Here is a 144,179-nt window from a genome sequence, read left to right as displayed (position 1 = left end):
TGTTGTGTATCTGGGATTCTGGTGTCATTCCCACAATTAGGAAATTGATTAATTCTCCACCTACAGATTTTTCTACCATGTTTGAAGCACAGGCTGACATCTTAAAAACCTAAAGGAATCAAGGTCCAAAAATACAGTATTGGTAAAAAAAATCTGCCATCAGTTTATCACCATGTAACTTAATAGCTGCATCCCACATACTTGTGTTCAAAACCAGTTTGAAAGAAAGTATTGGGAGTTTCATTCAGTGTTCAGCAGGAAATAATTTTCAGGGAGCTAATAATCCCCACCCATGCAGCCCTCAAAACCAGAACACAGTAGCAGCTGGCCTTTTTCTCAGTAGCTGATTGATTTTCCTTTAAAAACTCTGCGATATGAGAGATATCCCATCATGGAGAATATTTTCACAGTGGATCACCTAGCAACCTTCCCAGAACCAGAAAGGAAGAAAGGAGTGTGCAAGACGTGGGTTTGGAGAAGGTACCAGGAGATCTGTCTGTGAGGAGTCTCACCTCCAATGTAAATGCCTACAAGCTTGTCACTTTATACGCCCTTTATATACATGCCAAGCCTTTTTCGCTTGTCCTTTGATTGCTAAGGTTCAGTCTTTCCAGGGCCTTCCACAATGCTGCCTGCCCTTTCAAAGCTCATTCAAGACTTACGTACTGAAGACTATGATTGTGTTCATCCTTGACCTCAAAATCCCTTTTGATTGCCTTTCTTCTCATAGACCATTCAAATTCATTTGCTTGCCCCCTGCTACAGACCCTGCATGGTATCAGAGAGGGATCAATGTGGCAGGATGTCCCCCCCTCTCTGCAAATGAAGCAGTGTCATTTGTTCCTCTTGTTCGGGCTCTCTTTGGTCATTTTGTGATTAGTATTTTGCCTCAACATTTACAGCATCCTGACAGTAACTTAGGTCAGTTCAAAATATTATAGTTTCTTTATTTGTTGTGCACTTCTCACCTAAAAACATCAGCAATGTTTGTGAAGAACATGAATTGATTGTAAATCAGCTTGGGAGTAACTGTGAACTAATTAGCACAGGGTATTTTAACATAAATTGGATGGATGAAAAAACCTATTCAATTAAACACCTGTTTGTCGAATGAGGTTTGTCCTGTTTGATGAATGAGCCTGCAAAGTTAAATAACCACCCAGGTAAATGCTCTTTTATCTACTGAACTCTTCATCGCTGTCTATGAAGTCTCAAACCAGATGTAGAAATTCGGACTTTTTAAGAGCTGTTGTCTTGTGGGTTTGCATTAAATAGAGGAAATAGCCATATGTAAAATGTTGGCAATACCTTTCTGTGGTCACTTTCATTTCTGATTGAGTGACAGACAGACAGCTGAGGAGGAAAAGATGTGGTCTCGATTTAAAATGGTCAGTTTGGTAGCAAACTGGACCCACCTGCTGATGCAGAGTGCACTGCTGGAGTTTTTTTGGTGAAACTGGGGCAAAACCAGATTCAGAGTGAAGACCGAAAGATCTTTCTTTGGCACAGAAAATAAAATTGTACACTTTTAAAACCAAAAGAGACTATTACAATCATGTAATGTGATCTGGATAATACAGGTTTAAGTGCTTTACTCATTATACTCTATGTAGAGTCCATGCCTCCTGTGGGGTATAGCATATCCCTTACAAAGACATCCAGTTCTGATTTTTAAAAGAGGGAGAAAGATGTTAGAAGTAAATTATCTGTTTTGATGCTGACCTCTACTTGGAAAGTGATCTTTTTAAATCTACAGTAATGTTACATTTAATCAGGAGAAGACAGATAAACAAAGGACCTCGGGAGTTACTTGTGACAGATATTCATGAACCAAAACAAGGGAAAAGACAACTGAAATCAAATACCTATTGTCAGTGCAAGAGCAATACCGATAAAAGCAAACTAAACATTTAGTTTGAAATCAATTCTGCTGAGCCAGAACTAAAAATGGCTGCAATGCTAAGATTCCCTAGAACAATGAGTCTTAAGACTCACGTATATTTTATTTGTTGATTTGATTTCTGACCTGGAGCATTAAATTCCAGGAGGACTTTCCAAAGATTATCTTCTAAAGCCACCTGGTTATTGGTGATATTTTCTTCCTCAAAATAGCCTAAGGTGTTATGATTCTCTTCCTCTGCAAAACAGTATTCTGAAAGATGACTGATCATCAAAATATTTCTAGGATATAGTAATAACATGTTCTGAAATAATTCTGCCTCGGTTGTTGCAGTGGGACCTGGTATGCTGGGGTAAAATTATGACCACTGGTGGCACACTTCACAGACAGAAAACAGAGGGAGAAGGATGTAAAACTCAGTGAAGAATCTCTTTAAGAATTTAAAGATAAATCGGCAAAAAGTCTGTGGGGGATCACTCTGAAGTAAAAAATCACAGTGGACTCAAACTGTTTGCTAAGCTGCTATGTCTGATATTATATAACATTGTTACAAAGTAGTTTGGCAGCCTCTTACTTTTAAAATCATAATTTGCTTAGCTGTCTTTTCTTTCCATCCCTGAGTTTTGTAAATGGAGGATAGATTTTTTTTGACCACTCTAAAATTACTGCCATATATATAAGGCCATACCTTAATCTTACTTTTACATGTGCTACCTGAAATCAATTGACTTGAACAGATGAAAACACACACAAAATTGCAAGGGATTTCCTGTAACACCCAGAGTTTTTCAAATTTCCCCAGCAGTTAGGACCTTGCCTAGAAATGTGCTAGCAAGTTTGAACTTTAGCTCTCAGGAAAGGAATTGAGGATGACCAGTACCTCTTCTGACTGAAGTCACACCGAAGTCGCAACAAAGTCCCCTGCAGGACTGCAACAGCAGCAAACTACTGTGTTGTCCATTTAATCTAATTAAGAAGTAGCCTGAGAAATTATCATCAGTGAAATTGGGCTAACAGTCCGAGTATTTCAAGCAAGCAAATAAAACTGTTACACAGGCATACAAATCATGAGGGTTTTTCTTACCAAAAGAAAAAAAAAAAAGGTGCTTTTTGTTTCCTTCATGGCTTTTTAGCCTTCAGCCTTAGTTCTTCAAGCTTTTCTTTGCAAGCACAATCAGGTAATTAATTTTTAGATTTATTTTAAAGAAAAATTAATGATCTGACCTATTAGGACTTCTTAAAAAGAAATAGCCAGGTTTACTACAGAATGGGACAGTATGTTTGAATTCAGGTGTTTTTCTAAATGTGACCCATTTTGAAGGATTTTCCCTCACTGTTGAGTGTTGAGGACATCTCTTCTGCGTGGGGGTTCATGGGTGTTCGGTAAGCCTTAAGGTCAAGCTTGACTCACTCTCAGAGTGTCAGTCTCAGGGTTAGTTCGATTTGGGAAACTTTTGCTATGCACAAAGAAACAGTGTTTGTCCTTGCAGAGTAAGACTACAAAGCCAATAGTTACTCAATGCATATGATACAGCTAAGTAGTAGAAGTGATGGGAGAGTGGGAATGAAGATGTTAAATATTGACAGCAGTGGGGTTGGAAGATGTTGGTTCTAATCAAGGTTTTGCTGCTGTCTTGACGAGAGATGTTAGACCACTGATCCATCTGTCCTTTCATGAATCACCTGGCACAAGGAATAACGATTAGATGCCTCAGTAGTGCTCATAATGCTTAAGTGGTGTTTGAGTAGTGTTTTAATTGTCTTGCAAAGGCAAGAAAGGGAAAGAAATTTAATTTAGCTAGAATGCTAGACTGGGCTTTCTGCTTAATTGTAGAAACAGGTCTTGGAAGACTGTACTCAAAAGAGAAGGAGAATCAGCAGGTTGCCAGCACAAGCAACATTTGGGTTGACTGAGGTGGGACAGTCTGTAGATGTTAAGGTCCCCTGCTTTTTGCTGCATCTAGCACTGACAGCTCCAGAACTGTAGCAGGCATGCTGCAGGAGGCAAAGGATGGGACCTGGTCTCTCTGGCTGAACTGGGATGCCAGATCTGCATCTCAATTGTCCATGCTAAGGGAAGCAGGTCTTCAGAGGTGCAGAAGTTCCCCATCTAGTCCGTGAGAAAATGCAGGCGAAAGCTCCACAAGGAGAACTTACCTTTGGTGCCCAAACTAAATGCGTATTTATCTAGAAGGCCCCAAATCACCTGCTTTTCTCTACTGACTGTACCAGACTTTAGGTACTCTCTTTTGGAGGACAGCAACACTCTGCATCTAATGTACAGATGCAGTTTAGGGGGCCAAATTGAAGGTGATGACTTTCCTGTAGTAATGAGGAAAATCTTTCTACACGCAGCAGCAGTTCCCTCCCTAACAGGCAGTACTCTCTAGTTTCTCCTGTGGAGAGACTGACTTTAAACAATCCTATCAAATGCAGAAAATCCCTGGGTGGCTAAACTCTAAACTTGTCCCTTCTGAGAACCTACAGCCAGCTGAAACAATATGACTTGAACTTCTCAGGCTGAAAGAAAGTGTCTACTGTATAACATTTCATAAATTATTTCCTTTTTTGATTGCATTTTTAATAAAAAAATGTTACCGTATTTTCATTCTATTCAAAGTTTGGGGGAGAAACACATTTCTGAACAATTCCTTCATACCAAAGAGGCCAAACTTATTTTGGGGACGCACAGTTTCAGTTTTAACAAAACCAGTAGCATTTAATCTATTGACCCTATCAGCAAGGTGGTCTAAGGCGCTTTTTGCTGCACAGCCATTAAGAATTGACACAAAGAAGACTCTTGATTGCCAGACCTTTTCAGAGGAGAACAACTGTGCAAAGCTGGTTGCTCACAGACACCTCTACTTTTTTCTCTGCATAAATCCATCATCTTGCCACAGACCACTTTAAACAAATAATAAAATTCCTTTATATTATCACATCAGTCACTATACAGCACTTTCGATGGCACAAATTTTTTATTAAACAAATTAAACACTACATATTAACTCTACATTAATGCATTAACACTACATATTAACTGCAGTAACCCCCCACTATGCGCCGCAAGCAGTGTTACATCTGGTAGTATCTGTACTGAAAGTACCATTCCATGTTTGCAGTTACAGAAATGGCTTTCTTTGCTCATCAGAGAGAGACAGATTTCTTTTTCTCTTAAAAAGACACATAACTATGCAAAATTAATCATTGTGCTTCAGCAAGCATTCATTCTTACAAAAAGTACCTTGTAGCGTCAGTTTTAAGTGATGGGGATATACTTATTTTTCTCTTGATTTCTTTCTTAAAAGTTTTTCAGGATATGTTCATATAAAAATTGTCAGGTTTAAAACAGTGTGGTTTTATTGGCCATCACCACAACTTCATGGGGAGCACCACTGAATGGCCATCCCATACTGGAGTTTCCTTCTGGGTTGCCTGCAGAGAAATGCCTGTTTGTTGCAGTGGGTATGTGGCAAGCTCCATTTTGTCATCATTCTTAAGTGTAACTGTCGGTCTTACACATCTGTTGCATTGTCATTAGCCTGAACGGTAAACTTTTTAGAGCACAAATTGGTTTTTATTAGATTTTGTAGAGGATGTGTTAGATATTGTCATCACAACAGGTGCTGTTACAGAGCTGAAGACTTTTGAGCCATAAAATGTGGAGTAGCTATGACCTACAAGGGGGCGTCACCTGGGAATGAAGTGGTGGCTATTCTAGCACATGCTTCCCACAAGGACCGTCAGCCAAAATCCTAACAACACTCTCACCCACAGCCTCTGCTAGATGGTGAAAATGCACAGACTATTCCTGCAGCATGGGACGAAGTGAAGAAGTCCTTAAAGTCAACCCATACTTGACATTTTGCTGCTTGGAGTGAAATCAGGGCTTTCAGAGCCTGCCGCAGGGATAATGGACCCATGCTGAAGAAGGGCACCCTCTCCTGGCACAGTGCCTGCAGTCTGTGGTTTTAGTTTCTCCTTTCTATCCACTCGGGGCCCCTGCATTTCCTCCAGCAGCAAGTTGAAAGCTATTACATACAGGTTCATTTTTAAAATATGAGCTGAGCAAAATCATCTCCATGTACTATTTTCCAGTTGCTCAGACTGAGGGATGGTGCCTTGTGTGAGAGTCACAGGCCCTGTGATTGAAATTCAACCAAAAAAGTCCTCCTCTGACACTTTGCTGTGCTAGAAATCTGCTGAGACCTGATGTGGCTCTGCTGCCTACACTGTGCCTCAAAATGCTGGGTACTTTTGCCGGTGTGTGTGAATGAACTTACTGAATGGGGTAAGAGGACAAAAGAATGGGGACCTTTGCATCCCCCACTGTGAACAAAAGGTGTACAGACAGAAGGAACTTGGGAAATAACTCAGCGCCTTGCTGCACTAGTCATGTGAATCGGCCACAAAGGAAACACCTTAGGAAAGTATACGAGGGGATAAGCAGAAGAGCGAAAAGGCATCATGGCCTTCCCAAGCGACGTGATCCCCCTGCTCCTTGCAGAATATTCCTCTTAAGCAAGAATAATCCACCCCCGCACCCCGCAGTGGTGAGACGCCTCCTCCTCCAACCTGTGTGTTTGTACCGCCTTTCCCTCTGTGCCTGCGTCATCCAAAAAATCATTATTAGTGGAAAGGAAGACACAAGTGAAAGGATTCTGGAAATTCTGGAGGTACCAAACAGTTTTTGCTGAGCTACAGGACAACGTGTTGTAACAGCACTATGGAGGAGAAGACAAGCACTGTGCAAGAAGCGGCACCCTATTTTTCTGCAGACACTGAAGAATTTCTTCATGGATTCATGTGAAGCGTGGGGAAGTGGTGCAGGCCTTTCTCTTTCAACCAACCTATTTGGTGTCAATATTTTAAATTATAGGCTTCAGGTGCAAACTCCAAGAGCCTGAAAGCATTGCTCAGCACGCAACAGTTCCTTAATCTCAGGACAAAGAGGATCCTTTGGTTGCCTCCAGCCATTAATCAGAAGTTTGGAAATTTTGCTTCTTATGCATCTCTATCCCAAGAGCAAAATTAACTTACACCTCTTTCTCACGGAGATAAAACAGCAGAAAATGTAAATGACGAGCGATGCTGTGCTAGGGGAATAAGGCAAAGGAAATGTTAAAAACTGATAGCTTATTCCCAAAGAAACAATATGAGCTCAGCCAAGCAGAAAAATGTGCAAATACTACTCTTAATTCACTCTAAACAACTTGTCATTTATAGTATTTTCTTTAGAGTTTGTGAAATCACAAACTGTGGGTAAACTGCTGCTATTTCTCTTGCGTAGTTGTTTACCTGGGGAGAAGAATGGGAACATGAGCAGGGGGTTGTAGAGAGCTATTTAAAAATGATCTGGCACCCTAGAAGTTAACACTGAGGTGCTTGCGGTAGCCGTTTCCTCTCATTTGTGTATTTGAATCCTTTTAAAGCTCAAATATATGATGGTTAAATCTCAAAATTTCCTTTTTTTTTTTTTTTTTTTTTTTGCTTTTTCATAATGCTGCTTTAATATTAATTTATTTATAATACATGCAGTATAGAGAAATCTGTACACGCATGTATGTGTAGAAGTAGGAGATTGGAGGGCAATTTACTAAAATGATGAAGTGACATAGACTCTTTAAGTCTTATTGACTTTCAGGGGAACTATATTTAAAGCTAGTCTTTGCAAGGAAATTGATGGACAAAGTTTTTTTGTGAGGTAATGAAAACTGTGCACATTAGTGTTAACAAATATATGGACAGAAATTTAGGAATAAGTTACCTTAATTTGTGGCTTTGCAAAGCACTAGCAAAAAATGTAGTTCAACATACAGCATAGCTCCTTGTGAACTTGGCAAATAGCTGCGATGCAAATAAATAGAAAAATGAGGCAGTCAGTAAATAAATTATTGAGTGAGAAGTTTTCATTTCAGTGCTTTTAGTATGAAATATTTTGGGGTTTTAATTTGAATCTTTTGAGTCAAAAATCTTTTCAAGTCTACCTGAAAGGAAATTTCTTGGGTTTGTTTTTTAGCCTGAAGAGAAATAAAAGGTTTTTTATTACCTTGAATCTCTCTTCTTTTTTTTTTTTTCTTCATTTATTTGGCAGACTAAAAAAAAATCTGTCATTCACACTTCTCCCATTAATTTTGCTATGATTTCATTTTTTAAACCCCTTCTCTTTTTCCCAATAGTTACACATCCTACGAGGAAACTATAATCACTTCAGCAACAGTTATTCCGAGGAATTATGCGTGCCTGTTTCCTCAAGAAAAATGACCCCTCAGGCATGTGAAAGTTACGTGTGGGCCCTTAAGTTTCATTATGTACTTCTTAAAGTCTTACTGTCAATTTGGAGGTAAAATTCAGAACTGAAACAGATCTCCTAAATCCTAACTACAATACTGAATTTTTCCATAGGCAAATCATTTGATCACCCCTCTGAGTCTTAATCAAGTAGATATAAAGTATGGCCTCATGAGCTAATAAGAAGCTGAGACTATTTTCCTAATTATTGTTTCACTGCATTTGAAGATGAGAGTTAAGCTCCTAAATCATGTTGGTATCTTGGTAAAATGGTAAAATTATTACAAAACAATCCAATATATTTTTTGTGGATAATTGTTAGCAGAAGAAAAAAAATCCACAAGAAAAACCTATAGTTTCCAATCATACTTTTAAAGGAATTACTTCAATGAGAGCTCTAATGTTAAGTTTATTTCGGTGATCTTTCTCTACAGTCAGTGTTCTCAGTCCTCCACTGAGATCTTAGCTATCAAAAAGGAACTGCCCTTCAGGGAATTCCCAAAGGTTAATTAGTAAAAATTTCAGGCTTTTTTCCAAATGTTCTTCTGTGTTATGTTTTGATTTCTCTGTATTCCCAATATATAGCAGTTGTCACAGAGATGAACACATGAGTTGTGCACCTCTTGTCCCATAGCTACACAATGCAGGGTTTTATCCCTAGTAATTCTGGGTTGAGTTGTTTCTTTCCTTTATGTCTAGGTCTGGAAGACCTCCGTGCATGGAGTTTGGCAGAAACCAAGCGGCTGCTCAGGGACGGGCATCTACCAGAAGAGCACTTTACCAGAAGAGGGCTTTTAGTCTCTTGCTTACTTCATCCTACCTGCATTCTTTGTTCAAAGTTTCCTTAAAAAATGGAGGCCTTTGTTACTGATCTGTCCTCCTCTGTATGTGCTACCTAAAGTCTTATGGTTCAAATACGTGGCAAAAACTTCCTTTCTTGGGGAAGGTTTTTTATCCATCCGTTATGCATGGATAATGTTTTTATCCAGTAGAGGAAGGGACATAATCCGATGTGCCTTTTAGAACAAAGTGCAAAAGAATCTCATCCAAAATACCACTATAAGCCTTCTGTCAGTGGACTTTTTCCAGTCACCTTTGACCTGTTCATGCACTCACTGGAAGAGGCACAAAGTGATATTAAACCCTAACACTTAATTTTCACAGTCTGCCTCATGGACTGGTGTTAAGATACTAAAAAAGTAGATAGGAAAAGGTCCTAGAGAGTTTATCTTGTCCATTGTGATGTTGCAGTACAGGGCCAGCTCTGTTCACATCGCTCCTGATCACTTTTTCTCTAACACACTCTGCAATGAGAAAGAATCCTTAACTGACGCACACAGACTATCCCAGTGCTTCAAAATCCCTCATTACTACAAGTTTCTATCGAAAATCTGTTATTGAACATGAATCTATTTTTCCCAATTTCAGAGCATTCCTTCTTTTACTGGTCACATGAATGTGAAAAAAGGTGGGGGTTTTTCCTCTTTGAAAAGAAATTTTTGAGAATAAAATTTACGTGTTCGAAAATTTGTACCATATTCACATTTGAACTACAGTTCTTTAGACTAAACAATCCCAATTATAAGAGTCAAAAAGCTTTCTAAATCTCTCGTCATTCTTGTATCTCACTGGACGTCTTGCTTTAGCCCACGCCCGCCATGAAATACAGTACTCGGAACAGGACAAAGTTTACAGTGGAGACCTTGTCAAGGCTGTCAAGACCAGAAAGACGTATTCATCTGTCTTGAAAGCTATGCTCCTATTGATATATCACATTGTGAAATTTGCCTTTCTAAAAGTGTGAAATTTTCAGTCACGTTTAGTTTGTGATCCTTTATAAATCCTAGTTTATAACTAGTTTTCTAGATCCTATATAGAACATTACTCTTATTCATCAAAATCATTCTGATCCTTACTTTTTCCTGAAAGTCCTTTTCTGCAGCAGAGTCACACACAGAGTCTCATATACCAGGCCACCTTTGGATGCAATTTTTAATGTCCCTTGACAAGTGCAATCGCAGCGTGGGAAGTCCATGTGGTTATGTTAAGCCATCGCAACTGTCTCCTCGCTGTTCTAACTGCTCCCTTTGATACATGCATTGTGAGGAGCTCAGCCTGATGGCACATCACTCTCTGCTTTCAAACGTGTTTTCAAAGGACCTGTTTTTGCTGTAGCATCGCTCGAAGAGACTCGCTTCAGAGTTGTCGCAAAGGCTTATTGTAAGTATGGTCACTGAGAAAAGTCAGACCATTGCCTAACGTTAGATGCGTTAAAAGGGCATGCTGGGCGAGCAAGGCTGCTGCTGAGCTTGTCCCTGTTCTCGTCCTCTTTCATCTGATTCAGAAGCATCAACTAAACCTTGCTGGTAATCTGGAAAACAGTGAACATAGTTCACCCCGCTTCAGAGAGCGGTAAACAAGGAATGGCAGAGCCTGCCTCTGCTGCACTTCATACCAGCTCAAAGGGTGATATGTAGGTTTGGGGGAGCAGCTCCAGCATAGAAAACATACTAGTTTCCCCACTGTTCTTCCTTCAGTTTCACCTCTGCATTCACAGAGGTGAAAAGTGGCTCCTGATAATACCAGGGAGAGAAAAAGAAAATAAACCCAGCCAAATACACTTTGGGGGTTTGCCATAGTTTTAAAAACTACAACGATAGGTCAAGCTAAGAGAGAAGTATTCACAGATAGACAAAAAAGTTGAAAAAATGTGAAGTTCAGTTAAAAAAAAAAGTTTCAATTCCAAACATTTTACAAGTTTTAAAGTTAAAAGAAAAGTAAATTTTAGGGTGAAAAATTGTTTTCAGTGCATGGAACTGAACCGTTTTAAGCTTTTAGAAACCGAGGAGGATTCCTCTCAAATTAAATCATTTGTTGAAAATGAGACATACTGCAGAAAACGTTAGTGTCTCCAAATTGTCCTTCATCTCCCTCACCCAAATTGCCCATCATAAAACTTCACTCGCATCTTATAAAGAAGATAGCAAGTATAAGGAGTTAAACACAATAAGAAGCAGAAATCCTTAGCAAATGGAAAGGAGACTGATGTTTTGAATTTTACTCCCCAAATAAGGAAGAATGTAGAGTCCTTTGGGAAAACGACTAATGTAGAAAGAGCAAAAGACTCTCTTTCCTGGAATAACAAAAATACACATATATTTTAATCTCTGTTCTGGCTTTCATAATGCAACTACATGCTTTTGACTCTGTGGTGCTGTCAGCAAAAATTAATTTTAAAAGTAGCACACATGAGTGACTTCAGCCTTTGCCTTAATTTAGTTTTTCACTAAGAGCCGAGATAAGATGTAGCCGTGCTGAAGAAGGATGGACGGCTGTACACTATATTGTAGGAGACGACAGTGCTAAATTAATCATGTTCTATCTGGAATTTGCAATTCTTTCAGAGATGCTCAAGACAATATAAAAAATTTAGTGGTAACAGTGAAAGTAGGCAGGAGGTTGAGAGGCAGAAAGCTTCAGAGGGCACTTTAAAAGTGAAAGATGCATTACAGTTTCTCACACATGAACAAGAGAGCACGCCTTACTAAAAATATAATAAATAAGGAGTGTATTCTGCCAGATGCAGCTGTGAAGGGAGCGCTCTCCCAGTCAGATGTACTGAGCATGATTGACACCCCCTTAGCTTTGCTGTGATATGACTAAATATGAAAATGAACAGCCTTGGAACAATGTTTGCATTAGGAACAACGTACCGTTCTGTTACTCTCAGAAACCCAGCAAATATATCAGAAGTTTTGGTACAGGTGCAGGAGTCAGTCTGTTCCTCAGTCACGATTTCACTTTTCCTTCATTTTCCTGCTTCTTCTCTGTTTTTCTTTTCTTTTTTTTCTTTTTATTTTCACCGCATTGTCTCATTGCTCGCTCCTGCTACAAACATCAGGTGAATGAAGGGAGATGTAAATTATCCCATTAGTGGCTCACTGCTGATAGTCTGCTGTCATTTGAATAAATCAGTGCATGCCTGGCTGCAGCAGCAACAGGAGGAAGAGACGGAGGTGCAGGTTCTCCCTGCTTGGGTGCCACTGCCATCGCTGCAAGGGTTTTCAATGCACACACAGGTGTTGCGAGCCTGCAAAGCTCACTACGGCAACAGCGACCCTCTCCTTCCAGAAAGTAAAATGTAAAAGAAAAACTCCCCTTTAAGTTTGGAAATAAATAACTGGTGAGTTTCCTTTTCCTTGCAAACCTACCTGCCGCAGTCAGTGGATTACGCCCAGGTGTTGAAAGTTGCTGTGGGAGTTTCCACAGCCATCAAAGCCTCTTCAGGGTAGCCCCAAAGTCACTCCGCTTCTGAGGGAGGAAAAGATTGTTACTGACTTGGTCAAGATTAGTGAACAAAAGGCTAAATAAGTTCCTCCTTCCCCATCTGAACACGCTATTGATGCTTTGGATCCAGGGCTCTGCTGAGGGTCTGTATGGGCTTTTGACTGTAGGGAGGGACCTTTCTCTCACCGCACCGGTGTCTTTGCATTTGGGGATGCGGGGAAGTGCAGAAGATGCCAACCTTTCACCAGATAGCCCTCTACAGACCATTTTTAATCTTGACAATGAAGCGGACTGTGGTTACATAGGTGAATGTAAGGCTGTGGGAAAGGCAGGCAAAAATATATGGGAGGAAAACTTCTGGAGTACCTTTCCCAAATACAAAGAATGAGTATACAGTTAAACAGTTTCAACAGGGATGAACACCCAAGGAGCACAGTGAGACAGCGATAGTGACAGTGCAAGTGAGAGACGCCCTACAGCGTAAGGAAGCAGTTTCTGAAATCATTGCCTTGTGGTTTCAATTCTTCTTGCGTGTCCAGCAGCACCTTCCCGTTTCTGGTTGCAAGACCCTCTTTTGCAATTGAACGTTTCTTTGAGATCACAACAAAAATTACACCGCACGCCTTAGCTCAGGAGCCAGGGGTCTTGGAAACAAGCGGTGCCTTAAAGGACAGTTCTGGATCTCCAAATATCATCAACAGAGCACCTGGACTATACCGGCCAGTTAAAAAGTAGCTGTGACACTGCATCAGTGCAAATCAGCCAAAGCGTAAGACTACCTTTAGGCTTCATTTTTCACTATACTGTTTGTTCTGGGAGACAATGTTACGAAACAGAAAGGGCTAGGCTGAAAACTGCTATATTTTTCACGTTGCCCCCTTTTGGCTCTTTCTGCTTTCACGCAGCTGTGCTGCTTTTTGGGAAAGAACCACCTGACACCCCGCAGGGGAGTCTTTAATGTGCCAATAGCCCTGTAAACAGCTCATTTAAAGAGCAGAGCCAGGTGGGCTAATGAAACTGCTGGGCAGACAAGTTGAGCAGCCTGTCTCATACTGCTGACTCACTCTAGCAAAAGACTTCCATCCGGGTTAGTTACAAGACAAGACAATATTTGGTGAGTTACTGCTCACGTCTCAAAAGATTCACTTTTGAGTTACCTGAATCTGGTGATTGTAACCACTTAATGCAGTGGTTATTAATAACTGTTTCATTACAATTGACTCATAATTTCTCAAATTCAATTTATGTACAAAATTTCATTTAACTAATGGAATTCATTTAATTATAGAATGTGAGGCATGTATGTTATTCTAAAAAATCTAATCGTTTGTAACGAGGATTGATAAAACTCACAAAACATCTCACTAGATACATTTTAATTACTGTTTAGAAAGTAATAAATCATAAAAATTCTTTAAAATTCTTTCTTTTCTCAAAGCATGCACACTGTGTTGTAAAAACAATCTTGCCTATAAGCTTCTCACCCATTCCAAGAGGGATCCATTTCTGTGCAAAATCAAACATATTCCTCGCTTCTAAGCTGTTATTTGTTTCTCAATAGCTCTGACTCCCTTCAATTTTTATAAATATTCATTTAGTTTGGAGTATATTAGTATTACTTTGTAAGTTTTAGGGTTGTAATAGACACAGTGTGTCCCAACCTAGCCAATTCATGAAGTAGAACAGATGGTGGTAGTTTGTTTAAGCAATTTTTACTGCCTGTTCTAGCCTTGTTTTAAATGTCCTTCACATTATTATTTCCTAATTTCATACTATTATTACTAACTATATGATGTTGGCTTTTTTTTTTTTTTTTTTTTTTTTTTTTTTGCTTAGCAGATAATTCACCTTGACACATGAGCTAATCACTTTTGTTACTGTGAATTGCGGAAGTAATTATTTTTTAAGCTACAGCCTTTAGGTCTCTCCCTGTACAGTAAATGAAGGTGTGATTGCAGCATGAATAAGCAATAACTATTTATGCTAGCTTTAATCTTGTCAGCAGGAGTAGAGAAGCCATGACTGACTTCACTTAGCATGACCTGTACAAGCACACCTGAGACTCTGGGTTTCTCCTTCTGCACTAAGGTCTCTGCTATCACCATGTTGTTATCGTTCTTAAAGACAGTAGTAGAGCACTGTGACACCACTGTGAATGCTAATTAAACCAATGATAACTTGGACTTACCAAACTACCAAACCTCTCTTTTCTGTATGGACATATTAAAAAGAGGAAACAAGGCTCTGTGCGAGTTGTCTTGTTATAAAATGACATAAAAGGGTGAGGCTAGCTGCAAAGTCAAGTAATTATGATGGCTGTTCTTGAAAATGCTCCACTGGAAAATAACTTTCCAATACTGCCATCACTTATAAAGAACAGTGGAAAAGTTACCTTTAAACACTGGGGTGGCTGGGAAGGAACAAGTATTAGCTCTTCCCAGTAGGCAATAATTCAGTAATTTAGTGTGATTGCTTATTTTGTGTATGTGTGTGTGAGAGAGATATTTCATATTAAAATAATTTGAGAGCAACAATATTCTGGTGCAGTGTTAAACCTTGTAGAGAGACATTTTAAAATAAAACTTTGTTCTGACTCATCAATATGTTTTCTTTGCAAATTGCCAGAAATTTTTTTCATACAGGTTAATACCACTTCGTAGGTGTTTGAATTTTTTTCTAAGCATCTCAGTATTTTGGTGTTCCTTCTATAGCAGTCAGTAGTTGAATCACTTCTTTAAGTGAACAATGAAGCACAATCTAAACTGTAGCACTGAAGGAGGTCCTTCTATAATTAAGGTCTTCTTCCCACCATTAGAGTAAGAATATTTTAAATTAAATACTGCAAAGCATGTACATATCATCTGGGCTACAAAAATACATCAGGTGGGCATACATAGCATAAAATGGGTTTTATTGTGGATGGAAATCAGTACATTTTCAAAAACACAGGGTAAGCATTCCCAGCAATTGCTCGTAATACAAATTTGCTTACTAAGTGGTACTAGCTTTCTTCTGCGACTAGGACAGAAGATGTTCCAAGTGGGGAAACAAATTATTAGTGCTCTTTTCTTCTGTGTGAAACTGTGAAAAGCCATGATGGATTATCACAAGTTAAATTCTTTTCAACACTAGGAAAACATATATTTTTATTCCGTGTTACATAAGATATTATTTGTTTGGGATATGATCTTAGCTTCTCTGATCTTCTAGAAGATTGAGATAAACCAGCCGCATTCCCAAAAAGTTTTATCTGCCAGTCTGTGAAAATGGCAAGCTCTCTTTCTTGTCTTCACCAGGATTTTATGTCATAGCAATTACAATATTTTTGCTAAGTGGAAGTAAAAAGTACATTTTTGTGTTGGTGCACATTGAAACTGAGTTTCTTCCTCTTTCCTGGCATGAGAGAATCTGTAAGAGCTCATACACACCCACGACATTTTCTGTCCTCCCAGTGAAACACCTTTCTGAGCAAGCAGTTCATATATGTGACCTAAAAAAACGATATTGAGCAAAAATTATTTTGACTTTTCAGTTTGGCTGCTGTTCATGTATTATGGCAACTTACATTGCTAATTAAATTTTATACAACTTGGAAAAGTCAACCAATAGCCAAAATGTCTTCAGTCAAGGGTGAGAACATTTTAAGCCTTTGAAACCTGGACTAAGGCAGAAAAAAAACCCCAAACACCTTTCTGGCTAATTTCTATGTTGGAGTGATACAGGATTTCTACTACTGTATGGGACTGTTCGGCTATTGTTGACAGAGTGGATGAGGAAGAAGCCACTTGGTCCTTAAAGACATTGACCAGAGCTTTACCCCAAATACGGAAAAGATTTCACTTGGGGCTGGTGTATTTCAGTCTGAAAGAGTCTGAAAACCCTGTTTCCTCTCCCCACCCCCCAAAGACATCCAATAAAAAGAATAAGTTGAGACAATTCTCGCCCACTTAAAGAGCACGTCAAATGGCTCCAGTGACACGGATATCCAGTCATACACTTCCAGCTGGAACGTCAAACTTTGTCCTGTGCATCCTTGCTTCTCCTAATGATCCTGCTTTCTCACCTCTGCCTGACCAGAAGAAGAGGAATGACACTGGAGGTGACTGTGTCAAACTTGTATAAGAAAATGGTCCCAGAGAATTTGCTGCAAGACTGCTTCCCAGTCTGGTGTCTCAGAGAGCCCTGCTCTTCTGCAGATGCAATGCAGAGGCATCGGTGCCCTCAAAGCGCCTTCTCTTCTTCACATCCCTTCCAGTTCCTCCTCTCCCCTACCCCTGCAAAACTTCAGTCATTACGTGCACAGGACTTTCCCTGTTGTGATCCCCAAATTGTATGACTTGTCCTGTTTTGCTTCCTTTTTTATGTTACTCTGCTATTTCTTCTCCACCCTTCTTTTACTCATTCTTGCTTTTGCTTCTTGCTTTCATGAAATTGCATATTTTTGCCAACCCTGTCCCACTGCTGGTTGTACCATCCCCACCCAATTTCTTCTTCCCCAGAATCATCTCCCATGCCTTTATTTTCATCTTTACTTTCTGTTTATGGTCAGTTACCCTCGGCATCCCAGGTGTGGTGCCGCAGGTTCAGTACGTTCTCCACCAAAGTGGTTTCTTCCTCCACATCATTTTGTTTTCTTCTTCTTCATGCCTTCTTTTCTCCTAAACAAGAGATGTCCACTCAGGCAGTCCACAAAGTGATATATACTCTTTGTGAGTTCAGGAGGTTATAATAAGAAGAACTTTGAAACCCTGTTGGAATATCTGACATTCTCCTCTCAAGAGCTTTTAGCTTAAACAGGTAATTAGACACAATTCAATGTCTCTAATTTAAAGGTGGCTGTATGGTAAGAATAATTTTGATTAAAGAAATCTTCATGTTGCCCTTCACCTGCTTTGGAAAATTTCAGTTTTCATATGAGACTACAGTCAATATTGCACTTATCGCTATGTCTTTGCAGTCTCTTCTTTTTGGGGAGGTTGGGTGGAAGGCAATTTGCAGAGATTAATATCCATTGAAGATGAGTGATATGCCCAAGGGTATACCTTGTGGAAAAATTCTCCAGCTGAATGCATAAAACATTAAGAGGGGTGGAGCAGCAAATAATTAAGAAATGAACCAGAGAGGATTACTAACATAACAGTTTTGTTCTTGTTCTATACATGCATATATAAAATCTAACATCATAACGGCAAAAGCAGCCAAATGCATGCACTGCAAAAGTGTTTAAGGTTAGTTATTTACTTATTTATTTTTGAATAACTGCCATTGTTTGGCACAGTCACGAGTGCCATCTTGTACTAGCATACCATAAGGCCTAACAGAGGTAATGTTCTTAAGACAGGAAGGATTCAAGGTCCTGAATTTTTAAGTTGTTTTCACATGAAAATATCATATACACTTACATTTAAAACCTAGTAATTTCCTAGTGTTTTACTGTAGACATGGAGAGTGTTTATTACAGTGTTGGTCAAAACATGGTGGCAGTTCTGGGCCTTTCTTTTACTGTTGTCCAGAACTCTTTCCACCAGTTTGGTTTTTGGCAGATACTCTTTGTGCTTGAATTTGGCCTAAAGAGTAAATGGGTTTTTTGAAAGTTAGAGCAAAAGTGGAACAGCTGTGTTGACACAGGGATATAGTCCAGCCTGCTTCACCTGGGAATGGAGTTTACTTGAGAAGAATAGTCAACCGAGGTTGTTTGTAGAGCTTATCAAAGGATGCCTTGCTCTTGAGTCGGCGATAGGAATCCCTTCTCACGTCAGTTCCCATTAAGTCAATGGCAGTGTAACCTTTCCCTTACAATGAGTGGCACAAATGATAGAAACTGTACTTTTTAATTAGGAAATATCATACACACAGATATAAGTCTGGGCAGGAGCTCTGTTCATGGCCACTTCGTTTATGCTGCTGCCCCTCATTTCCAATTCTGTTGCATCTACTCTCTAGTCTTGAGTTGGCCCTGATTTGAGGTATGGGGGGAGGAGAAGTTCTTTGTGGTGACAGGAATAAAAGTTTAGATTAAACTAAGTTTGAAGTTTAATTTAAGTTTTCCATTAAAGCAAAGTGTAAGAATTCAATTTTATGCTGAATACAATAAAATACCTTGATTTTAGGAGCTTAGGAGAAAAACAAGGACATGAAAAGGTAGATTTGCAGAGAAAGAGTCTCTGTCTTTTTTTATGGTAACCTATCGATTAGGGCATGCATCCAGAGTGTGAGAGATCTGGACACCAGCCCCTTCTCACATTAATATTTAATAGTGATACAAAAGGAAACAGCATCTTAAGAGAAACTAAGAACCTGGTACCATTGCACTGTCAAGCCAGTCCCTGGGGCAATGGGAGACTGATAGTCAAATATCGTCACACAGAAGAGTGAGCTCAACTTAGGGCTCCAATATCCTGGCATGTCCTAAACGTCAGGTTACTAAGTAAAGGAAGAACATATTTTCTGCCAATATATCCTACAAAGGTTCACTACCTCTCCTCTCTTTCTTCACCCTTGTTTACTGCAAGGTAATAGGTCAGGAGAATGCTTGAAGAATGAGAACTACATGTCTGAAAAATAACTACTGAAAAAAATTATACAAAGGTTTATAACATTGCCTCTGACCTTGCTCAGCACTGCTGGGGAGTGGTTTCAGAGCTATGTGGACATACAACAAAAGTAACACAACTGTGATTCAAATTAGTATATTATGTTTCACGGAAAATGAAATCAGGAAATTCAACTGAAAAACTCTCAGCGAAATTTAAGTAAAATAACTCTTTTTAAAAACAAACAAACAACTGAAGAAACCACATGCAAAATAACTACATGTAGTGTGAGTTCAGAATTTGGGAATGATGAGCATTCATCCTTCATTCTTTTCTCTTATATAAATATGTGTGTGTATATGTATATATGTCTATTCCTATTTCATGGCATATGTTTTCAGCTATGTTTATTTTCCTTTTTCTGTTAAGTTTCTTACCAATAGAAAACACTTTTAGTTAGAATGTCTTTCTCTTATAGGCAGTATATCCTGTTCTATATTATCAAGCAGAATTGTTACTGAACAAATATGTGCATATTTAGCCTTGCAAACAAGCAGATGTGATCAATCAGTCTGGGTGTATCCATAATAAGCCTTTTCCTACTTTCTGCCTCCCCAGACTACATTTGACCCCTTGGCCAGCGTCAGGCACAGAGGACAGAGGCTTCAGCAATGAGCAGGAGCAAACTGCTCAGCACCTAACTCGGATCCTGAGGCACGATTAACCTAGGCTTTACTTAGTTTTCAGGTGCAGAGCAAAGCAGTCCTCTTAAGTTAGGTAGCTGTTCCCAGTCCACTGGAACAGTTAGGTCCACTGTTTCCTCAGTGGAAAGCAGTGGATGTCTTTCAAGGTCTCAAAAAGCAGGAGATTACATCTAAATTTAGATAAATTTAAGGTTCTTTCCTTTGGGATCCTTTGAAAGCACCTCCACCCTTCCATTGACTTTATCGGGAAATGAAGTGTCTATGGCTGTAGGAATAAATTGTTCATACTGAGGTTTCAGGCAAAGTTAAGTGTCTGTGTTAAGCAGACAGTTTTCAATACTCTGTTTCTACAAGTTCTGTAGGTAGAGCCTGGGATTCAACTACATGCAATTTCACCCCATAATTACTTTTGATTTTGTGGGCTGATAGCTGGAGTCAAAGCAGCCTCCATTTTGCTATCAAAATACCCTTTCAGAGGACACTATACATAGGCATGAAGATGGTATGAAAATAATCTTCCTTAGGTCAAGTGTTCACCCAAATTACTTGATTTTGAGAAGTCTTCTAAGAAACCCACCACGTAAATTCACTTCTTACATACACGTCTGAGGTTAAAAGTTAGATATGCAAACCAAAGTACATGTTCGGTGTATTTAAATTGGCGGACTGATCTGCAGTTCTTTATGGGACTTTATAACAAGTTATCCACAAATCTGCGGCCTCCCCTGTCTCTTCAAGGAGCAGACATTTAAAGCAAGCTCAGAGAAAAGCCAGGTAAGTTAAAATCTTCAGGCAGTACTGCTTTACCTGCAGCAAACCAATATACATGGAGAGGTTTCCGATATCTGTACTCTGCATTTTGCCCGAACACGGGCCAAGAGGAAGTGGACTGGAAAGCATCCCCAAAGCAGGGAATATGGAGGACAGGTGGTTACTCTTCCAGAGATACGTCCTCTAGCTGGAACAAAAGCTCAGAGGAGTGAACCCCTCTCTTATGCTGGTTGAACTCCTAATTTATGAATCTGTAGAAACTTGGATCCTGCAGATATTTGTGTTCATGCTTGCTTGATTTTAAGCACAAGCAGCACAGCTGAAATCAGACTACCAACACGCCGGGAGTTCAGATTACAGAACATCTTTGCAGAGCTGGGCACGCTTGCTCACTGTGCCTTTTAAGTGAGCCAGTATATAATGGTGGTGTCAAGGGGGAGGATGTGGGGCACTGGCAGCAGCAAAGGCTGCAAGTAATAAAAAGTGCTTTTCTAATTGGCTGCAATAATGTTTAAATTTTCTAATAAATAACATTCACACACATCACAAATAAGCCCTAGGTGAATGTTCCAGTAGCGATATTTATTTGGTATACTGAACAGATTACATTTACAGAGTTATACTGCACAGCAGGGAAATCACTCTACATGGAGTGACAGGGCAACGGCCTTATAGCCATCCAGTCCCTTTTATAGCGAAGCACTTAGGCACGTGAGTATTGATTTCAGTGGAGCAGCTCAAGCTTAGTATTATGGATGTGTATTGCTGAACTGGGTTGCGGAGCGGTGCAGAAACCAAGCAACCTTTAGGAAAATATTTATAGGATCCAGGTGGTGTGTGATAAGCCCAAGTTCAAGTGGAAGAGGAAGACTGACTGCTTGCTTCCTCGTTCTTAATATTATGCCCTTATATTACAGGTATAACTGTCAGAGATCTTGTTTTTTAAATGTGTTAAGAATTGCATTCTGCAGAAGCGTAAATGTGCTCTGTCAAGAGAAATATACTCATAACAATTAATTCATTTTTTAATTAAGAGATTTCATACTATTTGGTACCTTAAGCCATGCAGCTGCTAGTGTTTACTGCGTCTCTCTGTGTATGTGTGTTTGGCCCTTACTTCCGTCAAAATGTTCTCCTCCGAGTATTGCTTTTTTTCCTGCTCTGTGCAGGGATGCATGAGGGAACAAGATGAAACCTGACTAATATTGTTTGGTAATATGGTTGTTTGCAGTTTATTTGTTCTCTGGTGGATTTTATTATAGCTGCTGAATTTTTACTCATTAGTTTAATGATGGTTATTTTGCAGATTTCTTTTATCCTGTATTTTTTATTGAATCCTTATTCACAATACCACAGTGATTTGAATATGCTCTTCATGATGCAAAATTTAATTAGATACTAACTAAGTAAGTGGTCCATTAAAATATTATTCGGCTTGTTCAGGGAAATGTTTTGGTAAACATTTTCTTTGGAAGTTGACTTTTTGGTAAGGGAAATGGAAAAAGACAAATGAATGTTGCTGTTTACTTTGTCTCTCAGCATGCAAAGGGTGAGATAGCGTGCATCTGAATTACATCTCCATTTGCAGTGGGGGAAAGGACCTTGTCATTAGAGGAATCATAGCATCCATTTATTATGCAGTTCAGGTCTAGACTGGCTATACTGTAGTCCATCAAAAAGTATTTTAGGGGAAATATGCTTATAATGTAGCAGGGAGCTCCACTGTTTGAATGATGATGATGATGCACTACAGTCGCTGAAGCCACAGAATACACATTGCTGGAAAACGTCCCCAAAAAGATTTGAGCTGGAAATAAAGATATACATTGTGTGTATTTAAGTATGGCTCCATTCACTAACAAGAGAGGCTTTAATTATACATGGGTTTTCACAAACAAGTTAGTTCAGAGAGCGTTCAATTCACAAAGGTCTCTTTCTCTATACTCTGGACTCCCGGTTCTAAGCAGTTTTGCAGCTATTGAAACAGCTGCACAATTTCTGATTTGGTCATGGATACTTTTAATGTGCACATAAAATGAAGAGGAGAGAGAGGGAACATCTCTCTGCCAGCTCCATGCAAAAGAGTGAGCCAGCTTGGTATCTGAAGAATACTGAATGGGTCTGTGCTGACCTCATGGAGCTGGAAATCAGACCTCCCTAAATCACATGCACAGCTTCGATGGCGAGCAGTTTGCCAAGTAGCAGCACATCCTTCGATGGCAAAAGGGAGGGAGAGAGACTTGTTAAGTAGAGAGGTGAACGGGAAGAGAAAAGGTCAACTGTTAGAAGGAAAGAACAGCATGTGAAGCAAAGGGAGTAGAAGAAATGTCAGAAATACAAGGGAAGACACTGAAACCTTTTAGCTAGAGACCTGTGGTCAAAGGCTGTCCCTCATCCCCCAAATAAACTATTTGTTTTAGTAGCATAAGGCTTCTTTCTGCATTCAAGAACTCCCTGGTGTGAAGCATCAGCTGCTCTCTGCTGAGGTGTGGCCATGGGGAAATAGAGTCAACATTTTAGTTGTGGTGTTCATGCAGACACAGAGCGTGGAAACATTTATATCTAGGAAGCATGTTTAAACCAATGCTATGGATAAAGGGAAAATTGAAGTAGGAGGCAGAGCTCCAAACTGGAAGAGCTCAGTCAGGAATTATTATTCTTTGATGCTACCATTTGGCAGATCAGTAGTCCTGTTGTGGGAGAAGTTCATCTGGGAGTTGAACTGGAATAAAAGGCAGGGTCTTAGGGGGATATGGAAGAAGTGAGCCCTTCAGCATTGCTAATGGGATTTTTTTTCAATGTTAAAGGACATCTTGCTGGTTCAAAAAGAAAGCCAAACCCAAGTAACATTCAGGGTGCTCTGGATGGGAAAGATAGCCGTGTCCGGGAAAGACAACATGCTCTCAAGATACCTTATAGCCAAGACTGGTTTCTCAAAGAACTAACCTATTGGTTTTCTGGCAGTTCCAAAACCTGGTAGATTTTCCATCAGCAGAGTAGATGATACCTCATTAACAAATGCGTTTACATCTTCAGGCTCATCTCCCATGTAAATTGTCTGCAGTGTCAGTGCTTGCATTGCAGCCTTTCTCTCCTCCGGGCCAGGAATAGGAACTCCAATTTATTTCTAGCACCACTTAATTCTACAACACTTGTAAAAATGTAGCACCTTATCAAATGGAGTTAAAATTGGGCAACATATTTGAAATTATGGTGAGAATGACAGATACATGTGCATACATGTATGACAACATACACGTACACAGATGACCACAGAGCACTATCATGTGAGTTTCATATCCTTTGGAAACCAGATAAATTATAGCATTTCAGGCTGAAGAAAATAATTATGTTTGTCTTTTGTTGATCCGAAGGTTGAGAGTTTGAGGTGTTTGAAGAGTATCAATAAGATTGTAATAAATTTTAAAAAATGCAAATTAATTAGATATTCTAATATTTGCAGGCTTTTTTTTGTCCCAAAGGATTTGCAAGACTACCTTGGTATTGCCAACTTTGTGGTTCTCAGCCCATTCTAAATCTTCAGTAGAAAAATTACATCTAAATCTGAAAAAAACCAACCTTCAAACCCTCTCCCAAAAAGCTTAAAAACCCAAAAGTATGGATGCAGGTTTCCAGACAGTTTTTGCTCTCTCCCATGCCATGCTGTAGCAGTTGGAGTCTCTGGGGGATCAGGATGCCTTTCTGCCACAGAGATTTCATACAAGGGCATGCTGCAGACTCCCTATGTCCTTTTACACAGATGGACAAGACAGCATAATTTCTGGAAAAAAAGGATCTTCTCCATTTCCCTTCTTTACTTTCCCCCAAGTGAGTGTGGAAAAACCCCATAGCATCTGTGGGGATTTGTGCCTGATTACTGTGGGAGTTGCCGAAACTGTTAGAGAGATGCTAGAAATCATGTTTCCTGTGAGAGCCAGGTCGGACAGGGAAAGACGAAAAGGCATTGCAGGAGACGAGGCTGGAAGAGGGTGACTATTAAAGCCCCTGTTATGCATCTCAGGCTCCCTCCCTCCCTCATGCAAACATGTTCAGCCAACTGGCACTTTAGCTTGCAAACAGAAAGCAGCAGTTTTCTCTTGTGTGTACTCTTTCAGGTTTCTGCAGTGCTTGAGTAGTGTTGCTTTTAAATGTTTATATTTTATTCAGAAAGCTTAATTGGGAGTTTTTCCTATCCTACTGAAGCTATGGATAGGAAAAGTTGAAAACTGCTAACAAATTACCACTGGCAAGTAATTTTTAAAGCATGAGGCACCACAAATTCTCTTTAGAGGACCAGCAGTCAAGGAGCATGCTGAAGGGACAGTGAAGTCGTGTTTTCATTGCACTCGTTATCACAACAGTGTCAGACACAAGGTATCCCTGGCCTCATCCTACTTTCTTTCTATGTAGTTTAACCAGGTAGTATCACTCCTTTTATGTTTTTAAGAGTAATGGAGTAATTGATGACACTAGAGATAGTGTCTATTTTAATGTAAGTGTTTTGGGCAGGTCTACCCCAACCCGGGTCTTTGTAAAGCATGTGTGATGCTGCAGGTGACGTGCCTGAGATGCCCGCTCATGCTTCATCAATGGCCCAGACACAACTGTGGGATCCCACTTCCTTTCCTCTCCTTTCTGCTTCCTCTTCCTCACTGCCTGGCAAAATTCCTCACTGAAGACGCTGTATCCACTGTTTCTGGTATCTAGTGCTGCAGACGGGTGTTACTCTGCCAAACTTGCTTGTTACACTGAACTATCTAACAAAAGTGCCTTCTTCCTTTCAGCTATGGCTCAAACCAAAGAGGTTTCAAGAAAGGAGGTAGAGATAGGATCAAAAGAGAAACTGTGGAGGACTCAAGGATGTTTCAGTTACAGCTGGGCCCCCTCGTTAAGTGATTTGGTCAGGTGCATTTCTGGGGGGAAAAAAAGAATCAAAATTCCTAGTATGCCTTTCTGCTTGTACTTATCCCTATACACTTTACCATCAAAATGGTGGTTGTGTGCCAAAGATGTATATTTTCACGAGAGTCTAGAGGGGACAGTTTCTAACGCAGGTTAGCACAAGACTCTTCCAGAGAAGCAACAGCTACACAAATTAGGTAGGTCCCTGCTGAGTCTACCTGGCTCATCCTGCATGAGTAACTTGGGACCCTATCATAAAATACAGTCCCAGTAAGATCAAGAGATGTTATAGTTACTTCCAAGAAGTAATTTCAATGCTTCTACGCTTTCCGCACTTTCTGTTAACTCCTCCTCCAGAGTTTCTTGTGAGAGATCAAGCTGTTGTAGGGACACTGAAAGCAAGCAGTTGATCTGGATACTAATCCAAAACACAGGTCTTTGTATTGAAACTTATACTGAGTTATAGGGAAGGTCTTAGAGGGACAAGAAAGAAGCATGAATCCATTTGCAAAGTTGCTATGCTACATAGCCAGTTTCTTCTACCTACTTTTTATCTCAAAAGGTGGAGACATGGCAAATTTTCCTTAAATCAGTAGGTCAGTAGTTTTCTGTGGAGTCAGGAAAAGACATGACGTTGGCATGCAGCCATTTTAGGTTATTGGAAATATGAATGGGCTTTGCAAGCTCTTACTAGTGGTGCTGTCTGTGTAAATACTTTAACACACTGCCACTCAGTGATAGGAATACAGCACGGCAAAAGAAGCTGCACTCGGCTTCCATGGAGGAGTAGACATCTGCCATGATGAGCTCATTTATTTTCACTCTATTAGGTGGGGGTAGGTGGGCGGTGGGGGTGTTCGTTTGGTTTCGACTGGATTTCATTTGTTTTTTACACAAATGGTTTGGAGATAATATTTTATTTCCAGCCATCAGAGGTTATAAGGCTATTACTGGTTGAAGTCAATGTGCCTCTTAGCTTAAAGCTTTTTATTTGTTTATTTACACATTCTTTTCATCGTTTCAGACATCTCTCTCTCATGCTTTGCCTGCAGCCCATCTTGTATGCAAAGTTGATTTTGGACCTGACATGTAGCTTGTCTGAATCTTACTGAATCCAGTGAAAATTAGCCTCAGAAACAGGGCTGAAGAATTGAGCTCCTAAATTTTCTCTCGATTCTATCTTGACTCCCCAGCTACATTCTCTAATTTTTATCCTGTGTGGGTTTTCCAAGAGCATAAATATCTCTTGTAGGAGGCACTGCAACTGATGTAAGTTTTCCTGTTCATTGTTGTTGTCCTGAGCATGAGATAAAATGACTCATCTCAATTTAGTCACCAAAAAAAAAGTAATATACCCTGACTGTAGGCTTCATTTTCGTTATGGAAATTAGGACTAATAGGGTCTTCCTGATCTTTCAATTCAGTTCAGTGTTACCAAGGGTGACTGGGTAGCACACATTGTCTCCGTCATGAATTTGACAAGCTCCACATTGAAGCTGTTCCTTCAGGGGTTTGCCCCCATTTTTCACGTGGGAAAGCTTTCTTCTTCATGCTGTACTCAATAGAATAATCTATCGTCACCTATTGCCTACCTTTATTATGAGTGAAACTTATTTTACGAAACAGCTGAAGCTCTTTTTTTCCCACAGAAGTTACCCTGATACACTTCTAAAAGGCACTCTTACCCTGCTTTGGTCCTTGCTTTCGTGTCTTCATTTCCTTTCTAAATGTGAGTTTAGACCCTGCCTTATTGTCTCATATTATGATAGAAAAATTATATTATCACTTAGAAGAAGATTGATTTGGAAAGAGAGATTGCTACTACTACGGGTTACATTTATGTTGTCTCACTGGTGAATAAAATGAGATAGGTATCAAGTTTTTCGGCAAGTTCTTCTATCTCTTTGATTCGTTTTAGAAATGATAGTAGTTAAAAGATCTTTTCTCCTGGTGATTGCTTTGTACTTTCCCACCATTTGCAGTAATAATTGCAGAGGCAAGTGGTGGAATGTGAGGTTTTAACCCATATTTTATGGGTCACAAATGGGCTTTAAAAACACTGCAGTCTTGCAATTTCATCTAGAGATAATTATTAGATAATGCCAGTAGTAAATTATTTGCTGCTCATATACTTCCTAATATTCACTACCCACAGGTAATTATTTCACCATTTTAAAGAGAAAGTACATTTGAAACTATTTGCTAGCACTTTTAAGAATTGTACGCACAATGAGCAAACCATTGCCCCAGCACTGCGTACTCAAAGTAGCCCATATCATTATGCGTGCTGGACTAGAATCAGATGTGCCACTGTCCATCCAGACTAAGAGTCCTGGACTTACTGACCTGCACGGAGTTGCCTCCTCACCCCTGACAGATCTCAGTAGAATTGCTCTGGGTTCGCACAGGTGGAAGAGAGGCCAGAACCTGCCTTTTCTGTATCGTGTTCTAAATGCACCTATATGTCTCCATCAAATACATGGGAAGTTTTTGGTTCAGAAAACCTGTTTTGGTTCAGTTGACTTGTTCAAATGACTCCTACCCAGTATGGTAAGAACACATGTAAGACTCTTCTGTCTTAAAGTAGAACTCAAAGGCTGAAAGAGAGGCCATGAAACCATTTTGACAACACAAGCATAAAGGGTTTAAACTTCCCATTTCTGGGATAACTTTGTAAAAATAAGAAGGATTATCAACCTGCTTTTTTAGAAAAGCTAACTCACTTGGTGACGGCTGGCATTAACCATTTTACTGCAGAATAATCAACCGCATCACCACCTATAACTTAAATGCAGAGTAGATTGTGCACTATATTTCTAATCAAATCCATATTCTATTTGCTTGTCCATTCCAGAGACCTCAAAACCACCTTTTCTGTTTTAAATTATAATCAATTCAAGCAACCCAGATTGTTTCCTCACTACCACAGACCCGGCTGCCTCCCACAAAACAGTTCTCCTATGGTCAAGTAATTTAAATGATAAATTTAATCATAAATTAAATTAATCCAAAACAGACTCTTTACCTCCAAGAAAGCAAGAGTGGAAAGAAAAGTATGTTGACAGCAATTTCCCTACTAATGTATTGTGCTGAAAGCTCTGCATGAAGTTGCTTCTACCACTAGAGAAATTGCTTAGAAATAATCAACAAAAGTGCCGAGGTAGCCTTGACTGAAGCATTCAATATCTCTGTGAGTGAAGGTCTTCTGCAGAAGCCTTTAAAATGTCTTATCACTTTTAGTAATGGCATCCGGATTCCCTTGCTAGGCAGACTTTTTTCTGTAAATACATCTACTGCATGATGCCTCACATGGTTTTGTATTAGGATCTGGAACACCTCTAAAATCCCAAAAATCCTTTAAAAATTCTATTACGTATTGTAAAGCCTCTAAAGAAGAAAACCACCTGCTTCAATTCTGACTACCAATAACAATGGCTGAGTCCCACTAAGAAAACTATACTCAGTCCTTAAAACTGGGACATAAGGAGTTCCCCTCTACTGAAACCACCAAAAATAGTTCCCTGTTCGGTGTGTTGGGAGTGCACTTCCCATTACAGGGGAGCTGAAGAAAAGGAAGTAAGTCCCAAATCCAGGGGAACTCTGTATCAGTATCAGCTTCTTGGTTTGAAGTCCCCCTTTCTCACAAGACTCACTGCTCGAGCAGATGTCCCGTCCTAAAACTGCTGCTGGCAGATGGACGGGACTTGTCAGAGCTGTGCCTGGAAGCTCACAAGGCACGCTGGCACGGTATCTGTGTTAGCTAAAGCCATCAGAATCTCTTTCATGAGAACTTAAGTCATCCCAAATTTTTTAAAAGACTTGTCATTGTTTCTCAAGTAGATAAAAGCTTCATTACATTTCAGGCTACCAGTGCTGCCTTCTTCATGAGTTAGGTGATGTTAAACACCACTAAAAATTGATAAAGTATCAAATCGCTGCCTAATTTACAAAATAACAGTCAACTGACACCACATTAAAAGGCTGATCAGCCTTCAAAATTATTGCGGTGTGTTTAGTTTTTAGATCATTTTTAGTCTTTGAAATGTCAAACGCAGCGATCCATCTGAGCTGCAAATGTGGATGAACATACACAGGGATGTCATCCGCTTGGAGAAGAGTTGAAAGCAATTGCACATGGATTCATTACAGAACTTATACCTGTTCTGCATAAAATTCATGAAGAACAATGTAACCAGCCAGCCTCAGTTCTGCCACTTAATCGGTTTAACTTTTGAGAAGGATGCCCACCTCCTAGGTAGCTCGCCATTCAGGCATGCAGGAAAGCCAGGGTCATCGTACCTGCCCCCTGCCGCCCCTCTTGTCGCTGGAACTCACGAACCTACCGTCCGTCCCTCATCACTCCTTTCTGATGCAACTCTGAAGCTATGTACGGCGATACACTGCTAAAGCAAGAGCCTAAAGCAAGAATCCTCAAGCCATGCCGGGGCTTCGCGAAAGAGTTGAGCTTCGGCAGCCAGAGGTCTCCATAAATAGGGCATACATACTCACCAGTTCTCTGTACAGAGGTAGCTAGGAAACTAATGAATTTCAGCAGTATGCAGCCCAGCATCTGGGCTCTGTAGAAACCATTACTTCTTGTGAATTGCAGTGGCATTACGTGAGAGTTTCCACCGACTTTGCAACTTCTGGAAAGGAATTTCTTGAAAGACTCTGGTTGTTACTGGTTTTATTGCAGAGGCTCACGCTGTACAGTACTAAACAGGGGAGCTCCTTGACCCCAGGTGATTACTGAACAGCGCATGGGAGAAAACAGAACTAAAATAATACTGGAGTACACGAGTGGAAGAGTGGTGTACTTCAAAGTCCTACCAGAGCTGAAACTCTCAGGATGGCTGACATCGGGAGGACGTTGTGAAAACATTTTGCCTTGCCGCTGCAAATAGTAGGTGCCAACAAAAGAAAAAAACAAGGGAGAGGGTGCTTTTATTTCTGAATAATTTGATTTTTTAAAATAGTTTCTGTTGACTTGGGCAAAACCACTTAATTATAAACTCATACTTGACATAGGCTGGTGTGTGGTGAATTTTATATATATCTGACTTCAACTAAATTGTAAGGATAGGGTAGAAATTTTTTTCCACAGTTGAATGTCTCGGTGCACTGTGGTTTCATTGAATAAAGTGGTGTAGAAATAATTCATAACAATGTCAACTATTTTATTTAATGGAAAACCAGATCCTCTTTACCTCTGGTATCCCATTTAAACAGCTTTCTGTTATAGATGGTTCAGGGAATTTTAAAATGCTGTAATACAAAACACAATTTGTTTCTTTCAAACTAATCTGAAGAACTACATTTTTGATCAGTCACACAGCGAACAGGTAGAGATTGATTTTAATAAACAATTTCTAAAAACCATGCAAGCAAGACTAGAATTATGTATACAGAATGAGGGATACAGAATTCTGCCTTGCCAGGTCTGAAAACATGCATTCACCATCACTAACACTTGTTATTAAACGTGGTTAATAGATTGAAAATGCAACGTTTGTGATATTGTTAGTGCCAGAAAGAAAGCTTATATTAAGGCTCTTACCAGCAAAGCACTCAAGAATCTGTTTAAATCTTAGAGAAACCAATAGGGGTTAAAATCTGCGTATAATGTTAAAGATGTGCCTGCATCCTTTGTTGAATACATATGGACTTGAATATATGCCTTTCGGAACATGGCTATCAATGTGAAACATCATTTCAATTGTTTTTTCAAGAGTCATAATTACATTACAAAACAACAGACTTAGTGGATGTGTAGTTTTGGTCCCAATGTGCTATCATCGATAAAAGTTTACCAGAAGCAATTGTCTCAAGAGACTATAAAGTGAAACATTTTTGGAGGCATCTCCAAATAAAACCGGGTAATTAGTAACCATTATATCAAGTGTCTGGAATAAAAGAATCATTAGCACTGGATTTAAATCAAACAAAAAAGCACCAGTTTTCTCTCTAAATTTAAGGTTTAAATTGATAACTATTTGACACTTAATTTCGAGCTGTTGTCATGTCTTGTGTTTCTAATCTAGTTTGTACTTTTTCCCACTAGTAGATATTCACATTGGTTTGTTCTGGCAACCCTTGATACCAGCAGTTTCTCCATCATGGACTGGATGACTGGCTTTCGGTAAGAACTGGTATATAAACAGGTAAACGCATGTTAAGCTACCTCTCTTTTTTCTAACATCCTTTAGCGATGGAGCCACCAGAACCAAGCACAACGCACCAACTGTCACATCACATCCTACAAACTATGGTATGGTGTCTCTGGTTTGAATACACGTCCAATATGTATGTGACAGGTAGGTGTGTTTCAATGTGGCTAAAACATTGCACTGAAAACTTGCATTCAGTAAATTATATATCTTAACTCTCAAAACCTTCCACCTTCCTTGTATTTAATGGGTGCAATCTCTCTTACAAGCGTAGTCCAGGCAGACCTATGCCAAGTCTATGTCTTACTTGTTGCACCGTCAATTTTGACAATTTTTATTAAGAGCAACTGTCCAGTTTCCAACCCAGTCACCTCTGGCTCCGCATTGATCCTGCAAAGTGCAGGCTTTTTCATCACGTCACCTGATGTATGTACACTTGAGTGCTGCACAGAAACCCAACTGTCACCACAGTTCAGAAAAACCTTCTCTGAACTTTTGCTCTTGTCAGAAGAGCAACGTTGGCGTTATACAATTAGATGTATTTTCCAAAAAAATCACAACATCTGAAATTAACTTCCATTCGTTATTACTCCTGTTCCACCTCAGCCATTCTGCAGGAGAAATCTCAGGCCAAATGGCCTACAGCGATCCAAGCTCAATCTGTTTGCTTATTGTAATAATTTTTTTTTCCTGCACTTGTTTTTATACCGAATCTTTCATGACAAAGCAAAGAATCAAGCATTAATAAATCTTAGAAAAGATAATGAATGAATATTTCAAAACAACTTTAAGTGGTCAGGCTTCTGTCCACATTCTTGTATATACATTCCCTTTGTAAATAAAATAATTGTAAATAAATGAACTGATAATCTTTCTGTTCTAAGTGTGAAGACAATTCAACACCAGTGAATTACAATCCAAGAGATGGTATTAGCTATTGTTTTAAATACATTTCTTAGCTAGGTACATGACAAAACCAGTGTGCTCACATGTATACACACACATGATTTTTGCTTCCACTTCTCTCAAGTTTAGCAGGGATCAATTTCAAAAGAATCAGGCTGCTGCGCATTTAAACATTTTTTAAAAAAGAGTTACGTTTTCCAGTGTGCAGGAATACAGTTATTTTTGATAAATCCCCAAACTCTGAGAAATTACAGATATTGACTGCTTAACAGAGGAAATGAAGGCATTTAACTTTTTTCATAAGAGAATATACTAATGAGTGCATCATTTTCACCTTAAGAAGTTACGAATCAGGCATAGGATGTAATTGATGTCGAAGGTCTGCTGACTCAGACTTGCAATAAGCCTGTTCGAACACTTCTTAAACTTCCCTTGTTTTCAGCCTGTTGAACTCTTTCCTCTCCTACCTGTTCTTACCAATATAGGAAGAAAGAAAACTCAAAACTTAAGGGGGGGGAGAAAAAAGGAAGAAACACCCTAGATTTGTCATTTACCTGTATAGAAACTGAAGTATAATAGCATGTTTTGGTCTGTGAATTTCCCTGCTACTGTTTCATTATTCTTTGTCAGCTATGTCCCAAATTTAGCATAGTTAGCCCACAAATACGGTGTTTCTTCGTCATAAGCGAGCAGTCGTGCTGAAGCACCGGCTGTCGGGTTTTTGGGTGGCCAGTTCTTTCTGAGAAGCCTTTTCTTGCCACAACTGCCTCAACCAAACTTGCTTCCTTCTTGCAACTCTGAACCGTGTCAGGAGCAGTGGAGATACAAAATGTTCAATGTTTTTGAACTAGAAGTTAGATATTTTCTGAAATGATGAAAACAGCTTCACACTGAAGCTTCCTCATAGCTCAGTTTAAAGTCAATCAACCATGTAACACAGTTCTATTGGAAACTAAGCTTCATTAGTTCTGGTGCTCATGGTACTAGTTGTTTTTAATTAAACTACTAAATGAGGGATTACGTGCAGAGACTGCACTGATACTGTAATTGCTTCCAGTGATGAAATTCAAATTTCAAGCCGTGAGCTTCTGTAATACAAATGGATCCTTTATCTAGCCTGAATGTAGACCTGCAGCCAGTTAAAAATAAAATAATAGCTTTATTCACAACGGAAGGGCTGTTCTGACATTAGCGTCATGATTGTTCTGTGACCTTTTCAAATAAACATGCATCTAAACATGCACTCATACCAACGCACGAGTCGTACAGAAACTAGAGCTAAAGTTGTACAATAACAACGGCTGTCAGTTTTCTTCAGTTATAATCCGAGTATGAGACATAAGTATCCGTTTTAACAGATTCAGAGTTTGCAAAGGTAGTAAGGAGGAACATGAGCACATCTATTCTGACCCCCATATTAATACCAGCTATAGAACTTCAGTCAGTAGTTTCTGCATCATTGACAGTAATTTACGGTTGAATTACAGCACAGCAGTTAGAAAAGAGTTGCAGGAAGAAGATGCATCCTGCCCTTACAGGTCCTCAGTGCAAAACAGGCAGAGAGGCAGGTTATTCCAAAACTCCAGGCTCAGGAGCTGAAAATGCTTGTGTGCAAGACTGGAACATGGGTACGGATGCTCACTCAACAGAGAATCGGCTGAGCATTGTTTTTAAGAAGACATCAAATCTTAATTTAAGGACATCACATAAGAGTGAATCATCATCTAAATTACCCCTGTTAAAATTTACCCACAAGGTTTGAAGAGATTTTCTTTACATCAAACGTGCCAAGTCGCTACTCCACCTTCTTTTTTTTTTTTTTTTTTTTTTTTTTTTTTTTTTTACTAAACTAAGAACTGCTTACATCCGTCCGCACAGGACCTATTTTTCAGCCATGAGTGCCATTTCTGTTCACATGTGTCTGCCCGTGTTGATCTGTGTGGCCGGACAGGTACGTTTATTTATATAGATGTATTGTACACGTGCGTTTCTGCACGTGCCTACTGGGAGCACATCCATCCCCAGCCTCGCCACTGGTCGGAGCCGAGCGCCTAGAGCTGCCGCAGCCTCGTCTCCATTGGGCTGCCAGATTCTGCAACCCCTACAAACCTGTACTGACATTTCAACACGTGTTTTACAAACATTGAAGGCTTCTGGATTAACTTTCATCTGAAGGCAGTACACATACAGAAGCGTAACAGCAGCGACCTTTGCTTCGTTCATTCACGTTGAAACGTCCCTTTTTCAATTCCTTTCCTAACGCCTGCCTTTCGGCCACGTCTACGTTCGTATTTTAGTTTGACAAGATATCTGGCAACTTAACTCTTTTAGAACGGAAGAACTTCTTTCTCTAGGCTGGTAAAGTTGGTCCGAGTTCAGAGGTACCCTCTGCCCGGCAGGTAAGAAGTACCGCTGTCGCCTCTGTGGTCCGTCTCTGTACAGCACAGTGCCGGCGTTACCCTGGCACTGCATGCGGAAGGAAAGCTGTGGAAATCGACTGCGCACAGCATATGCAGATCCCACTTATTTTATTATTCGTATTAACCTCAGCTCATTTTCATTTTATGTGAGTATTTTGATTCAGGTATGAGGCAGGTTTTATTATATGTTTTATTATTATTCTTCCACCTTACACCCTTAAAGGTCCCAGCGGCTTCCATTGCTACCATTTGACTATTTGCAGTGTTTCAAAGTAACCATCGGGTGCCTGTCCTTTTTAGCATCTAATTACACATTGTAAGGGCTTGATTACCAAAATGCATTAAACAATAATTAGATAAGGATAATTTACATCCAAACAATAAAGTTGAAAAGAACAATATAACTGGTAATTGGCCTTGACCAAGGTAAATAATGTCCTCTTTTTTATTTACATTTGGTTTTCCCCATAAACTGCCTACTGGGTTGTACAGAAGTAAGAGGCTAGCAAAAATCTGAATCCCCATCCATCAGTATTAATCTCACACTTTACTGAGGCCCCATCCATTTATCTTTCCGACACAAATTAGAAATTCAAGAGTTTTAACAAATGAGCCTGCAAATGTAAACTTATTAGGCCATATATTTTTACTACACACTGTGCAGTGCCCTCCACAAAGCTGTCCCTTCAGAGAGTGTTTTCCTATTTTGTGTTATTGATGGCAGCTAACTAATCACATTTTTAATGTTGTCTTTGGGGAGGGCTGTTTGAGTGAATGTGCAAACTAAACTACCCAGAATAAATCTACCTTATTAAATGCTTGAAATTATGTGTCTTTTACGATAAAGAAACTCTCGAGCATTGTTACATTTGCTAACCTTCTTTTTGCAGAAATCAAAAGACTGGGATTAATTAAAATAATACATCAAAACAGGGGTTTATAGAGAACATGTCTGTGCGTGAGAGAAAGGCCAAGAAAAATTGGTTAATTGGTCTCTTCATCCCTGCTCTCTTTCCCTCCATTGAAATATCTTTAAAAATTGCTTTTAAACTAACCTTTTTTAGCTAAATGTTGTAATTATCTACGCTCTTGGAGAATTTACTAGTGAATGGATCAAAATGCAAACCTCGAGACACAGCCCTCCTCCTGCACTTGTCACAAGAGTTTGTCAAAGCTTCGGCATAGCAGGGAGACTCTCTGAACAAAGCATTTCAGATTTTACAAAATCAGGTTATTTTACTGATAACCAATTCCTGAAAGTTTCTGTTAAGTGATGTATTTAGTTCTCCATCTGCTTTTTTTAAAGGCATGGTTGTTTGTATAAGTACACGTCTTTAAATTTGTATAATTTTAGAGAGGACTGGGAAAAGAAGGGACTGATCTGAATGGCATAGGCTTTTCTACAAGATCACGTTTAAAAGCTTTTAATATGCACAGATAAACACCTTTGACCAATGACATCCATGCTGTTTTATCTCATCATTCTTAGTGTTTAACAAAATGATGTAATTACTTCAAGGATCTTTATTACTTTGCTAAAAGGCGGGTTAAATCATTTTAACCAATGATCAGTAGAAATGCTAATTGCCCTTTTATTGCTCCCTTCCCAGCAGCAAATACAAACATGGGTGATATCTGGATTCTTATCTTTAAAAAACAGGCATATTAATTGTTTCCAACATTTGAGCAGTGAAGCTGGTTTGGTTTGGTCGGGACCTTTAGGACTGTTCAATGTAGTAAATTTCATTAGTGACTCCTATAGAAAAGGCAGAGAACATTTTCTGGTTTTCAGATAGGTAGGAAATGAAACGTGAGGACTAATGATTTTTATTTTTTTTTTAAAAAGGGAAATATTAATTTTAAATATACTTTCTCATATAAAAGAAGGGTGAGAGTTTTGGCAAAGCAAGGCAGGGGATGAAGTTCAGTTTATTTACATGTGTAACAGTGCAGATGTCTACTTCTGCGCACTATTTAAAATCAGTTTCCATTTGTAGCCGTCGTTTATAACAGTGGTTCCACAAAAATGAAAATCAAGCACCATAGTTCTTGATATCAGTCCAAAGGAAAAACAGCTTTAGCACAGGATAAGAGTAAGCCTTGTGAAAGGCACACAAATTTTGTCTTATTTTTCTATATTCTTGCTAAAATACTCCAGTTAGTCATTATTTCATTTCTTAATTAGACTTCAGATTCTTGTATCAACTGTATTTTTACACTAAATATATGGTTTTGCAGCTGTTGTCCCAAGCAATCTGCTTGTTAGATGTAGTCACATTTTTAGCAAATTACTTGAAATTCTGTTGGAATTATTTTTATATTATTAATATGTACCAACTGAAAATCCTGTAGATACCACTACAGTGGTAAAATTATCTAGCAGAATTTCAGAGCAATGAATATTCTGCCATTTCAATACAACATATATCCTATAAATAGCACTCTAATGCATATGAAATTACTAATACTGTTATGTTGTCGAAACCCTATGGCTTGTGCTATAGAGGAGGTCAGGCAAGATGATCATAATGGTCCCATTTGGCCTTACGATCTATGAATTTCCAGGAGTTATAGGTATAGTTTAAGTGCACCCTCAGCATGAGTTGCCTTATTATTTAGCAGAAAAGGGGAAAAAGTAACCTTGTTCATGCTTATACTGTAATGCAGTAGGTCAACACACATTTTACCCATAGGGTGAATAAGTCTACTTTCTTATATAAAAAGAACAGGCAATTTAACATATGTCTGTCTTGGCATATACCCACAGACCACGGGGATGTGTATGTGTAACCTCCTAATCCTTCCTGTGTGTGCTTATTCTTTTGCATTTAGCTATAGTCAAGAGCTAAGCTCATGGGAAAGGGGTCAGCTTTGTATAATAAAATACATTGGGAGAGATGAAGCAGTTGTCTCTCTTACATGCTGATGAAGTTACTTGCAATCTAAAGCAAAACAAAAAGCAAATTAACGGAAGTCTGTTTATTCTAACATCCAACCTAAGAGACTGAGCTGAGGAAAAACCTTTATTTACCCAAGCAGACCTGGGAAAATGAGAAAATCCCCATGAATTGCACAAAGGTACTTACAGAAACAGGGGAGATTGTTTTTAATCAAACATCAATAGATATCTAGTTGAAGGATAAATGGAAAGTGTACATTTTATTAGAGCTGAGGGAATACGGCAAAACATTTTCCATTAGTACTTGTGTTCAAAATTTTAAACACATTTCTTGTCCTCACTCTGTGTTTCTCTGACTTGCCTAGCAAAACATTTTATGGCTAAGAATATTAAAGGCTATAGAACTTGAAGAAATTTTGCAATGTAGTTTCTGAAATTATAAATCAGGCATTTACATCAAGAACTCAATTTGGAGAACTGCATGTTCACATTGACTTAGGAGACAGATGAACTCAATGAAGAAAGTTTAGAATCTAATTTCCTTTTTACAAACTGCCTTTAAGTCCTACTGTCAAAAGTATTTTGACTGCAAAACTTACCCTGAGAGCTGATACTTTGCTTTGTGGCTGTTACAGTTGTTCCCTTCCATTCTCCTTTTCTTGCACTAATTCAGAATAAATCTAACAATACACATAACTAAGTTCAGAGAGAGGTAAAGGAGGTAAAACAAGGGATGAAGATTAATTTTTTAATGAATGAAAGAATTCCAGGATTTAACAATAAAATTTCCATGTTGTAATAAGTTAAATTAGAAACAAAACAAGACATTAATGTCTTGTTTTCTTTTTAAAATCTGAGAAAAAGCAGGGGACAGAATCTTATCCAATAAGCATAGTTCTTCCCAAGACCAATATGGTGCACGACCCTAAATATTTAATTCAGTTCTACCAATTTTAACATATCTGTGAGATTTTCAGATCAAATTATTGCATGGTAAGAAGAGATAACAGTTCATCAATAGGTATTAACCCTACTGTTGAAGAACGGGGTAACTAAGGAATTTTTATTGTTCTCTTTATTTGAAGAAAATGGGTTTTGAAAATGGTACCTATTTTCTTTAGCAGATAAATCTTCTGCCTCTTTGATCACAAAGAGATCTCAGGACATTTCAGCTATCAGGATGTATTTTGCAAGTGGGAGAAGCTGGGAGGCAATATTATATTCACTATGGAACACCTTGCTGAAGGTTAATCAGAGTAACCTAAAAGATGTAATAACTTTTTTTTTTTTTTTACAACTTTACCAGAGAAACGGATGAAAATATCCTACAGTTTTTCAGATACATCTTGATCAGTTTATGAAAGTGATTATGCCATATTACTACCACTGTTATCAGTGAACTCTACTTGACATGAAGGTCACTTCAGGACTCTCCCCTCTTCACCAACAGAATGAAATTAAATTTAAAAGGATTTTAAGCAAAATGTTTTCAATTTTATTTGTTAACAATATTTCAGTCATATCTGTTGACAAATTATTTTCTTCATTTGAAAACAATTATTTTAATATTTTAGAACTGCTAGAAAAATACTAATTGTTTGTATACATCTAAACACCAGCTTTTCTTATCAGGTTATTTTTAGAAGCTTTCAATGGTCTTTACAGATTTGTATCCACAATGTCCACGTTATCATCCGCCTTCTTAAATTACGATAGTTATGGGCACTCATAGTATAACCAATGCTGATAGCAAAGGGATGGATGATTTGGATATGTAGATGATTTGGTTTGCATTTTTGTATAGATAATCATTTGGCTGAACCTCCTCTCTCCTCACAAAAAAGCAACATGACATTCAAATGTTTTAATTGGTGACATTTTGGTATACACTATAAGAAGTGATGTGTAAATCACACAGATAAGTTAAGAGAAGGTGATCTGAAATAGAAGCACGACTGCAGTTGTAAGTACATTTGGAAAGCTATGTAAAACCCCAGAATTTTGAAAAATCACAATAATTTGAACAATACTTCATCCATGAGCTTTCAATGCCAGTTCAAAAATGGATCTTGATTTCAAATGAATACAGCACCTCTGTAATAGGCTGCCATGAACTACTCAGAAATAAGGATGTGTTTTTATTTACTATTCCCTTTTGAGAAGAAAATCTTAGTCTTCGTTTTGAAATAATATATGTTCCTCCTATATATAATCAGAAGCAAAGACATTTTCAGGGTTTACAGGAGGACAAGATAAAATGGCAAAATGCAAAGGCATATACCAGTAATAGACTGCAAAATCAATTTAAGAAGTGCAACTGCAGTTGTCTTTCCCAGGTTTTTAATTATGTGTTTGTTTGCCATGGTGGCCTAATTTAGTCAAGTAGATGAGCCAACATTAAAAGCTGGTAGGAGAGGTAAGTAATCCCCAGGGTGGGCTGCTTGTGTAGAGAGTTTAAAAGCTACATGTACAGAAGCAGAAGCCAAGGCAAATTTGAGAAGGGGGTCCACATGATAAACAGTGAAAAGCCAGCAAATCAAATTTTTCACAATTAGTTGAACAACAACTGTGACAGGTTCAGCGCTTAGCATTTTCATTTGTGTGCTCAAATTTGGTTATCCGTCCTCTTTTATGCAAATGTGATGTGACAGGAGAAGCTGGGAGCACTCAAGCAGGCCGATCACTCACAACAGGAGCTAGGTCTGTACAGCTGAGAGGCCTGGATTAAATGGACTGAGTGCTGATGGATAAATGACATAAGCCAGGCTGAAAGCCTCATGAAGTGATTTAGAACTTCCACAAGATGATGCCCAGAACATAAATTGTACTCTTATCCTCAAATGTAAAAATAGAGGGGAGAAAAACATCAGCTTCTGCTAGTAAATAACCATGCTTTTATAATCTCACTTAAATCCAACATGCTTGTTGCCTACTAGAATACAAAAGTTGGGAAAACTACCTCTAATAATCGCTTAGGCACCAACATGTAACTGTACAACTCACTGCGGTGTTTTTGTGCCTGCATGGGAGACCCGGAAAGCTGATTAGGCAATTAAAGCATTCACTCTACTTTGACGGATGGGAGCGTGGCTGGTGAAATACTTGTACAGGCACAGAAAATATCTTCACAATGCATGTGCAAGTAATTTGGCAACAAAAATTATCTGGTCAGAGAATTCTATCCTGCTGCAGAAGGTATAATAATTAAGGTGATATATTGTGCTAGAAAGCATACTTACGCATGAAGGGCTAAAGGACGAACTATCTGTGTATAGCTCCCCCTTTATCAGTTTATAGGAAACTGCAATTCTATAGGTAGGCTTGCCAGAAAAGTATCATAGCTTACCCCTTCAACTACACCATCGCGTTATTGCTAGGTTAATTTTTAATTTAAAAATTAAGATGGCTAATAATACTTAGTGGATACTTCAAGAGACCTCCAAACCTTACTAATGATAGGAAAGTTTGAATATAATGGTCTATGCGTATTTCAACTTTAAGATTTTTATTCATTTTCTTTAATAAGGTTTTTTCCAACTCTGTATCTCACAAGACCATCACGTATTTTACACTTTTCATTAAACCCAACAATTACTATGGTCTATAAATCTTTGATTCCTAATTGCCATTTATTTGTATGTTAGCAAAAGCAACAGGATTTTTTTTTTTTAAGTACCCATTCTCTCTTTTAGCTAGTGACATTTATTGCTGGAGAGGATGGATTCCTTGCAGAACAGCGTTGTCAATTGTCACTGCCTTTCCAAAGAACAGATCTTCCTCAAGGCCCCTCTGTCTACCAGTAGACCTAGATCCCTTTATCTCCTGCTGTTGGACAAAGCTTGGCATTTAAATATACTGCGCAACTTGGACAACATCTCAATTAGTAAAACAAAGAGGTCCAGCATATATCATAGGCACTGGAACTTTGTTGGTGGTGCTATTAAATTGTTAGGCCTTAGCACCGCAGAGACCTGGATCAGCTATCCCAAGCCAGAGGCCATTCCTAGCAGAGAATGTGGATGTGGTTGTCCTGTTTTGAAGCCTAATAGTGTGTATGAGAGTTGTTCCATGCCAGTTGGCCTCAGCATCAGAGAACAGTCCCAGCCATGTTTAATTTACTAGTATTGATGTAGACTAAGAGGCCGAGTACCAACATTCAAACAGGGAACAAGACACTGAAATAACCTATGGCTCCGGCGAGTTCTGCTAAAAGGAAAACTACAAAGACATGCTGAAATGTGATAGTGCCGGATAGGCAGCAGACTAAACCACAGCATGACACTGAGGCATTTGGAAGTCACCACAGTCTACCACCTTGCAAAATCTTCAGGCAAGGTGCTACAGGCAGGAGCAGCTGGTGTTGCAAGAACATCGATGGGCTTTTCTCACCACTCATTTGATTGTTGGGGTCGAAGTACAAGTTGTAAGCAATCATTTGTCCTTTGTCCCATAAAAACTGTGTAAAATTCAGAACCGCCTGAGATACCCATATCATTTAAAATGTCATTCAGTATCTTTGAAAACAAAAGTAGAGAATTCATGCTGAGGGTTCCTAACACGTTATTCCCATAACCACTAAATAATACTAAACAGAGGGGCTAGAGAAGACTACTCACTTTTTGTTGGGACATTTAGAAGGAAACAAACTGTTGAGTTCTTCCAAAGGCAATGTGTATTTTTGCAAGTAACAGTACATATGGTATTTGGGTACACTTTAGAGATTTGCATATGTGCTACTGTCAGCTTTGAGAACTCTCTAAATTGACCAGTGAATCCATGGCATTAGAAGTAGACAATTACTTTTGATCGTGATTTTTGGACTCCCAACAAAGATGTAAGATTACAGTCTACCTTTCCTTTCATACTAATATTTTCAATTTAAATGTTTTTGATTACCTGATTTTAGAAAGTGGTCATCAAAGCATACGCAACCTTTCTCAGATAAGACAGTACTTGGTAAGGCTCCTATCCCTTCAAATGTTCAGATCAGTTCCAATCTGTTCAGAGAAAGAAGGGCAAGACAGGACCATTGATTCTTTGGACAGCTGGAGAGATATCTGAAAGGAGTTGGCACTGAAATGCTTTGCACTGCAAAAGTGTCCATTTCTTAAGATTCAATTGAGGCAAGAGGCTAGACCTGTACCTTCCAGCTTATTCTGCAACCATGATGACCAAAGAGGATCCCCTACTACTATATCACAAACAATAGCTCATCATCTTTCAATTTCCCATCTGAAATTATGATCTGCCCATTAAGCTGCTCATGTAACTTATTCCTAGCTTGTTCACTCAGGCAACTGGGTTAAACAGTTTAAACAACAGGAAAGATCCATTACTTGACTTGTTTAAGCTAGCCTACCTAACTTGGACAAACAACACACAAACACCATTCGACTGGAAAAGCAGTCTTTCAAAACAGCAACTGACTGATGACACAACATGCTCCATAGGGATTCATAATAGGGAACACTGAATGCTGCAATCCCTAAGCCTTCCAGAGAGAACCACCAAACTCCGGTTTCTCTAAACTGCTAGGTATCTTGGATGCTACTTCAAAGTTCCAGATGGAAGCCTCTGTGAAAACACAAGGCAGAGAACCAGTATTTCCTTGCCCGATTCTGCGGATTTAGCAGTATTAGCCAAATGTTTATAACGAGTCTTTTCTCTTCTGCAACAAACTAGGCTACCCATAGGTGTGGCAGACAGTGGATGAATCACAGGAAAGGAAACATGCACATAACCAATTGTTTGGCCAAGAACTTGAAACCTCAGCTTCCATCTGCCTCAGCACCTCCTTCTAGTAATTTAATACTGGTAGTTTATTTCACCAACACCCAATAAATGCTGCTTAACCTAATCACAAGTCCTATAGCACATGGTGCATCCCTATACTTAATCTGCTTTCTTCCCACCCACTTGGTTCCCCGACAGGCTAAAGTCCCTAAATGTCAGAATAGTTTTTGTTCCCTTCCAATGGTTTAGCTTGTCTACACAGATCCATTGGAGGCTACGACCTCTTCCTCCTGCAGCCTAGCCTCGGGGCTGTTGTACCCAGCTGGCAAACCCGAGTTCTCCCAGGAAGCGCCAGTGTGGGCACTGTGGCCCTGCCGCACGATGGAGCGTCTCCCACGTAGCCTGCTGCTGCGTTAGCACTGCACTGACACACCAGCCTCGTCAGCCTCTGACTCAAAACTACTGTACTCACAGTTAGCTAAATGAAGGTCCAAAAGGTCTGACAAAATTCTTCCAAGGCCTCTCACACCTCTTTTGGAGATGATCTTTGACTCATCCAAGACTGCCTTTCCCACCCCATCACAACCACTGAGCCATACACGAAAAGGAGCCAGAGCTCCCACAGCAAAGTCCCTGCTTACAAGGCTGTTAAGACTACGTTTTTACTGACTTCCAAATGGGTACGGAGGGTCACCTCAAATGCAGGGCCATGCAGCTTTCAATTTAGGTCACTCTTGAACCACAGCATGCCTTGTGTTTCTGAGGAGCCTGTGCAAGTGCGATGCTTCTGTCCTCAACTGCTCTTCTGATCTTCAGCTTCCACATTCTGCTCACTAAATGCTTTGTTAAAGGTTTGTCCTAGCTCCTGTAAACGAGAGGAAAAGAAAAACCGAGAGTTGAAGCCAAACACGTCTGAACCAACAGCACAGTGGTGCCGGTGTTTGCAGGGGAAATAGCTCAGGTTGAACCACACCTGTGGGATGAAGAGCTCTACTGATCCCGGCTCCTCACTCCTGCCCCAGCACCCACCACCACTTACATCTTCTCGGCCACCTGGTGAAGTAGATTAGGAAGGCAATTCAGTTGGACTACCTCATTTCTAAAAAGCATAGCCCAGCTCCTCAGTTACTACATTATCACACCAATAACTGCTGTGTCAAGCACAAAGGATGGGCAGGAGCCACCAGTCAGGGTCGTCTTTAATGCTGGCATGGAACAAGACTATTTATGAGAACATTCCACACAACTTAGTCCTGGCCATGAAAGAGTTACTACTGCTTTATCTAGAAAATGAGTTCTTGAAAAACACTGTAAAGTTCAGCAGTGGGCAGAAATTATTTCACAAAAAGATTCAAAAGCTAAAAGATAGCTCAGTATTTGTTAATACAGAGTGACTCCAGAGAGTAATTCATAAGCTTCTAAATTAATATTTTTAAGGAGGTCATAAAATGTGAACTTTAGTAACTGCTACAGCCAATCAAGCTGCCATCAGTTCTGCCTTAGACTACTAAAACACTAGTAATTACCTACTCAAATTACTTTAAAAGTTTAACAAAAGCTTATCTACAGATAGTAGCATAGCATGATATACTGCCATCTTAAAAACTGCAGTATAGCGAATGTTACTGGTTAATCTTTTTATTATTTCAGATTCCAGTTTCTATAACTTATTCCCCTAATAAAAACCTATTTCTTCAGTGTTTTCCTGGCAAGCTGTCTCCAAAAACTTCAATATATAGTAAATTTGCAGAGAAGGGCCAGTACAAAAGGAAACACATCAGTGTTTTCAGTACAGGAAGCATTACAGGGAATGAGGATTGAAAAGAAATAGCAGTTAAACTCACTTGAAAGGATGTTTAGAGATAGTTCAACACAGAAACAGAAGAAACTGATATATTTTAAATTATTTTAATATTAAAGTTATCAAAACATAAATTTAGTGAAGACATACCAATAATATTGTGGGAAGTTCACCAATACAAAACTGCAAATACAGACAGCATTAACCTGTTAAAAGTTAACAAGGTCTAATGGTGACTTATGTTCCTTAATTTGTCACTATGTATCGACAGGAAAAAAAGCGCTCAGTTTCTTTCTGCTATACTGCCAATAATACAAAAAGTATTTTGTAATTCAGGTCAGGCAGTAAGTCTGCTGACCAGCACTTTGCGCAAAACCATCTCTCGGCTTCTTCTTACCATAAAGGCTACTGCTAGTGCTCTTTGGTCTTTAAGCTCACATTTTTCAGTAACAGAATATTCCCACACATATATCGCTGCATCACAATAATACATCTAAATACACTATGTACAGGATGTTGCTTCTGGGAACAAAGACTTCCAAACTCTATAATCAGAAAATGCCTTTTTCAGATTCCAAAAGGTAGTTTTGCAAACCAGCTGAGGAAATTTTTTTTACCACAGCAAAAAACCCCAACAGAAGTAGCTTGTAGGACCCCCAGTGTTCAGATGCCTGAATATTGGAAACAAATATTCACCAATTATTGACTTAGAATTTTAAAAGTAGACAGATTTCCCCCCCCCAAAAAAAGGTACTGAATAAGTGCTTCTGGATATAGCAGCAAAAGAAGTTTTGTATTCTCTCTGTAGAAAGAGCAACCCATTTGAAAGGTGTCCCGGTAGATAAGCAGTTACAGTTCCATAACCAGGCCCGTTCAATCACTAGAATAATGCATGGAAGCAAAGTTTTCAGGTATAAGCAGAGAACACTTCCCTTCACTTGTAAGAATTTGTTTGAAAGACAGTGAAGGTTTTAATTACTCAGGTATAGAAACTCCCACCTTTGAGAACATCTGCATTGTACAATTCTATACTGCAGCAAGGTTTTCTAACCTGCTCACTTGCTGCCTACTGGGCTTTGCTACTTTTTGTTTGGGGTCTTTTTGTTTTGTTTGTTGGGGTTTTTTTTTATAAAACGTGTAATTTCACTTAACCTTACACAACATTTTTTGTCTTATACATGAAGGATGGTGCGGCCTGTCGGAGTTGTGAAAACAGCAGCAATAAGAAACGTTAAGATTGTAGAACTTTGCAAATAAATAAATAGTATCCTACCACTCCACAGTTTTCTAAGGTAAAATATTACCATGGAGAATATAGAAGGAAAAACACAACTAAAAATTGTATAAAAATACATATGAACATAGTACATCTCTTCTATTTGCTACCAACCTGGTAGAAATAGCACATGGGGGATATATAATTTTAAACATTATCTAATACCTCGTGAGGGCAGCAGCAGATAAACATTAATTACCTATTAGATCTGAATGCAAACAGATAATTGTGATAAATAAAACCAAAGAATATTTTCAACAAGAATTTATCTTCTCACAATCACTTCTGGTAAGCAAGTTTTCCATCTTTAAGCAAACTCAAAGATACTGACTTCTTGGAAGTTTCCCAGCATTTTATGATGTCTGTCCACAGGTGATGATACAGCTGCCACCTTACGAGAAAAAAGAGAGCACGTAATAATCTCCACATAGCTGAATTTGTGAGTTAGGAGGAACGTTAACAAAATCTGTGATATCTCAGCACCTTCTGATATCGCACGACTGACCAAGAGGGAAAAGAAGACAACACAGAATGAGTCACATGCGCATCCTGCATGTTGCTGGCCTAAACGTTAGTTGTCCACATGGATGTTGCACGTTCAGGGTTCCAAGCGTAGAGATGCGCGGGCTACCAGTGGCTTCCTGATGCACTTGGGCAAGACAGTAAACAGACAGTGTATTGGAAGTACCAGGACGAACGAGTATTCCATATCACAGTTGAAAAATTGTTTCATGTAGTTACACTGCACCAGCCGGTGGAGCTACAGTAGTAATTCTTTGATGTACTTAACGTGAGTCTACCACAAAGCACATAACTGGCTACAGTGGTAAAATTTCTTCATACCGTGTTAGGCCGGCAATTTCTTCTGTAGTTTGTATAAAAATGTATTACTATCTGCCATTTCTGCCCGCCCCTCCTTCCAGCAGTGAGTTTTCGCTTTCCACTCGCTGCATAGCTCCTATTCTAGAGCACATAAAAAGATTAATATTTATGAAAAGCTTTGACAAACAGGATGCGGCTACCCAAAGTTTTCTATAACTTCAACTGTAATCTATCAAAACCTAATTCAACTCCCAAAGCAGAAAAGGAGATGTATATATGCCTGTTGCAGCACAGAAATGCTCTTCTGGTTTATTCAGATTTAAACACCTGGAGTCATGTTTTATCATTGGTACCTAAATCCAAAGAGAGATACTTTTTTTCGGTTCGCACAAATAGAATTTCTGCTGACATGGTAGAGATGTATACAGGTTTCTGCAAGAAATGCAAATATTAGTATGAGAACTGAAACAGGAAAAATATCACAGAAGTGTTGAAATGGGAGCAAATTACTTTCAGTTACTGTTTCACTTGTGTAGCTATAGTGCCCTCTAGCAGTCGAAAGAGAAAATACAGGGCTTTATCTCAAGGAAAAAAAAAAAAATTCCACAAAATCAGAACTGCCTTTTTTTTTAAGCAGAGAAAGGACAGTTTGCAAATGTGAGGAAGAACATTTCTTCATGTTAAAAACAAGGTACTTTAATGGAAAGGACACTTCTCTCAGCTTTTATGCAACAGAATCCTGCAAAACTGGGAAGCTCTATAAAAGGAGAGTTCTTGTACCCTAAAGGCATTTCCGTGCTTCTGTAGATCTCACCTACACCGTATATGCATTAGCAACATGCACAGGATTTTGGCAAAAGGATATAGATTTTTACATGAATAGATCAACATACATTTTTGTGAAGTCTTTGTTTTCCCTACAAGGAGGAAACATTTTGGCTCAAACATCTTTATTGCACAAAATTCTGTGCAAGATGAAGAATAAATTATGACCTTTAAAACCTAAGAAAGTTTTATTTCCCTAGAGAGCAAATTATTGTATAGAGAGAAGAGTTAGTGTGCCTTAGAGCTGAGAAATTTTCTGTCTAGCTGCAGATCATTAGGAAAACGTTTTGGATAAGTTAGTGTTTCTTTTTTCTCCTTTGCATTTAAAAGAACATTAAGCCTAAGAAGTATAAGTCATTCTTTAGCAACTGGGAAATGGTCATCTGCACTGTTTGAGTCTTGAGGTCTGTAAATAACATTTCTGATTTCAAATCATCTCCATAGCTTGCCATCATGCACAATCATACCAGTTTGCTTCCTTTTTTTTTCCCCCTTCCTTTTTAAAGAAAAGTATACACTAGATGATATAAAAAGATCTGACTTTTTAAAGAAAATATTTACCCATCAAATTACTATCCAAAAAATCTTACGTGAAACTGCAACACAGAAAATAGCGCAAAAGATTAAAAAGACAATTTTACCCTGTCTGCATCTCAAAGGTCAAAATAAAAAAAAAAGTCTACTGCAGACGTTTCTCAGAAAAATGAATTTTGAAGAGTACATGCCTCAAAACTTTTTTCTCCCAGTTGCTGACAGGGAAATAGTAAAATCCAGCATCAACTAGCACAGATTTGCTTAATATGGTATTCCAGTCTTCACCAGAAAAAGGTAAGAAACTGAATTAGTCTGTTGTGCTAACAAAGCAGGAAGGATCTTGGAATTTAAGAATTCAAACTGTAACATCAAAACTATTATAAAATACCACAGAGTCAGATGAGATGATTTTCAAAGACATCTACTGGTCTCAGGATGACAAGCTTACTGTAAGAAGAAAAACAAAATTAATCTTCGCTCACATGGACAAAAAACAAAGTACCAACATTCAGATAAACTTTAACACATACAGAAGGACTTTACAAATAACAAGCCATTAGGAAAAAAAGAAATTTCTTGTGCAGTATGTTCTTGAAATCCTTCTCATTAGAGCTCCAATTAAATATAAAGAGAATTCAAATAAAAGACTGAAACACCAAAGTCTATTTTTGTTGCAACTATTTTTGATGTCTACAGATTTAAGACACGGTTCAGAATAAAAAAATGCAGGCATATTAAAGTAAAAAATGAAAATAATTATTTTATAAAACTACAGTATTTAGGCAACTGTGTGACAAGCAGACTAACATCTTTATAAAGGTCTACATGAGTCCACAAAAACTAAGAGTTCGTTTTCACCAAAGATCAGTTTATACCTATATTGGCTCAACTGAAAAATTATATATTTTTTTTTGTAATCTTGATCAACAACTTCTACTTTGTCTGACTTAACAGGTTCATTTGAAAGTAATCAAGTGCTATAACATCAGTACAGTAAGAAACAGCTCCACTCAGAACAAGATGATGAAGAACAATCAAAATTGTTCAGATTTTTCACACTTAGGGTTTTTTCCCCCCACAAACCCCTCAGATTTCTGCTATTTGTTAGTTGTTCTAATCTTGTTAATTGTAACTCAACCTGCTAATTGTAATAAAAGGTATTGTAATAAAATTGTAATAAAAGATATAGGATTAAATCTGACTACATCCTTAGTTGCAACATTAAGACAGTGTTGAATTACAGTAAATGAGGTGCTTCATTGAAGGTCTCTCCCCCTTTATGTTACTTTGTGTATTGGTACAACAGTAGCATATGACTTGTGGAAGAAAAAAAAAAATCCCCTGCTCCTCCCCATCTGTTTTTGGTGAGACCTACTAGTTCAGGGATCAGTTAAAAAAAACACATGGAACATGCAGAATCACTTTCTTGAGTCAAAACCAATTTCTTGTGCATGTCGTTTATGCTCATGAGACAACTGACAATTACAAGTTGTGCATTCCATCTAAAACACCCTCAAATAAATATACAGGTTTTAGAAGTTATCCAAGGGCTGACAAGAATACTAAGCTTAGTCCATTTGAGGACCTCTTCAGAGTAGATGGTCAACAACAAAATCGGATGTTTTAAATGGGGTACGCTCATGCTACGCTGTTCTCAGATACCCAAGTTACCTGGATAATAATTTTTGACTCCTTTTCTAGTTAAGGAATAGACTGTTTTCAGACTGTGGTTTAGAACAGAAACCTATTTTAAATGCTTGTAGTTAGACCAATACTTTCCAACAGGTGCTTTTTCTATTAAATAAACCTGCTTAGACTTGTTTGTAAACTAAGTCCTGTACCTTTGTCTTTCACTAATAACTAACTTGTATTTCTTCTATGGCTTTTCTGATTTGAAATAAGTGAGTTTTAAGAGAAGAAAAATACGAATGGCACTGGCCATAAGTAATGTTTGAAAGAGGTTTTCTTTACTGTTTTGTAGACAAACTGTGATATAGTCTGAAATACTGAATCCCATTATTTACATTTTTTTGTAGCTCAAACAAATGTGGTTTACTACAATATTATCATTGAACTACGTGTCAGATCACATCTTGCTCAAGCCCTTTAGCACCTAGCCAGAAAAGAAAATACCTTCTTAAATGTTTACCTTTTTTTCCACAGAAATTTTGAAAAGCTGTCTGGGGAAAACCAAGGTAACCCTGCTCTCAGTGTTTCAGACTAGGAAAACCCATTTGCAGAACTGTTAAAACAAACAATGATTTAGCTAATCACAGTGGAGGTGTACTTGGGAATGCATTCAGAAGGATGAACTAAATAAGGGAATGAGTCAGCAGGATGCTTGGTTTGTTGATTCAAACAAGGAAGGATGCTGCTTCAGGTGACAACAGATTTCACTGAAGGCTATGCTAGTAAGGATGTGACTGAACTGAAATGACAAGAGTTGGCTAAGGTAGTAGCAAAAAAAAGGAAGGGGACAGCAGAGCTAGACAAGGAATACAGGGACAGAGCAAGCCAAAAAGAAATAAAATCCAGAAAGTAATTTGGTAATGACTGGAATACATACAGAATCCATTTAGACTGCAACCAGGACACCGTTCTCTTACCCTGAATGACTTAGGCTGAATGGCATACAATCACAGATTAGCTTTGACTGAAACAAGCATTTGTGTTTGTTTCTTAAAGCGAGAGAAACCAAGCCATTCTGATCCAGGTGGTTTTCAACCAGAGTTCAGAATGTAACAGCAGGGGACAAAACACATGCCAGTAAGAATTCCCCCCCCCACCCCGACACCTTTCATTGATGGAAGTTGGCAGGAGGAAGGTGGTAAAAAGAAGTTTAAAAGGTTTCATCCCCTTACAGGTAGACCAGGGTGCAAACATGTATTAAGAAATGAATCGTGCACAGATGCATTACCAGGCTGAATTCAAAACAAGCAGGCAAACTTGGAATATCAATTTTAAAATTATGTGATACAGTAATTTCAGATGATTCATAAGAAGCATCCATGTAAAGAACACGCTAGTAAATTGTCATTAGTTTTGCAGTGACTGCAGACTGTCATTAGCACTGCAGATTGACTGCAGTGAAATGGCAGGTTTGAGCATGCCACACAACCACCTTAAGGCAGCATGCACAGTCCTTTGCTGTGCTGTACCTGTTCTGTAAGCTAACACACAAAAACTTCCACCTCCCAGACTGTCAATCTGGCACCCTTCAGATGTACTAAATTATTGAAAAAAGAAAAGTAGGAAAGCTTGTATTTAATTCGGTGAACTAGAACAGCTCATTCAGAGCACTGGATAAAAAGGTTCTTAAAATATTTTATTTTGCCTGACATTCAGTGTAAAAGGAAATCAATTTCCCAAATACAATTCCTTATGGCAAGATTTAGAACTTACTGTAACAAGCATGGCAGTCAGTTGTGAAATTTCAATGTGAAACTAAGACTATACAAAAATTTTAAGTGCACATTTTTGCAACAAGATATACATACACACAGGGACATAGGGGGGGGAGAAAAAAAAAACAAACAAACAAAACCAAACAACCAATCACCAACAAAAAACAAAACAAAACGGGATCCAGGTCTCAAAAACCCCTCAAATAATTGAAAAGCACAGAACAAAAATCCTACAGCCGGAGCTCTTCTCTCTGGGATACTACTACCTCCTAATTTCCTCCATTCCTATATTGGAATAAAAAAAAAAAAAAAAAAAAAGGGGGCAGAGACATGCCTTATAGCAGTTCTCCCCCACCTCCCTCCCCAAAAGACAAAAACACAGACTAAAGAAAATATACTGTTAACTGAAGTACTATCCCCTGCATCTATCTGATAAATGAGATAGTGGTTTTATGCTGCACTCATTAATGAGTTGATGGGGGCAAAAAACCCCACAACAAAACCAAAACCCCAAAAAAGTAAAACCCACAACTCTAATAATTAATGAATGAATTTTCTTTTGAAAACAGACCAGCAGAATGCCACTAAATGGAAATAAAAACAAGTCTTGCTGGTGTGAGAGGTCCTTTGTATTAAAGGACTAGGCAGTTCCCCTTCCTAAGAAGAGGGGAAACTTCAGACCTCAGGTAACAGAACACCCCATTAGAAAGAGCCAATGAAGTACTTCTGTGGAATATACTAACATTTCATGTATATACATTTTTAAAGGGTGAATATACACTATAGTGTGAACTTAGTATCTGCAGAGTGTTACTATTGAAATGGAAAAATGTAATAACAGAAGTACAGGAATAAAAAAGATGATCTAGTGTGAGTAGTCACATTTTTTAGAATAATACCTACCAAATATTCCACTTCTCCTAACGTATTTTTCTAAATTACGTTTCAGTACTGTATGTATTTTTGTGGGATCAAATTTTCTTCTGCAGTTGCACAGTGCAGGGATACAGAATAAATACCTTATTATTGGAATATTACTCTATTTACCATTTGACGTAAATCAGTTTAAAATTCAGAAGACATCCAAAAGCTTTTATGCAACAGAGTACACTGGTGTGTTAATGTAAATGAAACATCATTATGTTGAGGTTTTTTTATATTCAATACTCTTTTAGCATTAAGTGATAGTGATTAGAGCTCCTTTTGTGAATATGGGGGTGGGGGTTGCCATTTGGAATGGTCTTTTTTCTTTTCTTTTTTTTTTTTTCTTTTTTTTTTTTTTTTTTCATTATGAAGGACCATTGCCTTAGCTTTTTTGGTTATTGCTTTTTTTTTTTTTTTTTTTCTGAAGACCATTCCATTTCTTTATTTTTTAACATCTTAAAGTCATAAGGACTTATATGCAAAGCAGTCATACACTTTATCATTAAAACCCATAGGTAAAATACGTACACAAATCCAACAAAAGGCTAGTACATAGTAAAGCCTAAGCATACTACTATGCAATATTATGAATACATAACTTTAGAGACTTCGGTTTAGTACTGTTATCTATCCATTTCTGAAAACATTCACAAAGATTTTAAATGCAAATTTTCATTCCGTATCTGGAATAGAACAAAAATTATCTATGTTATAACAACTTTTGGTCATTTGTTTTTGACCAATTCGGTAAATTACAAAGAACCCAAAGAATTCTGTAACTTTCTGTAGAACTATGTAATAAAAACATTGCATATGTTCCTAGTATGATGTCTTTAGCAATCATTTACTGAAATGTAACTCAAACATCAACCTCTCAAAACGTATAACTGACCAGCTGCTTTTTAGCCTATATCTGAATCCAACTTCATCACAAAACCCCTTTTAATACAAAGATGCAGAAGTACATTAGGTAATACTAATGCAACACAGGTGCAGTTCTAGCATTGTCATTGATCAGTTGAATCATCTTCTCCATGAACGAGATTCGTTATCCTCCTCCTCTTCATCATCATCTTGAAGCAGCGAGTCATCCACCAAAGATTCTTCCTGAAACTTCAAGAGAAAAACATGATACTCTGTTACATCAGAAAATTTTAAAGATCAAAAGGCAAAATACAGATCTCTAAAACTTGTGATTTAATAAAAAACAAATTTATTTTTTAATAGGTAAACAGTAGTGCTTTCAAAAAAGTATACTGCATGCATATGTATTATATTAATAAATGGCAAATGAAACATTTTTTTTTTTCTTTTCAGTGGACTTCAAAATGACCAGGACATATGCACCTCACACTTAAATAGCTCTTCTGATTCTTCAGTATAACATTCACACCCAAGCTGCAATGTTACCATGAAACTGAAGACACTACACTGAAAACTAATGTTAGTTTTTGCACATTCAGAGTAACTATGCCTGTTTTCATCCAAGAGCTTAATCTATCTGTGCCTGAGTATCAAAAAGGTTGAATCTGAGACATTTTGATTTTGACAACTTAATCAAGCTTGAAACCAATATAAAGGTTTAAAAGATCAGGGCAGGGAGACAGGTATTTACAGAAATTTAGACAAAATATATTAATGTATTTTCAATTTGTTTCAGTAACAACATAGTAATTTGATAGACTTCACAACCCCCTGAACATTTCAGGTCAACAGTTACAGGCTTCAGAGAGGCAAAGTTAAAAAAAGAAAGATAAACAGTGAGTTGTTTTAATTTTTATCTACATATAGGCAGGTGCGTATATATAAACTATCCCATCTCAGAACTTTTTTAACAATTGCACCTATCACAGCAATTTCTGGACAAGGATATCCTTCCCTAGCAAAATCTCCCAGCTGTTAGACACAAGTTATGGTCTTCCTTGCTTATTTTCTTCTCATCCCAGTAACTGTAGTTTTTTGCTACAGAATTTCCAAATTCAACAGGGAGGTGTGAAGATTGACTGGTGAAGTTAGGGAGCCTTCTGGAGAGATGTGAAGCTGTAGGCTGAAGAAAGCCTATAACTAAGCCTTCTCTATTTCCACTAGGCTCTTTTACAAAGGGAGAAACTACTACCTTCACTACTTTTGCCTACGGAAAGTGCATTTTAAAAAGCAGCTCTGTCAACACCTGACCTATCTGTCAATGTATGCTTGGATACTCTAAGCCAGACTAAACCACAGAAGCTTTCTGAGGACTTAGCCTCTTCCCCTGGTCCAGGTCTGCTGGTCTAGATGTCCAGCAGGCTAAAATACAACAGTATATGACCTCTTCCATTTTCTAGATATATCCTATAAAGTTTTTTGTTCTGTAAGAAATGAAACATTTCCACAAGGAAAAGTAAAGTATGTGGACTTTTGACAGCCTAGAAAACAAAAAATGTATTTATAGATAAATACTTGTTCTGATAACAAAACATGAGTTAGATTAAAAAATAGACCTATGAATCAACAGACCATTTTCTTTTGAAAAAGCTACACTATTTCATCTTAAACAAGAAAAATGAAAGAAAAAAAGAAAAAGCAAACTTACTTCTTCTTCATCAGGTTCAGCTTCTTCTGTTTCAACAGCTGACATACTAGCAACAGGCTTGTTCCACGCCAACTTTAACTCTTGTCCTTTAAAACGAGATCCATGAATTGCAGCCTAAAACAAGTTTAAACGTTTTAGTTACATATTTCTTTGTCGGGGAAAAATTAACTTCAGTAATACTTAAATGCGAGAAATAAACCAACAGCCTGCTTTTTCAAAAGAAAATTCTAGTTGTAGTATGTTCTTACTGAATTACTGTTAATAGGTTAAACCAAAACAACGTCATTTACTGCACATGGAATTCACACATACTTTTAGGAAAAGGATCAAAATATATTCAGAAGAAAATAAGCTTGGAAAGCCATAAATCATTTGGTAATGTGGGTAACATACTGAACCAAAACCTTGCCGGTTTTTAGTATTACCTTGATGGGTTCTTCTCCTTTCAAAGTTGGACACAAAATTGTTAATGCATAACTTACTGGAAGAAGAAAGACATCCCACAAATACAAATGATTTACTATATTAAAAAAAATCCAAAACAACCAAACAACTCAAAAAGCCCCTTTGCGATTACAACTTAACTTACTGGAAAACATTCCACTTCCTGTAAAGCCGTTGTAATTGAAATGTAAAAATTTTTAACTTATGGGATGTTGATGCCTTTCTAAGTACCAGCTGCATTAAGTGGCTGCTTTGGAAATAGTATGTTCAAATTAAAGTAACATGAATGAGCATAAATCAGCGTTAGCAACATTCCGAAATAACCGTCACGGTCACAAAAGATTTATAGTACAATCTGAAAGCACAGCATAATGTGAAATGTAGAAACAATTACATGTTCAATGACATCTGAACATGAATTGTGTGATATTGAAGTCCCCAGGTATAAATTTTAAATCTGTACATATAAATTTATGATAAATTTAAAAGATTCTATGCTTATTAAAATGCAGCTCAGGAGCTTTTTGACCATGGTCTCATCACAATGTCACACAACTAGAATTTTTAAAAGTACTTATACGTGACATTTAGGTCCAGAAACAACTTGTAATCTTTGGAAGAAATTACTACTACATAAAAATGTAACATTTTACAATAGGGAATCTTCCTCTTCCTTCCAGGCTACAACGTATATGGTTATAAAGCCTAGGCCTATTTTCATTTAAGAAGGTAAAATATTAGCTGCATTTATTACACAATTGGCCTCTACAGAGGTTTTTAATGATTACCTTCTACAACTTCTCCAATTGCCAGTCTTAAAGTCTGCTTTAGTAGTAAACACAGAAATTCCAGTGGAAATATATTTAATATGTAAGAAAATCTTAAGGAAAATACAGATGTTACTATATTTGATCAGCCACAGTTTTCATAAAATTTTAATTTAAAAATGAAGGTGCAACTAGACACAAAGTCATTCAACAATTAAAAGTTTTAATGCTAACTAGAGTGTGGATCTCAAACATCAATCATGAATTCTGACCCAGCTAGAATATCCCCACTTTCCAGAGCATATTCTGAACTTCACCTTGAATACAGCTTGAAAACCCCACCTATTCTATTTCAGAGTGACTGATGAAAAACATATTGCTTTTTAAATGCAGTGAAATGCATCATAAAAAAAAAAAAGTACATAATGTTGACTTCAACCTTTCCACCAAACATATCTCCCTTCTCTCCCTGTCCACATCTTTCTTCATTCTCTGCACTACTTCCTTTTTAAAGTGCTTCCTACCTCTACATTTCTATGTTTGGTTCCAAAATACTACCACATTCCTTGCTTTTTGGGTACAGAAATTTAGCTAAGGCCGAAATGATTCTCCATGCCAATTTTTAGGCAAAACAAGTTATAACAATAAAACCCGTATTTTGCTGATAAACAAGTATCTGTAGTAAGATACTGTCAAGATCATTGTTGTGAACCATACTCCACCTGGAAGAAATAAAGACTTTATTTGGACAGTCCATAAAAACTGATTATTGTTCTAGGTGACCTATTTTTATTTCCAGGGAAGCAGAAGTTCCTCTCAATACTTAGAATATTCTTATGTAAACTACAATATCAAAGAATGTGAAGTTGCAAAATGAAGTACCCAATGTCAGGAATCAGGAAGCGCTGAAACTAAAATGCTAACCTTAATGCAGTCCACTTCTGAATAAACTAATTATGACAGCTTTTATCTGCAAGCAGGTATTTCTTTTTCTCCACAAAACTTCTGTTCACTGTTGAACAGTGTTCTTTCTATACAGTTGTCCAGTACTGTTTTTCCCTATCACTCAGTACATACTATGTGCTATTAACTGCACTTCCTTTTTTACAGAATAATTACAATCTCCATACAGTTAGTTCTAACCATTGCTGTATCTAAGAGTTTCACAAAAAAAATTTCCATGTTTCTGTAAAACATATTTGGCACATGCTTCAAATTGTTTCTCAAAATATGTAACCATAATGATACTGTAAGTGTTCAAAACTATTGTCTCCATTTGCATAATTTGCATTGTAAATATCAGTATTTTTGTCAATCAGGTCACAGGTGTCTCAAGATAAAGCACACAAAATGAGAAGACTCTCACCAGCTATGAAAACTGTGTTCAAGTAAACTCCCCATGATAAACTCTGCAAAAACAGACACTTTGTGCAAAATATAAACATAAAATGAAATCTTTCTATACAACCATATCGTTGTATATCAATTCTTTCTGTGAATCAATTCTTTCTGGAGTCCCTATTATTTTCAGGTGTGCTGGCTTTGCTGGGATAGAGTTAATTTTCTTCATAGTACCTAGTATGGGGCTGTGTTTTGGATTTGTGCTGAAAACAGAATTGATAACACAGGGATGTTTTCGTTACTGCTGAGCTGGGCTTACACAGAGCCAAGGCCTTTTCTGCTCCTCCCCCCACCCCACCAGCGAGGAGGCTGGGGGGGCACAAGAGGTTGGGAGGGGACACAGCCGGGACAGCTGACCCCAACTGACCCAAGGGATATCCCAGACCGTATGATGTCATGCTCAACATATAAAGCTGGGGAAGAATGAGGAAGGGGGGGGACATCGGTGGTTATGGTGCTTGTCTCCCCAAGTAACCATTGCACATGATGGAGCGCTGCTTTCCTGGAGATGGCTGAACACCTGCCTGCCCATGGGAAGTGGTGAATGAATTCCTTGTTTCGCTTTGCTTATGCATGCAGCTTTTGCTTTACCTATTAAACTGTCTTTATCTCAGCCCATGAGTTTTCTCACTTTTACCCTTCTGATTCTCTCCCCCATCCCACTGGCGGGGGAGGCGAGTGAGCAGCTGCGTGGTGCTAAGTTGCCAGCTGGGGTTAAACCACGACATCAGGATACTCCTTCCCAACAGTGACGCAAGGATTTTAAAGAAACAGAACCATTTGCTGAACAACTATGTTCATTATTTTGCGCAGGTTCACATACTGCCTACACCACAGAGGCCTGCTGAGCCAAACGTATAAAGTCCTAATGATCCACACGTAAACATGCCAAATTACAACATACTCTGGATTTTAGTCTCTAAAAGTTACTTCTATAATTCTATACTTCTGTAATTTCCTAAATTTCTAAAAAATAGGGGGGGGGACGCGCGGTGAATCCCATCACATCAAATGACACTATTACAGGTCTTCAGGCAAAGGTAAATCAAACTGATCCCAAACAAAATATATAGGCTTACTCTGCAGGATGTCAGTGAAATTTCAGGAAGACTGTGAAGGTACCAAGTCTTCAGGTGAGGAAAAAAAAAAGTCAATTAAATAAAGATAAACCAAGACATCCAGCTATCAATTCCCAAGTGTTTCTCTTAATTTCTCTCTTACATCCTGTACTTGAGTGTGCTATAGACATCCACACTTCCTAAATATGTAATACACTGTTATAATAGATTTGTTTAACACAGAATTAAACTTTTGTGTCAGACTTTTTTTAAAATGGTTTAAAATAATTAGCAGCATTACATTTAATCAAATACAGAGGTATAATGTAACTAGAAAGTAGCTGAATGTTGCAGAGTATTTTCAACAAAGGTTATACTCACAGCTTCAGCTTCTGCTCTTGTTTTAAAGGTAATCACTGCATGGAGAGAAGAGTCATCTATCTGGCAGTCTTCAATTTCACCATATTGCTTTTAATAAATATAAAAAAAAGCTTAGTGAAATAGATCTCCACCTCTAAAAAATGCTGTCCTAAATGAAATGCCCTCAAAAATTATATAAAATTAGAACAGTGTACCTTTCACAGCTTTAATAATAGTCAGAGTATTTGTGTTTGTAAGGAATACAGTTACTTTTACTTGCATTTCTAAAACACAAGTACTGTAGTCTCTGGATTTCCTGACTGTAAACATACAGGTATGAAGTAAAATTATGACAGAAAAAGAGGCTGTTCTGCTTCAATACTTCTCTCCTGATCAGAACGAAGGAATCTTGGGATGATTCCATTAGTCTACTATGAAACTCTTCCACAAAGATTTATTAGATGCAGGGACAGTAGAAGAAGTTTCAAAACTTAACTTGATTTCAGCATCTTAAGAACCTAACCCATCTATTCCTGTAATGGACTCCATGGTATTGCTACCTTTAATGCCACCATCACTGTAGGTGATGCATAGGTGGAGTGCACTGCTGATGTACAGAGAGTTGTGATATCGCATCACAGAAACAGAAATACAGCTCAGTGCATTTCCATGGAATTTGGAGCAAGTTTAAAACAACAAATGCACAACCTGTAAAATGAAGTAATTAACATTTTTTCTCAGTGTTGTACTACTAACACTGTGAATAGACTTGTATTTGTTGACACTACTAAGGTTTTTTTGTTAATATTTTTGTTTGTTAAAGATAGTAAGTTTAATACTCCCTACAATAAAACCAAAGTGTAAGAAAATGCTAAGTACTGAGCAAATTTATGACCATAAACCAACATCACACAGCAAGCTTTTAACAGTGGCAGAGTCTCTGTCTTCATTTTTATATTCTTTGCAGTCAGTAAGGGAAGTACATAATGAAATGAAAAATACGAAATGACCAGCAAAATTTACTTTAGTGATATTCATAAGGCCGCCCAAATCAGAATATGATACTGTAGATTAAAAATAAGTTTTTTCTTATATGCATCATTGATACTGGACTCAGAAACAGCCTATGCTTGACCAAGTGGATTGTATTGCTGTGTTTTAAAGTTATATGTTCTTATTTTACACCAAAAATTTATAAAGCCATTGCTCAAATGTTCAGTCCATCAAACATCTCTATAGAAAGTAATTTTGTTCCCCTTATGGGTATGATGTTCCCTTTTTGTTCCCCCATATAGGTCTGATCTGGAGCATTTAAGGGGAATGCGTACATTTATGTACATATAGAGAGAGCGCTCCTGGAAACATGACACCTTAAAACCCCCAGTATAATAGTAGTGATTTTTTTGTCGTGGTTATGGTTTTTTGGTTTGTGGTTTTTTGGTTGTTGTTTTTTGGGGGTTGGGGTTTTTTTTGTGGTTTGGTTTTTGTTTTTTTTTTTTTGTTTTGTTTAAGGGAGACCCAGGTCCTTGTTGACTTTTGTCCTTTGAAAAGCTACTTGCATGGCTGCCAGACAGGAAATATTAAGTACACTGACTGGAGTAGAATTTACTGGACTTACTGGCTCCTGGACTTCTACCTTCAGAGAGGACAACTGCAATTAAATATTGAAAAAACCAAAAACAAACAAACAAACAAACAAAAAAACCAAAAACAAATTGGGGGGGGGGGGGGGGGGGGGCACAGATGAAGATTCACACAATTTATGCCACCAAATATTCTTAACATTCTTTCCATAAAATAAACAAATTTCCTTTTATTATAACATTTTTTTAAGGAGGACAAGAGTTTTTATAAATTTATGTTGATCTCTCACTTCATTATATTTGCAAATAAAAATTTGCTAAAAATTATGTACATCAATTTATCATTTTTTAGACAAAAACCTGAAAAAAAAAAATGTAGAAAGAGCTCTGACTTCTTAAGCTTACAGACATGAACAGACAGAAACCTTTGGCTGCCCTGCCAAGATCTGCATATGGTTGCACAATTCTCATCTTGAGTCTTAAAATTCAGGAAGTTAGGCAAAAGCACTGAAAATTTTCCATAAAAATTTTCATTAAGCACTTGTTAAGATACTTCAATAAGATAAATAGACTTCAGGTATTGAAAATTTCAGCACTGAATCAGTCTTTGTTCTCACCATCCCTTCAATTATTTTATCTTTCTATACCTAAAAATTCATAACAAGTTTACATATACCCTGAACAAATAAATATTTTAAGTCCTTACTTGATATTCTCAATTTCATTTCTTTTTAAGAAAAAACCCAACCCTTATAAATGGTATGCAGTTACAGTTATAATTAGTTGAATCAATAGTGTAATTTCACTTTGTTTCACCTTTTCCTGATGCATCTTCTTTTTCCATGAACAGGTATATCATGTTAAAGATTCACTCCTAAATAATATTTCCAGATGAATTGAATCAAGAGAAAACAAGTAATTCAATACAAGAATGTCACCCAAAGAACAGAAAAAGTGAAATTGCCACATACCGCAAAATGAGGAAGAAGATCTTCTCTATCACTTTCTGTAAATGCAGAGATTTCTAATGCCCTAGGTCGATGATCCACAACTGCATGCACAGGAACTCCTCTGCCTCTACCCCGGCCTCGTATTCCTCTACCTCTGCTACGTGATGCACCCCGACCTCTTGCATGAACCCCTCTACCACGAACTGAAGAAAGAATCCCTCGTTTGGCAGCCTAAGATGTTTATACATAACATATTCATGTATTAAAATGCATAATCTAAGTATTTAGACAAAATTAACAAACACATATTCTGACGTTTCCTAAAAACACATCCCCAAACCTCAGAAAGAGCAGCTTACAGGTCTTAAAATAACAAGAGGTGAACACGTTAATAACGTTAAAAAGCTAATGCTGTTAATTATTAACAGATCAAAAATAGGATGGAAGTAGGAAAAAAAAGGTATTAAAAACAGATATCAAAAGAGCCCTTATCTGTGAGGATAATTCCTCACAGGAGAAAGGAACTGCAGTACAACATTTGAAATTTCATTAACAAATTTTCTTGATGTGGTAACTACCTACTTAATTTGTCTCTTTATCCTTTGTCTCTTAATTTGTCTCTGAAGGTCCAGCCAGGACTTTTATTCTGACCAGAATTAATGCAGCATAATAGCTTTTGGCCACAGAATTGTGAGGTACAAAACAGAGGCTCTAATGAGCACCTCCAAGGACAAAGTAATCCCTAAAAATTTGGCTCTACATACTCACTAATTTCCATTCCCACAATACCTGTGTATCCCTTCTAAAGAACTGGCATGCACTCTCCAAGAAAAGTCAAAAGGCCGATGACAGTATCTCCGACAGCCATTTAAAAAATAATTTGCAAAAAGTTATTTTAAGTTGCAAAAAAGCACTTTCAAGGATTTAGTTTTAACATTTCTAACAAGAAAAAATATCTTTTCAAACCCAAATGGATCTGATGTAGGAATCAAATGTTAAATGAAATCATTATAACGATGTTTTTAACATATCCTACAGTGTTTACAACTCAAGCACTGATAGCACTACTTTAATGCATGCCAGTGATATCACCCACAAGGAGATCAATCTGTTAAGGCTTTATTCATTAAATTATTCACGTAATTTTACAATAGTATATAGTTCACTTTTTATTTTTTTGTAAATAGAATCCTGCAGGTTTTGGGGTTGTTTTTTTAAAAAAAAAAAAATTTAAATGGTTAAATGATTATAATCCAGAAAGTTAAAGATAATGCTGACTCAACAATCAAGCTGTATACTGTTTGGGTTTTCTCACAGTAAAATCAGGGCCACCTGGAACAGAACAGCAGATTATGAGCCACAGAAGCAACACATGAATATTGTGGGAGTTAAAGTCACAAAGACAATGTATGAATAAAAGTTTTTCTAAAGAATTTGTAAGAATACTGAAGAATCAAACAAATATCAAGGCAACCCCCCGATATATCCCTCTTGTAAATTATACAAGGGATACATTTCATGCTGTTCCTTGAATCATACTGGTGTGCTTTACTAATAACCCTGGTTTTCTCCATCTACTTTGATTGGTATTTTCTAAAAGCTTCAGAATATTCATTTTACTAGCAAAAATTATTTTCCTGAAAGAGCTACAACTGTCTTTTCCAACTCAAAATACAAACTCAGTGAGAGATGGAATAGGATTAGCACACTCAACTGAGGTGTAAGTATCTTGAATGAGCACGTGCTTTTCTACTGCTATTTTAAATACCATTCAGTTCACATATTTTCTAAAATGTACGATTTATAAATAAGTTTTTAGTACACTAATGAATTATTATTCACCATCAGAATATATATTGTTAACATAAGCTTTTATGTTATCTCTTAAATTGGCTTGGCTTATTAACAAACCTATTTTCACAATTACCAAAGCTGCGTAACAACTTAAGTTTTAAAGTAAGATTTTAATGCAACTTAGCCATACGTATGTGCACTGTGTTCATATGTAGTTATACATAAGACATGACCAAACTTCATTAAGACAAGAGGGATTTAAGCGACACAGCAGCCTGCTTAACAGTAAAAAGAGATAAGATTATCATGCAATTAAGTACATATTACACAATCATATAGGCAAGACAGTGCAATATAACAGAATAACACCCACAGCATTCAGAATTTCTCAAAATAAGACATAGATATGAAGAATCTTGCATAGCCTTCTCAATTTTTTAAAAAGCAAGTACTTTAAGAAAAGCATGTTTCTATACATTGAACGCTTCTTGAAACACTGTATTTGTTTTTGGTAAGTCCTCCTCTTGAAACCAGTGCTGTAATTATATTACTTCTGGCACCTCAGCCTTTTGGTTAATCTCATTAGAGGATGCTAACATTTAAGAATAAAAGATCAAGCAGTGTTTTTAAACTCTTCAGTATCAAACACACCACAGGCAACAATTTAAAACCACTCCATGTTCTAAAGGAAGCATTACTACCACAAATCTATAAGAAACCACTCATCTAAACAGTTACAGAAATTAAATAAATTAGCAATCAAAATTAAAGACAATACTATTTCTCTACCTCAGTGGAATTCAGAAACTGATTTTTTAAAATATTATTGCTAAATGCGTCCATTTACATGCAACTTAACATTGCACTCGGAAAAATATATTTATGATACAATATCCAAGCTAACAAACATATATGAAAATATTTGATTAAAAGTTAATTGCTACAAAAGAAGAGACAAACATACTTCCAGCTGTAGCTCTGTATATTTTCGTCTTAATTCAGTAACTTCCTCCCCAGCTTGCATCTTCTTGTATAAATCCAGTTCAGTATCTAGTAACTCTTTCTGCATCTAAGAAATTGTTATGGTAAATTATTAGTTCCACAGTTCACATTCTCTACTGAGGAAACAGTTTTCTGATAAAACCCAAGAATCCATTGCTACGTTCCTATCAGAAGGCTATTTCAGAAATACACAGCGAATTAAAGATTGGCCAGTGTTGGCCTCCAGGCAAAAGGTGCTGTGGCAGACTTGCCTATCTGGAAAACAGATTCCTAGAAACATTAAGGAAAGGGAATTTGAAAACTAGAAGCTGTACTGGAATTTGAAACTTAACCAAGTTGTGGCTTATTAATTCAAATCACAGCTCTAACTTACTACCTTAGGTTTCCATCTTTAAAAACAAACTAAGCACAAGCTTAGGTAGCCTTCTTGGCAAGATAAAACTTCAATGTGTAGTAGTATGTTTCTGAGCTTGCTGATGTCAAACCTTTTAGACTACCACACAAAGCCAAAGCCAAGAGAATTTTTTCTAAACTAGAGATACACAAAATAGAAAATATAATAATTATATAGTAGTGATGATGAGATAAAAAGGGATTCTACACAAAAAAAGCAGTACAATTATGAATGAATATAAAATCCATTATCAGTATTGAGAAAAAGCATCTGAGTTTATCACAATTCCATAATGCAAAAAGCACAAATGGTAGTTCTGTTCAGACCACAGTAGAAAAAACACAGTAACAAGACCTCTGCTAACAAAAGGTTGGTCTCTGATGCACCCAGTTGCCTTCCAGCACACAATACCTTAAAAAAAATGAGAAAGTTCAAAAATATATATGAAACTGAAAGGTGTCTCTGAACCTAAATTTAGACCTGTTCATTGCAACCACTGAGGTGCAGGTGCTGGTACAGGTGCAGGAAAAGGCTTTATGCAGCCCATGAAAATTTTATTTGAAGTTCTGTTCCAAACTTAAAGCTTTCTTTTTTTTTCTTTTTTTCCTTTTTTTTTTTTTACTGGAAAAAGCAGCAACCAAATGTTCCGGTGATATCACAAATGAAGGATAAAATTATAGATGATTGTGAAACAGTTTCACATTTACACCCATTGATTCAAAACCACAGCATGTAATGTATTCAAAGGCTGGTTGTCAAGAGATGAAGGTTTCGCAGTTGTGACAGTTGGAAACCAAGTATTACCACTGAATGATAAAGGGAGTTTTTTTGTTTCTTTGGTTTTTCCTGGAAGCTTTAAAAGAAAAAAAGCTGGATTATTCAACTGGCAACTTCAACCTGACCCCCTTTCAGCCCCATTTTCTGATCATCTACAGCAATCACAGAAAAAATCCATTATCTCCTGTAAAGTGGTTTTCAAAATTGGAAACAGTGTTTCTCTCAAATCCCACTGCGTTGCAACACATCAATGACATGGCAAACCAAACACTTCTGAAGTTTAATAATGACCAGCAGTTAGAACTCACAAAGCAGCCAGTGACACTGGTGTTGTAAAGACTTTTGAGGTTTATTTCTAGTACTCTTAATGAAGACTTCTCTTATAAAGCTGTGCCAGGTCTCGGGAAGAAAATACCTCCTTCAAGATACACCAAGAGGCAGCAAAGGTTTCTACACTCGGGGGGGAAGGGTATTTTGTAATCTGCATGAACTGGAACAAGACAAAAATAGGTAAAGATAATGGCACAGTCATATGGGCCTCATCTTCGTTTGCACGGTCTTCAGAGCTGCCCAGGTTTTAAACACTAAGAAAATGCAAGAGAACCTAGAGCAAAGTCTTTCAGAAAATTGTCAAAGTTGTAAATTTTAACTGAAGGCTCTGTTAGTTCCTCACTTTCACAAAGGTCAGATGGGACTGACTGTTTTCTCTCTTTCAAATGTTAACAAAACAATGCTCAGAGATAATGCACAATCTCCCAGAGAGGAAAGCCATCAATAAAATCAACTTTTCTACAGTTGGGATATTTTGCCCATTATGAAATGGGTTTGCTCCAAATGTTTCTTCACCTTCGTATTACAAAGGAAATGAAAAACCAGCACAAGAACTTCATTAAAATTGTAGTTCATATTACCATATTGCCTCACTTTACTAAGCAAAACCAACAGTCACACGAGGAAATGGTGGACCAGGTTGCCAAGCAAAGGGTGATGTGGGCAGACGGGATCTCAAGATGAACAAAACAGGGTTGAAGGGGGACCACTTCAAGCATACACATACCAATTCACACAAATGAGAGAGGGCCTACAGAACAGTATCACAAGGGAAGATCTCATTTCTTTTCTGGGCAATCAGCGCCTCTCTGAAGAGCTTGTACATTAATACACACACCATGTGAAACAAAGAGGAGGAATTAGATGTCTGAGTGCAGTTACAGCACTACAATCTCACTGGGACTACAGAAACATTGCAGGAAGATTCACACGACTAGAGCGGTGCAGTGGACGGATACAGTCTCTTAAGGAAGGATAAGCCAGGGTGGCAAGGAGCAGGAGTTGCCCGTTATGTGAGAGAGCAGTATGAATGCACAGAGCTCTGCTTGGGGACAGACGATGAGCCAGTTAAAAAGTTTATGAGTCAGGATAAAGACAGCAGACCTATGTGTGCAACGTTGCAGCGGGTGCATACTACACACTGCCTGATCAGGTAAAAGAAGTAGATGAGACCTTCTTCAGACAATTGGAAGAAGCCTCCTGTTTAAAGACCCTGGGCCTGGGTATCTGCTGTAAAGGCAGGATGATTTTCAAGAATCACATCCTGCAAGTTCCAGAGCATGGAGGAAATAAAGGACAGGAGGCAGGATGCCTGCCTGGATGAACAAGGAGATCCTAACAAAACTTAAATCCAAAACCAAGGTGTACAGGAGGTGGAAGCACGGTTAGATCACAGAAGGAGCATAGAGAGACTGAGCATGCAGGCACTGGTTTGGAAAACCAAAGCCCATCGAGAGTTGAATCTGGCAAGAGGGGTGAGAAACAAGAAGAAAGGCTTCTGCACGTCTGTCCTGGTTTCAGCTGGGATAGAGTTAATTGTCTTCCTAGGAGCTGGTACAGTGCTGTGTTTTTGAGTTTGGTATGAAGAGAATGTTGATAACACACTGATGTTTTCAGTTGTTGCTAAGTAGTGTTTAGTCTCAAGTCAAGGATTTTTCAGCTTCTCATGCCCAGCCAGCAAGATGGCTGGAGGGGACACAGCCAGGACAGCTGACCCCAATTGGCCAGAGGGGTATTCCATACCATGAGATGTCATGTCCAGTATATAAATTGGGGGGAGTGGGGATGGGGGGATCGCCACCCGGGGACTAACTGGGTGTTGGTCAGCAGGTGGTGAGCAATTGCATTGTGGATCGCTTGTATATTCCAATCCTTTTATTATTACTATTGTCATTTTATCAGTGTATCATTAATACTTTCTTCTTTTCTGTTCTATTAAACCGTTCTTATCTCAACCTGTATTGGTTTTGCGTGGCAAGGTTTTGGTAGTGGGAGGGGTTACAGGGGTGGCTTCTGTAAGAAGCTGCTGGAAGCTTCCCCTGTGTTCGAGAGAGCGCGAGCCCATACCAGCCGGCTCTAAGATGGACCCGCCACCGGCCAAGGCCGAGCCCATCAGTGATAGTGGCAACGCCTCTGTGATAACATTTTTAAGAAGGAAAAAAAAGTTGGGACAGGGAGAAACAGCCGCTGGAGTGAGGAGTGAGAACATGTAAGAGAAACAAGCCTGCGGACACCAAAGTCAGTGCAGAAGGAGGGGAGGAGATGCTCCAGGCACCGGAGCGGAGATTCCCCTGCAGCCCGTGGGGAAGACCCTGGTGAGGCAGGCTGTGTCCCTGCAGTCCAGGGAAGTCCACGGTGGAGCAGATCTCCACCTGCAGCCCGTGGAGGACCCCACGCCGGAGCAGGTGGGTTCCCAAAGGAGGCTGTGACCCCGTGGGAACCCCGCACTGGAGCAGGCTCCTGGCAAGACCTGCGTGTCTGTGGAGAGAGGAGCCCACGGAGCAGGTTTTCTGGCAGAACTTGTGACCCCGTGGGGGGACCCACGCTGGAGCAGTGTGCTTCTGAAGGACTGCACACTGTGGAAAGGACCCATGCTGGAGCAGTTCATCAAGAACTGCAGCCTGTGGGAATGGCCCATGTTGGAGAAGTTTGTGGAGGTCTGTCTCCTGTGGGTGGGACCCCATGCTGGAGCAGGGGAAGAGTGTGATGAGCCCTTGCCCTGAGGAGGTGAAGCGGCAGAAAATAACGTGTGATGACTGTAAACCCCATCCCTGTCCCCCTGTGCCGCTGGGGGGGCTTGGTGGAGAAATCCGGGAGTGAAGTTGTGCCTGGGAAGAAGGGAGGGGTGGAGGGAAGGTGTTCTGAGATTTCCTTTTATGTCTCATTACCTTGCTCTGGTTGATTTATAATAAATTGAGTTAATTTTTCCCAAATTGAGTCTGTTTTGCCCGTGACGGTAATTAGTGAATGATCTCTCCTGTCCTTATCTCGACCCGCAAGCTTTTTGTTATATTTTTCTCTCCCCTGTCCAGCTGAGGATGGGGGAGTGATAGAACGGCTTTGGTGGGCACCTGGCGTTCAGCCAGGGTCAATACATCACAGTCTTTTTGGTGGAGATGCTGGGGGTTGAACCCAGGGCCTCTTACAGACCCAATACACAACCGATGAGTTTTATTTTTTTTTTCCCCACTTCCCTCCCTCATCCCACTGGGCTGGGGGGAAGTGAGTGAGCAGCTGCGTGGTGCTTAGTTGCTGGCTGGGGTTAAACCACGACAACGTCCATCAGCAGCAAGAGGAACACTATGCTGTGAAAAATGTGGGCTGACTGCTGAATGTGAAAGGGGACCTGGCAACAAAGGACATGGAACAGCTGAGGTGCTCGATACCTCCTCCTCCTCAGTCTTTAGAGGAAAGACTTGTCTTCAGCAATTCCAGACCCTGACACTAGTGTAAAAGCCTGGAGCAAGAAGACTTACCTTTGTTGGAGGAGAATCAAGTTTGGAAACATTTAAACAAACTGGGTATACACAAAAACCTGGGACCCAATAGGATGCAAGCATTAAGTACCAAGCGAGCTCGTTGATGTCATTGCAAAGTCAATTTCAATTATCTTTGAAAGGTCATGGCCTTAGAGGGAGGTTCCTCAGGACTGAGAAAAAGCAAGTATCACTCTGATCTTCAAAAAGGGCAAGGAGATCTGGGGAACTACATGCTGGTCAGCCTCACCACAATCCCTAGGAAGATGAAGGAGCAAATAATCCAAAACCATTTCCAAGAATGTTAAAAACAAGGCGGCGATTGAGGAAAAGGAAGGAGAAATCATGCTTGACCTTAACAGCTGTCTACAGTGAGATGACTGACTTGGTGGACAAGAGCAGCGTAGTGGAAGTAATTTATCCTGACTCCAGTAAGGCTTTCAATACTACCGCCTGCAACATCCTCACAGCCAAAGGATCAAGTGCTGACGAGATAGACGGACAGCGAGATGAATTGAAAACTGGCTGAACTGCTGGGTTCAAAGGGTTCTGATCAGTGGCAGAAAGTCTATCTGGAGACCAGTCAGTAATGGTGTACCCCAGCAGTAACATCTTCATTAGTGACCTGGATGGTAAGACAGTGTGCCCTCAGCAAGTTTGTGGACAATACAAAATTTGGAGGAGCGGCTGGTACACCAGCTGGTTGTGTTTCCATTCAGAAAGATCTTGACATGCTGGAGAAATAGGGCAGGAGAAACCTCCTGCATTTCAACAAAGGGAACTGCCAAGTCCTGCACCTGAGCAGGAGTAACCCCAGCCCAGTTGGGGGCTGCCCAGATGAAGAGGACCTGAGGGGTCCTGGTAGCAGAAAAGAAGTTGAACACGAGCCAGCAGTGCATCACTGTGGCAAAGACTGACAGCCTCCTGCGCTGCATTAGGAAGAGCACCACCAGAAGGTCAAGGGAGGTGATCCTTCTCTACTCTGCAGTGGTGTGGCCACACATGGGAGTGCTGTGCCCAGCTCCAGGCTCCCCAGCACAAGAGAGACATGTTGGAGTGAGTCCAGCAAAAGGCCACAAAGATGATTAAGGGATTAGAGCATCTACTATATGAGCAGAGGCTGACAAAGCTGGGATTGTTTAACTTCAGGAAGAGAAGCCGGTGGGGGACTACTTAGTAGGGATGAGCAAAGAAGACATCCAGACTCTTCTTAGTGGTGCATGGTGATGGAACAGGACAATCCCCAGAGATCCCTTCTAATCGCAATTATTTTGAGCAATTTTGTGTTGTCAGACTATTTTCTTGTCCACTCCAAGAATTTACTAGACCACTCTCAGGGTAAAATAAATGTCATGGGTTAAAACACTGCATTTAAGTATTCTAGACAAGAATTTGCCAAGTTTTCGTGATGCACCTTGCTTCTTAATTTCTATGGGTCTGGATTCATTTCCTTGCATATGACAAAATCCACAACCAACTGTTATTCTTGGATCAAAAGTGATATAAATATTTTTTTCCTGTTCCAATTTATGAAGCACTGTACACCATCAGCAGAAGACTATTTCTCAAAAACATGAGGCTTTCACAATCAAATGCAGCTTTAAAAATATTGCCAATTTCTAGGACTTCTATAGTTCAAATTCACTCCGTAGGTAGCTTACTTCCTTCAGACCTCTCAGAAACATTTTCTCATCAGACATCCACTTTCTCTCAAAACCATGAACACATTAAAAAAAAAAAAAAAAAACCCAAAACTTCTCTTCTCTCATCTCCAAAAAAGAAGAGTTTAATCTTGTTATAGCGGTGCCTGAATTCTGGTATTACTACCCTTAGTTCCCCCTCTAAAACACAGGAGAATATTCCACTGCAATGGAACTTGGTTTAACAGGTATAAACTGACTTCCAAAAATCATAATCTATGCCCCTTTTTAGGATAAAAATATGGTCCTTCAACTATTTCCTGAAAACGATGTAAGAAGCTACAGTGAGTACATACAGGTCATTTCAGTATTTCTTTTCAAAGCTGTATATCACTGTAATTTACACTGCAGTTACTTTTAATACCTATATTTCTAGGTAAAATAAAGCAGTAGAAATGCTGCTTCAAAATGAAAACTAATGAACCCTTTAAATTAAATCTGGGTTGTAACATTATACCAGCTTTTTAAAACAGAATCCCAAACATTAAAAGACTAAACATTCTGAAGATTTAAGAACTGAATGAAATTAGCAAGAAAAGATCAAGACTTTTTGCCTTTACTGGAAAATACAGTGTACAAAAACCCCTGCTCTTTTATTAGTATGCACTTCCTCCCTTGATAGAGGAAGAAAAACTTGTAATGTATTTTTTAAGAAACTTACTAATTTCTTAAAATGTTATTTCTCAAAGTCTCACTTAATTCTTAATCACCTTGTGACCTGTTTAGGAACAAATACTTCTATAAAAAGCAAAATACTGCATTTTAAAAAGGTAATATAATTGCATCTTTAAGCAGCTGGGAAATTGGTTATAGCCATATACTAACAAGAATGATAGCAGAGGACAGAAAATCCTGCCACAGGTGCAACCCAAACATAGGTAGCTAGATCAAAGGAAAACTGACCAGTATAATCTTCAATCTAAAAAGCTTAATATATTGAAAAATTTCAGTGACATAAAAAGCTTCAGAAAATTATGTACCCGTACAGCAGTCAACTAATTTCATGAAGCATTTTGTGTATTAAACCAACCAGAAGATATGTATTGCATAATGATAATCCCTTTGCATCAGAAATACTATTTTCATGATTTCTATTCAAAATTTAAGAAAGCAATAGACTATACACAAAAGATCAGATAAAACAAAAGAAATAATCATAAGATTTGGGGGAAGGAGGGGGAGGCGCATGTGTTGATTTTCCAGATGATGCAATATCTGTGTAACAGTGGCTAACCTTTTAGCCAACAGCATGGTTTTAAAATTAACTATGTTCCTTTAAAAAGATGACTTCAAAATTAAACCAGTTCTAAATACTGCTGATGTGGCTGCATATTTTTATTCTGCTAACATAAGCATGTGAATTCATCTTATTAAAAAGCTGACCAAAACTTGAGTACCTGAGTCTTAGTTTTCATGCTTTTTAAAGGAGTCCCTCCTCCTGGTGATACACCTTTTAATTCATCCTTTAACTTGGTAATGCTATTAGTCAAAATTTCCAGTGTTTTCATGATTTCTGCTTTGTCTTCTGACTTCATGGCTTTATTCTTCTCCAGCTTTGAAATAAGCATCTGTCCAATTTAAAAAATTAATAAAATTTTTTAAAAAAATCTTTTTATTTAGCAACTACTATTACAGATTTCTTTTCCAGTACTCATTACAACCAATGGAAAACCAGAATATTGCATTTCTTTTGCTGTGATCTTCAAACTCAATATATAGTGCTTTTCACAGCTTACGTTAAACTAAAATCTTTGTCTGAATCTCTGATTAATTAATTTGCTAACAAACACCTGATATCCCCACTTCATTTGGACAGATTTGTTCAATATACTTAAATTATTTCAAAATTTCTATCCAACTTAAATGACATTGTGGCCTTTTTCTTCTCCTAAGCTTAAATGCAGTCATGCATACTTTTCTACATCAATCTTTCCTGCTCTTGTGAAGTACAACTCTCAGGCTTTCATTTCTCCCCAAAAACATAAGTATGTCACACCCAAATTAAGCAATTTAAACTAAAATTGCACCTAAATCGCATAAGCTTGTAGTTTAAGTGAACTAACAAGACAAGTTAGATTAAAACTCTAAACTTAAAATAACGTCGTAATACCTTTCTATGAGAATGTTTATTTTACAGGCCAGTTTTGTAGCTCACACTTACAAAATCTGAAATATTTTAAAGTAGTGAACTGAGATTTTACAACTATGTTGCTGACTTTCTTTAATGCTAACATTTTACCTTTTGTGTTTCAATGTGCTTCTCTAAGATTTCTTGCTTCTTTTTTCTCACGTCTTGTTGAAGTCGTAATGCTTCCTAGAAGCATAAAAAAATCAAAGCTTTTAGATTTTGAAAAAATAATGCTAGAAGAATCTACACTATACCTGACAACTATACAGTAGTAATTTACAGTAACAGGGAAAAAAATTAATAATAGAAACACAAGGGACCAATAGGCAATATTTTTCAAATTATGTTTTGGAAAATAACACATCACCGAATTAGTGAAGGATCTAATGATCTTTCTTAGATCTGTGCTGGGAAGACTTCATTATTACTTATGTACAAAGTAACCGCTTACACAACTCCACTGAAAGCTGAAAGGCAATATAATACACTACCGCAAGACATAGAACATACAAGAGTTCAAATGTGCAAGGACAGTATCTTGAAAACTGTAAATCAAGTCCATCAATGAAAACATTCTGCAGTACAGTTACAAGCAAAAAGAAATACATTCTATTTTCTAAAACTGAAGTGTTACCCAAAGAAAACCATCACTTTTGCATCTGACTGCTATAACTTGGAAGTGACAAGTACTAGCACTCCATCTGCTAAAACCAGAATCTTGACATTGCAATGGGCCAATCAAAATAAATTGAAACTGATAAATTTGTGACATATTGCACTCAGAAGGAGAAGCAGGAGGAGATGCTACAGCTGCTGTGCTCAGCTCCTACTAATGTCACTTGAGAGAAAGCAATTGCTTCTTGCTCTCGGATACAGACTGTAGAAGTCTTAGCAGGATACTTGCAGAAAACAATTAAGAGCTTTGATATCAACATATTTAATGGGATAAAAGAGGACAGGCAGATGATGATTTTGCACCTCTAGATCACCCATCAACCAGGATTCATTATCTTATACAAAGAGTATAAATGCGTAACAGTAATAAAAAAGAAATAGTAATAAGGTTTCTGTATGTCTTCCCAAATACTGACAAATTCTGCTGCATGAAATGTTAGTTTTGCAATACAGTGTGCAATAATTTTTCTGAAGGGAAAAGGAAGATAAGACAAGGGGATGAATGCTAAGAAAAACTAGGGAGACAGGAGGAAAGAAGGGAGTGAGTCCCACAAAATCACGTTTTCCCACAAGTACTAGTATATTGTAATAGAAATCTCTGAATAGAGGAAGGAGCACAAGAGCACATGAAAAAAGAGCCAATCACTTAGCACATCTTCAGTGTCTTCTGTCAAAAAAAACCCCTACAGATGTCATGATGAGTCAATAATTTTACTATGAGCTTTTTGCCATTTCACAGGCACTTAGCATCTTAACTTGAAAGGTAAAGGCTCTAATTCTGAAAAACATGTTTTAGGGGACAAAAATGAAATTAAATTCCCAAATTAGAAGTGATTTCTTTAAAGTATGGACCAACGCCACAACTGACATGCAGCTACAAACTGCTGTTTCAAATTATATTAGACATTAGCTACAGAAGTTTACTAATAGGCTAAAATCTTCGTTTAACAGTTATACTGCTTTCAATACTTATGTTTGAATCTAACTTAGTATTGAACTCTTAATTTCTGGTTTGAAACCAATACGATAAACATTGTCCTATATTTAGTTTTTCTAAATGGTAAGAATAAACCTGAAAAAGGAGATTTACTGGGCTCTTCTGAAAATTCTACACAAGCTAAACTACAACTGAGTGACCTATTCAAGACCAAATGCATTTTTGTTGTATTGTTGCATTTCCTCTCCAGCGTAAAAATAAAAAAAATGGATGCGGGAGAACTACAGTTTGGAAACAATAAAATGCAGAGTCATACACTTCTCATTTCTGTCAAGTGAAGAAACAGTTTTGGTCACAAGTAATGAAGGCCAGTCTGATGATGATAAAGGCCAGTTCCAGAAAGCCTTAAGAGAGAACAATAGTGACTATCCTATACTGCCTTCTCACTCACAATAGACAATTCATGCCTCAACATGCAGATACTGCTTCCAGGGAAAAGTATTTGCCATTTTGAACTTCTAGAGAGTTTTAAACCTGCTTACACTGCCTGAACATACACTGAAAAAGTAACAAAACAATGCTGAATTTTCTTCTCCTTTGAAAAGAAATCATCACAGCAAATTTAATCCTATAACTAGTTTCATCTACGCTCTTGAGATGAATATATATAGTGCACTACCTCTAGTGGTCACAAGTTCCCAATCTAGGTCCATTTTATAAAGAAGCATATTTAATTTACCTGTTTTTTCTTCTGTGCTTCATTAGAGTCTAGCACGGAAGTGGAAACAACAGGCAAAGATTTCTGTGCTGCCTTCAAAGCAGCAGGGTTGTACACAGTTTTTGTCAAGCCAGTAGAAGTGGATAAAACCTATAGGAGGAAATCATTTTATTTTTTTGCCAGTGAATTTCAATTTTTTTAAAAAAAAAACATGAGTGCTTAAAAATATATAAGCGTCTTTTCTTTTGTCTGTTTTGATGATATGAAATATAAAAATTTGGTGTAACAGTAATATTTGGAGTTTCTGAAGTTAAACAATTTTTAAAGAGGCAGCACCACATCAGATACAGAAGAATTATAAACATCAGATGATAAATCCTTCCCACTGAGATTTCATATGTACTTCCGAGCTTCAAATATATAAAATTTTATGTATTTGAGCATCATTAAGGAAACAGAAGACTGAGATTTTCCCAAGAATAACTGAAGTTTTTCTTTTTTTGTTTTGTAGTTTAAAATACAATTTTTCATGGCTGCGTAAATTTTCCAAGCAAAAATTCAACATAATTTTAAAGACTGAGGTCCAAAGTAGATACAATAGTTCCTTTTCATATGCAGTTTGTGCAAAGTAAAGCTTGTACAATCAACAAGAAGTAACTCAAGTACAGGGAAGTCTTCAACATCGTACAGCAAAGGAAGAGACTCCTATGTTTCTGTTCTCTTTCCTACATTTGTAATGAGGTATGAAATTTCTCCACGACTTACTGAGAACACAGTTGTCTACTTTATAATCTTTCTGAAGTATACTATGTACATCTCCGCAATAGCTGAAGATTTGGACTACTCTGATTTTTTATCACAATCCTTAAAGGACATTTTGGCCATGTTAGTATTGAAAAAATCCGTGGCTAAGTGCTAGAGATAATATAGGCATGATCTTGTCTGCCTTGTTAGCAAATCACAGTAATTATGCAATTGGTATCATTTCCAGGGGTTTAAAAATACTTTATATGTATTTGGAAAATTAAAAGATGCATGCAGAGTCTATTGGTCACCATGCACTCCATATCATAGACACAATGCCCACCAACAGGAGAAAAGAAAAAAAAGAGACAGTCAAGAAACATTAGAAAGACAGAAAAGACCAAGAGATCAGAAGAATTTACAATAGGAATGCTTCATATAAAAGCTTTTCACTTTGTTGTGCTATTTATACTATTTCTTCCCACAGTAAAGTATTTTCTAGCGTAGGCAGTGCAGAGAGAACAAAAAAAAAAACCCCAAAACCACAAAGCATGTTATGGGGTATTATAAAAGGTGATATAAATGCTCTAAGCAGGCCATTAAAAAGGACACGAAGGAACTTTTTTAAAACTTATTAAAGCACATTAACATATGCATATCCCAATCATACACTTCCTATTACAAAGTATCTTTAGGACAGGCTACATCACAAACGGAGGACCAAGTAAAGACAAAAATATTGACACACTCCTTTTGCCCTGAACTGTCTTGATGGCAGTGAACCATGCTTCCTCATCTCTTTTAATATAAGGAGAGATGCCACAGCAGATGTACCTGCACCAACTAATACAGAAGAACAAGAAGCCACACATTAATGTCTTCTAAATCTTTTAATACTATTCAAGAGAAGGAATAGTGTGAATCTCTTCACAAGTTCATAAATTGCAAGTCCCTATACAGATCTTAAAAGTCCTCACAATGACTGTTTCATCTCCTTTTCCTCCTCCTCTTTGGGAAGCATAGCTACCAACTTTCTTACTGTAAAGTTCTTGTCAAACCCTGCACTCAGTCAGAAGCAAAAAAATACCTAGGACATGACATCTATGTTTTTTGACAGCTGTCAATCATTTAATTTCTAATGGTTATAGAGCATTATCACTGCAAACCAAGCAAGGTATTTCCTTGTAAAGGGACAGTAGTAGGTAAAAACAGGTCAAACCAAGTTTCAGAACTCTACTAAAAATGCCAAAGGAAACTGCTGCTTCACAACCAGTCCATTGAACAGCCCAGCAGCTAATCAAAATCGGTTTGTACTATAAGACAACACAGCAGAAAACCATTTTAGCATGATTTTAGTCTTTGTAGAGAAGTGTTTCAGGATAACTCAGCTCTTAAGGAATGAGGAAAAAAACTATTTCCACTCAAACTGAAGCAGACTTCCCACTTCTGAACTAAGTGTACAGTATGTATGTAGAATGTAGTTCAGGAATACACAGCAAGATACTTATCTGCAACTAATTTAGGGCAACAAGAACACAACTAATCAAACCACCAACAAAATATAGGCAAGTCAAGATCAGTGCATTCAGGTAGACTGCTCGGCTTGAAATGAGTCGAAGAGACATCATCCTCTACAATTACAACTCAAGTATTGTTACCTTTGTATACTAAGTACAGCATGGTATCTTTGGAGCGAATTTTACTTTTTAGATTCCAGTAAATGCATTATCTCCAATATCATAAGGGGGCAAGGGGGAAATGCAGTGGATGCTTCAGTTCAGGTCAAGCCAATTCCCAACAGAAAAGATACATACCTAGGCAGAGGAATCTTGTTACCAGGTAAAACTTGCTGCCTTTCTACCAAAAGGCTTCTCAAATGAATGTTATAAACACTGAGAAAGCATGTCCCCTAAGGTGCTAAATAGATCTGAAAACATGCATCACGAAGTTTGCTACTAAAGTAAACACATCATCAACTCCGTGTTCTGAAAATTGCAACCACTGGGCAAAATACATAACTCGTAACCACAGTTCAGGTGCACTTTTCCCACCTTACCTCTCTTTGTCCTCTCTATACTGATTAATTTCCACTTTTATCTTTTCACAAGTACTGCAAATTGTAAGACCAAGTAAGAGGGTAAATGTTTACAGCATCACCTTTTAAGGGACAAAAAAGCCCCAAAACATTTTTAAAGAAAGGCTCTCTATAGATTCCTATGTAGTGTCAAAATTTATTTATTTTTTTAATTTATTTCTGTATTCTTCTAACAACTCAGGATCCTGGAACATATCTAGTTATTTTCATGATCAAATAAATGGAACCTACTATATTAAAACAAAACCCACAGAATAGTATCTTCTGTCCTAGCATATTTTATTCTTCTTATAATCATTTAGCCATCTGCTGAGTTTCAATACATTATACTTCATAAAACTAACCTTTAACAAATAACATTACTCACAGGTATGAAACAAACTTAATATTAATGCGAGTGATTTTATAATAAAATTAATTCTACTGAAATGAAATGTGAAAGGAAAAAAATGAGACATTCTCTTACCTTTTCAGTTGTTGGAGTAACTGGCTTTGACACAAAACCCAGTCTATCCTTCACAGATAATTTAGTCACATTCTAAGAAAGAAAACAAAATTATAGTTCAAATACACCTTACTTTACGAATATTTTACTGTTTCCTGTGTAATTCCAGATGTTAGAGATTTAGAAAAAACATATTTAAGTAATAAAGCCATAGACTTTTGAGCAACAGTACAAGAAAAATAATACTAAAGCCGCTGATGAAATGAATTTTAGATATTTGATTTTACAGTTAATATACACCCAGAAATAGATTGGATAAGACAAAAGTAAAGCCAAATTTGGAATCAAATATTATACTACATATTTTTTGCAAGAAGACCATGACATGCTAGCTGGCGGAGGATTATCTACACAGGCCCTTTTAAATACACTTCAGGTTTTGTGTTTTATAATCTGCTATTTGCAGGTATCAGTTGCAGAAAGTTTTTGTTTGAATTTAAACTAATGTTTTCTGAAGTGTGGTGGTCTTCCTTTTCAGACCTAAAACTAAAGTAGTGACACAATGCTAATAATGAAATACTTCTAATATAATAAATATTTAAAGGCTATTTCTAATGGGAGTAACATGCCAGATTGTCTTTGTCATATTGGTACTGTGGTTACATTATTCCTTGCATTAAGAGCGATATACAAATACTGAAACCACTTTTAGACGCTGACTATCGGTCTCTAATGGTTTTAGCTGTTTAACAGATATAATATTAAAAGTTTAATATTAATTAATATTTAGGTTTTTTGATAGAAATCACTTTATTTTGAAGTTTGAAAACTGCTATTTAACACAGCATTACTGCAATATTTTCAGAGTTTCTTGGGTTTTTTTTAAACTAACTAAAAAAATATGATACTAAAAATTAAGTACCGTGCTTGGGTAAGAAAGCCAAATATCGTTGCACTGAGGAAAACTTTAAAATCAAAACACCACTCACAATCAAATCGGATGAACTTATAAGTAGCAATGTGTACTTGCACTATATGAATAACTGTAACAGATACATCAATACACTATGGAACCTATTACAGAAAGAAAAATGTGCAACTGATTTTTTGACTGTCATACATACCTGAGTGACTTCTGTATTGGCACTCTGTGCTTCTGCAGGTTCAATATTACTTGCAGGTACCGGACCTAATCGCTCCTTGACTGATTGTTTCACTACCGGTAAACTAGGTTGCTGAACTAAGGGTTGTATTACCTGTAACACCACCCCATCCCCAAAAAAGCATATCATAATATTAACAACAAAAGGCTGCTACATACTCAGTTCAATAAATACACAATGAAATTGCAGCGACTGCATTTAGATTTACACTTCTTTGTTTCTATCATTCAATAGCTTTTCCACCTAATGGCAAAAATAAACACTTCATGAGATTTAGGATGTTACACTCACTATTTGTGTAGCGCATAGAGCAATAACATCTATTTTGCACTTGCAGCTCACAGAAGTGATCAACCAACTCTGGTCTATTAATCACATCTACTTAGATTATCTTAATTTCCACCTGTTAGAACTGAATAAAAAGAAAGAAGCAGTCTTCTGATTCCTTTCACAGATCTTTCATCATCAACCATTTAGTTATGGAAAGGCAGATTACAAACTTGCATTATAAAGACTCTCACTTTTTATTACAGCGATATGTCACTTTTCATCTCCTATGTGTTTAACTTGGACAACATAGAAAAAGAAAGGATACGGAGACATGCAGTCATGGGACTGAGGAAAAAGAAAACAGAGCAGCTAATCTTCGGACCTACCATGAATATGACCTGACAGGTAACAAACACCCTGCCTTTTTATTTTGACAAAAACATTAAACACTTAAGACCAATAAAATACTCTTCCAAGCAAGCTTCCTGTCATATTTATGACCCTCCCAAGGTCACCTAACCCATTCACCCACTCCAGGGCAAAGTCAGCTACACCTAAGCCATTACTGACAGTATCTATGTAGTTCTTACAGATTTCCATGAAAGAGGTCCTATCACCTCTCTAGACAAAAGTGTTTCAGTATCCTTTAGCATTAGAAAATGTTTTTTAATATCTAACCTAAATCTCCTGAGCTGCCTTTTAGGCCCAGTACTTCTTGTTTTATCTACTGCAGATGTCGAGAGCACATTATTTCTGCTTCCTGGCAGAAACCATTTATTTGATGATTTATTATGGTTGACTCCCACCATCTTTACTAAATGCTTCCACTCCTTTCAGAATTTCCACAGTAAGAATTTTCCAAAGTAATCCTGCTGAGAAAGAGCAATGGTTGAGAAATTGTGCAGGACCAGATAGTACTGAAAGGACAACTTAAAAAGCCAACTGATTTTACATTGAAAAAAAATTCAAAAGCCTGTCTTTAGTGCCTGACAGAAAAAATCTGGCTGGAAACCATTATAAACATAGGTTAAATTAATTCAGCTCTAATTAATTAATAAACCAGAAATCTTCACAAAAATTAACATACTTGTATGTAGTATGTGATGTACTGTAAGAAAAGAGCTTCCATACTACCTGTAGATATGATACCAAATATTAATTTCAATGAAAAGGGAAGTAAATACTCATGCTCCTGAAAGGATTATGAATTAAAAATACCTGTTTACTGACTCAACAATTTGATAATTGCTGTATTTTGGGGTAGAACAACATTGCACTTAGAATTTTAATTTCCTGTTTAAATTTCTCTTGTCACTGTGTGCCCTCTATCACCCATAACGGCCTTCAAATTGTAGTCTCCTGACACATGCTGAAAGGCTGTTCTTTGTGAAGCAGGAACTCTTAACATTGTCACCTAGTACCAAGGGGAATTCATTCTCAAACCATCAAGGTTAACTTGCCAAAGGTGTTGTGCTGGGAAGCTAGTAACATCACTAAAAAAGGTAAGAGTATTTAAAATTGATGTTTTGCAAAATAACAAATATACAGATCAGGTATTTGTTTGGAAATATACAGTTAATACTCCAAGATGGATAGCATAATCAGCAAATAAGCTCATGGCAGTAACTGTTCAAGCTATCCTTCTCAAGAGAGGTAATATTTGTATGAATGCAAATGACATACGCCACTGCCCTCTTCTGGCTGATAAGATGTAAATCAAGCTTAGAAAATAAATATCATTGAGTAGCACTAGTTCAGATCAAGCATCAAGGATATTCAGAAATTTGATTCCAAACTCAAATCTAAGGGATGGTAAATGGTGAGATAGTGAGATAGGTGTTGTTAAAACTGCATTTTTGTAAATAAAAAGCAGGGCATTTGTTACAAAAGAAGGAGAGAAAGGAAACTGTTAAAATACCCTACAGCAGGATTGCTATTGAAAACGGGGTCATTGATTCTGAACGATAATGACATACACCATCCAGAGAAAGGAGGAATTAAAAACTTAGAGCAATAATTGAAAGAATCCTCTAACAACTTGTATATATATATGCTGATGTAATGAACAAATAAGTGAACATTTCTTCTACAGAGCCTGCCTCACATTTACTAAGTGTAGAATGTATTGTTCCACACTGACAGCAAATCCAATAAAGCAGGATACACAAGTTATTCAGAAGAACTTGCTACGCTGGAAGCTAACTGACAAGACTCTATCCAATAACCTACACGACCTGGGAGAATCCAAGCTTCCTCTTCTGTTTGAGTAGAACCACTGTACCCGCTAACAAGCCTGATTTGGCTTGCCACAGGTTAGGCATCTAAGCTCTGCAACAGTAACTGCTGTTTCATATTCTTAAAAAGTTGCTAATGCTACTATGCACATGACAATTACCAACAGGTACTCCACTGTGCAATTCAATAAAAAAATACAGAATAGAATAGTTCAGTTGGAAGGGACCTACAGTGATCATCTAGTCCAACTGCCTGATCACTTCAGGGCTAACCAGAAGTTAAAGCATATTATCAAGTATATTATCCAAATGCCTCTTTAAACACTGACAGGCTTGGGGCATCGGCCACCTCTCTACAAAGCCTATTCCACTGTCTGACCACCCTCTCTGTAAAGAAATGCTTTCTAAAGTCAAGTCTGAGCCTCTGCTGGTGCAGCTCCGAACCATTCCCATGCATCCCATCACTGGATACCATGGAGATCAGCACCTCACTCTCCATTTAAAAATGTAAAATGTCCCATATCCATTCCCACAAAATTAGTCTCTCTAATGCAGCTCTCCTCTTACACTGTTGCTTGCATGCCCTTTCTCTCTACATGTGTATATATATATATATGTGTGTGTGTATCTGTATATACCTGTATACATTTGTATTTATCCTTGTGTAAAAAATTCTACTGCTACCTTCTATAGCAATAGGTATGCTCAACAGGAAAGGAGAAAGGAAAAGAATGGAAAAAACAGCTCCTTTTGAAAGAAAATGGAGATTATCTTCCACGAAAAGAAATATAACTCTTTTGTCTTTCTTACACTCACCAGAAGAAAAAAAAAGCCTATACTAGTTAAAGCAAAATAGATGTTATTCAGCAGACAGTAGCATCAAATCTTGCTTCACATGAGATGACAGAGTGGAATTCTCTGTAAGTCACAGCAGGGCTTTCTTTAAATACCTTCAGTTTTATATTGCTAATCAACTCCTGAACCTTCTATCTGAGGTCAAAGAATCTACAATTAAGAGTAACTTTTGGAAAATAATTACAGGAAGCATTCATTATTTCAGAAGTACTTAGTTTACTTTCTATAAACATTTTTTTAGAACGTTTAAAAGATTATGTTTTACATAACATTCTAGATAGAATAGATTTAGATCCTCTACCTTCTGTGTGGTAGTTTGGATTTGTGGTGCACTGCCTTCTCGATGCCAATAAACTTTAATAAAACGATTATTTAATACTGCTTCTGTACTTGATATAGCTTTCTTTGCTTCCTCGTGTGTGGCAAACTGAATAAGGGCACCTTCTGGATCACCTTGATATGCAACCTAAGATTTAAAACAGAAGAACAAAAACTGCATGTAGGATTCTCATTTGTGTCTCGATTATCACAAAATCATTAGTTTCAAGTCTCAGAAGCTTACAATTTAAACCCAATATGGGTCATTAGATAAACACTTCCCATTCATGATTCTGTTTGAAAAACCTGGTGTCAAGAAGCAACCTTGAGATTAAGCTAATAAATTTTAAGAATAGTTAAAAACCCCCAAGCAATCAAACTGAAGTAAAATACCTAAACGGCCAAATAGTATTTGTAATTGCAAACACAAGTAGTAGTTTGAAAGACAAGAGCAAGCATCACCGAAGTAAAAAAATTTGCTACAAAAAAAAAATATGGAGACCAGTCAATAGATGTCCTATCTAGTATCAGAGCTAGACAAAGTTCATTTTGATTTTCCTTCCTTTAAGCAATAAAATACTATTTTAGACACCCTCAAAGGACAGAATTATACCTTTTGGAAGAAAAGTAGCTTGCAATATCTATCTGCATATCTGTCTGTCTCTCTATACACATCCACACAAAATTTTACTTGCCTTACTGAATCATACTGCTTGCTAATCACACCTGTATTCTTAGGCAAACTATGGAAAGGCTTAAGAAATATTTAAGAGCAATTCAGAGAGATTTAAATTCCCTCAGTGTTCAGACAGGCACAGGAGGTTTATTCTGTACTGTACAGTATGCACAAAAATATTCTATTACACCTCTTCATTCAACAGCTCAGTGCAAACAAGAAAGCATACATAAAAACACAAGCTAGCATCTGAAACCTGCTGATAATGAAGCATGATGAAAGGTAAGACTGAGTAGCTTAGAGACTGGATATGAAATACTAACATTACACATACAGCCTGCAATATGTAACATCAACCTAAGTTAGGCTCTAGTTCTTTGCATCCCTCCTATCTTTCTCTAGTTATTTGCTTATTTCTGTTTATAAATGTGGGTCACTCAGATATACAACAAAGTAATGATAAGGGACAAACTGCCACTACTGTGGGACTAGAAATCAATTATATCACAGGGGCTGCTTTCTGGATGAGAAATACACATTTTCTGTATTCACAATTTATCTCAAAAAATACAGAGGGTTTATATCAGAACCGAACTTGAGAAAAGGGGTGAAAGAAAAACACTTCCTATCAATTTTCAATGTTTCAAGCAATGTATCTTAAAGGTCTTACCTGTGAGAAAAACATTTGTTCAAAATCTAAAAAAAGACTAGAACATTTCATTTCTGCTTCTTCAGTGACAATTCCATTAAAAATAATAAGTTCACATTTAAGAAACAAGTTAGATCAGAACAGTTTCAGGGAATCAGTTAAAAAACAACTGGCATTCTCCGCTTAGCAGCTACCTCCATTATTAAGTCAAAGCTTACTGGCTTCTCTTTGTTGCCTCTTACCTGCAGGTTGACTAAGTTTCCAAACTTACTGAAGTGCTCATTAAGTTTGCTGATATTGTTAAGCTCTGGGGGAACTTTTCTCAATTCAAGTTTTGTATTTTCATTTCCAAACTGCACCTTCTTCTGGAAACCTGGACTATTTGTTCTGTTAAAATTTTGCCTGCAACAAATAAAAATCAAGCCAGAAATCCACAGCAAGCTAGGAAACACAATGTTAAGATTGTATACGCTTACATAGGAGCATGTACGAGACATAAAGGTCTGCAGACTTAAAAAATGCATTTTTAGAGAAGTGTAGAAGAGTACAGCACACAGGCCAAAACACCTGCAGTCTTCCCCACTGATACTCTCAACATACCCCAGTGCATAAATCCACAAGATAATTCATAATAATTCGTTTGTGTCGGAAAGACCTGACTTCCACATTGCTTCTCTCCAAAAATCATTTCACAGCTATTCCACAGAATTTCCCCAATAACATTTTAAATAACTATTACTTCAAGGCTCTTCTCAGTCCCAGTAATCTCTTAAAATCCCTTCCAACCTTTTGTCACCCCAGGTACATCTGCGCTAAGCACTGCACCCTATATTTCCTGTCAGTAACATACCTGGCAACTCAAACCAAAATAGCAGTGACACAATTCACATTTCAAAACAAAAAATCAGTCATCTCTAACAACCATCACATTGCAGCTTCTCTGTTTCTTAGCTCATTCCAGCTTTCATGGAGTAGATCTTGGTATCATCCAAAGCAACTTCAGCTATCTCTATACTGCCTTTGAGAGAAGACAGCCAAATACAGACTGCTCTCCAGTGTGATTTATTTTAGTACAGACAGCTTTTTCACAGTTTAACTTGCTTGCAATTTATATAGACTTATATGTTTCAGATTACAGAAAAGAGCTCCATGGAATTCCAACTATTAAGCCAACCTTGTGTTAATGATCACTCACTTGTCAAACCAAGTCTTCTTTGTAGGAACTCCACCATCCCCTGCACCAATTGTTCTTTTCCTGGATTCAGCATCTACCACTATTCTCATACTACTTTTATTAGGAGGTTTTTCTGTAAACAGATGAAAAGATTTTACAATATTTTTTGTATTTTCTGTGTATTTGACTGTAAAAAGGTATTCTGCTCCCACTGAATTTGCACCGAAAAGCGTAATTGTTTATATTGAAATTACTACGGTCCCTGTTCAAACTGAATCAAATCTTGGTCATGGACTTTTTAACTATCAAAAGATGCCGTGACAGATCAAAATAGCTAATAGCTTTCATTTTGTCACAGTAACATCACACATAAGGAAAACAAAAGAGGTGTGACAGAAGGCATCTGCCTCAAGATGGCTGCACTCACTGCTTCACAATATCCCATACAATACTCTGAGGCTCACACAATTTCTGCTAACACCTCCATTATATTAGATGACATGCACAAAAATGCTCATGGTAGGAAATGTACAGTACTCCAGAGCACTAACACCTAGGAGCAAGATTTAGGGATGGGTGGGAGAGGAGTAGCTCTTGCTGAAGAACAGGAATGATACTGGGGGACTCCTCACTGAAAATACAACAGAAACATAGCAAGATTAAATATAAATACATACAAATGTAAACAAAACCACATTAAAAAAACTGGGTTTATCCTTCTTCCCTTCTCATTTTGTATGCTGCTGCTTCTTCTCAGGGCCACAGGAACTAAGAGGTTAAGATTACTCATGCATAACTGTCTGCTACCAGATAAAAATGACTCCCTCCTCTCCACGGCAAAAATCATCCTAAGATTCTGTTACAGAAACAGTAACGTTTTTCTGTATAGAAGACGTACAAATGTGATCAGTTATTACAGCCAAGTGTAAAATGTGCAATACCCTAGCAAGAAATTTCATTGTACCTGTCAAAACGCACACACAAAGAAGCTACAAACATAATTCCCTATTCAATTAAACTTCTCTTAAATCCAGAAGATTTTAAAAAATTCCATGTTTCCCAGTATTACATTCTCTGAAAACTGCCTCAGTCTGCATTAATGTAAGAAAACGAGCTAAACTAAATAAGTGTAGCTTTGAAAGCTTACCTCTGGGTGGTAGATCCATATCACCTGATGTGAGTCCTATCAAATTTGGTCTTTGCGCGTGTACTCTATGTCTATACATAGGTCTTGAAGTATTTGTTATACTTGGAGCTTCTGGATTATAGCCATCTGTGTCATACGTTTCTGGTAACAAAGAAATTGTCTCATTAAAATAAATTGCAGTTAAAACCCTTAAGGTTTCAAATACAGTATTTCATTTAATTACAAGATACAGTTACAATGGAAGAGTTGTTACACAACTATCCTAAAAAACTGCCATGACAAGTTTTCTGCTTAAACACAATGAAAATATTATTCCATAGTCAAGATTCACATTTACATGCAAATTTTACTTCTGTCCTGACCCAAATTAGAAAAAAGTGTTAAACTACTGTTGCTATCTAAATGACACAAACTTATTCTCCTGAACTATGAAATTATAATCTCTAAAAAGTACAGTATAATATGAATCAATGTTATTCTATTTAGCAAACCTTGTGGGCAAAGCCTCAGTACTACACCTGCTGTAAAAAGAGAGGGTGGAGCAGGAGGCGGCTGGTGATGAATACCCGTTGTAACAACAGTAGGAACTGAGCTAGTTGCTGAGTTTGGGGGAGCATCCATGCCAGCAGGCTGCAATGGGGGAAGTGGAGGGGGTGGTCCTGTCAAAAACAAAGGAAAACATTGCATTCATTTATTATCCTCTAGACTTACATTACACCCAACTCCTAAGGAAATTGATCTGACATATTTTTAAGGCTATTTAAAAAAAAGGGGGGGGTGAGAGGGCATATATACAGCCATGATGCTGTACCATTCATTCATATGAAACCATCCCCATCAGCAAGTGACTCAGAACTTAGATTACAGTAAAAAGCATTTCAATAGTTCAACATTTCTCTGAACACCTTCTTTCTATAAGCAAAATTTAATTGCTAACACAGTATTTATCTTCACCAACGGAAGATCTTTAAAGCTCTATAAAACCCCCTCAAAGAAAAAAAAATTCTATTTTTTAATAGCGTATAACAAAAATATTCTATGATGACAATAACTAACTTGACAAATTATTTTTCCAAACACCCAAGAAGAAACCTACGACTCTGATGGAAACTCAAACAGATCCTGCTTAAAAGTGAGGGGGTTTTTTTGGTTGGTTGGTTGGTTAGTTCGATTTTTTTTTCCCCCACAGGTAAGGTGACACTTTCAAAGCTGAGCAGTCAAGCGTGATATTCTATTTAATTGTTGGCAAAACCAGGTTTTAGAAAAAGATACAAAATCACACATTTGGACTTTCCACACAGATGCAGGAATAGCATGTGAGGCAGAACTGATCACCCCAGCAATACAGTTGCTCTCTATACTAAGTGAAATAAATACATGCAAGATCTTACTTAAATATACTATCAACTGGAAATGAAAACAGGTCAAGAAACTTCCAAGCAATAACAAATATTATTCTTGAATAATGTGGGACATATAAGTTAATAAAAAAAGAGAGAATCACATAAAACTAACATAACAGTTTTTGAACAACACAAGGGAACTGAATACTAAACTGCTATTTTATAAATGAGAGCCAAGCACCCAAGTCTCCATGTAATTTTTAGTGCTTGAGTCAAAGAACTTTCCAATGAAAGAGTAAACAAGCTGAAAAATTTGTCTTAGTTACTTTGAAAGTTTAGTTTCAAAATTAATCGTAAAAGACATTTTCAGGTGTAAATTTGATGTGGTCATGAATTCTCTTTAATTTTATTATTACAAATGAAATGCCAAATATCGGCTGTTTCCAGGGTTTTCCCTTCTTTGCTAACAGTAATCGATTTTAGACAAGTCCTATAAAACTCAAGGAACTGAGTTTTGCCACGCCATGCTTTTGCTTAAACACAATTAAAATATTATTCCATATTCAAGATTCACATTTAACATGCAAATTTTACAACAATCAACTTTGCAACAATTACCATAAAAAACAATAATTTGGGGGTAAGCTATGCCATAGCAAAGTATAGTACAACTTTCTACAAATAGTTGGCATTCTTAAAACAGCTTTTTGCACGGCGTACAACCCAAGTAACATCCAGGCTCTTCTACTCAAAAATGGGTTTTAATCTTTTTTTAATTACCTGTTACAGGTGGAAGGCTAGGTGGTAAAGGGCCTGGTGGTGGTACTGGAGGTCTAAGATTAACAGGAGGAGGACTCAGAATTGGTGGAGGGGGAGGAAGTCCAGGAGGAGGTGGTCCTTCGACAACAGGGGGTTGTGCTGGAAAAGGCAGAATGCCAGGAAGATTCACATCTTCTACCACTACTGGATCACTTCCATGATCAAAAGGGCACATGTCTCCTCTCATACAGAAACCCTTTTCTGAAACGTCAAAAAGAATTGTTGTTAGTATTCAACAACTGTAGTTTGATTCAGAGTAAATATGACATATTCTATGTGTAATGCAGCAGTTTGTAGAATAAGAGCTTCACATACCAGCAGAAATTTATATCAGAAAATGAAACTGACCATTTAACTTTATTTTAACAGTCAGCACATAGGAAAATTGCAGCGACATTCTACCAGAGTAAACACAGGAGTTAGATTTTATTTTTTTTTCTTGAAGACTAAATTCTGCACTGAATTCTAACAAACTATGAGAGCAAAGAATAAAGTGTTTCTAAGTAAAACATGCAGAAACTGGGACTGAGAAATCCCTATTAAAGTTAGAAGTTAATATTATAAAATTCCAACACGAGAAAACTCACTCCAATTCCTTTTTCTCTTTTGCAATTATTTCACGAAGAATTAGAATATTTGCCCATAGTTTAATGCAATTATTTAAGAGTAAAAAATGTTATTAACATATATATGTACTCTACATGTGTATATATACATAAATATTTAAATATGAAATACACACATATAAATAAATATTAATATATATTCACTTTTCTTTTACATGCAAGTAAAATGTTGGGAGTGGGTCCAGAGGAGGGCCACAAAATGATCAGAGAGATGGAACACCTCTCCTGTGAGGAAAGGCTGAGAGAGTTGGGGTTGTCCAGCCTGGAGAAGAGAATGCTCTGGGGAGACCTTATTGCAGCCTTTCAGTACTTAAAGGGGGCCTGTGAGAAAGATGGGGACAAACATTTTAGAAGGGCCTGCCACGATAGGACAAGGGGTAATGGTTTTAAATGAAAAAAGGATAGATTTAGACTAGGTATAAGGCAGAATTTTTTGCAATGAGAGTGGTGAACCACTGGCACAGGTTGCCCAAAGAGGTGGTAGGTAGATGCCCCATCCCTGGAAACATTCAAGGTCAGGTTGGACGGGGCTCTGAGCAACCTGATCTAGTTGAAGATGTCCCTGCTCACTGCAGGCGGGGTGGACTAGATGATCTTTAAAAGGTCCCTTCCAACCCAAACCATTCTATGATTATCTGTTTAGCAACAGCCCCCACAAAAAAAACTCCATACAAATCAGTGCAATATGGGAGAAAAGTTCAAAATATCTTCCAGTAAAATAGGAAGAAAGCAGAGTATAAAATTCCTCAAAACATGATGCTGAAAAGCAGTCTGTATTACCTCATCTTCAGGAAGAGTTAGAAAACATATAAATTGAAATTGTATGGAAAAACAGAAGTTCTGCAGAGGGTCAAGTAGAAAATACGAAAGTGCAGAATGGAAGAACAGTATGTTGGAAGCAACTATCCACTGAAGAGAGAGATGAGCTTGTAAATTTAGAAGACACAAGCAGCCATGAGAAAAGCAAATGGAAAAGACATCTACTGAGAGATTTTAGTAACGGTCAGAAACGTAGGGGGAAAAAAAAAAAGCCACCAGAAAAAATTTGAGGACAACTGTATCACAGATTTCCAACATATCACTGTTTTATTCATACTCAGAAATTGGAAATAATAAGCTGCTACAGAAGACAGACTGTTGAAGGTACAAAGTCCCAGTGTCATGTCTGGAGATGTTATTTCAAAAGTGTATACTAGCCTGCATGTTTTGTTCCTTTCTAAAAAACCTGTAGTGGTGGGAACCATGACAGAACGTTCTGCAGCTCAGCATACATTAGAAAACTTCAAAACAAAACCACACTTTCACAACTCTACTTGTTCCAGAGTACTGTGATGTATACTGGCAAAGCTATTTTTCACAAGTACAACTCTGCCAATGCTTGAGAGCTCAGCCTCCCATTTCCTTTACTTAAAGAACAATTCTATTGCAATCAGAGTTCTGAATGTAAACCAGCCTAGATCTTAAACTCGTCATTGTGGTACACAACAACAGCAACACCCCCTCTCTCCCCCAACCTCCAAAAAACCAACTCAGAAAAAACTTTAGGGGGAAATTTAAACTCTTCTGAGCTAACAGGATGACTGGCTGAATTTAGCTAGGACACTGCCAACTGCAGCAGCCTCGTGTGAATTTTGGCACAAGACATGCAAAACGTTTAAGACACAGATAAGCACAAAACCCCACCCAATTTTAAGAAACACCTACGTGGAAAAAATGGGTTAACATGAGCCTGGGAAATTGCAGCTCTAGACCTTTCTAGTTAAAAATTATCTCTTAGGATGGAATAAAAAATGATGATGTCAGTAGGGTGCTAATCATGGCCAAAATTATCAAATACAGTATTTGGCTTGAACATAAGACAGAAAACCTGGGTAAAATTTGACTTTTTGGATAACTTTTTAAAATAAATATACCAATTTTCATCTATATAAAATAATTCTAGCAGCTAAAAAAACTATAAAAACACTAATAAAGAAAGTTGTCTAAAAGCTAAGTTAATAAAAAGTGGGATAAAATTTGCATTCAAGAATTGTGTAATAGAAAAACCACAGCGTTAGAGAAGATAAGGAAAAGAAAGGAAAATTACTGCAATCTTTTCAGAAAGGGGTCAATCATAGCTGCAGGAAGCAATTAAAAAAAATACAGACTTACCATCATAATCTCTACAGCGTTTCTTTGGCAGCGGAGGTCTTCCATAAGAGTTGTGGTCCAGCTGCTCTTCATGGAACTCCGACCAGCTTTCAGTAGTGTTATTTCCATGATGAGCAGGAGCAATAACAGTAATAGTGCTGCTCAGTGTAGGGACTGGGTAGTGGCCGGACGAAATATTTGTCACGGAAGAAACTGGAGTATAATTGTTCTCTAATGGATCTGTTCTATCCATATCATATTTTGGCTTTCCTAAATCCCTTTCTGTAAAAAAAAAAAAAAAAAAAAAAGTTCTATTGGATGATTCCTTCTATACATTTTCACCAGAAGCAGCTGCTAACCTGTGTAAGTATTCTTTATTCCACATCAATTCAACTCAAAATATAAAAAAGATAATTGAAATGTTCTACAGGTTGCCCAGAGTACCTGTAAAGTCTCCACCCTCAGAGTTATTTATAACCCAACTGGATAGGGTCCTGAGCAACCTGCTCCAGTTTATCTGCTTTGAGAAGGGGTGTTGGACTACAGGATCTTGAGAGGTCTCTTCCAACCTCAACTACTCCATGATTCTATGTTCCAAAGGTTAAATCAGAAAAATATTTATCTTAAAAGTACATAGTCAGCCACTGGGATATTTTAATAACAGCTATACCCACAGTAAAGCAGAAACCCTATTTAACTTCAAGCAGAGTACATCTTCTGTAGTAATGCATATATTCTAAGAACTTCAGATGGAATGTTATTCTGAATAAAGGGAAGCAATGGGCAAGAAAAAGGTAAACATGACTTGAAAACACTACAAAAGTTACACATCTTTAACGTTTCAAGACACTTATTGTTGTATCTTCATGTTGTTTATCTTCATTTTATCTGCATGCAAATGCATTATATTTATCACATGCAAAGCTTTGTCATGACTGGAGACATAATAGCGCTTGACAGGTGTGGAGTACTCCTGCACAGACACAGCTGTAACGTGACCTTTTATTCTGATTACACACAAACTTTCCTCTTAATTTTCCAATATTACCATCAAATAAACAGTAAGTATCCAGATGAAGACAGCAGAGTTCTGTCATGAGGTAAGTTGGTAGACTCAAATAACCCCACATTAAAGGAACTTTAATAAAAATGTCTTAAAATGGCAGATAAGTGTCAGTAAAACAGGCTTTTCTTAATGTGCTTAGAAAAAGAAACAAAGATTTCACTATAACATGTTGTCCATAAGGTATTACCATTGCAGTTTATGTAAAATAATCCTTAAATTAAGATTTAATCACATTGTAATCTTTTAGTTAAACTGCTGCATGCTATTTATCTTGCTCGTTCATAAGTTGCTTGGAAAATATCTGCTCGCACATTTTCAGGAACTCTGCATTCCTACTTTTAAGGCCAAGTTACCAAGGCCCGTTCTATAGAAAGAAAAATAATACACAGAGTTAAACCAGACTATTTTTACCTCTACAAAGTCTGAGACAGAGTAAAGATATAAAATGACTCTCAATGCTCTCTTTCAATTTATCAGTAACAACTATTGGGAGAAAACGCATTCTTTTTAGCTGAATAAACAGCTTTGTTTTTAAAGAAGTTTAATTCGAAAAACTACTGTACCGAAGCCTTAAGTCCTACAGATATGTAAACAAATACAAATATTTACTGTAATAATTTCAGCCCCTCCCTATAACACCAAGCAGGGGACAAGACAAAAAGAACACAGCTGTACTGTTCTACTTGACAAGTCATTTGCTGCCAAACAGGTAATTTCTGCCAGTTCTACCTCCATAGATGGGTATTAATTTCTGTATCTTCCCAAACCACATTCTGAGTTTTCTAAAACTTAATGAAATGCTATCAACTCCGATTTTTCTGCCTCTCTTACAACATTGCTTAAAAGTAGCCAACACAGTCAAAGGTATTAGAGAAGAATGGAGGGAAAGAGGGAAACACGCAGTGAAAACAATCACATAGGCCTTATTTCCACAGAAAACCAAGCTAAATTTGAACAAAGAAACAAGAACAACAGAAGAAATTTTGGTACATTTTGAACATAGTGTTTTTAGTTTAGTGTCTAAATTTTGTAGGCAACATTCACCGTATTTTAGAGACCAACTGTTGGTACCTCTGCTTCGTGTTCTGCTCCGGCTTCTGCTCCGGTCTCGGTCCCGGTCCCGCAATCTCTCTTTGCTCCAACTTCTACTTCGACTCCTGCTGTAGCTCCGACTCCTCCCTCTTCTCCTGTTATAACGATCCCTATAGGAATCTCTTCTGGGAGGATTTCGGTCATAATCCCTCTTCCGAGAACGTTCATCTTTCTTCCTTTCATCACGGCTTCTAAACATGTAATTTTGTAAGTTAATTACAAGAATTATGAAGCCATAATTTAAAACCTTAACTACCATTAAAAACCTCAAGAAATGGCAATGGAAAATTAGAGAAAGGCTACAAATGGAATCTAACTATGGTCCTTCCTTTCTCCTCAGAAGACTTTTAAAATTCTTTATTTGGTTTATGCATTTTACTTTTACCATCCAGAAGATTTTAAAATGTATATAAGATTCTGTTTCTGCCCAATACAGCACCTTCTCCAAGTTGGAAACACCAAAAAGATAACAGTTACTGAAGGGAAGGCTTCTAAATTAAAATTATCACAATTCAATCTCAATATTGAGAACAGTAAGTGTTGTAATATAAACCGCAAATCCAACATAAAAATTAATCATAAAACTCAAATCTGATAGTTGTGCACAACTCAGAGACAGTTTACATTATCACTTACATACTCATCATTTAACTACATATGCATAAAATCAATAAAAGTCTTGGGTTTAGGCTTATTAGGTGACCATACAGAAAGTAAATATTTAATTTAGTAACACCATAAAAATCCAAATCCATCTGATTACTGATATAATACAAGAGGTTAAGCAAAATTTATTACCTGGTATCTCTGTAGCGAGAACTTGACTGCGGAGGGCTGTGATTTAATCTTCTAGAAAACTTTTTTTCTCGCTCTTCCTCTTTAACTATCTGAATTTAAAGTATATACATTAGATCAAAACATGAGTACACTATAATGGAGACTTCTGCACAACCAAATAAAAACAAAAAACTCAAAATGCTGAGCAAAGTCAGCAGTAACATTGAACTGAAACAACATTTTTGCATCTAATACAATTTCAGAATCTTCATAATGTATTAAGATTTCTATTTCTAGGAATATTCAAAGCACAGGTTGGGAGAAAATAAAGCAGAATAAGCAATACTTATTGTGCTCCACTAAAAATACATCTGCTTTTGCTACAGGTGGACAAAAATCCATACTGAGACGCAGCGACAGATCTATTCAGTGACATGAATATTCAACAACTGACACAGTAAGGTCTTTTCTTCATCAGCAGATTAGCTGGTTCAGATCACAGTTAAAACACTTTCATGCAGCCAAACCTAGGCTGCTGTTGAAAAGGACAAACCTACTCTTCTGGCTCATAAGAACAACATAAACACTTGTGTCAGAATAAGGATGTTATCTGGATCAAGCAGCTGGAGGAATGAGGACTGCCATTTGGAATGGCAGCCTGGATTTATGCTGAATTAAAAGGCAGCATAATTACAACAGCAATCCTGAGCAAAGAACTAATGTAGGTTGTACTGCAACTCCTACACTACTCAATAACTTAATTTACATTTGCCTAGTCAGAATCACTTTGGTTCACCTTTGAAGCACCCACTTATGTTTAGGAAAATTGTGCAGCACAAATCTTCTGACATACTTTAACGCTGTTTTGGGACTATTATTAATAAGCAAATAAACATGATGAAGTTGAACCACATAATCGAACTACAGAAATGGAAAAAAAAAAGACAAACATTTAAAATAAAATCAATGCCTACCTCTTCTTTTTTTGTCTCTTTTTCTTGGTGCTGAAAAAATTCTACTTTCAGGCTTCCTGACGATGGCTGTTCTGGTGGAGGTAGATAGCTTTTTGTATTCACAGCATCAAACAGTTTTTCCACAAATATCTGAGTTTCTAAAAGTAAAGAGTGTACAAATATCCATTATTCAAAACTTCAGTTAATATTTGCTTTAAAAATAAATAAATTATTAAACAGAAAAACCAAAATCAGTGTTCACCAAAAAGTTAGAACAACAAACAGTATTTTTTTAAATACTCTGCTGCTAATTTTATATTTTAAAAGGACATTTACAGAGTCAAGAAACATGTCAGTAATGACAATGTTTCACAAAGGTTTTCAATCCTTGAATTATTTAACATCTCTTAATAAAACATCTGGAAGAATATTTCTGGAATATATGCAGAGCTCCCAATACTTCTAATTCTGGCAATAACTCTTAACATTCATAATTTTCTTCCAGGAATACCATAGATACAAAACATATACCTAATATATGCATATTGCGCTATATACCTGTTTTTTAAGACAAATTAGTTCAGGAAAGTTGAATTACTTATTTCAAGGTAACAAAGCTAATAAAGAGACAAATGCATGATTCTATGGTAAAAGATTGTTTGAATTAATTAAACAATACAGTCTTTTCACTCAAGCTTAATTGTTGTGACAAAGACCATACCTTTCTGAAGAAATACATCCAGCTGATCAACACACAATGCCTTTAGTTCCTTTTCACTTTTATCCTTCTTTACCAAAGCCAGAACATATTTAGCTAGGGCAGATGGATCTGCATCACATCTGCAAATGAATAAATTAAACAAAAAAAATCAAAATAGTAAAAAAAATTAGAAGCAATTAAATTACAGAAATTAATGTCTGAAACTGGTATGACCAATATATAGAGAGGACCAAAACATTTCCTACCAAAGCAACTGGAAAACACTCAGGGGTATTTTCTAAGACAGAGTCCAGATATGTAAGATTGCTAAGTATCACCTTTCTTCTCCAGAAAAGCAAGTGTCTAGAATATTTCCACAACAGTATTGCATGGAGCACCTCATAGCAAACTAGAATGAACTATTTGGAATGAAACAGCCTCAACTGCCTAATAGTCTTAAAAACAATTACAAATACAACAAATATTTCCATAATTTCCCAATGATGAAATCAGTAATTCTGAGTGTAATACTGAGTGACTGTTAATGGGGAAAAGTCAGCCTACTTAATTACAAACAAATACAGTGATAACAGCAGAAGTGATCTATGCTATAACAAAATTCAGACTCTCGGAGAGTCTTAAATATATTTTTAAAGAATCTTATTACTACCTACATCTGAACACCATAAAAAGCAGATTAACTGAAAAATCTTAATTTCGAAAGCTTAAGGAAAAAGCGGTCATATAATATTATCACAGAAGTCCCCATAAGAGGTCCACAGACAATGAAGGGAAGTTTAGGGGATCATTATCCATTTTAAACATCTAAATTCCATCTAAAACTAAATATGGAGCACTTCAGCATAGAAGCTGATGGTCTTGTGCACATCAACAAAGAACTTAGAATGGAGTAAGCTGTATATCCACATCAAGTAGAACATTATTTAATATAACTGATACAATTTTATTATAATGTTTTACGAATAGTAATCTACAATGAACCTTGTAGTGGTGTTACAGAGTAAAACCCACCAAAGCAAGTGAGAACACAGCAGAAAACCATTTCACGCTTCATAATTCAAAGCCAGTAACTAATGAAATGGTGCCACATTGGTTTATCAGGCAGAACAGCGGCATCTTCTTAAACAATTTAATCCCATTATTTAGCATAAACCAAAGGAAGACCTCAGACCCCGCAAAACCAGGCAGTATTTAACATGTGCACACTGGTCATGTCATTCAGACAGCTGGCTTGTTTGGGTGGTGATCAAAGTTAATACTAGTGTTTTAAAGAACTACAACGAGGAAAAAAAAAGTGCACTGATACATCCTAACTGTACATTCTCTCTAGCAAAAATAACTGAGAAATAAGTAAAATTAAACCATGGTCAGGGAGTTGCACTGAATAAGAGTATCACACAAATACTGTTCTAGCACAGAAGTCCACTAGTCACAACAGAGGAATAAAACAGCAGTTCCCAACCTCTTCCACATTAAAACAAATGAAATTTCAATGCTGAAGCTTAATTGTAAATCTGAATGTTGATCATTTAAATCACATGTATTTTAGACACCAGGCAGAAGAAACAAAATCCATCACCATATCACACTACCTAATTCCTAATAAACCATCTCCTGCACAGCAAACAACATCCTAGGTGCAAACATATCCACTAAGCAAAGGAAGCAGATCTGTCAGCATCCATCCTCAGGAGATCTTCTGGATAGCCTGCACCCAGCACAGAGTGCTCTGAAGTTAAAGGTCAGAGCTTCAAACATAACTCAGCATCATCTAGAAAGCAGGCAATAGCAGAATTTCATGCTGTAGAAGCAACTTGAGCTGCTAGGGGATGTGCCACAGTATTCTGTATTAGTCTGCATTATTTATAGACACAGAAGATGGGAGTTCACAATCAGTTTACATTCCAGAAGAACCCACACACACTAAACCGACAAAACGCAACTACATACTGTTAATTGAAAAACAGACCGCACACCAATGGAAAACACTGAAATGTCTTCCTTCAACTGTTGTACCTGGTTTGCCCCTGTTCAGATTTAACAATTCTTTATCCAGAAGAAAATGCTGTCCAAGCACAAAGTCATCTTGGAAGCAGGCACATAACCTCCTACAGTGGGAGCGGTAGGACTGCATGGTCCTGTTTACACTGCTAGCACGTGAGCGCATCATCCAAGCAGATTATCTGAAAGCCCGATATTGAACAGAGTGTTCATCCTAGGCTGCAATGAGGAGGCCCTAAGGCCAGCAATTCCTAACTTCTCACTGCTCAAATTTGCAATTTTTTTTTTTATTTTTTTTTTTTTTTACTGTTCCTTAATGCAACTTCGATGTCACTACAGGAGATTTTCAGTCCTCTCCCAGTTTCAAGCCGAATCATGCCTCGGAAAATTAGTGTGCTATTTTCATATTACCTATCTATAGTCATAACAGGAAAACAATTGGGGGGGGGAGGGGGGCACAATTTTAACATGATAATCCTCAATTCTTTTCTTCTCCTTTCTATTCTCCACAAAAATCAGGTAAAATATTACAAGCTGAATTTTTTTTATTTCAATTTCCATAAATTTGGTTCTCATCTGATAATACAGTCAGCTGTCACTGTTCAAAATCTGCTATAACTGATTTAAATGACAACATGTGCACTCAAAATTTAGCAAGGGAACAAAAATAAAGAAAAAACAAGTCAGTCTAGAAGTTAAAACCCACTGCTGTTAACTACTGCAATGTATTTTATTTCTCCAGCTCCTACAGTAGTGACTATACAACAACTTCATATTCACTTCAAAGTAATTCCTCTCTCACAAGCAGGGTAGAAAATGGAAAATCTTGTCTGGAAAGCCACCTAGACTCCAGAAGGTGTAACAAAAAAAACCAAAACCCCCAAAACCAAAGAAAACTGTTTAAAAATAACAAACAATTAGTGCTTTCACCCCTCTCCACCATGATGATTTTGGAAATCTTAGCAACGCTGTCCACTCTGGAATGACCGCAGAATTTGAATCCATCCACCCAACTCCAAGATACTCTAAAGAAAATATCCTCAATAAAAATGTACATAAATGTATTTTTAATTTCGAAAACACAAATTCATTTTCTCCTGTGGCGCTGTGATTTATCACTCTGTATGTGATACAACCACATATGAACAATGCAAAACAATTGTACTGAACTCTATTATTATTATTCAATATGTAAGTGTCGAAATTCCACTGTACACAACAGGAAGAACTTACATGCTTTCAAGGTAAAACTCTGTCTTTATTTTGGCTTTTCAACAAATACTATTTTTTGAGAAATACCAACAGACGAATTACTTCAACTGATGCTAATTAAGCAATAATGAATACAATGCATTTTGTGGTAGAGCGAGATGAAGACAATGTTTTTGTAAATTGATAGTATGATTTTATGTGATTTCTTTTCACTTTTTAAAATTAAATTGCAAATGATCTTTACACAGCCAAAGGCTGACTTCCTTTTTTATGTACCAACTAGAAACAGAAGTCTACTCTTCTATATTTGCTGTTCAAAGCGTGAAAAAACCCACAAACTGATCTGTTTTCTCCACACTATTGTGAAGACCATGCTTGTTTCTGTAGCTAGGATTTTAGCTAGATTTAACAAGCTTACAGTCTGGTCTTTTACCGCTTTTCAGACTCTTACAAAATGCTTTGCCCCTTTTTTTTTTCTTTTTTTTTTAAAGATGATGCTAAAATTCAATTGCTAGCAACCTGAAGCAGTGGAATAAAGGAGAAACTGATCTCATGAAGTAAAAAAGAAATTTAAACTTCATAGAACTTTGAATACAGGAGGCTTGCCTGAAAATTTCTGTTCTTTATAGCCATTAGAGTTCTGGATATTATTGTTAATGGCTTTGTTTGGGGACAGCTGCTTTTTTTAAAGCAATTCCTTTCCACTTTTTCATTCAAATCAAGTTCTGAAATGTTGTGTATAAATTCTCCATCCTTTGATTTAGTCAAAATCTGCTGGTTTGAATTATAGGGGCCTTGAGTTCTTCTGATAAACAAGTTCTTACGTTCTCTTGCTTGACAGTATTTTCTTACAGAATAGCAGCCTTTTTGTGTGAATAATATGGAATATGCTTGCTTTATCTTTGTTGTACGTACATAGCTTTTTCACCCATTTTGAGCTAGCTTTATCAGTTTTTTCTAAACCTCGCTGTATTTTACGCTCCTATAGTTGGCATTGTTTTATTAAGTGATATCAGTTTAAAAAAAGCAGGAGGCATCCATGCTGATAGCAGCAAAATACACTGTGTAGCACAAGGACTTACACAGTACATATCATGCTTTATTCTTGCAGATTATAAGATTAATAGAAAAAGGTCCTTAACTGACAATTCAGAAAAATGAGAAAAATCAGAATACCACCTACACATTTCAAATAGTCTAAGCTGCATTCAAATTTAAAAATAAATTTATATTTCAATTCTAGTGTTCAATGAATGATACACATTTTCAGTTGTTAGATACAGGTTTGAAACCTCAGCTTAACTTGAACATGGTGAGGTACATCACAGACCTGAGCATAAATGGAATCTGTGTGTTAGAAGTGTGACAGAAGTTTAGACATAACTTAATTCTTACGCTAAAATCTGGCTACTAGAAAAATGTTCACCTGCATTGAAACATGTAAAACAACAATTCTCAACTTTGAATCCCATACCTACATCCCCTCAACTTTTTGTAGGCATGTGCTGCAAGCAGTGATAGGCATCAGTAATCACATAAATTTCTCCTCTTGTTTTCTCTTTCATGTTTTCTTTAACAAACAAACAAAAACCAGTTGGCACAAGTAATCTGAACTCACTTCCACTGCAGCAAGTACATCCCAGTTCCTGCTACAATTAAACACCACAGCATGTTTTCTTACACCCACTTTCTGAATATATGATCCTAATTGGTAATGCTAAATGTTTTTACCTCTAGTAATGCTTTTTTGCAGAGTCTGTACTGTATTAGTCAGAGACTATGCAGTGTCTACTGCTCTACGTTAAACAAGGGATATTGCTCTTGTAATCCTGCTTTTATAAACAGTATTTAATATGCAGGCATAGATGGAAGAATTCTTTTGCTAGAGCTCTACATGTTCTTCACAGAATGATCTGGATAGCTCCAACTGCTAACCACCAGAGAAAATCTTCAAAAAGGAAAGTAACACCCAATCAAATATTTTGTTCAATTGTAGGAGCAAGAGTTCACAACTGCAACAAATCTCACAGAAAAGTTCAAAATCCTTTGTTCCTGATCCCATCTGGTTTTGCAGTCATTATTTGAAATTACCATTTCAAATAAAGAAAATAAAGCAGAAGAGGAAAGCTGAAGTTGTTAAATTTAAGCCTTAAATATGTATTTTTTTTTAAATAATGTTTGAGAAGGGAAAAGTAAATTGGCTGAAGAGGACTCACTTCTCTGTACAGTTGGGTTTTTTTATTTAAATACTTTGCAATTCATTAAACAGCACTCAATCTATCCATTTGCAATACTCAGATTCACATATTTTAAAATATAAAATACTAACTATGTTCTAAGAACCCACTTTGATTTTTATAATCACCATGCAATTACAGGCATCAGCCTTAACTTACAAATGCAGTAGATGTGGAATACATACTAAAGTTGTTTGAAAAAAAAAATGCTACTGCTGTAGCAGTACATACAAACCCCCTTATTAACACCTGAGCTTATACCAACTTAGGAAGACTTTGCCAAAATAGCTAAAAGTAATTCAGAAAGGCAGATAAGCTAAATCAGCAAGATACCTTTGTACATAAATATTGCAGAAAAAGCATTTTAAAAGATATTGAGTAGAAGCATACAGTAAATACCACTCAAGCCTTAAGAGAGAATAAACACAAACTTTGCATACAGTATGATGAGGACATATTTTGCCAGGTTAGTGCCTAAGAACATGTTTAAGCATCAGTACAAAAATAAATATTCAAACGAAAGACAAAACATGCTATTTATTCGAGTATTTTTAATGCAAAAGGTATCAAAAGGGAAGGCAGATCTGAAAGTCTCTGTTGGACTAAATATCCCACTATCAATTGAGAACTTTGGGCAGGTCTCTGCAATAGAGCCCTGAACTCTCCACCAAGCAAATATTGAATATAAGGCCACTAAGACTCCTGTTCAAATACTCACACTGACAGAAGAAAAAAAAAAAAAAAAAAAACACCAACAAAAAAAACAACCCACCTGATGAATTCTTAAAACAAGAGAAGGAGGAAGAAATGCAAGGAATTAAAAAATGGCAAGCTGAATCAAGAATGATAGTTGTGAAGTTGATAATGTATCTGAAAAATTCACATATTTAAATAGCTTATTAATGTTGCCTGTCTTACTCCAGTCTGGCTTACTCGAGTAATGTTTTCCAACATGACAAAGCACAGAATGAATACAGATACATATTCTAGGTTTCCTACATATATACCAGGCGGAAGCCTTTTAAATTATCAACTAATTAGCTGGAGAAAGGTCTGAAATATCTAGACCCAGATACCTTTCTCTCAGAAAAAGCACACATCTCCAGTGCTATGAAGTTCCTCATACTGCAATTCATCATTTAAGTCAGTTCTTAATAAGCAAAGTAGCCACTTTGAACTGAAGCCTTAAAAGAGTAATTATTTCTGGCCATTTTTTTTTTTTTAAAGTAGTATTTATAGTGTTTGGTGCAGACCTGGTACTATGGTGCTGTAGTAAACACCACAGAAATCAGTTTAACAAGTGGATAATCCTTTGTTTTGCTAAAAATCTCACTGGCATGGCAAAACAAACTGCTGCATAAATTTTACAGTTATTAGACAACAACACAACCATTACATAGAAAATGAATTTGATTTTTTTTATGCTTTTTGGCAACGTAACTTAATTCACATTCTTCTATACAAAGTCTACTGTCTGGTGAAAATGTTTGGAAAAATCTATGAAAATTCCCAAATGGAGATAGATAGATATATATGTGGTGTTTAGCTGTAGAGTACATAACCCTTTTGCCAGCTGGGGGCTGGGGGGGGGGGGTTGGGGCAGAGAGAAATTCCAATGATGAAGCTGTCAAACTGTTATCTGACAGTTTTCACAGAATGAACATGGTTACTCTCTTAAGAGAAAAAGTGTGCTTGGGGGAGGGAGAGGAGAGAGGACAGAACAGAAGTTTCCATAAAGTCTCCTTCTAACAAAACCACTACTTGTTCATTTCAGATGTATTTTATCGATTTTATTTCAAGCTAATGCAAAGACCCTCAATCTAGACTTCAATTTGGACACAGCTAGTGCACATACACTACTTTTTTAAGATGTTAAAAGAAACTACATGAGGGGTTTCTTTCTTCATTTTTTAAAAAATTAATGTACAGAGCAAAAAGGTGCTGCAAGTCCTGAAACTAGTTCCTTGAAAAATTTAAACTACCACAATACATTGAAACCACAAAAGCACGTCTGAAGTCCTCCAGGCAGTAAGTGATCATTCTGTAAAGGAAATAACATGTAGGTACATGTTATTTGTCATACTCCGATCCTGAGAATTTACAACCTAAATTTCAGAGTCTAGTTTTGCTGCCTAAAGATTAGTATTTATACTTCCCTAGAATACTGCTCAGTTCCTGACATTAACCAAGGTGGACATGGTTATGTTTGAAGGCTGAGACATGCTTCATATTTGCACGGCTGTGTGGGTGCAGAAAAATGTCCACTCCATATTGGGCAGAGCAGCTAGTCTCATTTAGACAGCTGTACCATTCTGTTGTGCTGCTACTAAAAAAAAAAAAGTTATAAAACCCTACAGTGTTCAATAAGTAAAAATGAATGACAGACTAATTCAGTAAGATCCCACTTTTACCTTGAGACACTACTGTAGATGAGAAGGACCACTTTCATTAACTCTTTAATAGTACTTACTAGAAATACACTGAGGAATGCAACAGCCTCCAATGCTGTTACATAAATTACTGATGTCATTACAATAGTTCTAAATTATCACGATACTCAGATCTGACATGTTCATATAGCTGCAACCAATAACCAGCAGCTTAAAATGTCACCTCTAGATTCAAGACAGCTCTCATGAGGCAGAACAGCTGTCAGCTTGCTGGTTGTCCAACACACATTCAATGCAGAAAGCAAAAATCATCATAGCATCTCTATGATTTGCGATGCAGCCAAGGGGTTCCATTTCGCTGCTGATGCTCAGCATAAGAACAAGGAAGGTTTCCTGTAACAGGAATAATTTTCTCCTCTTCATATTCTGCTTTCAACTACACCTTATAATATTGATACTTTAATTCTGTCACAGTATTTTTACACAGAAGCTTAGCACTATCAGCACTCTAAGCTAGGAACCTAGATTTCTCAAATACAGCAGCTCTCCATGAGTCAGGTGAACAAACTATCAAGTTTCATAATAGATGTAAAAAAGTAACTTCAGTAGTGTTAAGAGTGACATACCAATGACGTGTATTTGTGCTTTATTTACCTTAGTTATAAATAGCCTAATGTAAAGTGTTAACAAAATGAAATGAAGAGAAACATCTATTGCTTTTGAACTTCTTAGGAAGTTTAATGGGAAACGAGAGTGAAAACTCCCGGTGGCCCAATGACTGTTATTGGTAGGATGGTGTGTCACACGTATGTGGAATGGAATGCCAAAGTTTTGCACTTTAACTTATTTCTGTTCTTTCAGTATCTTGGTTTATTACCATATTCCTTACACCATTGTTAAACCTTTTTTATTCACTACCTTTCTTAAATAACTTGGTGAATACAACTAATCGGTAATGTATTAACAATGAAGCAAAGATCCAAACAGCCAAAAAATATTATGAGATTTAACAAAGAAAGGTTGAAAAGCATGAAAAAACAAAAATAGAACAGCGAAGGCATAACTGAACACCAGAACATACTTACTGTTTGCCATAAAATATTTGAATGATAAATAGTCAAAATATTCTTTAAACAATTTGGATTTCATTCTCTCTGACATAAGTAGTTACAGCAGCACGATCACTTACAGAATTAACCAATGCAAAAATCCTTCCCCTTTTAATGAGGTATGCTTAAATACTGCATAAACATTGTTTTAGGTATTTTTTAGTCTTCCTTGCAAGTCTGATTTAGTACATGAACAAACCTTCATAAATACAGCAAAGTGGAAAAAATTAGATATGGGAGCCTTAATCAAGATGTAATTGGGCCAGCAGAAGATTTTAATTATTTTTAAAAATTTTTTAATTTGTAATTAGATTTCTTTTATACAAAGTAATTAAAACCAAGAAAATTTTCCACTGTAAAGAATTAGGGCAAAGGGGAGAACACTACAATGTCTTACAAGGCAAAACGGTCAGTGCAGCATTAGTTACAAAAGAGCTTATTTTTTTCACAGGTAGAGATTCAAACAAATTCAAGAAAAAATGAAAAAAAGACATTCCTACTTGGAACTTTGCCAAGCCAGATCCTGATATTCCAGCAAGGATTATATACACAATTTATATAGGATCTGGAATGGACTAGCAGCAAAGAAACCCATCACAATAGATACAGCTCAGTGAGGACTTCATTAGTGCAGAAATTAGAAGTGACAGACATAAGGTTATGGTCCATGTTTAACGTTACTTTCAAACACTTTACAGGAGCCATGCCATGGATAAGAAAATGTGTATAACACTAGAAACTAAGCATAATGCTGTCTGCAAGCAACAAAGATGACTGTTGACAAATGCCTTCTTTGTAGAGCTGACTGAAGTTGAACATATAAAAGATAGCTCTAGTCAAATACAGAGCAGCCACAGCACAAAAAAAATACTCTTGCCACTTTGTTTACACTGGTACTACACTCACATAGCTGTATCTGTAGTGGTTCTGTGTGCATATTTAGCAATTCTCTGTACACGAAACTAAGCTACTCAAAGAGTTACTTCCAAAACCACAAAAGCAGCCTCTCTTTGGAGAACTGCAGAAAGTTACTAGAGAACTACCACCCTCCAAGCAGAGCTGGACTGTGTAAATGCTCCAGCATGGTAACATTTGCAGTTTTTGCCTCACTGCAACAAGATAAACTCACATAAGCAGTGTCTGTATGGAGGATCACCAAGACTTTGCCAGAGGCATTAGAGCAGTCCAAAACAAACAAACAAACAAAAACCCCAACAACCCACCACAAATAAACAAAAAATTCCAAAACTTAAATCCTCTATCATCCCTCTGTTCCAAACATTCTTGTCTATGAACAGTGTTTCCCAGAGGCACCATGTGCAAGCAATCCAACAACCAAATGATGTCCAGTCCATACAATTATACAAACACACATTTCATTACATTAAAAAGTTAGCATTCTTGCTAATGCTTTAAAATAGTTTAAAGATAAAAATTCATGATGAAATGAAATTATACTTATGGATATTGCCATCTTCTAGTTCTGAAACATTATGCTTCTCAAATATGGGTGTTACAGGCTTTGGAGCAAGCTATACATCATAATTAAAAACTGCTAGCTACTTGGAAACAGGCAACTTGGAAAATAAAGCATGTTCTAACTACTCAGCTCTAGATAACTAGCACATAAGTACAGACCTATACACATGTGTATAAAATTTATTTATTTAAGTTCTTTAAAGTGCACTTCTCCCCTTAAGACTAGCGAGACAACACCTCCATAATGATCTAATACAGTGATGTCTTCCTTAGGCTAGTTAGGAAATTCAGCTGCCTATCTTGCAGCTAAAGATTTCTGAAAGAGCTATGACACAAAAACAGCTGGCACAATTTTTTGTTTCATTAAAAAGAAAAGACAAGTCAAAAATTCTTTTCAGGCTATGGTGACGCTTCCAAACGACCAGCACTTAGGGCCTCATTGTACTACTGCTACACCAACAGCAATTAGCTCTTTTAGAAGCAAGTTCTTTAGAAGTAACTGCACACTATAATTTCCATACAGCCAGGAGCTATGGCTGTAGGCATACATTTCAGATAGCTAAGATCAGAAACAGCCCCAAGAGTATCTGACTGTTAGGAAATGACAATACTTCTCCACCAATTCCAACATTTATTGGAATAATGGAGTTACATAGGACTCTGCACAAAACTGTTGAATGACAGTCGAGTTTAACAGTCCCTGCTGGCTTGCTTCCTCCCAAAGCTAAAAATTCAGAGAACGAAACATCCTCCAGGTCAGCAATTTTCTACCCTACAACATAGTTTTCCAGCATGAGAACCACATTTGAACTGCTCACACACCACATTTAACAGAAACACGTTGGTCCTTTTAGTGCTAAAAAGCAGAAACTTGCACTGATCACAAAAGCTGAAAATCCCAGTTTCACCCTTTAACTGCTGACTATCACTAGCAGATATCACAGTTCAATATTCAAACAGAGAAACATGGAACAACTCGAGTTTGTTACCAGAGTAAGAAGTTACTACTACACATCACCAGTGAATGGAACCTGAGGGGAAATACTGAGGAACCATAATGACCTCTACCTAAATAATATCTGGCAAACTTTTGATACTTTTTATATTGTGAAAAGGAAACTTGTACTATTCACTTGTGAAAGTTAAACTTCGGCTCCTGATGCATAATACTCAAGAAAGAGCAGAAAAACTGTATAAATGAATTTTGGATACAGGTCTGCAAAATCCAAAGAACCTAATGTATTTACTCAACAAAGGGATTTTGAAGCCAACTGAAGCACTCCTGTACATGCCACTAGTGGACTTCCAGTTTCAGATTTCACAGAATTTAAAAATGCTCCTTGTAAACTGTTTGAAACTAACATATCAATCTCCAGCTGCTGACCAACTGAGAGGTAAGCGTGTATGATTTATCATTTCAAATTACCAACATGTATTTTGGAAATGACAAGATCTTCCAAAGTTAAACATTGTCTGTTTCAAGCCTCCTGACCAGCACACTCTACTGATATCAAACTGCTGATAGGCATCAACAGAATATTCATGCAAGAAAGCACCCAGAGACTAACAGGGAGCATTCTGCACCAGAGGGCTAGCTGGATCTATTACCACACAGCACAATGTGCTTTGTTATTCTAATATTACCTTACCAATGTGCTCTGTTATTCTAATATTACCTTATGTTGACCCAAGAGGACAATGAATTCACCTTCCCAAAACTACACCTTTACAAGATGATGTAGTTAAAAAAAAAAAAAAAATCCTACCACAGTCTTAAGGGTCAAACCTTTGTATAAAGGCACTCAGCATAATTTGCTGCAGGCCTAATTCAAAGTCCACTGAAATTAAGTTCAAGACTCATCTATTTCAGTGTGGTTTGGATTAGGTGCTATGGAAAAAAAGGACACTGCACCCACCCCCCCAAAAAACACAAGTGAAGCTCTTCTAAAAATGGCCCAGCATTTTATAACTTTTTGAGATTATGTCAGCATAAGCCACATACACTATACATGTACATACATATACTTAACTATTGACTATGGAAGCCATAAAGCAGACTTTTTTTTTTTTTTTCCTCTCCCATTTGACAGCATCAGCGTAAAACCGACAGTGGCCAAACACCTCAGAAGCAAGTTAACACTAGAATTAATTTATAAGTTCTAGTTCCATTGACTCAAACCAAGCTCCAGTAATTTAATTCAGACATGTTAAAATGGTGTTTCAGAATGACAAGTGCATGCTTTGATCTAAAAGTCTATAGACACCATACTTCCAGAAGACAAAACCTTTAAAACCAAGTTCACGTCTCAGTTCATTCAGAGAAGGAAGACACGGACTCTTTGCAGAAGAACCCCAATTACTCACATGACTGCTATGATTAGAGGCCAAGCAGGTATTCACAAACAGGCAAATCACTCTCTGGGGCTCCTACTCCCAAGCGCGCTACTGATGCAATTTTTACTCAGGGGGAGGGAAACAGCAGAGCGTCAAATATTCAAAACAACCGAGAAGGACGTGCGACAAGTCTATGGAAAATGATACTGGGAAGGTCCCAGGATGCCGGAAAACGTCCCGGTGGCACCTGAGCTCTCAGAGAGAAGGTCACTGGACAGGGCGGCAGGCCATGGTTATTAACCCGGCCTCCACGGGGGCTGAGAGCAGGCAACAGTGAGCTGCACAGGCAGCACATTACCTCCCGCTTACCCCGGGCTACAAAGGGAAAGGCGAACGCGGTCGCTAGGGGGGGAAGCTGCATCCTCCGGAGGAAGACGGTCCTATCTCCCAGCCGAGGACGGCGCCGGGAGAGCGGGGGAACGACGCGGCCCCCCACAAGAGCCGGCCGGCGGCGAAGGGCGCTGGGAGGGCATCTCCCGCGGTGCCCTCAGGGGCCTCTCCGGCACAGCGTTCCCCTCCCCTGAGGATCCCCGTCTTCTCCCAGGGAAGGTTTATTTTGGAGGGGGCGGGAGAGAGAGGAAGGGTCGCGGCTACTCACATGGGCTCCAAGGTTTTGCTGAGCCAGGATTTCAGCGCCTCGAAGTTTTCTATGATCATTTTAACCACCATCCAGAGCGGCCCGGGCCCCCCGCCTCCCCGGCAGCAGCAGCAGCAACAACAACGGCGGCGGCGGGCTCCGCGCCGCCCCGCCGGCCGGCACCCCGGCTCCCGCCGCGCTTCCTCTCACCCGCCGAGGCTGCGGTCGCCTCCCGGTTCGGCAGAGGCCGCCTGGCAGGGGCCGGAGGCCCAGCGCCACGAAGGGGGCGGAACCAGCCGAGCGGCGGCTGCTCCCTGCGGGCCCCGCTCTCGCCGCTCCTCGGCCGGGGAGCGCGGTCCGCCCGCTCCGCAGTCCGTCCGTCCGTCCCCCCTCCCGCCTCAGGGGCGGGCGGAGGGCAGCGCGGCCGACGGGCCCGACGACCGGCGGGCCCCGAGCGCGGCTCCGAAACACACCGCCCCCCCCCCCGCCCCCAGCTCCCCTTAGCCGCAGAGCCAGACGGAGCGAGCGGGCGAGCAGGTAAGATGGCGGCGCCCCGCTGTCGCGAGAATAAGGAGTCTCGCGAGGACGGGCGGCGCGCGGGGGCTGCCGGGAGGCGGGGCCGGGCCGGGCCGGGCGGGGCGGCGCGGCGTTGGCGTTGCTGCTGCTGACGTGCGGCCTGTGGCGGCGGGCGGGAGCGCGTTCCTGCCGTCCACCCGTGAGGGGAGAGCGGTCCCCCGGGTGGGAGGCGGCCTTAGTGAGGGAACGCGCCCTGCAGAAGCGGAAAGGGAGGCGCGGCGAGTGCTCCCTCCCCCGTGGTGCGAGCTCCCATAGCTGTCTGCCACTGACAGAATTTTTTTTTTTCTTTTCTTTTCAAAAATAAAGGTCGGAGTAAAAAAATTCTGTGAAAACAGGGGAGTTGGTAGCGAGGCCCCGTGTCTTGCCGACATTGGCCCCGCGCGGGTTGGGATGGGGTGCTGCCATGGGCCGGCGGGTGCTGGGACCGAGCTGCCTGTGGCCGTTCCCTGGCCCGTTCAGGCCCCACAGCGCGGACCTGGCGGAGGAGCTGAGCCCACGCGGCTGATCGGTCACCCCCAGAGGCGATGGCGGTGGGGGCTCACGGACTGGCCCCCTCAAAACCAGTGCCTGCCAGCGTGGGGCCTCCCCATGAAAAGTTAACATAGGCCACTGCTTTCGCCGGTACTTTGGATTAACCGAGAGCTGAAAGAAAATGTCTGCGGTGAATGTACCTCGGTCAGTTTGGTGGGCTTCCAAAAGACCGGCGTCTCACCTGAGCTCCAGTTTTGCACAGTCGATGAACAAAGGCGAGTATTTCAAGGAAATTGTTGACTCTGCCTTTCGCAGGGCAGAGTGCGTGACTGTCAAGCTGCCTGCCTGGTCTTCTTAGAGAGGAACATGTAATTGACTTAGATTAGACAGCAACCATGGTCTTGGCTGACCTGTCAATTTATGAGCATCCTGAAGTCCTACCTTTGTCATGCAGAGTCGGGATAACAGCAGAGGGAGCCCTACAGAGCAGGGGTGAAGGCGAGAAGACATGTTTGGATATAAGGTAGGATGCCTGCTTGTTCTCCCAGCATGGGAACTCCTTCAAGATCAGTCCCCAGCTTCATCCTGCCTACAGGAACCCACTACAGACCGCTAGTACTTCTGTTTGAAAAAGCTCAACATAACTTCTCTGCATCTGTAGCAGAGCAAGGGTCATTAGCAATTATGACCACGATTCCATGCAACCAAGAAGCACTTGACCTCAGCAGAGAGACTGCCAAGAAATCCAGTGTCTGAGACAACTAAATAAGAGCTGGAGAAAGCTAATGCTGCTTGTTGTCATCCTTGAAAGTCTGTTGAAAACTGGAGAGTGTAGCAAGCTGACCAAGTAAACTGCCAGCTTAATAGATACTTCAGTGAGGACTTCCCAATTACAAGATGCACTTTGGTTTCCTTGTATAGTGGAGAATGAACAGCACATCCAGTCAGTAGGCAGAAAATCACCAGAGCCTGAAATTCTCTGGAGACTGTTCTGTAGACATCTAAAAAGTCCTTGGCTCACAGGCACCAACTTGTAAGTTAACTCCCCCTGAACCCATAGAAAGGGTCACTAAGCTTGGGATTCTGATGGATCTTTGAAGGGACAGGCACATAGAAATTAGGCATTGTGATAAGAATCTAAATTTGTTTTTGGATCTGGCCCTTAATCCTTTGCAAAAGCTAGTGTCTGGTGGAAATAATTCAGGCAAGCACTGTGTTGGTCCACTTCACTCTCATCTTTGTAACTACCTTTCATCCTTGAATATACAATGGCTAGCAAGAAAACACAGCCTCTAAGGCTTCCCCACATAAAATGTATGGGTCTAATCATGGTAGCAACTTCTCTGTGTTTGACATTTCATTTTCTAAACTGCTTTCCAGCCATTCAGAAGCACAGTGCTGTAAGTAAATTTGTGATCAGCAAAAGGGCTTCATGAATACATTTTATGCAGTGGATAAGACTTGTCTGCATGTGGTAATTTTTTAACATTACTGTGTTGATAGAATTATGCTGTTACCACACTTCTGTGGCAATACTCAGAGTAACTATAATAAATAAGTAAGTAAATAAATAAATAATAGAAGCTGCTGACATTCCCATTTCTAGAGTTTGCAGACTTGAAATCTTAAGGCCTTATAAAGATTTAGATCCCACGTCATAAAAAGTGTCTGCAATGTTCTGTAGCATCTTTCAGGCAATTTTAATTTCATTTCATGGAAGGAATTAGAGGAGTACAAACTAAACCTATTAGATCTGAGGAAACCATTTCCTCTGAAATATAAAGTGGCTTCTATACATAAGGTAGTTTTTATTTAAGACACAACATCTTTGGGTTCTTAATAACAATTTTAAAAACACAAAATAAGGAATGGTCTTTACTTAAATCAAACTGCAGTCACACGTGAAATCAGTATTTAACTGAAAAAAATCCTGAAGATCGTATTTCATTTAATACAACATAATAGAGAATCTGTGCAAAGGGTCAAAGTAATTATTAACGTCTACAATGTCATATTTCCGTAAGACAAATAAGTTTCTATTTCTCCTGTAGCTGTTCAACATAAAATTCATCAACCACCCAAAGGAAAACAAAACATAACCTAAATTTCATCTCTACCTGTACAATTAAAGCCCTGAAGAAGATAACAAGGAAAAAAATGAATCTTTGAAAAGATTGGAAAGCAGCAAAAGAAGAATTGAGCACGCTGTCCTTAGGTTTCAACAATTTAACACCTTTTAAAAAATCAGTTCCTATTGCTAAATGGTAGATATTCTGTATCATATATATGATCTATGGATGCCAAACTTTTAATAGGAACTAAATAATAGAAATCTCAAAAACTTGAAAATAGAAATACATATTCTGTGGATTACTATAAAAAATGCATTTTAACATCAATAATCTTAAAATATAAATAAAATGTTATGTTAATAAAGTAATACAAATCTAATTCCCTTATTTATTCATGTGTCAGGATTACAGATTCCTAACAGCCCTTTTGGCTTATAAAAACTTTGTGAAGTTCTTCACGGTAGTATAGCTGTTTTCATATATAACGATTTTCAAAGTTCATAGATCTGGTGTGTGCTTAGTTTGCAGTAGTCTTATCTAACTCAGTTTAGTGACCTTTGACATCTAAAAATAATGGGTTGTATTTATTAACATTTTTATTGTTTCACCTACTCACGTGAGAGCTGACTGTTGCCAGCCAAGACAGAGATATCAATCCTTCCTGAGATTTCTGAGATTTTATTTCTGCTGACTCTTCTCCAAAGCCACTAGACTTGTGCTCATAAACAAGCTTTGTCAATGTGTAAAGCTGCAATTTTTAAGTGTTAAAGATTTTTCTTTGAAAGCTGACATTTTCTTAAATGTCCATAGATCTCCTTTTAACTCAGATTTGCCCCTTCAATTTTTTAATACAAAAAGTAGTTGTAGAAGAGAATAACTTTAGGGCACATTTGTCTTTCTGCCAAACCTATCCTACCTTCATCGGTCCATGTTCATGTCATACAGAAAAAAGGTTAATTATTATTGTTTTTTAATTTTTTTGTGTGTTTGGTTTTGGGTTTTTTTGTTTGTTTTAAATGAATTTTTTTTGAGGCTGCCGGACTGGTCTATGGCATTACAAAATTCTTCAGTCTATCCCTCTAACACTTCATCTTTTTTACTAGGAAAATGTGATTTAAGCATTTAAGCATTACGGGCCTCAGATGTATCTGAGTGTATGATCTGGAGATGAAGGGTTCCACGTCATTGCAGCGTACAATGGCCCCTAGCATCAGCGCATGGGCTAAAACAGCAGGGCTGATGAAACTGGATGACATCAGGATGGTTTGATGGAACAAAACCATTTCTGTATATTGTTCAGATTTTTAGTTTGTACTTTCATTGAGTTTGGGGTTTTGGTGTTAGCTGTTATTTAGATATGTATAGATGTACTTCGGTGTACTTCTGTAGATGTACTGCCTTTGCTCTGTGTTGAAGGGTCAAATGATACTCCTCCTGATAATCCTTCTCTACTCTATAGTGAGTTTCATCTCAGGAGGCATCAATATGAGTTTTGAGGATAATGTCACAGAAAGGATCGAGACCTGAAGACTCCCCCTTCCATCCTTCACAAATAGCAAATGTCTATCAATTCCTGAGCATCTGAAAGCTGAGGCACTTCTGCCTTTCCCCATAAATACACCTACTGGTGCTTCAACAGAGCAGCAGGTCAGTTTCATATTACTCTCACTTGACTGTGTCTCAAAAAGATTAATGTTTATATGAATGTTTAGCCCTTTGCTTTTTTCTGTTGAGTCCTGCATAGTGAATTGAATCAAACTGAGCCATTGCCACCTAAAAGCTGGTGCCTGTAAAAGCTCTTAGAGCAGATGGTCTTTAAGATCTGAATGTCTTCTTCTAATCTTAAAACCACAAAAATTTAATCACGAAATATGCTGTGGATGTTAGATGACTTTCTGTGGCCATGGTCTCTCTATAGAACAGACCTAAGCTATGGGTTTGTGTATCTCTCCTGCTTTCTGTTGCTGCAGGAAGAAGATAGGTGGTATAACTGGAGAAAAGGGCTCTACCTGGCCCTGCTTGAGCAGAGGGGTTGGACCAGATGACCTCCAGAGGTCCCTTCCAACCTCAATCATCCCATGATTCTATGAAAGGCTTTTGGCAGAGTGTCCCAAAGCCACAGGTGTTTGAAGTATCTGTAGCTGGTGCATGTAGCGTTTAGCCTGAGATTGCAAGTCATAGAATTGAGCATTGGTTTTTTGAACTGACATAACAGTTGTTTAACAAGTTTTCTTGAAAGCCAAGGTCAGAACAAGTTGTTACAGTCAAAAGTCAAACTTAAAAAATCTGTGTTTTTTATTATTGTTTAAATAGAGAGACATCAGTAGTGCATATTCAACAACATACATCACGCTTCTGAAGTCACACTGTGCTAATTCTATATTGTGTATCTCTAAGTGGCCTTGTGTTTTAAAAAATAAAATGGGTCAGTTTTGTAATACAAGATGCCTGTGTTGTGGAACCTCATTAGCTTGTACTAATGCAGGGACAGGATTGCTCCACCTTGCCAATGGCAGCAAAATTAAGCTTAACCCCTGCTTGTGCCTATGGGAAGGATGACTGGGAGAGGGACAAGGACATAATTAATACCTCCTCTTCTTCCCAAAATGCGGTGGAGCAGGAAAGGAAAGACATAGCTCATAACTCTGCCCCTATGACACCAACCAGCAGAGCTTCATCTTCCAGAAATCTTCTTAGTGCAGTCAGCAAGTACCAACTGTGTCATTCTGGTCTGCACGAGCAAACAATTATGGGGCAGAGCCACACCTGGATTTGTGCCTGCATGTGGGGTAAGCGGCCGCCCACGCTCCCCAATTCCCTCAGGCGAAGCGCTGTGACAGAGGCAGCTGCGAGGCCCCCATGCTTTGCAGGAACACGGTGGCTCCATGAGCCTGGGCGAGGCTGGAGGCAGCTGTGATGCTGATGACAGTCTCTACTGTGGTCTCAGCTTTTCTGTCATGAAGCACATGCTCTGTGTAAGGGATTTACTGCTAGGGAAGAGAGGCTGGCTTCCTAGGAATTAAGCGGGTCCATCCCAAATGTTATTTCCAAACTCCTGTCTACTGTGTGTCTTATACACCAGCTAATGGCTCTGCCCCATTTTTGGCCATAAGCCTATGGTTTTGGGACACATTGCACAGCACATGGACTGTTGACTTCTGGAGTGGCAGATTTTGAGTTGGTGCTGTCTAGTGTATTTTGCTATGGGGAAAGCAGGCAGGATCTTGATTTTCCCCCTTCCTGCTATCCCTTATGCCTAGCCCACCTTCCTGTTAAATTGAACAAGCATAGAGAAAAATTATTTTTCTGAGCCAGCGTTTGTGAGGGTACACCATGCTGGACGTAGGGCATTCCTGAGCCACGGTATGAACCTCCTTTGCCTCTGAGATGGCTCAGCTATCTAAGATAATGATTGAACTTGTAGTAAATGAAAAGAATAATCACAAGTGGCAGAATGTATGTTATCCACTTATCTTGAAACCACTAATTTAGTTTTAATTGTAAATAAATAGTCTTTGAAAAGCTTAAAAGTTAAAACTGAATGCCAGCCGTCATTAAAGATGGCTCTGACAAGTCACATGACTAACCCAGCAAGGATGGCTTCGTACAACAGATGTAAGAGCTCCATGTTGGACGTATTAGAAACACTGTCAAAGAATTTTAAAGGATACCTTCTGTAATTTTTGAGGTGAAAGTTGTATTGTTTCTAATATCTATTCTTCGCAATATTCTACGGTATATAGAATCGCTTATGGTGAAGATGCAAAGTCTTGGTTGTATGAGTTCTTCCTACAGAAATATACAAATAAATTGCTTCTGAGAGGATGAGGCTATCTATTTTTTATTTCTGTTACTGTTTGTTTTGGGGCAGTTACTGGGTTTACAATTAGACAATTAAAAAGGGTCTAGTTTTAGCACTAAAAAGGTTATTTAAATCTTCTTTGTGAACAATTTATTAGATAAACTATTATTTTAAAGTTTTCAGATTGCCCACCACAGAGATCAGGATTTCTATAACTGATTAGGTTATTACAAAGTAACTGCAGTATTACAAATATTGAAAAAGTGCTGTTGTCCATAGCGCAAGGCATTTTTATATTTTTCAACTGTCAGCTCTTGGAAAAATCTTTCAGGAAGTTTGGAAATAAATTTTTTTTTTACCATTGTAATTTCCATTTGAAGCAACTTTTAATTTTTCTCTTTAAGGAAGCTGAAACAGTACGGTGCTTTACACTTTTGTTCTCTCTGTCATGCACAGGCCTCAGCCCTGATGTCAGTATGGTTAGGATTTGCTTAGGTAATGATGCTGCAGAACCAGAAGAGGGAGCACAGACATTGTTTCTTCTTGGTCATGCTGTAGAGGCAGTTTGGATTATTTCGCAGAGGAAAATCATTAAATCTATTTTTTAGAGGAGGTACGGTAGAATACTTTTTTCCTTCCTTTTTTTTTGAAAATATTTTAATAATATTTAATTGAGGGAAAATTAAGATCTGAATATTTTAATCAATTCTTATAAAGAAAAAAAATCTGGTCATAATTTTATGAATGGCTGGTATAGTATTTTAACATTTTAACACCTTTTACAGAATATTTTTATGTTCTCTTCTCCAGCCACTGAGGAAAGTGAAGCTTATCAGAATCCAAATATAGTAGAAAAGCTTGATTCACTTCAGTCTAATATTAGAAAGTGTCTTTAAGCATATTATTATATTTGTATTCCAACTTCAGATCATATATTTACTCAGTAATTTTCAGATATATTTGTATTAAAAATGTTATTTTAAAGAGACAAAGGATACATAAATTCACTCCAACTTTTTAATAGTAATTGTTAGAACTCCTCATATTTCACCTCTGTCACAATTTTTTATATTTCTCAGTTGTCATAATCTCTCATACCACTTAGATGTTCCTGACTTTGTAGAGAAAGTAATCAGAAACAGCCTTGTTGCACCCTGATAATAATTTCTACTACTTAATCTGTTGATATAGGAGACTCACACTGCTTTCCTGTAGCAGGATTTGTATGAAACTTTTTAAAGAATACCCTGAATAAAATTAAAATGTATAATCTGTGTGATGGGTTTGTGGTACTGAGAAAAAAGATTCATTCTTATGCCTTTGGTTTTGCCTAAACTGGCTTCTGTGTGGGATTTGTGAGAGCAGGACCCAAGATCATCTACGGATTACTCTTTCCAAAAGTGGACATTTGCAAGGGATTTGTGGCATTATGATCTTGGTCTTGTCCTCTTGGATAAGTATAGTTAAATACTGCACTTACTCTTCAAACTTTGGTCCTTTTCCTACTCCCTGTGAGATAAATTACAGCCCCAGTAAATGAATGGAAGCTTAACCAGCAAATTTTGTCTCGCAGATTTTGTCATAGTAGATTCTGTGACAGATTTAAATGAAGCTAGCTTTTTTTCTTATTTTGTGTCATGCCAACGTCTGTCTTTTGAATAGTACCATACAAGCTCCTTCAAATCTCTTCCTAAATTCAGTGTTCTTTGCGGAACTGCTTGTGGGTGGTCAGATTATTAACAATGTTTATTTGTATTTGAAATCAATATTCTAGATCCTGTTGACTAGGTTTGAACTTCAGGTCCCAAGGCATTATTTTGGTTGGTATCAAAATAAGATAGGGAGAATATTACTTATATTGTATTCTGGATATGCTACTGAATGTATTCTATTTTGAGCACATATTCCTGTGCTGACACTGCAGGATGGTCACGTTCACAAATCCAAAAGTTTATACCTTAGCATAGTTCTGTTGAAGCCAATGGTACTTCAGCCTACAGGAGTCTTTTCATTTGGCGTATTCATCCCTAGGATAGCCCTGCTGCCATAGTGATTGAATTTGGTTGAAAATTCCCAAATTTTACAATTAAACAATAATCAAAAAATAAGAAAGAGTAAAAAAGAAGAAAGAAAACCAAATAGAAACAAAGCACATAGAACCCCACAGTAGGGGAAAGGATTTGTAAATGCCTCTTAAGAATTGTAAGGGTATGCGCTGTAACCAAAGAACGTTTGTGTTAGCCACTATGTAGATGGTGAATAACTTGTTAAATCTCAGTAAGATGGAGGGTTTTGTGGTGGGCAGAAGTGGGCATTCTGAGACTCCTGTGTTTAAAATACAGTCCTTTGGTAGAAGACCCCCACCAGTAGCGGTCCCCATTTGAGAAGTACTGGATACTCTGCTGAGCTCCCAGGCAGTAAGTCTGTAATTTGGCATCGGAGAGAAAACATGCCAGAGAGAAAGCCACAAACCTTATCAAATTCAAAACGTAACAGAACATGGCAGTGCATATTCTGGCAGCTGGCACAGAAGTCATTGTTATCAAAGATGCAATGGAAACACAACACCCCGGAAGCACAACTGGCTGCAACAGACCAAGCCCTGGTCCTTCCCTACTTGCACAGCATCAGCCAATGCCGTAGACACCAACTCCAGTAGTCTGTGGTTATCCATAGAATAACAGATCCTATTCCAGAGGTCATTTTTCTCTACAGGTTGTCAGTGGCCCAGGTCCAGGGAGCACGGAGTCTCAAAGAGATGGCCATGACTAACAATTCAGCTTCTCACATACAAAGGGTTGTAGTGAATGGGACTGTATATGGCTGGCAACAAGTCACCAGTGGTGTTCCTCAGGGCTCAATTCTAGGGCCAGTGATATTCAATATTTTTCTCAGTGATCTGGATGGAGGAGTTGAATGCACCCTTAGTACGTTTGCTGATGATACTAAACTGGGAGGTGCTCTTGACTCTCAAGGAACAAGAGGCCTTGCAAAGGTATGTAGATAAATTGAGGCATTGGGGAATCACCAATGGCATGAAATTTAACAAGAACAAGTGCCAGATTCTGCACCTGGGATGGAATAACACTGGACATGTATAAATTGGGGGAGAGGTGGCTGACGAGCAGCCCTGCAGAAAGGGATCTGGGGGTGCTGGGCGACAGCAGCGCAGTGTGAGTCAGCAGTGTGCCCTGGCAGCCAAGAGGGCAAACCCCATCCTGGGTGCATCAAACACAACACAACCAGCTGGTCAAAAGAGTTGATTGTCCCGCTGTGTTCAGCCTTGGTGCAGCCTCGCCTTGAGTACTGTGTGCGGTTCTGGGGCCCACAATTTAAGAAGGATGTTGAGGCCCTTGAATGCATCCAGAGGAGGGCAACAAAGCTGGTGAAAGCGCTCCCTATGAGGAGCAGCGAAGGACTTTGGGATTATTTAGTTTGGAGAAAAGGAGGCTGAGGGGCGACCTCATTGCTCTCCACAGGTTCCTGCGGAGGGGACGTGGAGAGGGAGGTGCTGAGCTCTTCTCCCAGGTACCCAGTGACAGGACATGTGGGAATGGTTCAAAGCTGTGCCAGGGGAGATTCATATGTGACATTAGAAAACATTTTCTTACCAGGAGGTTAGTCAAACACTGGAGCAGTCTTTGTAGACAGTGGTTGATGCTGCATGCTTGTCTGTTTAAGAGGCATTTGCACAATGCCATTAATAACACGCTTTAACTTTTGGTCAGCCCTGAAGTGGTCAGGCAGTTGGACTAGATGATCGTTGTAGGTCCCTTCCAACTGAAATAGTCTATACTATTTGACTCTAACCCAGAAATTGTAGTCTGTCAACCCACAGAACAATATTAATATCAATATCTGTAATATAGATCTGATGCTACATTTTTAGGTGATGGGTAGAGTAAATTATCCTTCCTTCACTAAGTTTTACTTCCTAATTTCCACACCACCTCTTCCTGACAAATCATAAGAAAGCCACATTTCACCAGTTCGATGTTTATGCATTTTCAGTTAGAGGTTTCAAGGGGACTAAGCTAAGGCGTTCATGGGGATGGAACTCAGCTCTGGGTTCTTCTGGTGCAACAAACTGCGCTGCCATTAACTTTGCTTTTTCTGTTTCCTGTTTCATGGTTTGTTCCTTCTGAAGAGCAGATGACCCCACCAGCTGCAGACAGGTCAGCCACTGCACTTGTGGCAGCAGCAAGCAAAGCAGCAACAGAAGCCAAGGCTGTCCACTTCTACCACAGCAAAAGTTTATGACAGACCCATCATAGTTGTCCTTCAGAAAGCCTTCAAAATAAATGGCCAGGCAGCACGAAAAACAATTTTTATAAGGCAGCTCTAATTATTGTTAAGTAACATTTCTCTGTCCCAGGCCACCATTACCAGTAATGTCACGGGGAGCCCCTCAAGCTGTAGGACCCAGTGGTTGCTACCATAGCTGAAGGCGGGACAAATGTCAGCATGCGTTTTGGCTTGTGAAGCTCTGAAGAGGGCAAAGAGCAGCCCTTCCCACCTCAGCCAGAAGGTCTCTTGAGAAGCTAGAAATACCTGTGGCTGCTTTTTGGTGGGTGCTTTGGTTTGTCTGCAGCATGAAGAGAGCAGCAGAACTTCCAAAAGCCCAAAGTCACTTGGGCAGTCGGCCACCACCCCATAAAGTAGCTTGTGTGCAAAGAGTGGAGCTTGACTCTCAGTGGGGTCATAGGCAAGAGGTCTCGGCTGCTTTTTCACTGTCAGCAGCAACCCTCGATCACTTGCAAAAGCTGTGGTCATACTTAAACCATGCGTTCTCCTGCCTATCTCTATAACAAATTACTGTAGGAGGCACCAAAAGTATATTCCTCTTCTGAAATGGCACATGGGAACTTACTCCTTTCAAGCCCTTTCAAGGTCTTGTCTTCCTCAGAAGGGCAGCAGTCAATGACGGCACACACAGGCTATTCGGGAACAGACGTCTTGCACAGATACAGGCCCCGATCACCCTTTGGTCTCCCCTACTTTCCCATTAGCCCTCTGCTCAGCTAGAAGGTCGCGACTTGTGTCTGGTTCCTGACTGTGATGTTGCCTTGCTCTTGCAGCATAGCGGGGTGATGCTTTGCTTTGAGGCACAATACATGCCAAGGGACTGATGGGAAGGAGGAGATGAAAAAGCCAGGTTAAATGGTGCCCAGAAACCCTTGTAAAATGCCAGTGGCAGATGCAAAGACAAAATATGTGTGTGCTCCCCTATCTCACTTTCCAGCCATTCAGTATGTCCTTCTTCAGACATGCATCTTTGCAAATAAGCATTGCATGAGGCGGAGGCATTGAGTCCTGGAAAATCTTTCCTACCACTACTCCTAGAGGGCTTCCAGAGAGTGCTACTCACTCTTTCTCTCTCCCTCCTTCCTTCCTTCTTTCTTTCTTTCCTTCCCTCCCTTCCTTACTTCTTTCCTTCCCTCCCTTCCTTCCTTCTGTCCCTCCCTTCCTCGCCTTCCACAAAACACCACACAACAGCTTGGGTTTTGGTTTTTAGCTTCTCCTGACTTAGCTTCACACATTTAGAGCCAAAGAGACAACAGGTCTGTCTCGAGCAGGCAGAAGGACGGTTTTCTTCCCTCTGCCAACTGTCTAAAGCATTCCAGGAAAAGTGGGAAGCGGGCAGGACGTGTCTGCAACCCCCTGGGCTGCACTATTGTGGCCTGCTCTGCTTCTGGGTTTTCCCCCAAGGTTTTAGGGGCTGGGGTCTAAAAGAGAGTGCCAACCACCACCTTTTACCCAGACATTATGCGAAGAACAAAGTTGGTGTGAGAAAGTTGGAGTTAAGGGAAAAAGGCAAAGGTGGAGTTCTCTGGAAACACCATCTCCCGACTCTGTCACCACAGTGCATCCCCTTTCTCCCTGTCCCCTAACAAGAGAGAGCCCTTCCACTTGGGCCACTGCTTTGGCTGGAGGAAACCTGAGGCAACTGAGGTAATCCAAGCTGGGCAAGAAGAACAAGGAACCCAGGTGTGTAGCAGACCCTGCTGTCCATCTTTCAAATGCTCTGAGTGTAGGAAATATTTCTGAGGTGCACAGAGATGGCCCCAGAGAAGAAGCATGCACCTGTCCTTGGGAGAACATGTACGTCAGGAGAAACATACCACTCCAACCTTGGCAGTTTTCATTCTGCACTGGTTGAAGCTCTGTTTGTGCAAGTGTTGTGGTTTAACCCCAGCCAGCAACCAAGCACCATGCAGCTGCTCACTCACTCCCCCCCACCCAGTGGGATGGGGGAGAAAATTGGGAAAAGAAGTAAAACTCATGGGTTGAGATAAGAAAGGTTTAATAGAACAGAAAAGAAGAAACTAATAATGATAATGATAACACTAATAAAATGACAACAGCAATAATGAAAGGATTGGAATGTACAAATGATGCACAGTGCAATTGCTCACCACCCACTGATCGACACCCAGTTAGTCCCCGAGCGGCGATTCCCCCCCCTACTCCCCCCAGTTCCTATACTAGATGTGACGTCCCATGGTATGGAATACCCCGTTGGCCAGTTTGGGTCAGCTGCCCTGGCTGTGTCCTGTGCCAACTTCTTGTGCCCCTCCAGCTTTCTCGCTGGCTGGGCATGAGAAGCTGAAAAATCCTTGACTTTAGACTAAACGCTACTGAGCACCAACTGAAAACATCAGTGTTATCAACATTCTTCGCATACTGAACTCAAAACATAGCACTGTACCAGCTACTAGGAAGACGGTTAACTCTATCCCAGCTGAAACCAGAAGAGCAAGGCTGAGCAGACACCCCAGCAAGGTCACAAGACTTACAATTCTGAGCTCTTTGACCTGCTACCTACAGAAAGAGGCAAAGTCCCACTTTTCTGGTCATGTGAGCTGGCACTCCCAGCACTGGTTGGTGTTGTCTGAATCCCAGAGACACAGCCAGGACTTGTTCCAAGTAGCCGTAGACTCTGAGATACTGGTACTTCTTAAAAAGCTCCCATTTCACCTGATGTAACTGAGGGAAGAAACACATCACAGCTCCTCGGGGGCTCCTTGCTTGAGCCCTCCTGCCTGGCAAAGGGGCACTGCACATCTCTGTCAACTTGCCGTGCCCTGAGGGTATCACACGTGTTGAGAAGGGGCCGAAGCAACACCACGGTCGCTGCCAGTAAGGGTTCTCCCTCCCGTGCCAGGAATGACCCCTTTTTTCCAGCATGCTTCCCAAAGGACAGGGGACAACGTCCCGCCTGTTCCTGCCTTCATGGTTTCAGCAGCGCTTTCTGACTCTGTCCTTGTAGGTGCCCATCTACGTTTCCTGCTTGGATTCCCCAGATGAGCTCTGTTACCTGGCTGTCGAGGGGCACGATGCAGCCCCAGCACCACCTCGGCGGAGGCGAGGAGAGAGTCACCGTGCCCTTCTGCTCTGGCCGGCAGATTTCACTCGCGCACCACCAAGCCGGAGCGGCCCCGCGCTGCCCGCAGGCCCATCCCACCCCTCGCAGGAGGCCTTGCTGGCTCGCTCCTCGGCTCCGTGAGCAAATGCCCACCAGCTGGCACATCTCCCCAGGTGGGGAGCTGGCATGTGAACTTCAGGTTATACCGAGCATCTCGCACAGGGCAGTGCCTATCATCCGAGAGGGACCCGAGGGACATGCTGGACAGCATGTTCCATGCTAGAAAACCCTCTAGGCTTTATTTACAACTACTCATTCCTGGGAGAGAGAGATGCTGAACCAACCTGCTTGATACAAGAAGGGAGCACTCATTGCTGCTCTTTGGTCAGTGCAAGTACTTGTATGCAGCACACAGCAGAATACCCTTTCTTGTAATTCTTGCTCAGACATGACCAGCTTGCAGATTCCATTAGGTTAACAACTCCAGATCAGCTACATGAAACATGTACAGGAGCCCTGTATGATGTCTAATGGGCTTCAGCTCTTTTCAGAAGGAAAAATACAAGTGCCAGGCACAACAGGGGAAAGAAATTGCACAGCTGATCTGCAGATCTTGCAATGATTGTGCAGGTGTCAGCACAGCATGGAAATTCAGGTGCAGGTCTCCTAGCTGGCACCTGAAGTGTTTCAGATGCAATGCCATCTTTTCTTCACAGGCAAAGGCTCACTTGACACCCTCAGCAATCACTGCACAAAGTAATTAAACTCCCAACTGCTAGGAGCTCTGCACCATGGCAAAAGTCAGGCATTTTAGAGAAAAAAAAAATGCCTAAATCCTCTTTGGAAAATAAAAAATCCCTATGCACTCAAAAGGGAGAAACATCAGACCTCGAGACCTGACTCTGGTCTTTCTTACCATCTCCCTGCCATTCATTTACCTGCCTCTGTAGCTGAGAACTGCAGATCGGCATTTCGTCTGGAGTTCCTAACCACAACGCGTGCTCCAGATGCTGCTGCTCTGCAGGGCCAGTGTGGGCAGGCAGAAGGTGTACCTGCCGTCTCTGGAGCTTACTCCACACAAGGGTAGAAGGAAAACCGAGGATGCCAAGCGCGCTCCTGCCACACAACCATGTGGATGTGGGAGTCGATGGTGCTATTGTACACGCAGCTGCCTATTTGCTAGTGCTTTACACAGACTTAGAGTCTCTGCTAACACATTGCGATACAAAGTTGTGCCCCATTCGCTTTTCCATCGCATGAATGTCCCAATGTATATTGCAACCAAAACACCCAATAAATAAAGGATTATTTAAATGCCATTAGGAAATGATAGCCAGCATCCCAGCCATGTGCAAACAAAGCTGCCTCAAGTCTAAGTACTGACAGAGCGATTTGTTTGCAATAGACTGAATCACTGATACGTGCCTGTTCCCCTTGCCTTTGCTGGAATACATTGTATGGACTGTCTGCAGTTCTTAGCATTTCTTCACATGCCCTTCTTTCTAAAATTTCTTACTATTTCTTTATGGAAATAAAGTGTCAAATGTCTGTGTGGCCAGTCTCAGTATTTGCATGAGTCCCTTCCCTTCTTTTCCCTCCCTTTTTTCTTCCTCTCTTGTTCTCTGTGTTTCACCCCTCTCTCTCTGATATTTAACTGTCCAAGAAGACAAAAAGTTCATGTGAGGGTTGCACTTTTATAAGACTTTTCTGTCTCCCAGGAGCTTTGTTTTTTCTCATAGGAAACCTGAGGAGACACCTGCATCCAAGAAAAGGTCTTGACAAGGAAAGAACTGAGTATGTTACTACTTCTTCTGATCTGGGGAACAAAAGCACTACGTTTTTGCCCATCACAGAAGGCCACCGGTCAATATTTCTATTATCTTGCTATGCTTTCGATCTCCTCTACCTTCCCGTTGGCCCTGTGCTCAGCTGTGGAGTGACAAGAAGGTCCGGAATTGTGTTGGGGTCCTGACTGTGATGTTGCCTTGCTCTTGCAGCATAAAGTGGTGACACTTTGCTTTGAGCCACAGTACATGCCAAGGGACTGATGGGAAGGAGGAGTCGAAAAAGCTGGGTTAAATGGTGCCCAGAATCCCACCCACCCTCGACAGGAAAAAGCCTCTCGCAGGACTGTTTAAGACCTGGATGTACGTTCCACATCTATATTTATTCTAGTGTTTAATACAGCTTATTTTAACACAGACTACAATAATCATAACTACAATCATTGTTAAAGATTGGAGGAGGCCGGTTATCCATTCCGAGAAAGAAAATACAAACATATCAAAAACCTGTCCCAGCCCATTAGTCTCTAGTGTAGCAGCAATTGCCATTGAGTCTTTTGCCACTTTCTTCATTTTGTTGATTTGGTCCTGAAGCAGCATTGATACCTTCGGAATGTGGACACAGCAGTCATACATCGACATGTTCAAAATTCCACATACACCTTTCTCCTTTAGTAGCATCAAATCATCATGAATGTAAGTGGCTGTTGGAACATTCTCACACTAAGTTAGGCAATGCAGGGACAGTGGATGTTTGACATGAACCTGGCATGGTAGTAAGGGGATGACAGTAGTCTTTCTTGGTGTACTTCAGGACAGAAGGTTGTGAGTAGCTAGTATTGCTACATAGACAGCCTCATATTAAAGCTTCTTGGACAGGAGGATACAGCCATAGTAATGGCATTTTATCTATGTCTTTGCACCCAATTTCCACCTGACAGTTCCAGAGCAGAGATTTCCCTGCCAGGAGTATTCTATCCTTTTCTCCATACCAGCTAGGTCCATGGATGTGTCTAGCCCACGTGTTTCGGTTACATGTACTGGGACATTCATTGTTATCCCGTTCATGGTGTTTGATGCACCATGAGGCATTTAATGGCTTTGTGTATTGTAGGGTATGGTCATCAGTGTTCCATCGAGTACCATATTTGGTAGTCCCCCATGGAATTTCAGGGCATGGTGTAGTACCATTCCAGCTCCATGCCATGGCCTCATGGGTAGGTTGGAGAATGTAATTACATCTGGTATTTCATATCGAACTAGCCTGGTGACCAAGTATAGACAATATAAGTATAGCCTCCTCCCCCATCCTCTGTGAACCTCCAGCTATAATTGCTAAATTGCTCCCATGTGAGCTCAAGGGCTAGCGATATATTGATGTCCTGCACAAAAATTGGTAGAGGGTCTTCACCTGACTTGGGGGAACCATTACAGAGGTTAGGTTCATCATTCAGGTGAATCCTACCATCATTTTTGCCATGACATTGTCATCCACACCTTCACCATCCACACTGGCCACCATCATCACTGCCAGTTGAAGCACCAGGATGGCTCGTTTCTCCATTGTCCTGTAGGAAAACACAAAGCTAGGCCTCAGTCCTGAGACCAAGTCTTGGGGTTAGAAATCTGGGATTATCCACTGGGCACTGATTCAGTGAGTCTTTCTGCTCCCATCTAGGGCTTCTCAGGCATATAAACCTGTGTTTTGCCAGCATCATAGGAACAATGCCGATGGAGGGCAGTTTCACCATGACAGGTTGGCCCATGTATGTCCTTAGTGGGAAGTGGCATCTATGAACATCCGGTATAGAGTTGTCGCCTGTTAATGGTCCCATAGGACAAAATGCTCGAATTTTTTGACTTCCATAATTTCCCCATCAGTTATTAACAGTAAAAACCACTTGTAGTAATTGTATGTCCCAGTTATGGCGTGAGATGTCAGCATGTCTTTTGATCAAACCATTGGTTTGCTCAACTGTACCTTTAGCTTGGGAATAATATGGTGTGTGAAACACCCACTTGATGCCTTCCGCCCGTGCCCAGTCTTGTACCACTGTGGCCGTGAAATGCAACCCATTGTCACTTTGAATACATTCAGGAATAGGTAAAATACTAAACCATTCTTGCAGAGCTTCAACTATCTGGTCGCCGGTGGCTGTGCTAATGGCTGCGGCCAGAGACAATCCCAATACCACCTGCACTCCTAACAAAATACATTTCCTCCCATGGGATGGTTTCAAGGGGCCAATATAATCAATCTGCTACGTGCTCCAAAAAGCCTTGCCTTGTCTGATATGTTGGGATGGGCCTTGATTTGGGTGATCAGCCTTGAGCCTTACTTGGCATTGTGGGCAAGCTGTGAGAATTGTTTTATAGGTTTTCATAGGCACTGGCCAACCCTGGAATCGGCATTTATCATAGAGATCTGCTTTCCTTGAATGGCCTCGCTTGATATGCAACCATGCAGCTAATTGGTCCCAATCTTCCTTCTCACTGGTGATCGTCCTGATTTGTGCGAGGTGGTCCACCTATTGGTTCCATTTCACAGTGGGGCTTCCATCCCGTGCATGGCCCTTTACCCACCCCACCTTTAAAGGCCGGGAGCTCCCTATTGCGAGGAGACCTTGCCAGTTCTCTGTCCTCCATACCTTTGCATGACCTGTTTCCCATTTACTAGATTCCCACTGACTTATCCATTCTGTAGCACCCTTAAAGGTTGCGTAGGAGTCGGTATAAATTACAGTAGCACCATTCTTTGCAGCCAGTAATAGAGCCTGTAATTCTCCTACTTGTGCACTACCTTCACCCTCTTCTTTGTCTGTCTTCTCAGTACCAATTTCTAATGCTACAGCTTTACATTGCCATCTTGATCCTACTCGACGGGCAGATGCATCAGTGAACCATACTCCATGCATATTTGAGCCTGCCACAAATTCAGGTGCCTCTTCAATCGGAGAAGGTTTGTAGGGTCAACCCGACAAGGTCAGATTGGGGTTTACAGGCTGTTGTAGTCTGGAGGCCTTAACTGGACACTCTTTTAGTGGGAGCAACTGGCTAATCCCTTCTAAGAATGCATACCATTTCCTAACTGTGGCCTCTCAGGCTACTCCACTGAGGATTAAGAGACGAGAAGGGCCCTGTACTGTAAAATCTTGTGATGTGCACAGCTTTTCAGCCTCCTTAACCACTCTAGTGAGGGAAAGGACCCCTTTTTCCCAAACTGAGTACCGTTGTTCAGTCTCCTTAAATGAAGTGGAAGAGAACAATAATGGTCTAGCTTGCTCTTGCTGTCCCTTTTGAAACATGCCACAGTATGAAGCATGTGTGGCAAATCCCCACTCCACATTTAACAGATCTCACCAGCGCAATGGGCCTAGCCTCTGATAAGCCTTGAGGTCATCTTTCAGGATATTGAGGGCTTCTGTATGTTGCAGAGTCCAATCCCATTTCCTATTCTTTCAAAGCAAGTCATATAAAGGGAGAGCAATTCCTGAGAACCCTGGTATATGTTTTCTTCAGTAGCCCCAAGTACCTAGCTGCTGCTGTAATTCCATCTTATTACCCGGAGTCTGTCCCTTCTCAATAGCTGATAGAGTGTTGTCAGGTACAACTGCTCCAGCTATCCACCAAGCTCCTAGGAATTTAATTTCTTCTCCAGGACCCTGAAATTTCGAAAGCAGAATGTCTAGCCCATTCTTGATCAACAAGTTCCAGATGGCTTCAGCCACTTGACCTACCTGTTCCTTGTTATCTCCACCAGCTAGGGTATCATCTATATATTGATATATATGGACGCCTGATGGCACTTCCACAGCATCAAGAAGATTGGCTAAGGCATTGTGGGCAATAGTGGGGGAATGTCTATATCCCTGGGGAAGTCGATTAAAGGTGTATTGTGTTCCCTCCCAAGTGAAGGTGAACTGGGGTTTGTCCTCTTCCCTTAGGGGAATCATGAAAAACATACCCTTGACATCTAAAGCAGCCATCCACAGGCAGGCAGCTGCCTGCATTGCCGTTACTATTGAGGTTATGCTTGGGACGGCAGCAGTTAATGGTGGGGTATTACTGTTTAATCTCCTGTAATCAACTGTTGTTCGCCACCTCCCACCTGGTTTACAGACTGGCCAACCTGGAGCATTATAAGGGGAGTGTGCGCGACACGATGCGTCTTTTCTCGAGGTCGTTAATTACTCCTGAAATACCCCGTTTGGCAGCGGCTGGCAGTGGGTATTGAGAGACACGGGTTGCTTTAGATTGCGGTAGTGCAGGAGCAACCTGCAAGGTCCTAACATGGGTGCCTCGCTCTGCCCCCCTGCCTCCGAAACCCCACACCCTGCCGTCGGGGAGGTACCATCATCTGCCCGCTAGCACATCGAATCCCACCACATTTCTTTCCCTCGTAAGGGCTCAGAGCCACTTCCACAGCCGCCATTCTCCTTTCCCCAGGTAGCCAGAGTTGAGTTCGAGCTGTGGGACAGTTTTCTGCTGCTCCCGTCTTTCCTGATGGTCTGATTCCTAGCTCATCAGCTTGTTGTTTATTCAGAAGACAAATCAGGGCTCCTGTATCAATTAAGAATTCTACATTTTCCTGTCTCGGACCCACAGGAACAGGTATATAAGGGTCTTTGCCCGCAGCCCACTGGCACCACGCAGACTGGGCGGCCGGAACCCCAAACCACAACTTCTCGTTTTGCAGCTCTTCCCGCTCCCCTCGCAGTGCCGCGAAAAGGTTAAATTCCCTTCCCCTTCCCGAGAGGGTGCGGTGGCCCAGCGTCTCCTCCCCCCCCCCCCCCCCCCCCGGTCCCTCGTTTTCCCCTCAGGCAACTGGGGACGCTGCCCCCGGCGCCCAGGCTTCCCGCCATAGCTCGTCCCTCCCGGCCTGCCCCGGAGCGGCGGGGGGGGAGGTTAGGCCGTTCGGACCTTCCTGCCGCCAGCTACCCTCCCCGCCGCTGGGCTCCGCCCGCCCCGTCTCCCTCCCGGGAACGCCCCTACGGTGTAGTGGTTGCGCCCGGGTCGGCCCGGGCGCGGGCGGGCTGTGGGCCTTCTGCCGAGTGCGAATCCTGCCTGTGAGGGAGCGGGCGAGTCTTCAAAGCGCCCGGCAGCCCTCTGGTACGGGGACGGAGCTGGCGGGGGCCCGCCGGTGCGGCCGTCGGTGTCCCGTCTGCCGCACACGGCCTGAGCACCGGCGGCCTTCTGCGCCCCCTCCGTTAGCTGCGAGAGCCCCTTTACCCGGCCGGTGACAAGCTCTCCTCGGGCCTCGGGGTCCCCGCCCCCCGCCCGGCAGGATACTCGGGGCCTTGTCGGCCAACCACTCGCCCGTCCCTCGCTCAGGAACACTCCCGGTCTCCAGAAACCCCTCGCTTCGTCATCCCTCAACAGTATCTGATCTCCCACGATCAAAGAAACTCCCCGCAAACTCTCCGTTTCGGTTTCGTGAAGACTTGTGTGAAAACTTAGCTTGTAGCTCGCTGAGTTCAGGTCCCGTCCAAGGGGTCATGCGGACAGTGGTTCGGGGCTCCCACCGTGCCGTTCTGTTACTAAGGGGTCACACGTCCCTTTCCTCAAATTCCTCTATCTCTTCAGAGCTGTTTTCATCAGGGTCTCCCCAAATGTCCCCATCCCAGTCCTCAGGGTCCATGCTTAACAGCTTGATCCGTGCCCGTGATTAACTTTTGGACTTGGACAATACTGTGGGGCTTTTTTGCTTCTGCTAGCATAATTTTAATTTTTCATTCCAACAGGCAACGTCTTGTTTCTTCAACATCTTGCCGGTCTTCCAACAGGCATCTTTCTTGTTTCAGTTCCCCTTTCAAACAACCTATTTCCACTTGCTTTTTAGAATTATCCTTTGCCAATCTGTCAGAATTATTATTTTGGTTTGTGCTTGAATCGAGCAGGTGCCTAGGGCAGCACACACACTGCCTTTGCCTTTGCCATCTCGACGACTTCCATGGCATTGTTCTGTTCTCTCCACGACCGCTGCTGAGTCGGACCACTTCTCCTTCGCCCATTCCAGACCTGCGGTGAAAGGCGACAGCCGTGCCTCCGTAGTAATTCCTCTATTAACATCAACCTGCCGACTACGCCAGTTTAATGTCACAGAGGCTCACACCATCAAATCCAACACGTGGTAAAATAAACAGATTTATTCTTCAATAAAAATCGTTTAGAACTCCGGTAACTTTAGTAAACCACAGGCTCAATGATGTAAGGGGAAATTAGTACTACACAACTAACTTAAGAATTCTTAAGCTTTAGAAATGGTAACCCAAAATGCGCCTATCGCTCACCTATAAAATGAGGGCTCCCAACCTGCAGGAGTTACCTTGGGCAGCGTCCCAGCCCAAAGGAAGAGCTCCCGACTGCAGACCCACTGCTCTGAGGAGGACCGGCTCAATTTGCCCTCTGGTGGGGCCCTGTTTATACCCTCATTGAATCTGACCTGTGGTCATATGTGGTCTTTTCCACGGTCAGAGAAGTTTCACTCTCTTGCAGTGCGGGTGTGCCTGCCGCATGGGTTACATGGTGCGCTGGGTGAACAACTGGCTGAACAGCAAGGCTCAAAGGGTTGTAGCAAATGGCTGGTATAGTAAAATGAAGTAAATGAAAGTTTCCCATTTTTAACACCTTTTAGAGAGTATGTTTACATTTTCTTCTGCAGCCACTGACGAAGGTGAAGCTTATCAGAATGGATGAATCATAGTGGATGAAGGGCAGGCACTGGATGTAGTTTTTCTGGATTTTAGTAAGGCTCATATGTCTTGACACAGCAGGAACATAGAATTTTCTCAGAGGCTAATCTGAATTTGAATTCTTCCTAGAAGAATCAATACTTATACAAGGATTTTCCACCTGCTGTTTATGCAAAGATGTGCGGGATCTTGTTATAAAAAAACATCTAATAAAAGAAACCTGGTTTGTTTTTTTTTCCTTTAGGAAAAGAGGAATGAAGACACACAAAAGATGACAATCACATTTTACACAGTTCCATAAAGCACTCTGACCTGGCCTGATCTACAATGATTTTTTTGCATCTAACTTCTGATTATTCTAGCAAAATGCCCTTTTTTTTCTTTCCTTTCCCCATGTTGCACCATAAGCCTATCATGTATTCCAGTCATGTGGTGTGACAGAAAAAAAGCTCTTCCAAAACCTCTCCTCTTTTCCCACTAGAGGGCTCTCCCAAAATACTCATGGGAGACAGTTCCACTGACAGAGACTCTTCTACTCTAGATAGGCATTTATAGTAATGTTTTGGGCATGGTAATGGCTAGCCTGCAATGAAATGAAATGAAATGTCTGTCAGGTTTTGTAAAAATAATTGGATATTGGTATTTGCTTATTGTTTTAATATAGGCATATATTTGCTGGAGGGTTAACTCAAAAAAACCCCTATGCACATTCAGACAGGTGAAGCTGACAGAATTTTAGGTATATAAATCTTGGAAATGTAAGAATAAACACAATTTGTACACAATTATTTGACATATTCATTATCACCTATAGTAATATGTCCATAAAGCTCTTGGCTCAAGAAACCTTAACTGTGTTACAAATCTGAAACTAAACACTTGCACCAGCGCTCAGTAAATATGTCGTTCAACTAAAAATAGAAATTACTGTCATCAGTAAAGGGTATCCATGAAGGAATGATATTTCCTATAAATATACTAAGATACATGTGGATTAGTTTAATCTAATGAACAAGACATAAACAACCCAAAGGACAGTGCTTTCAATGGAAGAAGTAGGGTGCATAGAAAATGTTCAAGGGAAACTCCTCTGCTAGTTAAAATCCTTAACATTATGCCTTGTTTAAAAAAAACAGCAACAACAAGGTTTCTTGTTTGCTGAGCAGCTATTACATTAAGAACTTGTAAAATACTATCCCTAAAGAAGTCAATCAATTTTAGGAAGAATTTCAACAGGAACAGGATTTCTTCTATACTTAGCTTACATTTTCAAATAGCAACCTGTGGTTTCGAGTATCTGAATTTCAATTTTCTGTCCAAGATATTTGAAAAGGGGCAGATTTTCAGAGAGTGATTGCTTAATATTTTCTGATTGTAGCACTTTCTCAAAACCAGGCACATTTATAACTCGGGTGAGGCTCCCAAAAACTCATTCAAAATAATTGGTGACACTTTAAAATTTAGGCCGTGGAGTTAGAAACATGAGAACGTTTTATAAAGAATAATTTATTTGCTTGCTATAACCCTTTTTTATGCTTCCATATTTCTCTGTAATCAGAAAATGATGCTAGAAATTAGTTTGATATTCAGAGAGTTTTGGCAAAACTCACAGAGAAAAATATCAGAAGATTTAAAAATATTGATGAGGATAATAGTATGGATAAAAATACTGATAATAATGCAGCTTACAGTCATGGGTTACAACAGCACTTCTACAGAAATAAGTCCTTTAAATGTATTCGCCATGAAAGCATAGACACAAGACATAGAAGGGAGCTCTTTCAGCTCCAGAATTTGACTCCTAACATTTATTATAATCTTGGTTTAAAAACCAGTGCTCCTCACTATTTATTCAAAGAGGGTGGGGGGTGCAGAAAGCCCGGGGATAGATGCCGTGTCAGATTATGAGGGAGCAACAGGAAGACCCAGCTTTGCTGACTGAGATGTTCTCAGCTAAGCCATGCAAGGAAAATACCAGCTGGCTTTGAAGCCCAGCCAGATTTAAGTGGGTTAAATTAGTTCATGTATGGCCCCATTACAGACAGTTTGTATTTGGAGTCAGTGGGCAATCTTAGCTAAGGGCACAAAATAACTTTGGAAGAGATAATCTAATTTTTCTTTGGCAAAAGTTATAAAGCTAATAAAACTGTAACTTAAGTAGAGTACAGTTAATCTACACACACACACTAACCATTTAATAAATGAAAATAAAGTAGTGGCATCTTAGCATTTAACAAAAACCTGCAGACATTTTCTATTGATTTTCTCAAGGGTATAGCCCAGGACTATACTGGGCTATATATAGCCCAGTATATATGTAGCCAAAATATATATTGGATAATTGTTCTTCTAGAGGATAATGAGCAGGAAGAGCAGATAAAGGACTTTGATGTAGCAGGACAATCAAAAAGGTTTTGCCCAGATATACTGTCTACACTTGGCCTTTTTTCACTGTAATTTTGGCATTTTTTGGTTGGCAGAGGTCATACTTCTGTTATTTATTGATCCTCAAATGCATGTTTGATTTAGTACAAATACATAGGAAGTAGCCATGTTCCTGCTTAAACATTAGTTACTTATTATACTTTGAGTCATACACAAAGCAGTAAAGTACAAGGCCATATGGGGGGGGGACACGACCAAAATATATATATATATAAAAAGTATTTTAAGAAGAGAGTTAAATGAGGAGGGAGGGTTGTTTGGTTCATACCAAGTTACAAGCAGTTCCAAAAAAATCTGTAGCACCACCTATAATAGAAGTACCCACGTGCGTCTGCTGGTGCTCAATACACAGCTGTGCTCCCTGATTGCTTTACAGCAAGGCTGTCAGGAAGCAGCAACCATGGGATGCTCCACAAGGGCAGGGGGGCTGGCAGCTGGTAGTGATGGGGGGACTGGCAGGGCTGCAAGTCCCTGGTGGGGCGCAGTCCCATGGCTCCCAAACAAGGAGAAAAGAGGAGAGACGGGGATGGCGAGTGGCCCAGCCAGCAATCCGGGTTGCTGAACATGTCCGTGGGGATGAGGCAGGTCTGGGATCAAGGGAAGTCAGATCAGTGGGTGGGGATCATGTCTGTGACAGCAACCAAGGTCGGCCACCACCCAGCGATCTCCAGGCAAGCCCATCGTGGTGAGGCAAGGTCAAGGTCAGGGTCCTGGCATGATGGACAAATGGATCGGGAAAAGATTCATGCAGTCGATCAAAATACTGATATATTGCAGGGTTTTGTTAGTAGTCAAAGTTTCATCTCAAGTATTGGAACAGTGCTGTTGCCAGCAACATGGCCAAATGCTATGTTGCTGTTTTTCTCCTTGACTGTTTCTATTTTTTTAAATACCTACAAATTCCAGCTGACGCTGAGAACTTCGTCAGTCAGAATGCCAATGCATACCGTAAGATTGTAGTGGAAAAGTTTACAAGCTAAACAGAAAATACCAATATTATTAGCCCCATTTTCCAAATGAGGAGCAGCACTTGGTCAAAGTTATACAAGAAGACCTGAACTCACTTTCACAATTTCTATGCAAGAGCAGCCTTCTATCCGTCACTTGGCTGACGAGTGGTCCAGGTTCCCTGGTAGCAGCTAGCGGCTGCGTGTTCCCAGCTGGAAGTGCCCATGACACAGAACTGGTGTCAGTACTGGCGGGTTTCTGAGCTCTGACCAAACTGGGTGAAGCATTTTCACTACCTGAGCAGCGCGTGACTGCAGTGGTAATGTTTACATTATCAGACCCAGGTGTATTTTCACGTTCCTCGGGGCAGATGCACAGCCAGCTACAAGACACGGGCACGTGCTGGCATCCATATCTACTCCTAGGCCCTCATTTCTGAGGGAAAGAAAGAGGTACGGAGGCTAGAGAGAAACCAGAGCCACAGCTACCTCCATGACTGTTCTGTCAGATGTTCAGGACCCCACAGCATGACCCCAGCAGGTCAGGCTAGACATAGACAGAGACACTTACGTGGCTGCTGAAGTCTTATCCTAAACAGAAATGCTTTTCGAATGGAGGCATTTCCTGCCATCATTTAACCCTCAAGTCCCTTGTTTTCCCACTACCATTTACCCCCTTCCTGCTGCACACACTGTTACTACTCCCCTTGACCTACTGGGCTCCCATTAATGTTGCTGTGGACGCTGCTGGCTGTCTTTGGTGCCGGGGTGCACTGCTGGCTCACGTTCAGCTCACGGTCCCCCAAGAACTTCTTCCCACAGGTGCTGCTCCCCAGGCACAGGTCCCCTGCTTGTACCACCACTGCCAGAGGGTCTTCCTTCCCAGGAGGAGGATTTTGCATTTGCTGTTGTTGAGTTTAATGAAGTTCCTGTCAGTCCATTTTTTTTCCAGCCTGTCTAGGTCCCTCTGGATGGAAGCCCTGCCTTCCAGCTTATCTACTCATCCTTCCAATTTGGTATCGGCTGCCAACTGTATTCCCCAAATTATTATTTTTTTTTTTTTTTTACCCAAAACCTCATTGATAGCAAAGTAATAAATGTGTAGAGTGTGGATTTTTCCATCTCTCTGTTCATTCTGTCTTTTTTCTTGCCTGATTCTCTCTCTGGCCCCTTATGCCCTGCCTCTGCCCTCTGCGCTCTCTTCCATGGAGCTGTGGCTTCCTCCTGAACAAACTGCAGGGCCAGCTCTCCCTGTTCCTCAGGAAATGGTCCAGCTGCTACTAAGTCTATTACTAGCTTGTCTCGACACCAGCAAAATTATAAATAGCTCATTTAGGTGCTTCTGCTGGTACTTTGATCTGTGGCAAAGGGACACATTCTGAGTTTTAAATGGAATTGTTTAAAAACACCTTTCTTCATGTAATTTGTAAATAGGCTACAGAAGTAACGTTCGTGCTACCACAGCATCTTGGCCCTTTTACCAGCGTAACAGTAACTCTGACATAATCTGTTTATACGTGCATTTTGTAGCTGTACATGTAGACATAAAAAACATTGCCATGTTTATTTATGTTACTAATAATGTCTTGGCAACAAACAATACGATTGAGTACATCAGTAAATTATCATAGGGATAATACTGTTGATTTTTCCCTTGAATACTCTATTGAAGTTACATGTGTGAAAAAGCTCAGTAGTTTTCAATCCGTTTCTATGTGTGGATCTCCTATACAGGAGAAAAATATCCCAAAGTTAAGCTTGCTAGAAACACCCTTGCTGTTCTTGGCTGTTTTTATTACAAATAGTCCACAAATCCCATGGTGTGTCAATACCACTCTGATTTCTAGACTTTTCAAAACTATGTCTTTAGCTTAATTATAACCATGGTTTTCATGCCTCGTTAGTGTTCTGTGCTTTATGACCTTTGGCTTGTTTCTCATGTATATTCATTATACCAAGACACCTTTATGTTGCTTTTCTTCTGTCACTTTGCATGTTAGTGCCCTTTTCCTTTGTGATTCAAGCAGCAACATCTTTGCTCCTACTAATTCAAAGCAAGAATGTGATGCTGCATTTGAAAGCGTAGGTGTTCCTGACAAAACTCTTGCTTCTACATGGTGTATTTTGTCTTCAAACATTAGCACCCCAAGGCAAATGTGAGATTGAGCCTTGGGAATGTGTATTTCCTTTTGAAGTTTGTTTGCATTGCTAATTCACAGCAGGGTGCAAAGTTAAGATTTCTGAGCACAGAAATAAGGACTCATACCATCTTTTATTTTCAGCATCTCATCCATAGACATGTACATTTTGTTTCCATAATTATTGCAAACTGTAGACTTCGTACATATTGACAGATTAATTTTGTACTAGACTATTATAGAAAACTCTAACTTAGAGTGATTTGCATCTATTTTGCTAACCTATTATAAGGAAAATACCTCCTAAATAACAAAATTGATTAAAAATCATATCCACTGAAAGAACATGTTTGTTGGTATATAAAATACAGACTTGTTTTAAAACATGAGTGTAAACATACCGCCCCCCAAGACTTTAACAACTGAATAGATAAAATTTCGTCTCAGATACCCATCCAAATAATGTTGCTTTCCTTTTTCACTTTGTGAAAATGCTCTCCTTCAAAAGTCTAATCGTCCTATTTTTTGGTCTTCAGTCTTGAAAACACTTATATATGTTCTTCCATTTCAGACAGCTCAATAGAAATGGCATAAAAAGTACTGTTCCCATGTAAATTTTACACTTGGGAGAACCTGCAGGATAAGTCTTGAAGAATTACCTGAAAGAATATTTGAGCTATATTTTACAAATTTCCCTCCTACCTGCTTCACTCAATACCCACACTTTATTATATGTCAGAAGATCTTCTATATTATGTCATAGATCTGTCGTAGAAAGCAAACATTGTTCAAAATTATCTTTTCTATTATTGTTACTTGGCAACATTAATGCTTTCACTGTTGCAAGGTCTTCATTGGAGTATCTGCTGTACACAGGGGTCTTTCTGCACTAACGTGCCTGAAGACTGCTGCAGAGAAGTCACATTTTCTTTGTAGGAACCATATTTATCACTCAGCAAAATTAATTGTTGTTATGTCTCCAGAATTTTTCTTTCAAATATTGACTCTTGACCATGAATGGCCTAGGACAGATCTTGCTAGCCTAGGTTTACTTTTTTTCATGCTGGTATTCTTATAATTACCCATTTAGGATTAAAAGACTTCTCGTCCTCCTTCACGTTTTTCTTACAACTGTAGCAGGCTAAATAACTGAATGTATTTCCAGTAGACAGTCACAGAAAAAACTGTCAGGATTTACAGTTCAGTCTTCTGTTGTCTTTATTCATGATTTTTACTGAACTCAGTCTGATGACTAATTTGAGCTATCTCTAGATATGGAACTCTGCAGCTTCTCTTTCCACTACATTGAACCAGTCAGTGTTTTTGTGGATATATGCTGAACAATCACCTACTTGAATGGCAAAAATGAAAATAAATAGTACTCAAATGTACTCTTATACAAGCCTTCTATATTTTTCATTAAAAGCCTGACTGGTAAAACTGATATTCGTGTCCCTAGTTATTAAAGCAGACATTGCTCAAATATGCAAGCTATTACTCCCATTCCGTTGCTTATCCCTCCCCTGCAAAATATATGCTATGATAAAATAGAAGATGACTGTTGATCAGAACACTATCACTTCAAGTCCTGTGACTATTTGAGAGATGAGGGATGTTTAGAAACATGGATGTCAGTCCTGATTTATATGGAAAAGCTCACTAAACAGTAAGCTGGAGTGCCTAGCCAGATTCTTTTGTATGGCTATGAATAATAAAAAAATTATACTAGATTCTTGCTTGTTTCATTTTTTAGAAAAAACAGTATTTTGATAATGACTCCAGTTTTTATTTATAATTTCCATTAAAATGTCCTGATAACATATTAAATTTGGGGGTTTGATGTTGCCCAAATAAAAAAAAATAAGAAAATTAATAATGTGTGTATATGAGAATGTGTAACCATTTTATGCACCTATTTGTGTGTGTAACCATTTTATGCACCTATTTGTAATGCCTTTCTACTTTGCCAGGTGCTACTCCTTTTGTAATTATGTTACTGATGTCACACACGAATTTTGAATATTACCAGAGTTTCAAATGGAGTTTGGAGTCTCAAAATCAATGTGCAGCCCTTTACACAGCCTGAACGTGAAGACTTCTAGATGAAAAAATAAGAATCAAGATTTCAGTATTCTTATGTACATGAAATATACTCATTAGTCTGATTAACCGTGGTACAGTCTATAAGGAAGTTTTCAGTATAAACATTAAACATTTATATGCTTTGGGAAAAATAATCTTTAGTTCAGTTCTGCTTACTTCACTGGCATAATAAAAGGATGAATTTTACCCTGCATGTCATCTCAGGGAAAAAAAAAAAAAGACCAAAAGCTTCTCTGAAGAACAGAGAAAAATATACTAACTATTTTCCAGCTCCTTTCTCTATCTGTGTTTGCACAGCTGATGTATTGAGGCAACTCAACTGGAGATGTAAGCACAATAGGCAGCCACTCTAATAATTGCACCAGACGCTTAAAAGCTTCTCCTCAAAGTTCTGTTAAGATATTTTTTTCCTTTGTCTGAGGGATCCTAAGGCTTGCTGCACTCTCAACAGGGAGCAGTGTCTTTTTACTTATGGAGGAAACTTGATGCTCTAATCTTAGCTTTTGTTGCCCTTTGGCTGCTCTCTTTTACAGTATTTTAGAACTGAAAAACATAGTTTCAAGATCTCATATGTAGATAATTCCCTCCTTAAATTGATACCAGAAGAAGTAGACAGCTCTGACAAAATACTTTTTTTTTTTTTTTTTTTCTTTTTAAAATAGCAAATCTGGAGGAACAGGAGCTCCTTTTATGAATTTTTGTAGTCTTTATCCAAATGGAAGATAAGAAAACTTTTTAATTAAATTTTAAATTAAAATGATTGAACTCAGTTTGAGTCAACTTTCAGATTATAATTGTCAGTTACGAGAGAATTAGACATGTCCTCATTGCCACTTTCTATGGCATTCTGCACCACAGAAGACTTAAATATAGGTAGATGGCTGTTCTTTTTCTCAGACTTTCTAAATACTAAAAAGAAGCAATCTCAAAACAATTTGAGGTCTGAAAGAGTATCGTTTCCTTAAAACATGTGATTAGACTCTCCCCCAACTCCTTAACGCCAATTAAATCTCGGAATTTTCCCGTCCCTAAGTTTCCTTTCATACAGTCCCGATGACAGTTCTCCTTTGACTAGTCCTTCTGTCCTCACGTGACACAGCCCCCATCAGTACATCTCATGCCACCCACTCGTGCTGGTCATCGCCTGAAGATAATTGCGGGACGAAGGATACATTTCTGCTTACCAGTGAAACCGAGCAATTCACAGAGGTAACTTTGTAAGGGTGTCTTTGGAAGGTTCATCATGTTTTGTCTTTCAAACCAAATAACTATATGTTTATTTTTGCTAGAAAGCCTAAACGGGCATGAAGAGAGGCAGATACTTGGCTGACTGATCTTTCTTCCTTTTTATATAGCTTCAGTCTTACCATGAACATCTTTAACATTTAAACCAGCATAGTGATCTATTTTTCCTTTCCTTTATTGACTTACTACTTTGTGAAAGGCTCCAAGTTTCAACTGCTGTGTGACAGAGACCGGAAAAAATCATAAACCCATGGAAAATAAGGTGGGGAGTGACTCCCAGGAAATACACACACCAGTGTTTTTCACCGTTGTTATTTATTTCCACCAGAAAGCAATCACACTGATGCCAGCGGACTACTCAGAGTAAGATACTGTTTAATACAAGCAAGAGGATTACAGTCTGGCTGCCTATAAAGTACAGTACAAGGAACAGGACTGAATCTCCCAAATACTGCACCAGTCCACGTCTGACTTTCACAGGTTAATATGTAACCCTGTACCTAAGAAAGCGAGGTGCTGAACAGCTGGAAAGAACATCCTAGTCTAGTGGGAAAGACATAATGGAAGGTCTTTTTTCACTGATATTAGTAAAGGAACAAAAAGTGGCTTAGGCTAATCTTTTCCGAACGGGAACAGTAAAAGAGTAAAAGAAAAAAAGCCAATAGGCCTTTGTTTGAGAAATCCTGAGCCCCTGGTAGCGCTCACTAGTCATGCTTGTGCTGGCAATGTAAAGACTGGGGAGAATCCTCAGGCCCTCTAGTTTAATGCTTTATATCGATCATTAGACTGCAAGTACGATCCCTTGGAGAAGTCTGGGCTTTGCCCAGCTTTCTAACAGTTCCCAGGCATGGTTTGGGTAACGGCATGGGTAAGAGACCATTCCCAACAGGCAATTTAGGGCCAGGCCACCCCGTCCTGGAGGGCCTAGTCCCATAGGGGTGGGGGTGGGGGCTGCTCCAATGCCCATTGCCTTTAGTGCCAGCGAACAGTCCTTGGTACATTTGATTTCTTAATATAGACCAGCCAGCTGATACGGAAATTTCCAGATGCCTGACAATTCAGAAAGTCAGATTGCTTAAGTTGAATGTATGGATTTAGGGCCTAATTATAGACCTATTTTTAAAAAGATGTTGGCCTGAATAACTGAACAAGTACAGGGCAAAGAGTTCCTCCTTAATGCAGGAGGAAACTTGATGGCTAGGAGACATGCCAGCTGCCAGCTGGATCACTCCCTCCCAGCACTGTATTGGCTTTCCCCTCCTCTGGCTGCTCAGTAAATGTCCAGAAATGCTCCTTCCATCGCCCATTTGTACATAATTTATGCACACGGAAACTTAGGTTATCACCAGCAAACAGTTGTAACAAAAATAGCAACACAAATTACTTGACTTGGTTTGCTTATATTCCTTTACCCTCTTTGTTACAGCACGGCATTTTCAAGCAGATCATGTCTAAAAACTAGTTGATGAACTAAAAACTTTCAAGCTGCAAATACATAAAATAAATCCTCATGTTAGGTACTCAAAGAGGGAAAAAAACCCCACTGCCCAGATTTCACTCCTTGAAGGGCACAGCTTCTTTTGCCTTTAATGAACCATGAAAATATCAAGGGGATAACTTGCACCTAAGTATTTTGATGTTCATCAATCCTCAGGCTAGTTTAGTAAGAAAACAGTT

At 39.0% G+C, this 144,179-nt stretch overlaps 1 protein-coding gene across 9 annotated transcripts; it reads right to left on the bottom strand.

Annotated features, from left to right (window-relative positions):
* Positions 1 to 50,754: 50,754 nt before the first annotated feature.
* On the bottom strand, positions 50,755 to 111,309 carry RBM26 (RNA binding motif protein 26). Of its 9 annotated transcripts, none has more exons than XM_049816035.1 (23): positions 110,883 to 111,309; positions 97,463 to 97,581; positions 96,763 to 96,899; positions 95,810 to 95,898; positions 94,964 to 95,202; positions 92,875 to 93,135; positions 90,059 to 90,298; positions 88,427 to 88,594; positions 87,936 to 88,076; positions 86,810 to 86,921; positions 85,857 to 86,016; positions 84,273 to 84,437; positions 80,574 to 80,705; positions 79,471 to 79,542; positions 76,187 to 76,315; positions 73,947 to 74,021; positions 73,105 to 73,275; positions 64,993 to 65,097; positions 62,256 to 62,465; positions 59,723 to 59,809; positions 59,363 to 59,410; positions 55,672 to 55,785; positions 50,755 to 54,212 (listed from the first exon to the last, which is right to left on the bottom strand). In XM_049816035.1, exons 1-23 carry the CDS (start codon positions 110,951 to 110,953, stop codon positions 54,123 to 54,125), a joined length of 3,135 nt encoding a protein of 1,044 aa, XP_049671992.1. In that variant the 5' UTR covers positions 110,954 to 111,309; the 3' UTR covers positions 50,755 to 54,122. The 9 variants fall into 9 exon arrangements, 7 of the variants coding, with proteins under 7 accessions (XP_049671992.1, XP_049671995.1, XP_049671999.1 ...); XM_049816038.1 differs by having other exon boundaries at positions 88,454 to 88,594; XM_049816036.1 differs by having other exon boundaries at positions 50,757 to 54,212; positions 94,991 to 95,202.
* Between the last annotated feature and the right edge of the window lie 32,870 nt (positions 111,310 to 144,179).

The sequence above is a fragment of the Accipiter gentilis genome, chromosome 13 (assembly GCF_929443795.1).
Source record: "Accipiter gentilis chromosome 13, bAccGen1.1, whole genome shotgun sequence".
Lineage (NCBI taxonomy): Eukaryota > Metazoa > Chordata > Aves > Accipitriformes > Accipitridae > Astur > Astur gentilis.
The sequence above is the reverse complement of the archived record's forward strand: the minus strand, read 5'-3'. Positions and strand labels throughout refer to the sequence as shown.

Excerpts from the sequence above, each read along its gene's own strand:
- RBM26 (XM_049816035.1), bottom strand. The coding sequence starts at position 110,953 with ATGGTGGTTAAAATGATCATAGAAAACTTCGAGGCGCTGAAATCCTGG. Across the intron at positions 86,017-86,809 it reads AAGAAGACTTGGTTTGACAA|GCAAAATTTTAACAGAACAA; the intron begins GTGAGTGATCAT and ends TATTTGTTGCAG. Across the intron at positions 65,098-73,104 it reads GCATGAAAACTAAGACTCAG|ATGCAGAAAGAGTTACTAGA; the intron begins GTACTCAAGTTT and ends ACAATTTCTTAG.